At 47.5% G+C, this 124,797-nt stretch overlaps 1 protein-coding gene across 4 annotated transcripts; it reads left to right on the forward strand.

Moving 5' to 3' along the window:
- Window positions 1-54,130: 54,130 nt before the first annotated feature.
- LOC143975794 (PC-esterase domain-containing protein 1A-like) lies at window positions 54,131-120,399 on the forward strand (the record flags this gene model as incomplete). Of its 4 annotated transcripts, none has more annotated exon segments than XM_077478328.1 (13): window positions 54,131-54,312; window positions 68,009-68,104; window positions 71,950-72,029; window positions 79,508-79,740; window positions 83,496-83,637; window positions 86,971-87,211; window positions 89,927-90,028; window positions 91,466-91,567; window positions 98,369-98,467; window positions 100,108-100,167; window positions 100,262-100,315; window positions 103,718-103,819; window positions 120,271-120,399. In XM_077478328.1, coding segments are annotated over 12 exon segments (1,417 nt in total), but the record flags the coding sequence as incomplete, so codon positions are not given.
- Between the last annotated feature and the right edge of the window lie 4,398 nt (window positions 120,400-124,797).

Below are 124,797 nucleotides of genomic sequence, written 5' to 3' on the forward strand. Positions count from 1 at the left end.
GCGATACCTCACATGTGTGGTTTGACCACCGTTTTCATATGCGGGCGCTACTCACGTATGCGCTCGCTTCTGTGCGCAAGCTCGTCGTGACGGGGTGTTTTTAAAAAACTTTTTTTTTCTTATTTATTTTATTTGATTTTATTTATTTTTACACTGTTTTTAAAAAAAAAAAAATTGGATCACTTTTATTCCTATTACAAGGAATGTAAACATGTATGTATGAATGTAATAGAAAAAAGCATGACAGGTCCTCTTAAATATGAGATCTGGGGGGTCAAAAAGTCCTCAGATCTCATATTTGGACTAAAATGCAAAAAAAAAAAGAAAAAAAAGAAAAGATGACATTTAAAAAAAATATACCTTTAAGAGGTATGAGCGGAAGTGACGTTTTAAGGTCGCTTCCGCCCTCCTATGGTATAGAGACGAGTGGGGGCCATCTTAGCCTCACGCGTCTCCATACCCAGCTAGGAAAAGAACCCGATCGCCTCCGCCGCTACCGACGGCTCCGGTAAGCGGCAGAAGGTGCGGGAGGGTGGCGGTAGGAGCGGTGATCTCGCGGCGAATCCGCTGCAGAGACCACTGTTATCGTACAGACGACTGGCGCCTGAAGAGATGGATATCTCGGTTGTGGCAGAAGCTGCTGCCGTTACCGAGATATCCCTCTTCAAAAATAGGACGTACATCGGCTTTAAGTTAATTGCCATATTCAACCCACACCCAACACAGTATAAAAACAAGGCCTTCTTTAAGGGGGAACACATACAGGGGGCTGCACATACAGGGGTTCTTCCAAAGAAGTGGGGTTCTTTAAATAAGTGGCACTTCTGCTCTTGCACTTCAGCGATTTGCACAAAGCAAACTGCAGGTGACCTCATTTCCAAATGATCTCACCTTCCTCTCTGAAATATGCACTCTTTACCTCTCCTCATTAAAAACAACCTTCTTGATCCCCTTCAATCTGGATTTCGCCCTCAGCACTCAACAGAAACTGCTCTTTTAAAAATCACAAATGACCTACTAACTGCAAAAACCAACGGACACCATTCTGTACTCCCAGAGGCGGCTCTAGGCTTTTTGAGGCCTTAGGCAAAACCTAGACATGAGGCCCCACTCCTGCCCATAATGGGAAAAATAATTCAAGCGATAAAAAAAAACGAACTGTACAAATTCCATATATTAAGAGCTTTAAAGTGCTGGTGTCAGTGCTCTTGGTGCTGGTGTCAGTACTCTCGGTGCTGGTGTCAGTGCTCTCTATCTCGGTGCTGGTGTCAGTGCTCTCTATCTCGGTGCTGGTGTCTGTGCTCTCTATCTCACAGGCAATGTTAAACCATTGCCGGTCTGAGCTTAATGCCGCAGCGGCATTGTTGTCAGCAGAGGCGGCTCTTCAATTAGCCTGTCGGGAGGCCCCTGTGAGTGCGAGGCCTTAGGCGACCGCCTTATTTGCCTAATTAGAGAGCCGCCTCTGTGTACTCCTACTTCTGGACCTTTCAGCTGCCTTTGACATGGTTGACCACCCTCTCATTCTCAAAATCTCCGAAGATGAACGGCGCCTGCGCCGTGAGTGGAGGTGGTAGCCCCACCATCCAAGTAGACATAGGGCTGCCGATATTAGAGGGCCCCTCGCGGGCTCGCTTTGCTCGCCACGCTTCGGGCTCGGCCTCGCTGCGCTCGGCTCTTTTATATTCTAACTCTATGTCCACTTGGATGGTGGGGCTAGAACCTGAACTCACGGCGCAGGCGCTGTTCATTGGCTATTTTCGGAATCTGTGTGTGCTGTTAACTGCACATGCGCAGTACACAGCGGACTCTATCCGATGGGGGACACAGTATGATAGGACACAGCTGTAGACAAAAAGCATCAATGTCAATATATAGAAAAACGCGCAGCGCTACAATTGCAAAAACCAATACAAAAATGTGATATTCAACATAAACACATCAAGGTGATAAAGATTCAAACAAAAATGAAATGTGAATCCACCAAAAACAAATGACAAAGTATTAGTGTACTTATGTGGTGACTGCACCACAAACACAATTCAGAATATAAGGTGGCAATTAAAGTCCAAATATAGATTGCAGATAAAGTCCAAATATATATCCGATCCCCCAAACATATATAACAGTCCAACCACCGATGTGACCTTTAAAGGTGTCGGGTGGACCTCGCTGCATACATCGCTTTGTACATCTGTACATGTTTTATCATCTCCTTCCAAATGTGAGTGTTCGTTTTTATCTTTATATTAAAGCGGAAGTCCGCCGTTTTTTTTTTTTTTTTTTTAAAGCCAACAGCTACAAATACTGCAGCTGCTGACTTTTAAAATAATGACACTTACCCGCCCAGCGCGCCCGCGATGTCGGCACCCGAAGCCGATCTCTAGATCGTCTCTCGGGTGCTGCCGCCGCCATCTTGGGTATGGGAATCAGGAAGTGGAGCCTTGCGGCTTCATTTCCCGGTTCCCTACTGCGCATGCGCGAGTCGCGCTGCGCAATAAGGATGGTCCCCCGCTGTCTCTGGGATCCGTGTGTTTCCCAGCAGGCAGCGGGGGACCTTCGGGAAAGGGGCGTACCTTCTGCAGAATCTACGCCGGAAGTGGGTGCAGATACCTGTACTGTACAGGTACCTGCACCCCCCTCCCCCCTGAAAGGTGCCAATTGTGGCGCCGGAGAGGGGGAGGGTTCCAATAAGCGGAAGCTCCACTTTAGGGTGGACCTCCGCTTTAAATACTACTTTTTAAACAGTATTACGCTATGCTAGCCTTTTTTATCTGCATGACATAACTTACGTGGCACCAAGCTCCTATCCTCCAATGACGTTTTTGGCCTACATGCCACTTCCTATCGATGGTCTGATGCCGATCTATTGACGTGGACTCGGGACCTGCCAATTCCCATTGGGCCATCTAACCTAACCAGCTCTTTAGACTTGGGTGCTATAAGCATCGCCAAGTCACCGCGATCTGGTAAGCCTCTTCCTATCTATGGTGGTGGTGTTTCTGACTATTTTCCCACTTTAAAGCGGAGGCCCACCCTAAAGTGGACCTTCCGCTCATTGGAACCCTCCCCCCCTCCAGCACCACAATTGGCACCTTTCAGGGGGGAGGGGGGTAGATTCTGCAGAAACCACGCCCCTTTCTGCAGAATCGACGTCCCTTTCCCGAAGGTCCCCCGCTGCCTGCTGGGAAACACACGGATCCCAGAGACAGCGGGGACCATCCTTATTGCGCAGCATGACTCGCGCATGCACAGTAGGGAACCGGGAAATGAAGCCGAAAGGCTCCACTTCCTGATTCCCATACCCAAGATGGCGGCGGCAGCACCCGAGAGACGATCGAGAGATCGGCTTCGGGTGCCGACATCGCGGGCGCGCTGGGCAGGTAAGTGTCATTGTTTTAAAAGTCAGCAGCTGCAGTATTTGTAGCTGCTGGCTTTTAAAAAAAAAAAAAAAAACGGCGGACTCCCGCTTTAAGCCCTTGTACACACGGTCGGAGATTCCGTCGGAATGTTTCCGATCGGAGCGTTTTGTCGGATATTCCGACTGTGTGTGGTCTGCATCAGACTGTTTCCGTCGGAATATCCGTCGGACCAACTTTTCCAACTTGCCGGAAATATTTTCCTGACAAAATGCTCCGATCGGACATACTCCCATCATGTGTAGCCTACTCCGACGGACAAAGTGCCACACATACTCAGATCAAATTCCTAGACCAAAGCTATTGGCTACTAGCCTGAATGTAGTCCCACCGTAACGAAATAACGTCATCACGTTCTGAACGATCGGATTTTCCGACAACTTAGTCCGACCGTGCGTATGCAACATCACTTCCGGACCTCGTCCGGAATTAATCCGTCGGAATAACTCCAACGGATTTGGTCGTCGGAATCTCCGACCGTGTGCACAAGGGCTAAAGGTCACATCGGTGGTTGGACTGTTATATATGTTTGGTGGATCGGATATATATATTTTGACTTTATCTGCAATGTGAATTTGGACTTTAATTGCCACCTTATATTCTGAATTGTGTTTGTGGTGCAGTCACCACATTAGTACACTAATATTTTATCACCTTGATGTGTTTATGTTGAATATCACATTTTTTTGTATTGGTTTTTGCAATTTTAGTGCTGCGCGTTTTTCTGTATATTTATCCTTCTCACTGGCCTGTTATCTCTACTATGGTCAGTGCCTATCTGTTTGGAACATGAACTCTCTAGGATCCATCTGCCTCCAGCTGATCTGACCATGGGCGTCCGCAGAACTTTTTTCAGGGAGGGGCATCATTTTAAGGTTACCCATTCTCTCACCCTTTTTCGACAATGACATTATCACAGTCATAGACTGCAGACGTAGTACAGGTGATGGTCAGAGACTGTGGACATGGCCCAAGAGACTGTCAGAGACTGCAGACATGGCCCAAGAGACTGTCAGAGACTGCAGACATGGCCCAAGAGACTGTCAGAGACTGAAGACATGGCCCAAGAGACTGTCAGAGACTGCAGACATGGCCCAAGAGACTGCCAGAGACGGCAGACATGGCCCAAGAGACTGCCAGAGACTGAAGACATGGCCCAAGAGACTGTCAGAGACTGCAGACATGGCCCAAGAGACTGTCAGAGACTGCAGACATGGCCCAAGAGACTGCCAGAGACTGCAGACATGGCCCAAGAGACTGCCAGAGACTGCAGACATGGCCCAAGAGACTGTCAGAGACTGCAGACATGGCCCAAGAGACTGTCAGAGACTGCAGACATGGCCCAAGAGACTGTCAGAGACTGCAGACATGGCCCAAGAGACTGTCAGAGACTGCAGACATGGCACAAAAGACTGTCAGAGATGGCATACATGGCTTAAGAGACTGCATACATGTGGGGGGTGACAGAGAGAGACGGGGTGGCAGAGAGAGGGTGGGTGTCAGAGAGAGGGGGGATGACAGAAAGAGACAGAGGAGGGTGACAGAGAGAGGGTGGGTGAAAAAGACAGAGGGGTGAGAGAGAGAGAGAGAGAGAGGGGGGTGACAGAGAGGGGTGAGGAGGGTCATCGCTCCTGATCTGATCCCTGATTCAAGGGGGGGCACTTGCCCCCCCCCCCCTTGCCCCTACCTGCGGACATCCATGGATCTGACCATCAGTCTGCCGATTCTTCTGCTGTTTGTTCTGGTCATCTCTGTGAGGACTCACATTGGCTTCTGCCTCTCATGTTGTGGTTCCACCACACTCTTTGGCCTAAGTAAAAAAAAGAACACGAATTTTACCTCCTGACCCTTGACCTTCCTGCTAAGCCAAGAAAGAATGAATGAGAAAAAAAAAGCTATCTCATCGTAAACCATTTTTTTTTTTAAATCACTCCTCCTAGCAGAACTAGGCATGGAAGACACATCGGGGGTCACCTCTGTAATATGGACCTCTTAACGACCTCCAGGCACAAGATTTATGCAGAGTTTTCACAGCGTGTATCGGATTGTGTTAGTATAAACTGAGTTATATACAGGAATCTTCAGCTCTATCCCATAACTTATCCAGGGACAGGGGGGGAAATTCCAGACTATCCAAGATAATATTGTCTGCGACCAAGGACGTGCATCCCATCAATTACGACTTATCATAAATCCTTGGAAGCTCCCGAAATGTGAAAGCTGAAAACAAATCATTTCTCGGAAAGTTGAGCTCTGAGCACATTTTGCTGCTCACCCAATCTCCAGATTAGAAGGCGCTCCATTCTGCTCTCTTCTTCCCAAAAGTTGTTTTTTTTCAAACTTTTTTTTTTAATTTGCACTAAACAGTTAATTCTCCGGGACATGTTTTTGTGGTCTACAACCACCTTTCTTAACCTGTTGAACACAGAGGAACCCTTGTAATACATTTCTGGTCTCTGGGAACCCCTGATATTATATCTACAACCAGAGGCTAGGTCTACAAAAGATCTGGGGCTAGACCCATAGAAGCGTAGTAAAGAAAGTCATATGCTTGGGGTGGGCATACACATGTATATACAGTAATATATATGTGTGTATATCCCCAGAGAGCCCCCCTTACATCAGGGTCCCCAGAGAGTCTTTCCCTTGCATCAGGGTCCCCAGAGAGCCCCCCACTTACATTAGGGTCACCAGAGAGCCTCCCCCTTGCATCAGGGTCCCCAGAGAGCCTCCCCCTTGCATCAGGGTCCCCAGAGAGCCCCCCACTTACATTAGGGTCACCAGAGAGCCTCCCCCTTGCATCAGGGTCCCCAGAGAGTCTTTCCCTTGCATCAGGGTCCCCAGAGAGCCCCCCACTTACATTAGGGTCCCCAGAGAGCCTCCGCCTTGCATCAGGGTCCCCAGAGAGTCTTTCCCTTGCATCAGGGTCCCCAGAGAGCCCCCCACTTACATTAGGGTCACCAGAGAGCCTCCCCCTTGCATCAGGGTCCCCAGAGAGCCTCCCCCTTGCATCAGGGTCCCCAGAGAACCCCCCACTTACATCAAGGTCCCCAGAGAGCCTCCCCTCCCCTTGGGGGGCCCCTACAAGAACTCAGGGCTATGGGCTCCAGTTTCGGGGCTATAGCCGCAAAAGCCACCCCCTTGCGACGCCACTGTCTACAACCCATGATACATTAGTGTGAAGGTCAGTGGGAATGATGCTCCTTACACTTGTGGACATTGGGAGAATTAACTGTAATACATTTCTGGTCTCTGGGAACCCCTGACATTATATCTACAACCAGGGGCGTTGCTAGGTCTACGAAAGATCTGGGGCTAGACCCATAGAAGCGTAGAAAAGAAAGTCATATGCTTGCGGCGGGTATATATAGTATCATACATGTGTGTGTATGTGTGTGTGTGTATATCACCAGAGAGCCCCCCACTTACATCAGGGTCCCCAGAGAGTCTTCCCCTTGCATCAGGGTCCCCAGAGAGCCCCCCACTTACATTAGGGTCACCAGAGAGCCTCCCCCTTGCATCAGGGTCCCTGGAGAGCCTCCCCCTTGCATCAGGGTCCCAGAGAACCCCCCACTTACATCAAGGTCCCCAGAGAGCCTCCCCTTCCCTTGGGGGGCCCCTACAAGAACTCAGGGCTATGGGCTCCAGTTTCGGGGCTATAGTCGCAAAAGCCACCCCCTTGCGACGCCACTGTCTACAACCCATGATACATTAGTGTGAAGGTCAGTTGGAATGATGCTCCTTACACTTGTGGACATTGGGAGAATTAACTGTAATACAATTCTGGTCTCTGGGAACCCCTGGTATTATATCCACAACCAGGGGCGTTGCTAGGTCTACGAAAGATCTGGGGCTAGACCCATAGAAGCGTAGAAAAGAAAGTCATATGCTTGGGGCGGGTATATATAGTATCATACATGTGTGTGTATGTGTGTGTGTGTATATCACCAGAGAGCCCCCCACTTACATCAGGGTCCCCAGAGAGTCTTCCCCTTGCATCAGGGTCCCCAGAGAGCCCCCCACTTACATTAGGGTCACCAGAGAGCCTCCCCCTTGCATCAGGGTCCCTGGAGAGCCTCCCCCTTGCATCAGGGTCCCAGAGAACCCCCCACTTACATCAAGGTCCCCAGAGAGCCTCCCCTCCCCTTGGGGGGCCCCTACAAGAACTCAGGGCTATGGGCTCCAGTTTCGGGGCTATAGCCGCAAAAGCCACCCCCTTGCGACGCCACTGTCTACAACCCATGATACATTAGTGTGAAAGTCAGTGGGAATGATGCTCCTTACACTTGTGAACATTGTGAGAACTAACTGTAATACATTTCTGGTCTCTGGGAACCCCTGATATTATATCTACAACCAGAGGCTAGGTCTACAAAAGATCTGGGGCTAAACCCATAGAAGCGTAGTAAAGAAAGTCATATGCTTGGGATGGGCATACACATGTATATACAGTAATATATATGTGTGTATATCCCCAGAGAGCCCCCCTTACATCAGGGTCCCCAGAGAGTCTTTCCCTTGCATCAGGGTCCCCAGAGAGCCCTCCACTTACATTAGGGTCACCAGAGAGCCTCCCCCTTGCATCAGGGTCCCTGGAGAGCCTCCCCCTTGCATCAGGGTCCCAGAGAACCCCTCACTTACATCAAGGTCCCCAGAGAGCCTCCCCTCCCCTTGGGGGGCCCCTACAAGAACTCAGGGCTATGGGCCCCAGTTTCGGGGCTATAGCCGCAAAAGCCACCCCCTTGCGACGCCACTGTCTACAACCCATGATACATTAGTGTGAAGGTCAGTGGGAATGATGCTCCTTACACTTGTGGACATTGGGAGAATTAACTGTAATACATTTCTGGTCTCTGGGAACCCCTGGTATTATATCTACAACCAGGGGCGTTGCTAGGTCTACGAAAGATCTGGGGCTAGACCCATAGAAGCATAGTAAAGAAAGTCATATGCTTGGGGCTGGTATATACAGTATTATACATGTGTGTGTATGTGTGTGTGTGTGTGTATATCACCAGAGAGCCCCCCACTTACATCAGGGTCCCCAGAGAGTCTTCCCCTTGCATCAGGGTCCCCAGAGAGCCCCCCACTTACATTAGGTTCCCCAAAGAGCCTCCCCCTTGCATCAGGGTCCCCAGAGAACCCCCCACTTACATCAGGGTCCCCATAGAGCCTCCCCTCCCCTTGGGGACCCCTGCAGAGACTCAGGGCTATGGGCCCCAGTTTCGGGGCTATAGCCGCAAAAGCCACCCCCTTGTGACGCCACTGTCTACAACCCATGATACATTAGTGTGAAGGTCAGTGGGAATGATGCTCCTTACACTTGTGGACATTGGGAGAATTAACTGTAATACAATTCTGGTCTCTGGGAACCCCTGATATTATATCCACAACCAGGGGCGTTGCTAGGTCTACGAAAGATCTGGGGCTAGACCCATAGAAGCGTAGTAAAGAAAGTCATATGCTTGGGGCGGGTATATACAGTATTATACATGTGTGTGTATGTGTGTGTGTGTATATCCACAGAGAGCCCCCCACTTACATCAGGGTCCCCAGAGACTCTTCCCCTTGCATCAGGGTCCCCAGAGAGCCCCCCACTTACATTAGGGTCCCCAGAGAGCCTCCACCTTGCATCGGGGTCCCCAGAGAGCCTCCCCCTTGCATCAGGGTCCCCAGAGAAACCCCCACTTACATCAGGGTCCCCAGAGAGCCTCCCCTCCCCTTGGGAACCCCTACAGAGACTGAGGGCTATGGGCCCCAGATTCGGGGCTATAGCCACAAAAGCCACCCCCTAGCGAAGCCACTGTCTACAACTCATGATACATTAGTGTGAAGGTCAGTGGGAATGATGCTCCTTACACTTGTGGACATTGGGAGAATTAACTGTAATACATTTCTGGTCTCTGGGAACCCCTGATATTATATCTACAACCAGGGGCGTTGCTAGGTCTACGAAAGATCTGGGGCTAGACCCATAGAAGCGTAGTAAAGAAAGTCATATGCTTGGGGCGGGTATATACAGTATTATACGTGTGTGTGTGTACATCCACAGAGAGCCCCCCATTTACATCAGGGTCCCCAGAGACCCTTCCCCTTGCATCAGGGTCCCCAGAGAGCCCCCCACTTACATTAGGGTCCCCAGAGAGCCTCCGCCTTGCATCGGGGTCCCCAGAGAGCCTCCCCCTTGCATCAGGGTCCCCAGAGAAACCCCCACTTACATCAGGGTCCCCAGAGAGCCTCCCCTCCCCTTGGGAACCCCTACAGAGACTGAGGGCTATGGGCCCCATATTCGGGGCTATAGCCACAAAAGCCACCCCCTAGCGAAGCCACTGTCTACAACCCATGATACATTAGTGTGAAGGTCAGTGGGAATGATGCTCCTTACACTTGTGGACATTGGGAGAATTAACTGTAATACATTTCTGGTCTCTGGGAACCCCTGATATTATATCTACAACCAGGGGCGTTGCTAGGTCTACGAAAGATCTGGGGCTAGACCCATAGAAGCGTAGTAAAGAAAGTCATATGCTTGGGGCGGGTATATACAGTATTTTACATGTGTGTGTATGTGTGTATATCCCCAGAGAGCCCCCCACTTACATCAGGTTCCCCAGAGAGTCTTCCCCTTGCATCAGGGTCCACAGAGAGCCCCCCACTTACATTAGGGTCCCCAGAGAGCCTCCACCTTGCATCAGGGTCCCCAGAGAGCCTCCCCCTTGCATCAGGGTCCCCAGAGAAACCCCCACTTACATCAGGGTCCCCATATAGCCTCCCCTCCCCTTGGGGACCCCTGCAGAGACTCAGGGCTATGGGCCCCAGTTTCGGGGCTATAGCCGCAAAAGCCACCCCCTTGTGACGCCACTGTCTACAACCCATGATACATTAGTGTGAAGGTCAGTGGGAATGATGCTCCTTACACTTGTGGACATTGGGAGAATTAACTGTAATACATTTCTGGTCTCTGGGAACCCCTGATATTATATCCACAACCAGGGGCGTTGCTAAGTCTACGAAAGATCTGGGGCTAGACCCATAGAAGCGTAGTAAAGAAAGTCATATGCTTGGGGCGGGTATATACAGTATTATACGTGTGTGTGTGTACATCCACAGAGAGCCCCCCATTTACATCAGGGTCCCCAGAGACCCTTCCCCTTGCATCAGGGTCCCCAGAGAGCCCCCCACTTACATTAGGGTCCCCAGAGAGCCTCCGCCTTGCATCGGGGTCCCCAGAGAGCCTCCCCCTTGCATCAGGGTCCCCAGAGAAACCCCCACTTACATCAGGGTCCCCAGAGAGCCTCCCCTCCCCTTGGGAACCCCTACAGAGACTGAGGGCTATGGGCCCCATATTCGGGGCTATAGCCACAAAAGCCACCCCCTAGCGAAGCCACTGTCTACAACCCATGATACATTAGTGTGAAGGTCAGTGGGAATGATGCTCCTTACACTTGTGGACATTGGGAGAATTAACTGTAATACATTTCTGGTCTCTGGGAACCCCTGATATTATATCTACAACCAGGGGCGTTGCTAGGTCTACGAAAGATCTGGGGCTAGACCCATAGAAGCGTAGTAAAGAAAGTCATATGCTTGGGGCGGGTATATACAGTATTTTACATGTGTGTGTATGTGTGTATATCCCCAGAGAGCCCCCCACTTACATCAGGTTCCCCAGAGAGTCTTCCCCTTGCATCAGGGTCCACAGAGAGCCCCCCACTTACATTAGGGTCCCCAGAGAGCCTCCACCTTGCATCAGGGTCCCCAGAGAGCCTCCCCCTTGCATCAGGGTCCCCAGAGAAACCCCCACTTACATCAGGGTCCCCATATAGCCTCCCCTCCCCTTGGGGACCCCTGCAGAGACTCAGGGCTATGGGCCCCAGTTTCGGGGCTATAGCCGCAAAAGCCACCCCCTTGTGACGCCACTGTCTACAACCCATGATACATTAGTGTGAAGGTCAGTGGGAATGATGCTCCTTACACTTGTGGACATTGGGAGAATTAACTGTAATACATTTCTGGTCTCTGGGAACCCCTGATATTATATCCACAACCAGGGGCGTTGCTAAGTCTACGAAAGATCTGGGGCTAGACCCATAGAAGCGTAGTAAAGAAAGTCATATGCTTGGGGCGGGTATATACAGTATTATACGTGTGTGTGTGTACATCCACAGAGAGCCCCCCATTTACATCAGGGTCCCCAGAGACCCTTCCCCTTGCATCAGGGTCCCCAGAGAGCCCCCCACTTACATTAGGGTCCCCAGAGAGCCTCCGCCTTGCATCGGGGTCCCCAGAGAGCCTCCCCCTTGCATCAGGGTCCCCAGAGAAACCCCCACTTACATCAGGGTCCCCAGAGAGCCTCCCCTCCCCTTGGGAACCCCTACAGAGACTGAGGGCTATGGGCCCCATATTCGGGGCTATAGCCACAAAAGCCACCCCCTAGCGAAGCCACTGTCTACAACCCATGATACATTAGTGTGAAGGTCAGTGGGAATGATGCTCCTTACACTTGTGGACATTGGGAGAATTAACTGTAATACATTTCTGGTCTCTGGGAACCCCTGATATTATATCTACAACCAGGGGCGTTGCTAGGTCTACGAAAGATCTGGGGCTAGACCCATAGAAGCGTAGTAAAGAAAGTCATATGCTTGGGGCGGGTATATACAGTATTTTACATGTGTGTGTATGTGTGTATATCCCCAGAGAGCCCCCCACTTACATCAGGTTCCCCAGAGAGTCTTCCCCTTGCATCAGGGTCCACAGAGAGCCCCCCACTTACATTAGGGTCCCCAGAGAGCCTCCACCTTGCATCAGGGTCCCCAGAGAGCCTCCCCCTTGCATCAGGGTCCCCAGAGAAACCCCCACTTACATCAGGGTCCCCATATAGCCTCCCCTCCCCTTGGGGACCCCTGCAGAGACTCAGGGCTATGGGCCCCAGTTTCGGGGCTATAGCCGCAAAAGCCACCCCCTTGTGACGCCACTGTCTACAACCCATGATACATTAGTGTGAAGGTCAGTGGGAATGATGCTCCTTACACTTGTGGACATTGGGAGAATTAACTGTAATACATTTCTGGTCTCTGGGAACCCCTGATATTATATCCACAACCAGGGGCGTTGCTAAGTCTACGAAAGATCTGGGGCTAGACCCATAGAAGCGTAGTAAAGAAAGTCATATGCTTGGGGCGGGTATATACAGTATTATACATGTGTGTGTATGTGTGTATATCCCCAGAGAGCCCCCCACTTACATCAGGTTCCCCAGAGAGTCTTCCCCTTGCATCAGGGTCCACAGAGAGCCCCCCACTTACATTAGGGTCCCCAGAGAGCCTCCACCTTGCATCAGGGTCCCCAGAGAGCCTCCCCCTTGCATCAGGGTCCCCAGAGAAACCCCCACTTACATCAGGGTCCCCAGAGAGCCTCCACTCCCCTTGGGGGGCCCCTACAGAGACTTAGGGCTATGGGCCCCAGATTCGGGGCTACAGCCCCAAAAGCCACCCCCTAGCGACGCCACTGTCTACAATCTATGATACATTAGTGTGAAGGTCAGTGGGAATGATGCTCCTTGTGGACATTGGGGAGAATTAACTCCTTTCTCATAGCTAAAAAGATCAACGGTGTCATTGGTATGGGTGGGTGAGTGTCGTGGTCAGGATTTGAACCAGTGACCCTATTGCTGCTAGGTGAAAGTGCTAACCACTACACCACTGTGCTGGAGGACTTGCATGAGAGGCAGAAATTGCTCAAGGAACCCCTAGTAACCTCTGGAGGAAACCTGGCTGAGAAATCCTGGTCTACACACTTCTTTTTGCTCCAAGTCAAAGCATTATTGATATAGGAATGTAGCACCCTAATGTTTAGGCAGGGATGCTGTTACATTTAGTTGCCAGGGGGTAGTCGCCTTTGCCAATTAGGAGGTCAAATGATTTCACCCTAATTCTGGAATTGCAGCACTTCTCTCTTCTGTCGTTAGGTGGCCAGGTACCTAGTGACATTAGATAAGACAAGGGCATTGCAAGGACAGATTACCCTCAGCTCCTTTAGCAAGGCAGTGGTGGTGTTGGAGGTGTGTTTGGGGTGGTTATCATGTTGGAATACTGCCCTGCGGTCCAGTCTCTGAAGGGAGGGGATCATGCTCTGCTTCAGTATGTCACAGTACATGTTGGCATTCATGGTCCCCTCAATGATCTGTAGCCCCCCAGTGCCGGCAGCACTCATGAAGCCCCAGACCATGACACCCCCACCACCATGCCTGACTGTAGACAAGACACACTTGTCTTTGTCCTCCTCACCTGGTTGCCCCCACACACGCTTGTCACCATCTGACACCAAATACCTTTATCTTGGTCTCATCAGACCACAGGACATGGTTCCAGTAATCCATGTCCTTAGTCTGCTTGTCTTCAGCAAACTGTTTGCGGTCTTTCTTGTGCATCATCTTTAGAAGAGGCTTCCTTCTGGGATGACAGCCATGCAGACCAATTAGATGCAGTGTGCGGTGTATGGTCTGAGCACTGACAGGCTGACCGCCCCACCCCTACAACCTCTGCAGCAATGCTGGCAGCACTCATACGTCTATTTCCCAAAGACAACCTCTAGATATGACGCTGAGCACGTGACCTCAACTCCTTTGGTGGACCATGGTGAGGCCTGTTCTGAGGGGAACCTGTCCTGTTATACCGCTGTATGGTCTTGGCCACCGTGCTGCAGCTCAGTTTCAGGGTCTTGGCAATCTTCTTATAGCCTAGGCCATCTTTATGTAGAGCAACAATTCTTTTTTTTTTTCAGATCCTCAGAGAGTTCTTTGCCATGAGGTGCCACGTTGAACGTCTAGTGACCAGTATGAGAGAGCGAGAGCGATAACACCAAATTTACCACACCTGCTCCCCATTCACACCTGAGACCTTGTAACACCAACGAGTCACATGACACCGGGGGGGGGGGGGGGATGGCTAATTGGGTACCAAATTTGGACATTTTCACTTAGGGGGTGTACTCACTTTTGTTGCCAGCGGTTTAGACATTAATGACTGTGTGTTGAGTTATTTTGAGGGGACAGGAAATTTACACTGTTATACAAGCTGTACACTCACTACTTTACATTGTAGACAAGTGTCATTTCTTCAGTGTTTACAGTATATTTCACTTTTTGTTTTTATATATATATATATATAATTTTTATAGATGCACATTGGATATAAATTTGTATATGCACATTTGATTTTTGGTATGGCGCTGCACTTATTTTGTATCAGGGGATCCAATGGCGGCGGATCAGCAAGTCTAGTGAAAGAGACTGGGAGCTCAGCGGAGTGAAGATCTACAAGAGGAGATTGCAGAGGAAGTAAAGGAGTTTGTTACAACTTGTGTTAGAAACTGTTACAAGACTGTTGTCATAGGAGACAGCGATCCTACTCGGAGTCTGCCACTTAACATTGCAACTAATAAAGGGTGTCTTGGCCCTAACCCTCTCTCTCCCACAGTTCTGTTTAAGAGACAATAAATCTCTTTGCATTCAAGAAGCGTCTGACGCCCATTAATCTGCCTTCCATTACACCCACCATGCCTTGTAGCCTGCTCTACATTGAAGGATCTCAGCTGTCTCTGGAGACGGAGGCTGTCCGGCGGAGGCCTCTTTACAACGCGATCGGCCATGTCCAATCGCGGCTGATCACGATGTCTGCAGGAAAAGCCGCTGATCGGCTTTTTCTCGCTTGCGTTATTTATCAGAGCAGCCCCCCCCCTCGGATGCCCACACTAGACCACCAGGGAAGCCTCCAGGACCACCAGGGAAGGGGGCAAGATGTGGATGTACCCCATGGCCATCCACATGTGCAAATTATGCCCAATCTATGCCAACCACAAATGGGCACTGACTGGCACCATTATATAACATGTAACATCAGTGATGCCCAGCAATGCCACCCATCAGTGTCATCAGTGCCACTAATCAGTGTCATCAGTGCCACCTATCAGTGCCCACTTATCAGTGCCCACCTGTGCCCCTATTAGTGCCACCCATAAGTACCCATCAGTGCCCCCCATAAGTACCCATCAGTGCCGCCTACGAGCGCCCATCAGTGCCGCATACCAGTGCCACCTATCAGTGCCCATCAGTACCACCTATCAGTGCCCATCAGTGCCTCCTATCAGTGCCTATCAGTGCCCACTTGTCAGTGCCCATCCATGCCCCCCATCAGTGCCACCCAGAAGTACCCATCAGTGCCTCCTATCAGTGCCCATCAGTGCCCACTTGTCAGTGCCCATCCATGCCCCCTATCAGTGCCACCCATAAGTACCCATCAGTGCCGCCTACGAGTGCCCATCAGTGCCAACTAATGGTGCCTATCAGTTCCACTTATGAGTGCCCATCAGTGCCGCATACCAGTGTCACCTATCAGTGCCCATCAGTGCCACCTATCAGTGCTCATCTGTGCCACCTCATTGGTGCCCATCAGTGCCGCCTTATCAGTGCCCATCATTGAAGGAGAAAACGTACTTATTTACAAAAAATGTTAACAGAAACACAAAAAAAACTTGCTTTTTTTTCAAAATTTTCGGTCTTTTTTAATTTGTTGCCCAAAATAAACAAAACGCAGAGGTGATCAAATACCACCAAAAGAAAGCTCTATTTGTGGAAACAAAAATGATAAAAAAATTAATTTGAGTACATTGCAGCACGACCGCGCAATTGTCATTCAACGTGCGACAGCGCTGAAAGCTGAAAATTGGCCTGGGCAGGAAGGTGTCTAAGTGCCCCCCCGGTATTGAAGTGGTTAAAGGGCTATTTTTTCAAAGTCTTTTTCTTTTATTTTAATTTTTTTTTTATTGCATTTAAATCCAAATATGAGATGTGAGGACTTTTTGACCCCCCAGATCTCATATTTAAGAGGACCTGTCATGCTTTTTTCTATTACAAGGAATGTTTACATTCCTTGTAATAGGAATAAAAGTGATCCATGTATTTTATTTTATTTTTTTAAACAGTGAAATAATCAATAAAATCAAGCAAAATAAATAAAAACATTTTTTTTTTTAAGCTCCCGGTCCCGACAAGCTCGCGCGCAGAAGCGAACGCATACGTAAGTCACGCCCGCATATGAAAACGGTGTTCAAACCGCACATGTGAGGTATCACCACAACCGTTAGAGCGAGAGCAATAATTCTAGCCCTAGACCTCCTCTGTAACATAAAACATGCAACCTGTAGAATTTTTTTAAACGTCGCCTATGGAGATTTTTAAGGGTAAAAGTTTGACGCCATTCCACGAGCGGGGCGCAATTTGGAAGCGTGACATGTCGGGTATCAATTTACTCGGCGTAACATTATCTTTCACAATATGAAAGAAATTTGGGCTAACATTACTGATGTCTTATTTTTTTTATTCAAAAAAGTGAATTTTTTCCAAAAAAAAAAGTGCGCTTGTAAGACCGCTGCGCGAATACGGTGTGAAAAAAAGTATTGCAACGTCCGCCATTTTATTCTCTAAGGTGTTAGAAAAAAAAAAAAAACAATATATAATGTTTGGGTTTTCTAGTAATTTTCTAGTAATTTTCTAGCAAAAAAAAAAAAAAAACAGTTTTAAACTTGTAAACACCAAAATCTCAAAACGCGGCTCGGTCCTTAAGTGGTTGAGAAGGCCTTAACCACTTGCCGACCAGCGCACGACGATGTACGTCGACAGAATGGCACGGGCAGGCAAATGGGCGTACATGTACGTCCCTTTAAATTTGCCGCCCTGCCATCGGGAGCGCGCTGGCGGCGGCGCGCTCCCGCGCTGGTCGGGACCCCCGTGAGTCCGGTCGCGGGACCCGCGGACTCGATCGCCGCGGGCATCCCCACGATCGTCTCACGGAGCGGCCAAATGGAGAAGTGCCGTTGTAAACAACATTTCTCCATTCTGCCTAGCAACTAGTGACGCTGATCTCTGCTCCATGTGATTGGAGCAGAGATCAGTGTTCACTAAATGAAAGCCCAACCCCCCCCACAGTTAGTAACACGCCCCTAGGAACACTTAACCCCCTACACTGCCACCCACTGGTTAACCCCTTCACTGCCAGTGTCATTTACACAGGAATCACTGCATTTATATAGCAGTGATTACTGTATAAATGACAATGGTCCCAAAAATGTGTCAAAAATGTCCGATGGGTCCCCCACAATGTCACAGTCACAATAAAAATCGCTGATCGCCGCCATTACTAGTAAAAAAAAAAAAAAAAAATTATTAATAAAAATGCCATAAAACTATCCCCTATTTTGTAAACGCTATAACTTTTGCACAAACCAATCAATAATCGCTTATTGCGATTTTTTTTGACCAAAAATATGTAGAAGAATACGTATCGGCCTAAACTGAGGGAAAAAATGTTTTTTTATATATTTTTGGGGGATATTTATTATAACAAAAAGTAAAAAATAATGCGTTTTTTTTTTTCAAAATTGTCGCTCTATTTTTGTTTATAGCGCAAAAAAATAAAAACCGCAGGGGTGATCGAATACCACCAAAAAAAAAGCTCTATTTGTGGGAAAAAAAGGACGTCAATTTTGTTTGGGAGCCACGTCGCCACGACCGCGCAATTGTCAGTTAAAGCGACGCAGTGCCGAATCGTAAAAAAGTGGTCTGGTCTTTGACCAGCAAAATGGTCCGGGGCTGAAAGTGGTTAATGTTGATGTTCTCTAATTCTACTAGGGCTGAAAAAATTAATTAATAACTAATCGATTATGAAATTAATGGATTACTATTTTAATAATAGATTAATCGGCCAGTAACATAATAAGGTTAAACAAAAAAAATAAAAATAAAATGAGCCCTTTATAGTACAAAAAGAGTAAATAATCGCAACTGTAAATATTACTTTCACAGTTCTACAGTAAAAAAATTAACCCTTTACAGTAGCGATTATTTTCTTTCTTTTTTTTTTTTTTTTTTTACTATAAGGGGGTAATTTTAGTTTTTTTTTAACCCCATTATGTTATTAAACGTCTTAAGCCTCGTTCACACCTGTGTGTTTTTTTATGCTTTTTGCAGAAACGCACTACAGTTCATTTAACATGGTTTCCTATGGGACATGTTCACATCTATGCTTTTCTTTATTTTTTCAGCCGCTGCGTATTTGGAAAGGACCAAGGATTTTTTTTTTTTTTTTACGCAAAACGGTGCTTTTTTTTGACCCAATATACTTCAAATTGAGAAGCTGGAGAAAAGCTTGTAATGCGTTTTTGCAGCAATTTGTGTTTTTTTCATCTGCCCAACAACGAATTGGGCAAAAAAAAACAAAAAAATAAGCAAATCGCCCGCCAAAATCACGTTTGCAAAAATCAAAACGCACAGCAAAAAAGCAACGCAGAAACGGATATCAAAAGCAAACTGCGTAGGTGTGCACCGAGCCTTATGCCGGCCACACCGATCAATTTTCAGATGGGAATATTCAGACAAAAAAAACCTTTGTACATTCGCTGAATGAACGAATGTTGTTTGAAATTTTTCACTTGTTTTTAACCACTTGCCGACCAGGCCAATAGCCGAAAGACGGCTACCCCGCGGTCGGGTATTTCTGGGAGGGTGTCCATGGACTATCCTTTCAGTTGCGTCGCCTTGGGCCAGCCAGCCCCAAGACACAGGATGCATAGTTCCGCACCCAGGGGGGGCTGGGTCAGGAGGACCACCAGAACCAAAAGGCAGAAACTAAAAAAACCCCGCCAACATGGCGTCGGTACCTTAAATACCACCCCCCAGAATGCACAGCAGGAAAACATTCCCACTGGGCTGGTTTCCCGAGAGACAAATGGCATTCAATGCATCCAGCTAGACTGCGTTTCTACTCTTGCCGGCGGCGACAGCGACACCCGGTCAAGCAGAACCCAGTGCCACCCAGCTGGGCTGGTACTGAAACTAGAAATTTAGAGAAATAATCCCGAAGCCCAACTGTGGCTTCAGGCAACTTAACTTTAAAAAAACAATAGTGCCTGCTCGTCAGGAGCCAGCGCTACAACAGTATATCCCCTCTAATAGTATATACAGTATATCTCCTCTAATAGCATACACAGTATATCCCCTCTAATAGTATATACAGTATATCTCCTCGAATAGTATACACAGTATATCTCCTGTAATAGTATATACAGTATATATCTACTCTAATAGTATATATAGTATATCTCCTCTAATAGTATATACAGTATATCTCCTCTAATAGTATACACAGTATATCCCCTCTAATAGTATATACAGTATATCTCCTCGAATAGTATATACAGTATATATCTACTCTAATAGTATATATAGTATATCTCCTCTAATAGTATATACAGTATATCTCCTCTAATAGTATACACAGTATATCCCCTCTAATAGTATATACAGTATATCTCCTCTAATAGCATACACAGTATATCCCCACTAATAGTATATACAGTATATCTCCTGTAATAGTATATACAGTATATATCTACTCTAATAGTATATATAGTATATCTCCTCTAATAGTATACACAGTATATCTCCTCTAATAGTATACACAGTATATCCCTTCTAATAGTATATACAGTATATCTCCTCTAATAGTATATACAGTATATCTCCTCTAATAGTATACACAGTATATCTCCTCTAATAGTATATATAGTATATCTCCTCTAATAGTATATACAGTATATCTCCTCTAATAGTATATACAGTATATCTCCTCTAATAGTATACACAGTATATCTCCTCTAATAGTATACACAGTATATCCCCTCTAATAGTATATACAGTATATCTCCTCTAATAGTATACATAGTATATCTCCTCTAATAGTATATACAGTATATCTCCTCTAATAGTATATACAGTATATCTCCTCTAATAGTATACACAGTATATCTCCTCTAATAGTATACACAGTATATCCCCTCTAATAGTATATACAGTATATCTCCTCTAATAGTATATATAGTATATCTCCCCTAATAGTATATACAGTATATCTCTTCTAATAGTATATACAGTATATATCTTCTCTAATAGTATATACAGTATATCCCCCTCTAATAGTTTATACAGCATATCTCTTCTAATAGTATATCCCCTCTAATAGTATATACAGTATATCTCTCCTCTAATAGTATATACAGTATATCTCTTCTAATAGTATATCCAGTATATCTCCTCTAATAGTATATACAGTATATCTCTTCTAATAGTATATACAATATATCCCCTCTAATAGTATATACAGTATATCTCTTCTAACAGTTTATATCCACTAATAGTATATACAGTATATCTCCTCTAATAGTATATACAGTATATCTCCTCTGATAGCATATCTCCTCTAATAGTATATCCAGTATATCTCCTCTAATAGTATATGCAGTATATCTCTTCTAATAGTATATAAAATATATCCCATTTAATAGTATATACAGTATATCTCTTCTAACAGTATATCTCCACTAATAGTATATACATTATTTCTCTTCTAATACTATATGCAGTATATCTCCTCTAATAGTATATACAGTACGTCTCCCCTCTAATAGTATATACAGTGTATCTCCTCTAATACTATACACAGTATATCTCTTCTGTCTGTTATTCTCAGAGTGGATTAGATATTCTGCTCCCTAACCATATAGTTGGTAATTTATATTTACCACTGCATAGAGATATTTAAGAATAAATTGCCTTTTTTTTAAAACTTTACATATTAACTAAATTATACAGCACACTTTTTTTTAAGGTTATTAATCGATTAATAAAAACAACAATCAGCCAACCAATGGATTATGAAAATAATCGTTAGTTGCAGCCCTAAATTCTACTATATCTGCTGTACAAATCTGAATACAATCCGAGTATCTGGAGCATCATAGAACCCTCTGCTGTGATGTTTGGCTCCCGTGTCCTGGAAGGGTCTGACAACACGGAGATTATCCTAAAACCTTCATAATGGGACAAACTAAACAGTCCACACTAGAACTCTAAGCCCTGACAACAATTGTCATTAAAATAATAATAATTACATTAAAAATCAAAAATGATTAAAAACATGATTTAACCATAGCTCTTAAAATGCCATTTTTTTTACATTTTTTTTTTTAAATGACAATTTTTTTTTTTTTATTATTACATTTTAGTGATCTCTGATCTCATATTTAAGAGGTCCTGTCATGCTTTTTCTCTATTACAAGGGATGTTTACATTCCTTGTAATAGGAATAAAAGTGATCCAATTTTTTATTTATTTTAAAAAAAGTGTAAAAAAAAAAAAAAAAAGTGTATTTTTTCCAAAAAAAGTGTGCTTGTAAGACCGCTGTACAAATACGGTGCGACAGAAAGTATTGCAACGACTGGCGTTTTATTCTCTACGGTGTTAGGAAAAAAAAAATGTATAATGTTTGGGGGTTCTAAGAAATTTTCTAGCAAAAAAAAAATAAAAATAAAAAAATGTTTTTAAATTGTAAACAACAAATCTCAGAAAGAGGCTCGGTCCTCAAGTGGTTAAAAATAATAGGTATAAATTACATTTTACTAATTAAAATTAGTTAAAAATTATAGTTAATAATACATGTAAAAGACAAACATTAAAAATTATACTTAAAATAGTAATATATTTAATAATTTAATTTAATTAAATACCCAATTTAAAACAATTAGTATAAATACATTTAAAATCCAGTTTTATAAAGGAAAAAAAAAAAACCTTAATTCAAATGTAAAAATAAAAATTATATATTAAATTATAATTAAAATAACAATTAATAGTAAATTGAAAATGTAAATGTAAAAAAATAAATAAAAAATTAACAATTGTAATTAAAATATTAATTAAGTTTAACAATCATTAAAAACAATATTTAAAATAATAGGACAAATTACATTTTACAAATTAAAAATAACAATTAATATTACATTTAAAATATTTAAAAAATAAAATTATAATTAAAATAATAATACATTTCAAAATGAAAAATAATTACATTTAAAACAATTAGTATAATTAAATGTAAAATCCAGTAAAAAAAAAAAAAAAAAAAAAAAAAAACTATAATCCGAATAATAATACATGAGTACATAAACGAGCCCAAATGCATGCATGTTAGGACAGATCACGCTGCAAAGCTCTGCGCATGCTCACTGATCACACGTGCTGCGCACATCAAGGCTGAAAACATGGGGCGGGGCTATATGTTTGCTTTAGCACGTGTAGGGGCGGGGCTCTCATACTCGCTGTATGGGTCGGGAGGCGGGGCTTCCCTTAACTACTTTATGCACGATGTGCGGCTCATTCGCCTGTTATACGGGACTAGGAGGCGGAAAGGTGTGTTTGTGTGTGGGCGGGGCTTCATCGCTGGACGAGGGTAGAAAGCGGGAACTTTGCTGTGTGTGGGCGTGGCTCACATAGACACACCGGACCAAGGCAGGAGGCGGAATTTTGTTGTGTGGGCGGGGTTGTCACCTTTCGTTACCATGGCAGGAGGTGGGAGATTGCTGTGAGTGGGCGGGGCTCGGTTCCGTTCCTGTACCAGTGGGCGGAGCTCGCAACCTTGCTGAGATGGAGGGGTAGGAGGCGGGACTTTGTGTGTGGGCGGGGCTCGCACCATTGCATTCCCAGGGCAGGAGGCGGGGCCGCGCAGAGTACGAGGGCGGAGTTTAGCGGTCGGTCGGTGAGCGGTTCAAAAAGTGCAAAACTTCTTCAACTCCGCACAGCGGTGAGAGCGGGAGACCGGAGAGAAGCGAGCACCGGAGAGGTGAGCCCGGAGACCCCGGAGAGAGTGTGTGACGTCTTCTCATTGTCAGCATAACTTTCCCCCTATATATTCTATATATCGCCTGTACCCCCCCACCGTATATATTCTATAGATCGCCTGTACCCCCCCACCGTATATATTCTATAGATCGCCTGTACCCCCCCACCGTATATATTCTATATATCGCCTGTACCCCCCCACCGTATATATTCTATATATCGCCTGTACCCCCCCACCGTATATATTCTATATATCGCCTGTACCCCCCACCGTATATATTCTATAGATCGCCTGTACCCCCCCACCGTATATATTCTATATATCGCCTGTACCCCCCCACCGTATATATTCTATAGATCGCCTGTACCCCCCCACCGTATATATTCTATAGATCGCCTGTACCCCCCACCGTATATATTCTATAGATCGCCTGTACCCCCCACCGTATATATTCTATAGATCGCCTGTACCCCCCACCGTATATATTCTATAGATCGCCTGTACCTCTCGTATATATTCTATATATATCGCCTGTACCCCCCCGTGTATATATTCTATATATATCGCCTGTACCCCCCGTGTATATATTCTATATATATATCGCCTGTACCCCCCGTGTATATATTCTATATATATATCGCCTGTACCCCCCGTGTATATATTCTATATATATATCGCCTGTACCCCCCGTGTATATATTCTATATATATATCGCCTGTACCCCCCGTGTATATATTCTATATATATATCGCCTGTACCCCCCGTGTATATATTCTATATATATATCGCCTGTACCCCCCGTGTATATATTCTATATATATCGCCTGTACCCCCGTGTATATATTCTATATATCGCCTGTACCCCCTCCGTATATATAGTCTATATATCGCCTGTACTCCCCCCCGTATATATATTCTATATATCGCCTGTACTCCCCCCCGTATATATATTCTATATATCGCCTGTACTCCCCCCCGTATATATATTCTATATATCGCCTGTACTCCCCCCCCCCCCCCCCGTATATATATTCTATATTTTGCCTGTACTCCCCCCGTATATACATTCTGTATATCGCCTGTACTCTCCCCCCCCCCCCGTATATATATATATTCTATATTTTGCCTGTACTCCCCCCGTATATACATTCTGTATATCGCCTGTACTCTCCCCCCCCCCGTATATATATATATTCTATATTTTGCCTGTACTCCCCCCGTATATACATTCTGTATATCGCCTGTACTCTCCCCCCCCCCCCGTATATATATTCTGTATATCGCCTGTGCTCCCCCCGTATATATATATATTCTGTATATCGCCTGTGCTCCCCCCGTATATATATATATATTCTATATATCGCCTGTACTCCCCCCGTATATATATATTCTATATATCGCCTGTACCCCCCATATATATATATATATATATATATATATATATATATATATATATATATATATATATATGGGTACAGGATAGAAAAAAAAATAATATTATATATATATATATATATATATCTCCTGTAACCCCCGTTTATATATTAAAAAAAATATATCCTGTACCCCTCTGTATATATTATAAATATCTTATATATATTGCCTGTCCCCCCGATATGATACCCACCATATATATAGAGATATCTATATCCTGCCTGTGGCCGGCAGCCTGACCAGTGCCCGTCGTATGCAGCCGGCCTGTACCCAGCAGTTTTACCAGTGCCCGTCATATGCAGCCTGCCTGTGGCCAGCAGCCTTACCAGTGCCCGTCATATGCAGCCTGCCTGTGGCCAGCAGCCTTACAAGTGCCCGTCATATGTAGCCTGCCTGTGGCCAGCAGCCTGACCAGTGGCCGTCATATGCAGCCTGCCTGTGGCCAGCAGCCTGACCAGTGCCCGTCATATGCAACCTCACCAGTGCCCGTCATATGCAGCCTGCCTGTGCCCAGCAGCCTTACCAGTGCCCGTCATATACAGCCTGCCTGTGGCCAGCAGCCTTACAAGTGCCCGTCATATGCAGCCTGCCTGTGCCCAGCAGCTTTACCAGTGCCCGTCATATGCAGCCTGCCTGTGCCCAGAAGCCTGACCAGTGGCCGTCATATGGAGCCTGCCTGTGCCCAGCAGCCTGACCAGTGGCCATCATATGCAGCCTGCCTATGGCCAGCAGCCTCACCAGTGCCCATCATATACAGCCTGCCTGTGGCCAGCAGCCTCACCAGTGCCCGTCATATGCAGCCTGCCTGTGGCCAGCAGCCTCACCAGTGCCCTTCATATGTAACCTCACCAGTGCCCGTCATATGCAGCCTGCCTGTGGCCAGCAGCCTCACCAGTGCCCTTCATATGTAACCTCACCAGTGCCCGTCATATGCAGCCTGCCTGTGCCCTGCAGCCTCACCAGTAACTGTCATATACAGCCTGCCTGTGGCCAGCAGCCTTACCAGTGCCCGTCATATGCAGCCTGCCTGTGGCCAGCAGCCTTACCAGTGCCTGTCATGTGCAGCCTGCCTGTGGCCAGCAGCCTTACCAGTGCCCGTCATATGCAGCCTGCCTGTGGCCAGCAGCCTCACCAGTGCCTGTTATATGCAGCCTGCCTGTGCCCAGGAGCCTGACCAGTGCCCGTCATATGCAGCCTGCCTGTATCAGAGTGGCGATCTCCGTGTGTCACGGAGCAGGGTTTGAATTGCCCGGGCCGCAGTAACAATGTCCCGCCATTGAATCCATGTGCCGTCTATCGCAGGAGGCGGGACATTGTTTACTACGGTCCGGGCAATTCAACTCGGTGACATGAGGGGAGGAGGAGGGCCAGGGTGACACTCCCGCAATGGGCGGCACCCGGAGTGGACCCCGCCCCCTTTTGGTATCGGCTGTTTTTTTGTTATCGGCAGAATGAAAGAACAGTTTTCGGCGGCCGAAACCACAGTGCACGTCCTATATATAATTCTGTTTACCCCGTGTATAGATTATTATTATTATTATTATTATTATTATTATTCAGACGATCTATATATATTATTCTATATAATTTCTCATTCGTTCATTGACAGACACAGCTCTTCCTTAATCAGAACCATAGGGTTATATCGCCCCCTACAGGAGTAGGACACTACGCAGAAAAAAGACTTGGCTATGCCCATGGACAGTCCTAGGGGATATACCCCCCCCCCCTCTCTGCTATAGGCCTTCCGTTTTATTCTGCCTAGTCAGGAGTAAGGACCTGGTTCCCTGCTGGCATCTCTGGGCATTTTTTGCATTTTTGTTTGTTGTTTTTTTTTTTTTTTTTTCTGGATTTTTCCAGTGAGATCTGCAATCACCTGCTGATCGACAGGCTGGACATTCCATCCAGTGGTCACCCCAGTCTGGCCAGCGAGCGCGTGCAGACCGCATCTACGCGCGGGGTCAGCCACGACATGGCCCCACTGGAGAGGGGGCTGGCCCTGCGAGATTAACGCCTCACGAGGTCGCATATGACTGGGGCTCGCGTCGCAGCGTCCCTTGTGACCGACAGCCCCTTCCCCCACTTCGGTGGCGAAGAGGTTCTGTCTGGAGTGGTGCCCGCTTAGTCCTGGTATGGTGAATAACTGTCCCCCCTCTCCCTCTTTTTTTTATTTTTTTTTTGTAGCGGATGCAGGCCCCTCCCCAGGGTCGGTCGGACCTGCTAGTTCCCCTCTATTCCTGCACCCTTTTTTCCTGGCCCTAGAGGTCCCTTGGTATCCCTTCCATTCCCCCCCCCCCTCCATATGGGGTAGTGTGCCTTGGTCGATCCTGGGGGGTGGGGTTGAGTACTGGTGGGCTGGGGGTGCGTGCTGCCAGGTGCTGTGCTTACCGGGGGGGGCGGGGCACTAGGTCTGGTACTCAGATTCTCTCCCTCTGGCATCTGGTAGCCTGTTAGTGCGGCCATTTTGCCGTAGCCGGCATCCTTTTTTCCCCTAGGCCTATCTTCTTCCTATGGCCGGCGGCCATGTTTGTGAAGCTCAGCAGCCATGATATTGGCTCAGGCAACAGCGGCCGTTACTGTGTATCCCAGGACGGCGTTTTTGGCAGGCGGCAGCTCCTCCTGGCGCTGACTCCTGTCTCTTCTTCTTCCTCGGACGCCATGTGCATGCGGGTCTACACCCGAGGCAGCAAGAGCTACACTGGTGGGTTGGTGAGTCTGGTGGGTCCCTTCCTCTCTCTGCTGTGGGGTGTCCTGGTGATTCAATACCGGTGTGGGGGGTGTCCCAATGCATTGGTCACTCTTGGTGTGGGGATCTCTCCCTTTTTGTTTTTTTTTGTGTTTTGTTTTTTTTGTTTCCTCTCCTATGGAGTCTCAGGAGCTTGTTTCCCCCACCTGACCCCCCCCCCCCTATCAGAGTTTGCAGGTGCCTCTGGGTCCCAGCCATCCATTGACGCACTGACGGTGGCCCTGGAGTCCATTTGGTCCCAGGTGGAAGTGGCTTTTGGGCGGTGGACTAGCAAGAAGCACCCCCCCCCCCACCTTCCCCTGCTTCACCTGTCTCGTCAGATTCTGAACCTGATTTGGCTGTCGTGGACGGGTCTGCGGCCGCGCTCCTAGATATTTTGGATAGTGAGGGCGATTCGTCTCCCCCGGGGGCTGCGCACGAGAAAGCGCTGGTGGACGCATCCAACCTGTATCTGTCTCCGGACCGCGGATCAAGGCCTATTCCTCCAAGGGGTGATGGTTCCGGTGTTTCCAGGGCTTTTATTCAAACCCGTTTTACGATCCCCCGCAAAAAAAAGAGGGTAAGATATGTCCGATTCTGAACCGCTATGTGTGGAAGTTCTGAATGGAGTCCATTCGCTCCATGGTGGCATCGCCATCGGGGAGAACTTTCTTGCCTCCGTCCATATCAAGGATGCCTACCTGCACATTTCCCATTTGTGCTCATCACCAGCGGTTCCTCCACTTTGCTGTGGGAGAGGAGCATTATCAGTGTGGGAGAGGAGCATTATCAGTGTGGGAGAGGAGCATTATCAGTGTGGGAGAGGAGCATTATCAGTTTGCGGCCTTACCTTTTTGGTCTCGCCTCCGGTCCTCGGGTCTTCACCAAAGTGTTGGCCCCCCCCCCCCCCCCGGTTCTGATGATGCTGCACCTGTGGGGAATTGCTGATCTGGCCTACCTTCTGCTGCAAGCAGAGTCCCCAGCGAACCCCCCCCCCCCCCCTCGGGGACGACGTGGAGATCACTGGTCCGTCTCTGGCAGATTTTAGGTGGCTGATAAGTTTGCCAAAAGTCTGAGTTGATTCCAGATCGGAAATTGGTTTATCTGGGTCTGACTCTGGAATCTTCTGTCTGATGGAAGTCAGCAGGTTTAACAAGGAGGAATGCAGAGGTGTCGTAAAACGGGGTCAACGCAGGTTCCTCGACCCCCCCCCCCCCAATATGTCGTAAATGGGTCATGTCATAAACGGTCTGGTGTGTATTTTAGGCATCAATGGGATTCTTCCCTTTTTTTTTTTTTTATTTTTTTTTTTTTGCTTTACTTCCTCATCCCCCTTTTTTTTTTTTTTTTCTATTTATCTATCTTTTTTTCTCTTCTGACGCTTTTTTTCTTTTACATTTTTACATGTAAAAATTTGCATTTTTGTTTGTTAGAACCCACTCAAACATATATTATATAATATTTTCTTTATTAATGAATATTATAATATTCATTGACAGACACAGCTCTTCCTAATTCAGGGATCTATTATATACATTTTTTTTTTTTAATTTATATATGTTCATTTTTTAAGCAAAGGCCATAGAGAATTGGTTGTTGCAATTTTTTATTTATTTTTTTTTTCCCTTTTTTTTTAAATGTCACACAGTATTTACAGACTTTTTTTGTGAATTTTTAATCAAATAAAAACCCCCACAATATATAACCAAATTGTTTTGGTAAAATATAAAAGATAACGAATGGCATCAAAACTAGGATAATTGGGGGGAATAAATAGAAAAAATCTCCATAGGGCGACGCTTTTAAAAAATTTTTTTTACGGAGTACCAATTTAGAATTAGAGGAGGTCTTGCACTAGAATTATTGCTCTCGCTCTGACCTTTTGTGGCGATATCTCGCATGTGAGTTGTGAACACTATTTACATATGCGTGACCTATGTACGAGAAGGAAGGGGGCACTTACTTTTTTATTTTTGATCACTTTTATAACCTATCGCAAGAAATGTAAACATCCCTTGTGATAGAAATAAGACGGGTCCTCTTTATGGAGACATCCGAAGGTCTAGAACAGTGATGGTGAAACTTGGGACCCCAGATGTTTTGGAACTACATTTCCCATGATGCTCAGTTACACTGCAGTGTAGTTCAGCATCATGGGAAATGTAGTTCCAAAACATCTGGGGTGCCAGGGTTCTCCATCACTGCTCTAGAAGATCCCACTTCTCTCCTCTAACCTGGAAAACCTGAGATCCCCAAAAAAAATGTAAAAATGTATCTCATACTTTCCAGGGAAAAAAAAAATAGCAGTGGTTTATATCTAGTAAAAAAAAAAAAACAGTGTGATGCTAATCATGAATACATGGATGATGGTAAAAAAAATAGTGATATGAGGTGAGTCATGTAAACAGTATATAGCATAAATACAAATCTGTACAGGGGAAAAAAAAATAAAAATTAGTAACACTAAAAAAAAAAAAAAAGAAAAAAGTCCAACGAACTGTAATGTCATAGATCAGGGATATGCAATTGGTGAACTACACTCTATATATATATATATATATATATATATATATATATATATAAAAAAAATTTTTATTTTGTGTTTTGTTTTGTTATATATTTATATGAGTCACGTCAAATTGCGCTATTTTTGCACACCCATGTATTCATAATTAGCGCTGCACTGATTTTTTTTTTTTTTTTTTTTTTTTTTTTTTTTTACCCATTACTTTTGTACAAGTAATTTCCATTGTGGTGCTGGCTGCTGTTTTTTTACAATTTTTGTTTCACCGTTTTTGAACATTAGCGCCGTATAAAACATTTTACAGTGTTTGTCTGCCCTAACCAGAATTGACATAATGCCATCTCTTCCGGTCTCCTAGCTGGGGCCCTGGGGCCAGGTGTGACCCCTTGCTTGCTTTTTATCTGTCCCTTAGGGCACTATTTTATTCAACCACACCAATGAAGGCCATAATTGCTCCCAATTACATAAATGATGGGGGCGTGCTTCGTCCGCCGCCGAGGGAAAAGGTGGGGGGGTGCGGTTCGTCCGCAGACGAGGGCAAAGGTGGGGGGGGCGCGGTTCGTCCGCCGACGAGGGCAAAGGTGGGGGGGCGCGGTTCGTCCGCCGACGAGGGCAAAGGTGGGGGGGGTGCGGTTCGTCCGTCGACGAGGGCAAAGGTGGGGGGGGCGCGGTTCGTCCGCCGACGAGGGCAAAGGTGGGGGGGTGCGGTTCGTCCGCCGACGAGGGCAAAGGTGGGGGGGCGCGGTTCGTCCGCCGACGAGGGCAAAGGTGGGGGGGGGCGCGGTTCGTCCGCCGACGAGGGCAAAGTTGGGGGGGGCGCGGTTCGTCTGCCGCCGAGGGCAAAGTTGGGGGGGTGCGGTTCGTCCGCCGACGAGGGCAAAGTTGGGGGGGGGGGGCGCGGTTCGTCCGCCGACGAGGGCAAAGTTGGGGGGGGGGCGCGGTTCGTCCGCCGCCGAGGGCAAAGGTGGGGGGGGCGCGGTTCGTCCGCCGACGAGGGCAAAGGTGGGGGGGAGCGGTTCGTCCGCCGACGAGGGCAAAGTTGGGGGGGCGCGGTTCGTCCGCCGACGAGGGCAAAGGTGGGGGGGGGCGTGGTTCGTCTGCCGACGAGGGCAAAGATGGGGTCGCGGTTCGTCCGCCGATTTAGGGCAAAGATGGTGCAGGGACATTTTGTACTTCCGATGGTCCGGGTCCCTCTAAAGTCTGAAGGACAGTAAAATGGCCCTTTGTTTAAAAAGTTTGGAGACCCCTGTCATAGACCATAGAGATGGCCGGGGACCTTTCGGCTCTATAATAACACAGTGGCACCGCCCTCACGTAGCGGGTCGCCAGCTCATTGGCGCCCTGGCTCAGCGGGTCACCTGCTCAGTAGTTACCCCCAGCTCTGCTGATCCTCCTATAACTGGTCCCTGCTCACTTCCTGCTATATCTCTCCCACACTGTGCACCACGTGTGACCTCCGCTAGTTTCTCCCGCTCCACCGATCCTCTGCCGCCCAGTCCTCGTCTCTTCTGTCCCAACTTCACCTTCCATTATATCGTTCCCACGCTGAGCACCAGACACTCCCAGAATATATACAGTGAGGGGGAAAAAGTATTTGATCCCCCTGATTTTGTACATTTGCCCCCCCTGATAAATGATCAGTTTATAATTTTTAATGGTAGTTTTTATTTTTATTTCATCAGTGAGAGACAAAATAACAACAAGATTATACAGAAAAACACATTTCAAAAAAGTTATTGATTCGAATTTCAATGCGTGAAATAAGTATTTGACCCCTTCGCAAAACATGACTTAGTACTTGGTGTCAAAACCCTTGTTGGCAATCACAGAGCTCAGACGTTTCTTGTGGTTGGCCCCCAGGTTTGCACATCTCACGGGAGGGATTTTGTCCCACCACTCCTCTTTGCAGTTCCAAAAAGACCCCAGATCTCATATTTACACAAAAATGCAATAAAAAAAAGTCCCTTTTTTGTAAGAGCTATGGGCAGAAGTGACGTTTTGACGTTGCTTTCGCCATGCAATGGTATGGAGATTAGAGGTCGACCGATATGGGTTTTTCTCTGGCCGATGCCGATATTTAGAAATTATGGCGGCCGATAGCCGATATATGATGCCGATTTTTTTTTTTTTTTTTTTTTTTTTTTTTTTTTTTTGGGCCGATATGTTAGGCCGATTTTATTTTTTTCCTTTTTTATTTATTTATTTTTAATCCCCCTTGATCTAACACACCTTTCCCACTGGGGGCGTTTTTCAGGCGCTTTTGGGCTAAAAATATCGCCTGTAAAGTGCCTGCAAAATGGCTCCCCTGCAGTCTGTGAAAGACAGAGTGCTTTCACACTGAGGCGATGCGCTGGCAGGATCTTTAAAAAAAAAAAAAAAAGTCCTGCAAGCGGCACGTTTGGAGTGGTGTATATACCGCTCCTCCACCACTCCTGCCCATTGATATGAATGGGAACCACTGCCGAAGCGCATGCAATGCGATTTGGCAGCAGTGCTTCATGGGCACATTTAACCTCTTCCCGCTAGCTGGCTTATATGTGCCCCACTAGCAGCCAAATAGCACCGCTAAAACTTGCGTTTTACCATCAACGCCTGCCCGCTCCAGTGTGAAAGCAGCCTTCATAAGTGATACAGAAAATTTCTTGCATTTAAACATTTATTAAACAAAACAAACCTCCAATCAGTTTACTTGTATGTATGATTTTAGATAAAAAAAAAAAACAAAAAAAAAAACCTATATATTAAATAAAAACAGGTAGTCCAAAACTTTTGGACGAAAAAAAAAAATGCATTTGAAAGACCTCTGCGCAAATGCCGTGTGACATAAAATATTGCAACAACCGCTATTTTATTCCCTAGCCACTTGCCGACCGCCTAACGCCGATGTACGTCGGCAGAATGGCACGGGCAGGCATAAGCACGTACATGTACGTGATTTGCCTCCCGCGGGTCGGGGGCCCGATCGGGCCCCCGCCCGGTGCCTGCGGCGGTCGGTTTTCGTTCGGGAGCGATCCCGGACGAGGGGACGGCCATTCATTCATGGCCACCCCCTCGCGATCGCTCCCGACGAATAGAAATCCCCGGTGACATCACTTCCTCTCCTGTAATGTAAACACAGGAGAGGAAGTGATGTATTCTCTCCTCCGTGTCGGTATTTTTCGTTCCGACACGGAGGAGAGCGGATCAGTGAGTTGCACCAACACATCCCACACACAGTAGAACATGCCAGGCACACTCACACCCCCCCTTTACCCCCCGATCACCCCCCCAATTACCCCTGCCCCCCAGTCACAGTGACACCAATGTCATTTTTTTTTTTTTGCATTGGTGTCATTTGTGACTGTAATAACTGTTAGGGCAGTTAGAGTTAGCCCCCTTTAGTTCTAATGTACCCCCCTAACCCCCCCAATAAAGGTTTAACCCCGTGATCACCCCCCGTCGCCAGTGTCACTAAGGCTGGGTTCACATTGCAGCGGTTTATGAGAACGAATGTGATTCGCACCGCACTGCAGTGCAAATCACATCCGATCTCTGTGCGATTCGAGTTCAGCCATTCGCCGCACCCGCCGCACCCGCCACACCCGCCGCACCCGCCGCAAATTCGCACGGGACCCTTTTTTTGGCCCGCAGCAGAATCGGATCGCATGGGTGTTCACACCATGCGATCCGAGTTTGCAGATCGCACTGCGATATGCGAACTGATCTGGGGGTGTCAGTAACATTTCACTGACACTCCCAGCAGTTCGCATAGGGCAGTGTGAACTGCCGCCGGGAGGCATGCGATGCGGGAACCCGCCGCGGATTCGCGGCGTTTCCGCATCGCTCCAGTGTGAACCCAGCCTAATAAGCGATCATTTTTCTGATCGCCGTATTAGTGTCCCAGGTGACGCTAGTTAGGCAGGTAGGTATTTAGGTTCGCCGCAGCTTTTTATAGCGCCAGGGACCCCCATATACTACCGCATAAAGCCCCCTGATTGCCCCCTAGTTAACCCTTTCACCAGTGATCACCATATAACTGTTACAGGTGACGCTGGTTGGTTAGTTATTTTTTTATAGTTTCAGGGCACCCGCCATTTATTACCTAATAAAGGTTTAACCCCCTGATCACCCGGCGGGTGTCATTTGTGACTAATAACTGTTAGGGCAGTTAGGGTTAGCCCCCTTTAGTTCTAAGGTACCCCCCTAACCCCCCCAATAAAGGTTTAACCCCGTGATCACCCCCCGTCGCCAGTGTCACTAAGGCTGGGTTCAGATTGCAGCGGTTTGAGAACGGATGTGATTCGCACTGCAGTGCAAATCACATCCGATCTCTGTGCGATTCGAGTTCAGCCATTCGCCGCACCCGCCACACCCGCCGCACCCGCCGCAAATTCGCACGGGACCCTTTTTTTGGCCCGCAGCAGAATCGGATCGCATGGGTGTTCACACCATGCGATCCGAGTTTGCAGATCGCACTGCGATATGCGAACTGATCTGGGGGTGTCAGTAACATTTCACTGACACTCCCAGCAGTTCGCATAGGGCAGTGTGAACTGCCGCCGGGAGGCATGCGATGCGGGAACCCGCCGCGCATTCGTGGCGTTCCCGCATCGCTCCAGTGTGAACCCAGCCTAATAAGCGATCGTTTTTCTGATCGCTGTATTAGTGTCACAGGTGACGCTAGTTAGGCAAGTAGGTATTTAGGTTCGCCGCAGCTTTTTATAGCGCCAGGGACCCCCATATACTACCGCATAAAGCCCCCTGATTGCCCCCTAGTTAACCCTTTCACCAGTGATCACCATATAACTGTTACAGGTGACGCTGGTTGGTTAGTTATTTTTTTATAGTTTCAGGGCACCCGCCATTTATTACCTAGTCTCACTAGTGTACCCCTAAATTTAGGGGTGTCTACTTTCCAAAATGGGGTCATTTGGGGGGGGGGGTTTGTGCCATCTTGGCATTTTATGGCCTTCAAAACTGTAACGCCCTTAGAAAGCCTGAAGGCGGTGCTTGGTTTTCGGGGCCCCGTACGCGGCTAGGCTCCCAAAAAGTCCCACATATGTGGTATCCCCGTACTCAGGAGAAGCAGCAGAATTTATTTTGGGGTGTCATTTCACATATGCCCATGGCATGCGTGAGCAATATATCATTTAGTGACAACTTTGTGAAAAAAAAAAAAAAAGTTTGTAATTTTCCCGCAACTTGTGGCAAAATATAAAATATTCCATGGACTCAACATGCCTCTCAGCAAATAGCTTGGGGTGTCTACTTTCTAAAATGGGGTCATTTGTGGGGGTTTTGTGCCATCTTGGCATTTTATGGCCTTCAAAACTGTAATAGGTAGTGAGGAGTGAAGTCAAATATTTACGCCCTTAGAAAGCCTGAAGGCGGTGCTTGGTTTTCGGGGCCCCGTACGCGGCTAGGCTCCCAAAAAGTCCCACATATGTGGTATCCCCGTACTCAGGAGAAGCAGCAGAATTTATTTTGGGGTGTCATTTCACATATGCCCATGGCATGTGTGAGCAATATATCATTTAGTGACAACTTTGTGAAAAAAAAAAAAAAAAAAAAAAAGTTTGTAATTTTCCCGCAACTTGTGGCAAAATATAAAATATTCCATGAACTCAACATGCCTCTCAGCAAATAGCTTGGGGTGTCTACTTTCTAAAATGGGGTCATTTGTGGGGGTTTTGTGCCATCTTGGCATTTTATGGCCTTCAAAACTGTAATAGGTAGTGAGAAGTGAACTCAAAAATTTACGCCCTTAGAAAGCCTGAAGGCGGTGCTTGGTTTTCGGGGCCCCGTACGCGGCTAGGCTCCCAAAAAGTCCCACATATGTGGTATCCCCGTACTCAGGAGAAGCAGCAGAATTTATTTTGGGGTGTCATTTCACATACGCCCATAGCATGTGTGAGCAATATATCATTTAGTGACAACTTTGTGTAAAAAAAAAAAAAAAATTTTTTTTTTGTCATTATTCAATCGCTTGAGGCAAAAAAATAAAATATTCAATGGGCTCAACATGCCTCTTATCAATTTCCTTAGGGGGTCTACTTTCCAAAATGGGGTCATTTGGGGGGGTTTTGTACTGCCCTGCCATTTTAGCACCTCAAGAAATGAGATAGGCAGTCGTAAACTAAAAGCTGCGTAAATTCCAGAAAACGTACCTTAGTTTGTAGATGTGACAACTTTTGCGCAAACCAATAAATATACAATTATTGACTTTTTTTTTACCAAAGACATGTGGCTGAATACATTTTGGCCTAAATGTATGACTAAAATTGAGTTTATTGGATTTTTCTAATAACAAAAAGTAGAAAATATCATTTTTTTTCAAAATTTGCGGTCTTTTTACGTTTATATCGCAAAAAATAAAAATCGCAGAGGCAATCAAATACCATCAAAAGAAAGCTCTATTTGTGGGAAGAAAAGGACGCAAATTTTGTTTGGGTACAACATTGCATGACCGCGCAATTACCAGTTAAAGCAGCGCAGTGCCAAAGTGTAAAAAGACCTCTGGTCATTTACCAGCAAAATGGTCCGGTCTGAAAGTGGCTAGGATCTCTGCTAAAAAAAAAAATATATATATATATATATATATATATATATATATATATATATATATATATATATATATATATATATATATATATATATATATATATATATATATATATAATTTTTGGGGGGTCTAAGTGATTTTCTGGCAGAAAATACAGGATTTTTACTTGTAAGCAACAAGTTTTAGAAAAGATTTAGTCTTTAAATGGTTAAACTGAGAACTTCTACACACAGAGAGATGATTTCATTCATTCAGAAGTGTAAACATTTGTATCTTTCTGTTCTTTTCTTGGCAGAGCCCAGAGAGGAGGAAAGTCCTTTCTATGACAACTCGGGCAACTTACACTGACTTCTATTACAGAAGTCATTTCAAAGTCCCGCTGTAGTTCTAAATCAGCTTTTTATCAGCACAATCGGCCGATGCCGATTATTTAAAAAAAAAAAAAAACGGCAAATATCGGCCGATATATCGGTCGACCTCTAATAGTGTGTTACCGATTGTTTTCTTGGTGACTATGGTCCCAGCTGCCTTGAGATCGACGATATTCTCCCATATAGTTCTGGGCTGATTCCTCACCATTCTCAAGACCGTTGAAAGTCCACAAGGTGAGACCTTGCATAAGCTCCAGACCGAGAGAGATTGACAGTCGTATTGTGTTTCTTACATTTGCGAATAATTGCATCAACTGTTGTCACCCTCTCACCAAGCTGCTTGGCGATGGCCTTGGTAGCCCATTCCGGCTTTGTATAGGTCTACAATCTTGTCCATGACCTCCTTGGACAGCTCTTTGGTCTTGGCCACGGTGGGGAGATTGGAATCTGATTGCTTCTCTGGACAGATGTCTTTTTATATAGGTAACAAGCTGAGATTAGGAGCACTCCCCTTTTTAAGAGTGCTCCTAATCTCAGCTCTTTCACCTGTATAGAAGATACCTGGGAGCCAGAAATCGTGCTGATAGGGGATCAAAGACTTATTTCACTCATTAAAATGCAAATCAATTTATAACTTTTTTGAAATGCGTTTTTCTGGATATTTTTCTTATTCTGTCTCTCACTGTTATAATAAACTGACCATTAAAGTGATAGACTGATCATTTCTTTGCCAGTGGGCAAACATATAAAATCAGCCTGGGATCAAATACTTTTTTTTTTTTTTTTTTTCTTGCTGTATACATGAACAGGAAGTGACTGCTGATGTCTTTCTGGTTCACTTGTTGGTTTCCCAGTGCATCCTGGGATATCTCATACCTGCAATGCCCAAAACAAAAGCTAACTGAATAAGTCTCTCGGAAGCTGTGTGCGCTGTAAACGAGCGTTGTCAGACTTCTATGGAGGCTTTGAAGCCTTCTATGGAGGCTTTGAAGTGCTTTGCTTCAAAAATGATCCCCAATGTCAAACACGGCCTGTGACCAGGACTTTGTAAGTCCTGTGGCCTGTGTAAGGTGCCCATTTTTATTTGGTGACAGGAGCTTTGATTGCCATTGAGAGCGCTTTTAAAAAAGAAAAAGCTTGCTTCAAAATGCCATATTTACAAGTGAGAATAAACAAAACCCCTTCTCTTATGTAGCCCTAATGTGTATCTTCACAGATGCAGGACACAGGGTGCTCACCGCTGCCATTACAAGGGCGCGCATCAAATACCATGAATACGTTCTCTCCAGTTTCTATGGTGCCCAATTCAATGCCATGACAAGATGGTAAATGGCGCACTGCACGTCTGAATGCAGGAGGGATGCGGCTGCTGGTATATTTTGAGGGGGGCTGGCTGTGCGTGCATTGTCTGCTGCCTCCCTTCCCAAAAATGGCACCACTGGCAACATCACTCCTGCATTCAGACATGCAGTGCGCCATCTACCCCGTTTGTCATGGCGTTGAGCTGGGCACCACCATAGAAATGGGAGAGAACCTATTCATGGTCACCCCCCCCCCTCGTGGGTCAGTTGGTCACACAGCTGTCAGGTCAGGCTCTGTACAATACTCACAAATCAGGGACTGTCGCTCCTGTCTGCCCATACTCTGCATGGCAGCAGCTCCTCCTCCGTACATCTCTGCTCTCTCTCGGTGGCTGTGAAGTGCTCCAGAGCCTGCCGCCATATCGCCCCCACCTTCTTCCTCCTAAGCCACTGAGCTTGCTTTTCTTTTCGGCCAATTGGGACACGGGTCTCAGGACCAGCTTCCTGACTGGCCGGGAGGAGAATCGGTGTGACAATAGCGTATATTCATTCGCTATTGTCACAAAACTGGGTGGGCTCTGGGTGCAGTGCACTGCGCCCCAAGCCCACCCCTTTTTATTTATTTTTAAGCCTATTGGAGAATCTGGCTCTATTCGCGTGCTTAAAAAAAAAAAAAAAAAAATCTTGATTGGAATCCAAGTGTTTGGCGCCCTGCATGTAGATTAGAGGAGTGGCACCTGTGCACCCCTAATGGACGGGCCGCCACTGGATATTGCTGAGGCTCTCCAGCCGCTGATGCCCACTCTTGGATTCCAATGCCACCCATGATCACCTTGAATGACAGAAGCAGCAATGGTCACTTCCATGTTTCCATACAGCAGTCTTCCTGTAGTGGCAGTTGAGTGAAGTTGGTGGCATGTGAACAGGCCAGCTGTTTGCAGTGTGTGCCAGGGCCGGACATGGCGGCAGGCCAGGGATTACCTCCTCGCACCCCTCCTGGCTGCTGGCTCAGCTCCCCAGCATCTCCTCTAAACTGCTGCTGGCTCAGCGCCTCCTCTCCCTGGCTCATCCTCTCTTCCACCAACACTCTGGTGCCAGGAAACCACCGACTCCGGAGCCCCCACATCCCTGAGCCGGGCCTGCGCCAGAAAAATCCCATGGGAAGGCAGCAGGGTTAATGGGCCACTGGGTATCCCCAGCTGGACTGCACTCTGCTGGCCCCCCCGCTCCTGCTCCACCCCCTGCTTGTCCTCATCCTCCGCTGCCGCCGCTAATCGCGTTTTCCCCCCTAATGATGGCAGTGCTCTGTTGTGTCTGAAGGGCCTACGAGGGCCGAGCCACCTCCACCTTCCCGGCCAAGACCCGGTAACTTGGTGGTGTGATTAGTTGCACCAAATAACCAATTGCGGCTTTGAATTTTTTCTTGTTCAGTTCTAGATTCACCCCATCCATGGTAAACCTTGTATTGCCAAGTTTCACTGCACTTGGGCACTAACCAAGTAGTGCTTGAATCTAAATGGTTGCAAGCGTGGTTTGACCAAGAATTTTCGAGTAGAATTGCCAACAGTGCCGCCCAACGTTCAGCCAGAATCATGTGTATGGCTAGATTTACAGAGGTGTAGGCAACAGGGATTGGACAGGGAGAGGAAGTGGGGGCTGAGAGGAGAGTTCAGAGCCCAGGATTACGCCTAGAATCCTGGTACGAAGGAGGGACTGATGGTTCTACTGGTTTTGATGGAAGAGTTGGGGGAGGAAATAATGAGCTCCTTTTTGGAAAGATTTAGGAAGTGATTTGGCATCTATACTGATATGTTGGTTAGTAATTAATGATGCCCAAATAGATGGAAAGGAGTGAGCGGAGGAGCAGGATTTCGGTTTCGTCACCCTAGAGATGGTATTGGAAGCCATGGGAGGTCATCAGCTGACCAAGGGAAGTGGTGCAGGAGGAGTGACGGTAATTTTGAGGAGGAACGGGTGGACAACTGTATCAAGTGCAGCTGAGAGGTCTAAGCCCTTGTACAAACGGTCGGAGAATCCGTCGGAATGTGTCCTATCGGACCGCGTTGTCGGATAATTCGACTGTGTGTGGTCTGCATCGGACTGTTTCCGTCAGACCCAATTTTCCAACTTGTTGGAAATATTTTCCGACCAACTGGTCCGATAGGACATACTCCGATCATGTGTAGAGAATTTTGATCGGACCAAGTGCCACGCATGCTCAGATCAAATTCCTACATCAAAGCTATTGGCTACTAGCATGAACGTAGTCCCATCGTAACGAAATTACGTCATCACGTTCTGAATGATCGGATTTTTCGACAACTTAGTCCGACCGTGTGTATGCAACAGGACAAGATCCGATGGATTTGGTTGTCGAAATCTCCGACCGTGTGTACAGGGGCTTATAGTATTGTAGACTGAAGGACGATTGTCGGAGGTGGTAGCTCAGACACTTGTAGACCTAGATGGTCTAGAACAGCCTTTCTCAACCTCAACCTGCTAAAAATGACTATTTCTACAACTCGTGATCCATTAGTGTGATGGTCATGGGGAAGAATTCCCCTTTTAGCCCTTGTACACACGATCGGAGATTCCGGCAACCAAATCCGTCGTAGTAATTCCGACGGATTAAATCCGGAAGAGGTCCGGAAGTGATGTTGCATACACACGGTTGGACAAAGTTTTTGGAAAATCCAATTGTACATAACATGATGACGTTATTTCGTTACGACGAGTCTACGTTCAGGCTAGTAGCCAATAGCTTTTGGTCTAGGAATTTGATCTGAGCATGCGTGGCACTTTGTCCGTCGGAGTAGGCTACACATGATTGGAGTATGTCCGATCGGAGCATTTTGTCGGAAAATTTTACCTGCAAGTTGGAAAAGTTGGTCCGTCGGATATTCCGATGGAAACAGTCGGAATATCCGACAAAACGGTCCGATAGGAAATATTCCGTCGAAATCTCCGACCGTGTGTACAAGGGCTAACAGATGACCAAAAAGATCAACGGTGTCAGCGGAAACTTATCTGAGAGGCAGCAATTGCTCATTGCTCAAGGAACACCCTAGCAATCTCTGGAGGAACTCTTAAAGAGGAAGTAAACTCTGATGAGTTTACTTCCTCTTTCATTCCCTGCAAAGGCAAAGCATAATGGATTACTATGCATCGCATCGCATCGCATCGCATCACATAGTCCATTATGTGTCACTTACCTGACACAGGAGCCAGCGAAGTCGCCGCTGTCCCCTGTAGTCTGCCGCATACATCTTGTTGGTGGGGTCTCGCAGCTCCGCCGCTGTCATTCGGCGAAGCCACAATGACGTCGCTCCCGCGCATGCGCATGGGAGCCGACACGCGCGGCAGCTCCGTCGCTGAGAATGCCGCGCTCAGTGCGCCTGCGCGCTGCTGTCTACGGTGCATGCGCCGTAGACAGCGGTGTCTGTTTTCGGGCAAATATCTCCTAAACCATATAGGTTTAGGAGATATTTCTTGGACCTACAGGTAAGCCTTAATCTAGGCTTACCTATAAGTCAAAGTGGTTTGTAAGGGTTTACAACCACTTTAAGGATCCATGGAACCCTGGCTGAGAAACCGCGGTCTAGAAATTTGGCAGGGAATGGGGAAAGGAGATGAGTCTTGCTCAGACTGGTGGAGTCCATTGAGGGCTTTTTAAAGCGATTGTAGTCTCGTGTCATGGGAATTTCAGAGCAGCATGCAGCAGGTGAAGTCCGATCTGATTGGCTTCCTCTTTCAGGAATGATGACCTAAAATACGGAGGCAGGGGTGAAGGGGTGGATGTTGGGTCTGGCAGTGAAGGGGTGAATGTGCGTGAGGCTTTTTATATAAAGAAATCTTCCTCTTCACTTTCTCTTTTCCTTTCCTCTGAGCCGTCCTGTGACCTCCTACGGATGTCTCGGCACACTGTGTTCCGCGGCTGTGCCGGGACTCGTAGACCCTCCATGGCAGGACGCCCAGACCCAATACTTACTTTAGACGTGTGATTGTAGTAGTGGAGGTGGGGAGTTGCCGTGCTGCAGCTGGGAGATGAGAGATTGCAGAAGTTCCTTATCACCCTTTTGAACGGTTTTTGGTTAATGTTGAGTTCTACAGCTAGCTGCGGAATGTAATGCATAGCACAGTGTGCAAGGTTTAGTAGTCTGGGGGTGGGGTAATATGTCTGTGCATAGGTCAGTGTAGAGTTCAGCAGTCTTGGGAATGTAATGTAGAGTTCAGATGTTGGGGGGGGGTGTAGTCTACAGAGTTTAGCAATTGGGGGGGGGGGGAGAATGTAATGTATAGAGTAGAGTAAAGAGTTCAGCAATGAGGGGGGGGGGGGGGGGGGAATGTAATGTATAGCGTAGTGTACAGAGATTAGCAATTGGAGGGAATGTAATGCATAGCATAGTGTACAGAGGCCTGGGGGAGGGGGGTTAATAGGAGAATCCTGCCAATGAGGGTAGATGGAGTCCCCAATATTACACAGAAGATAAGAGAGCAGGACTTTTCATCTCTGTGATCTGTACACTACGCTCCTCTCCTTTTGGTGCTCGCCCCCGTCCTCCCCGCTCCTCTCCTTTTGGTGTTCACCCCCACGTCCTCCCCGCTCCCCTCCTTGGTGTTCACCCCGCTCCTCTCCTTTTGGTGCTCCCCCCCCCCCCCGTCCTCCCCCGCTCCTCTCCTTGGTGTTCACCCCCCGTCCTCCCCCGCCCCTCTCCTTGGTGTTCACCCCCCGTCCTCCCCCGCCCCTCTCCTTGGTGTTCACCCCCCGTCCTCCCCCGCTCCCCTCCTTGGTGCTCGCCCGTCCTCCCTGCTCCTCTCCTTGGTGTTCGCCGCTCCCCTCCTTGGTGCTCGCCCCCCCATCCTCCCTGCTCCCCTCCTTGGTGTTGGCCCCTGCTCCCCTCCTTGGTGTTGGCCCCTGCTCCCCTCCTTGGTGTTGGCCCCTGCTCCCCTCCTTGGTGTTGGCCCCTGCTCCCCTCCTTGGTGTTGGCCCCTGCTCCCCTCCTTGGTGTTGGCCCCTGCTCCCCTCCTTGGTGTTGGCCCCTGCTCCCCTCCTTGGTGTTGGCCCCTGCTCCCCTCCTTGGTGTTGGCCCCTGCTCCCCTCCTTGGTGTTGGCCCCTGCTCCCCTCCTTGGTGTTGGCCCCTGCTCCCCTCCTTGGTGTTCGCCCTCCATCCTCCCTGCTCCTCTCCTTGGTGTTCACACCCCCCCGTCCTCCCCGCTCTCCTCTTTGGTGCGCCCCCTCCCCTCCTCCCCGCTCCCCTCTTTGGTGCGCCTCCTCCCCGCTCCCCTCTTTGGTGCGCCCCCTCCCGTCCTCCCCGCTCCCCTCTTTGGTGCGCCCCCTCCCCTCCTCCCCGCTCCCCTCTTTGGTGCGCCCCCTCCCCTCCTCCCCGCTCCCCTCTTTGGTGCGCCCCCTCCCCTCCTCCCCGCTCCCCTCTTTGGTGCGCGTCCCCCTCCCGTCCTCCTCCCTGCTCCCCTCTTTGGTGCGCCCCCTCCCCTCCTCCCCGCTCCCCTCTTTGGTGCGACCCCTGCCGTCCTCCCTGCTCCACTCCCGGTGCGCTCTCTCCTCCCCTCCCCGGATAGTATAATAATATATTATAGGAGATAAGGGGAACATGGGAAAGCACAGATGTGTCCTTGGGCTGTATGAGAGAAATGTGGAGGTGATCAGCGCTGTGCGTTCCCCTCGCCCGTCTTCTCTCACTATTCCATTACATGTCACTCTGACCCGGAGGACGGCATCTTCTGGAGCCCCCCTCGAGTAGCACAACGGTCAGTTTTATAAAGTGTATATATATATATATATTATAATATAATTTTTTAATCCCTTCTTTATTGCATCTCGGTGCTGACCTTGTGCAGCCGTTTCCTGCCTACAGTCACCCTAATGTTGGCCCACGTATCGGTTTTTTTTTGGGGGGTAAAGCGTTTTTTCCCAAGGGGGACAGCAGTGGCTCATGCCTGGATCATGGGTGTAGAAATGACCATGTGTAGTCTCCATCCATAATCCTTGTAACAAGGTGGTGACCACACAGGAGAGTGGTTGGTGAGGGGGTGGGAAGTGTTGTCACTGTATGGCAGGAAGTGCCTGAGCAGGGACTTTCATGGCGGGATCACCCAGGATTATTTTGGTGAAAAATTTTTTTTTTAAAAATGACAACCACTTGAAGACCAGTGACCTACAACGTTACGTTGCTGGACTTTCATCATTTTGGGATGATATTCTTTAAGCTGAGCTTTTAAATGAACCACAACAGCGCTTCAATGCAATCAATATAAAGTTTACTGACGCCGGATACAATCGCTACAGCAGATCGACACCGAAGTGTGCCGAAAGCTCTTCAATTTAATACAAAACTTTCAGTATTCTTCCCTATCTGCCATGGGATGGAGGAAACCCGAACTTATTACAAGTTGACGGGTTCTCAAGATGAAAGTTGGATCCTTGGACCTGGAAGAACGAGGAACTTTCCGAAAAACATTCTCTCTTCCCAGACTTTATTTTAGAACATACAATAATCATCAATGATTTCTAGATGATTTATGATGATTTATATATATTTTGCTGTATATATATATATATATATATAGATAGATAGATAGATAGATAGATCTATTATATATATATATATATATATATATATTTAGATATTAGATAATGGATATTAGAGAGAGAGATAGTGCTGTGTAAATTTCTGGATCAATATAAATCCTGAATAATAAAAAAAAAAAAATATTTTATATATAATATAAAAATGTATTTTAATTTTATTATTCAGGATTTATATAGCTCCAGCAATTTACGCAGATACGTACGTGTGTGTGTGTGTGTGTGTGTGTGTGTATATATATGTATATATGTGTATATATATATATATATATATATATATATATATATATATATATATATATATATATATATATATATATATATATATATATATATATATATATATATGTGTGTATCTGCGTAAATTGCTGGAGCTGTATAAATCCTGAATAATAAAAAAAATTAAATATATGTAAAATTTCTATCCCTTTCCCACCATGCAGCTTAAGAACATAAAACAACTAATTTTAAAGGGTAACTCCACTTTTGTTTGGGGGGGGAAATAGCAAATAAAGAAGAAAATGGCATAGCACATAACTGTGACACTAATCATATTGTAATTTAATGTTCTTTAAAAATTACCTTTCTTATTTTCAGTCTGCGGCCGCTGTCATTTTCTATAAGACCCCTTTCACACTGGGGCGTTTTTTCTGGCGTTTTTCAGGTGCTTTAGCATTAAAAAAAAGCGCCTGTAAAGCGCTTGAAAGAAGCTGCAACTGCAATCCCAATGTAAAAGCCAGAGTGCTTTCACACTGAGATCCCTTTCACACTGGAGCGTTTTTCAGACGCTTTAGCGTTAAAAAAAAGCGCCCGAAAGAAGCTGCAACTGCAATCCCAATGTAAAAGCCCCGAGTGCTTTCACACTGAGGCGCTGCGCTGGCAGGGCGTCAAAAAAAGTCCCGCAAGCAGCTTCTTTGGAACGGTAAATACACCGCTCCTAAAGTGCCCCTTCCCATTGAACTCAATGGGAAGCGCCTGTAAAGCGCCTGAAAAAACGCTATTGGCAGAAGCCTTTTGTGGGCGCTTTTAACCCTTTATTTGGCCGATAGCAGGGGTTAAAAGCGCCACAATAACGCTCGAAAAATGCTGGTAAAGCGCTGCTAGTTTTAAGCTGCGCTTTACGAGCGTTTTTCAGGCGCTGACATTGTGAAAGGGCTCTTACAGCACTTGGGATTTCACGTTGGGACTGCAGATGAGGCTTCTTTCAAGCGCTTTACAGGCGCTTTTTTTTAACGCTAAAGCGCCTGAAAAAACGCCCCAGTGTGAAAGGGGTCTAAATGCAAAGCAATATGGCTTTATCAAAAGGAAGAATCCGCGCTAACCAGAAAAATGAAGGTGCATTAAAGTGCATCTACCCCTTAATTGATATATGAAATATGTTGTGCAAGTGAATATTGTGAAACTATTTAAGAAACGATGACAAGATGCTGGAACAAAAAAGAAAAAATTTGAATATTCGCTTGTATAAGTGTAAAAGGACTTCAATTGCACAACCTTAGTGTATGAGATAAAAGGGTGAGCAATCGAGAAACGCGTAACCCCTAGGTGAGTGACTGAATACCCAAAGTAATTAGTGAGTAATCAGGTGTGCCACTCATCGAATTGCCTACAAGATGAATCAAAAAAAATCACTGTGTATATATAAATTAAAGCGGGATTCCACCCTAAAGTGGAACCTCCGCTGATCGGAACCCTCCCCCCCCTCCGGTGTCACAATTGACACCTTTCAGGGGGGAGGGGGTGGAGATACCTGTCAAAAACAGGTATTTACACCCTCTTCCGGGCATAGACTCCCACGGGAGTCTACGCCATTTCCTGCCCTGCCGCGCTGTCTGCTGGGACACACACGGGTCCCAGTGACAGCGCGGAGATTTCCTATTGCGCCGCGCGAGTCGCGCATGCGCAGTAGGGAACCGGGAAGTGAAGCCGATTCGCTTCACTTCCTGATTCCCTCACCTAGAATGGTGGCGGCAGCAGCCGAGGGCCGAGCGATCGATCGGCCTCGGCATCGCTGGACCCCGGGACAGGTGAGTGTCCATTTATTAAAAGTCAGCAGCTGCAGTATTTATAGCTGCTGGCTTTTAATATTTTTTTTTTTTTTTTTTTTTGGTGGAATCCCTCTTTAAATATAGTTACATATTTAGATAAATAAATTTGCTATTAAATACAAATCAATGTTAATGACATCCAGAAACCTCGCTGTAGGAAAGAGAATAAACCACTGTAACAAAAAGTCGGTATTTTGACACAAAGTCAGCAAAATCTTTTGCGATGTAGCAAAGGTAGCCGGCAGTGTAACATTGTAGCAAATATCCTCCTTCCTATAGAACCAGCACACATTGAATTAGCAGAAATCAGCCAAAAAAAAATGAATTGCGGCCGAGTGACCGCTTACCAGATCCGTATGATAGAAATCACATAAGCGTGTATGGGGGGTGGACCCTCTGCAATGGGGGAGGGTGGACCCTCTGCAATGGGGGGGGGGGTGGACCCTCTGCAATGGGGGGGGGGGTGGACCCTCTGCAATGGGGGGGGGGGTGGACCCTCTGCAATGGGGGGGGGGGGTGGACCCTCTGCAATGGGGGGGGGGGTGGACCCTCTGCAATGGGGGGGGGGTGGACCCTCTGCAATGGGGGGGGGGTGGACCCTCTGCAATGGGGGGGGGTGGACCCTCTGCAATGGGGGGGGGTGGACCCTCTGCAATGGGGGGGGGGTGGACCCTCTGCAATGGGGGGGGGGGTGGACCCTCTGCAATGGGGGGGGGGTGGACCCTCTGCAATGGGGGGGGGGTGGACCCTCTGCAATGGGGGGGGGTGGACCCTCTGCAATGGGGGGGGGTGGACCCTCTGCAATGGGGGGGGGGTGGACCCTCTGCAATGGGGGGGGGGTGGACCCTCTGCAATGGGGGGGGTGGACCCTCTGCAATGGGCGATTGTCTACTTCCAATCCCTCAGCAAGGTTCATCCACTCCTCGGACACGCAGCGGTCTCGCTCAGCACTCGTCTGCACCCCGCACTCCCGCCGCTTCAGAGACCGCGGACACACCGGGGGTCTCTCTCTCTCAGGTTCACCGTATGGGGCAGAAAAAGGAATTGTATAGTGCAATAGTGTTTTTAACTAGGAGGCTTCTTTATTGCAATATAGAAAAAAAGAGTCCATAAAAATTGACAGCCAAGTGGTGTAGAAAACAGGCGACCAAATATGTAAAAAAAAAGCGATATATCGATATAAAAACTGCAGCTAGCTTGGCTTGAGCCTCTAGGGCAGTGATGGCGAACCTTGGCACCCCAGATGTTTTGGAACTACATTTCCCATGATGCTCCACTACACTGCAGAGTGCATGAGCATCATGGGAAATGTAGTTCCAAAACATCTGGGGTGCCAAGGTTCACCATCACTGCTCTAGGGGTTGCTTTCTCTGGTGGGGGAGACAGAGATCCGTGTTCTTGCTTAGTAGAAACACAAGATCTCCCTCTACTCCTGTCACAGAATGGTGATCTGCCTTGTTTACATGTCTACATCTCCTCCCGCGAATGATTGACGGGTCTCTGATTGGCTCCTGCTGTGTCCAATGACAGCGGGGGGGGGGGGGGCACGCCCCCCGACCCAGTGCACAAAATCATGTACAGGTATGTGATTACGCACAGGAGAGGCCAGTATATCTGCATGGGGTGGTCCATAAGAGGTTAATATTTAAAGCGGTTCTTCACCCTAAAGGGGAAGTTCCGCTAATCTGATTTCCCCCCCCCCCCCCCTCCGGTGCCACAATCGGCACCTTTCAGGGGGGAGGGGGGTGCAGTTACCTGGTATCTGCACCCACTTCCAGCCAGACGCGCCCCCCCCCCCCCCCCGTTGTGTTCTGGGAAATACACAGTTCCCAGAGACACAGCGGGGGACCATAAGAGACGCGCAGCGCGACTCGCGCTTGCGCAGTAGGGAACCGGGCAGTGAAGCCCTCATGCTTCACTTCCCGATTCCCTGACAGAGGATGGCGGCGGTTGCAGCAGAGAGACGAGCGATCGCTCGTCATCTGCCGCCGACATCGCTGGAACCTGGGACAGGTAAGTGTGATTTTTATTAAAAGTCAGCAGCTGCAATATTAGTAGGTGCTGGCTTTTAATATTTTTATTTTAGGTGCAGAACCGCTTTAAGTGGTGGTTCCACCCAAAAAAAAAAAAAAAAAGCTTAAAATTCAGAAAAAATAAATAAATAAATAATTGGAAAAAATATTTTTTTACTCACCTCTAAATGCCTGTTGCTTGGGGATCCCTCGTAGTCTGCCTCCTTCAGTACCCAGGCACTGCCACCACTCCGTCTGGTGGTCCCACCTTCATCGGGCACTGCCACCACTCCTTCTAATGGTCCCACCTTCATCGGGCACTGCCACCACTCCTTCTAATGGTCCCACCTTCATCGGGCACTGCCACCACTCCTAATGGTCCCACCTTCATCGGGCACTGCCACCACTCCTTCTAATGGTCCCACCTTCACCAGGCACTGCCACCACTCCGTCTAATGGCCCCACCTTCATCGGGCACTGCCACCACTCCTTCTAATGGTCCCACCTTCATCGGGCACTGCCACCACTCCTTCTAATGGTCCCACCTTCATCGGGCACTGCCACCACTCCTTCTAATGGTCCCACCTTCATCGGGCACTGCCACCACTCCTTCTAATGGTCCCACTTTCATCGGGCACTGCTACCACTCCTTCTAATGGTCCCACTTTCATCGGGCACTGCCACCACTCCTTCTAATGGTCCCACCTTCATCGGGCACTGCCACCACTCCTTCTAATGGTCCCACCTTCATCGGGCACTGCCACCACTCCTTCTAATGGTCCCACCTTCATCGGGCACTGCCACCACTCCTTCTAATGGCCCCACCTTCATCGGGCACTGCCACCACTCCATCTAATGGCCCCACCTTCATCGGGCACTGCCACCACTCCTTCTAATGGTCCCACCTTCATCGGGCACTGCCACCACTCCATCTAATGGCCCCACCTTCATCGGGCACTGCCACCACTCCATCTAATGGCCCCACCTTCATCAGGCACTGCCACCACTCCATCTAATGGCCCCACCTTCATCGGGCACTGCCACCACTCCTTCTAATGGTCCCACCTTCATCGGGCACTGCCACCACTCCATCTAATGGCCCCACCTTCATCAGGCACTGCCACCACTCTGTCTAATGATCCCCACCATCTGTACAGCCCCTCCCACCAGCCATGATCTGCCTGTATTGCATAGAGAACCACAGAGACCCATCGTTGTCATTGGGTGTTAAAAAAAAAAAAAAAAAAAAAAAAGTGTAATAATAAAACCACAAATGTTTTATTGATTCAAGGACTTTTACAGCAATGATCGGGTTCAGCGAGCGTTCTCTACATTCCTTATCAGTGTCGTCTCCCCCCCCCCCCCCCCCCCAACGGATCTCCTCTGACACGGCCAAGGTCTCCGCATTGCACAACATCTGATGTCCTGGCTGTGGGGGATGGGCGTCTGCGGCTTTTATAGAGAGTCCCAGTGCACATTACCACTTATTCTCTTTTCCTGTATGTCGGGTGTAATTCTCGGTATCTGTTCTTATTCTGTATATATGGACTCTGCACAGTACTACTTCTCTTGTCCTGTATGTCGGGTGTAATTCTCGGTATTTGTTCTTATTCTGTATGTATGGACTCTGCACAGTACTACTTCTCTTGTCCTGTATGTCGGGTGTAATTCTCGGTATTTGTTCTTATTCTGTATGTATGGACTCTGCACAGTACTACTTCTCTTGTCCTGTATGTCGGGTGTAATTCTCGGTATCTGTTCTTATTCTGTATGTATGGACTCTGCACAGTACTACTTCTCTTGTCCTGTATGTCGGGTGTAATTCTCGGTATTTGTTCTTATTCTGTATGTATGGACTCTGCACAGTACCACTTCTCTTGTCCTGTATGCCGGGTGTAATTCTCGGTATTTGTTCTTATTCTGTATGTATGGACTCTGCACAGTACTACTTCTTCTCTTGTCCTGTATGTCGGGTGTAATTCTCGGTATCTGTTCTTATTCTGTATGTATGGACTCTGCACAGTACTACTTCTCTTGTCCTGTATGTCGGGTGTAATTCTCGGTATTTGTTCTTATTCTGTATGTATGGACTCTGCACAGTACTACTTCTTCTCTGTCCTGTATGTCGGGTGTAATTCTCGGTATCTGTTCTTATTCTGTATGTATGGACTCTGCACAGTACTACTTCTCTTGTCCTGTATGTCGGGTGTAATTCTCGGTATCTCTTCTTATTCTGTATGTATGGACTCTGCACAGTACCACTTCTCTTGTCCTGTATGTATGGACTCTGCACAGTACCACTTCTCTTGTCCTGTATGTCGGGTGTAATTCTCGGTATCTGTTCTTATTCTGTATGTATGGACTCTGCACAGTACCACTTCTCTTGTCCTGTATGTCGGGTGTAATTCTCGGTATCTGTTCTTATTCTGTATGTATGGACTCTGCACAGTACTACTTCTCCTGTACTCGTTGTCGTCTTACTGATATAAAAATCTGATAGAGAACGATTTCCTGCCCCTCCACCCTCCGATTATCTGATGGTTGAAGGAAGTGGGTTGAATGGCGGAGGGAACGATCGTTACCAGGAAGGAAGTTCTGAGAGTTTTAAAAGTTCATTTAAAGTTGATCTAAAAATTCTAACTTCTATGTTGAAGTTCTGCTAAAAATAGAGCAGTAATAATAATAGTCTGATGGGCGGCGACTTGCCTTCTACACCAACCAGAGAATCTTCATCGGCCGTCACCTCTGGGAACATGAGGTGACCACCTTTAGCTGGCACTTGGTTGGGGCGGTGGCCCTATAGCCAGAGTGTCCATATCGCAACAAAGGGAGGCGTTTCCTGAGCCAATGGGGCACTGGTGCCACATGCACCATAACAACCAATGATGCTGTGTGGGTCAGTCTCCTGCACCATAGTAACTGAAGACGCTATGCAGACTGCACCATAACAACCATTGAAGCGTGGTGATCCAGCTGCTTGCACCATAACCAGTGATGCTGTGTGGCTTGGCAACCTGTGTCCTAGCGACCAGTGATGCCTATCCGCCTGCACCATAGTAACAACCAGTGACGCTGGCGTAAACCACCCCCCCCATCATTGGTAGGAATTGTGCCCTGTTGTTGGCATCGTTGGTAGGAATTGTGCCCCATGGTTGGCGTCGTTGGTAGGAATTGTGCCCCATTGTTGGCGTCGTTGGTAGGAATTGTGCCTCATTGTTGGCGTCGTTGGTAGGAATTGTGCCTCATTGTTGATGTCGTTGGTAGGAATTGTGCCCCATTGTTGGTGTCGTTGGTAGGAATTGTGCCCCATCGGTGGGCGTCGTTAGTAGGAATTGTGCCCCATCGGTGGGCGTCGTTAGTAGGAATTGTGCCCCATCGGTGGGCGTCGTTAGTAGGAATTGTGCCCCATCGGTGGGCGTCGTTGGTAGGAATTGTGCCCCATTGTTGGCGTCGTTGGTAGGAATTGTGCCCCATTGTTGGCGTCGTTGGTAGGAATTGTACCTCATTGTTGACGTCGTTGGTAGGAATTGTGCCCCATTGGTGGCGTCGTTGGTAGGAATTGTGCCCCATTGGTGGTGTCGTTGGTAGGTATTGTGCCCCATTGTTAGCGTCGTTGGCAGGAATTGTGCCCCATTGTTGGCGTCGTTGGTAGGAATTGTGCCCCATCGGTGGGCCTCGTTGGTAGGAATTGTGCCCCATTGTTGGCGTCGTTGGTAGGAATTGTGCCTCATTGTTGGCGTCGTTGGTAGGAATTGTGCCTCATTGTTGGCGTTGTTGGTAGGAATTGTGCCTCATTGTTGGCGTCGTTGGTAGGAATTGTACCTCCATTGTTGGCATCGTTGGTAGGAATTGTACCTCATTGGTGGTGTCGTTGGTAGGAATTGTGCCCCATTGTTGGCGTCGTTGGTAGGAATTGTGCCCCATTGTTGGCGTCGTTGGTAGGAATTGTGCCCCATTGGTGGCGTCGTTGGTAGGAATTGTGCCCCATTGGTGGCGTCGTTGCTAGGAATTGTGCCCCATTGGTGGCGTCGTTGCTAGGAATTGTGCCCCATTGGTGGCGTCGTTGCTAGGAATTGTGCCCCATTGGTGGCGTCGTTGCTAGGAATTGTGCCCCATTGGTGGCGTCGTTGCTAGGAATTGTGCCCCATTGGTGGCGTCGTTGCTAGGAATTGTGCCCCATTGGTGGCGTCGTTGCTAGGAATTGTGCCCCATTGGTGGCGTCGTTGCTAGGAATTGTGCCCCATGGTGGCGTCGTTGCTAGGAATTGTGCCCCATTGGTGGCGTCGTTGCTAGGAATTGTGCCCCATTGGTGGCGTCGTTGGTAGGAATTGTGCCCCATTGGTGGCGTCGTTGGTAGGAATTGTGCCCCATTGGTGGCGTCGTTGGTAGGAATTGTGCCTCATTGGTGGCGTCGTTGGTAGGAATTGTGCCTCATCGGTGGCGTCGTTGGTAGGAATTGTGCCCCATCGGTGGGCGTCGTTGGTAGGAATTGTGCCCCATCGGTGGGCGTCGTTGGTAGGAATCGTGCCCCATCGGTGGGCGTCGTTGGTAGGAATTGTGCCCCATCGGTGGGCGTCGTTGGTAGGAATTGTGCCCCATCGGTGGGCGTCGTTGGTAGGAATTGTGCCATCGGTGGGCGTCGTTGGTAGGAATTGTGCCCCATCGGTGGGCGTTGTTGGTAGGAATTGTGCCCCTTCGGTGGGCGTCGTTGGTAGGAATTGTGCCCCATTGGTGGGCAGGAATTGTGCCCCATGGTTGGGCGTCGTTGGGTAGGAATTGTGCCCCAGGGTTGGGCGTCGTTGGGTAGGAATTGTGCCCCATGGGTTGGGCGTCGTTGGGTAGGAATTGTGCCCCATGGGTTGGGCGTCGTTGGGTAGGAATTGTGCCCCCATCGTTGGAGAATACAATAGCACCTCAAGGGCCACAGTTTGGAGAGCACTGTTTTGAGCAGAATGTTGTATGGTGTGTGTGGCTTCATGTTGAGAGATGAGATCCATTGATGGAACCCTGAGTGACCTTCATAGATGTGTGTGTGTGTGTGTGTGTGTGTGTGTGTGTGTGTGTTTTTGAACTTGTATCTACTCATTGACTGCACCTTGTGTAACCCTAGAGCCCTGACCTCGGAACATTGTCCAATCACAGAATAGATACAAGTTGCGGCGTGTGCTGCACGAGGTCCTCACCGAGTCTCGTTTGCGGCCGGATGACACACTTGGCTGAATGTAAACAGGAAAGTGAAACTCTTCTCTCCAGTTACATTTTCTTTTCTTTTTTCTTTCACAAGAAAACCTCGTCTGGTCTGCCAGACGCAACAAAATCTGCGGGTTCCACCATTTACCTGCCAGGCTGGGTTTGTCCCTCTTTTTTGTCACATTTTCTGTCCCTTTTTTTTTTTTTTTTTTTGTTATTTAGAATTTTTCTTTTTGGTGAGACGCTCCTAGTGTAAGGGTGGTTTCTCCTCCCCCAGAACAATGCTGAAGACACGGCTTATCTCATTGCAGCACTGAGATCGCTCGGGTGAGTCGGTGATGAAGGCAGATCCCCAATTCAAAGTCGGTGGGGGGAAGAAATCTGAAACGAGAGCACAATTTCTACAAAAAAGGTAAGAATCTGCAACAATGTTGCTGACATCGCTGCAAGTATATTTTTATTTGGTGGGGGGAGATGTTGATGGGGGTGTGGGGGGGGGGAGATGTTGATGTGGGGGGGGGGGGGGAAGATGTTGGTGGGGTGATGGTGGTGGGAATGGGGGCTATCCTATTTAATAAAGTATGTGTTTGGGTGGGGGAGGGTCTTACCTCCCCCTTTTTTATTTTATTTTTTATTTTAATTTTTTTATATTATTTATTATTATTATTATTATTATTATAGTTTTATTTTTTATTTTGATTTTTTTTATATTATTATTATATTTTTTATTTTTTAGTTTAATTTTTTTATATTATAATAATAATAATAATAATAATAAATAATATAAAAAAATAAAAAATAAATAAAATAATAATAATAATATTTTATTTTTTATTATTATTTTTTTTTTTTTTGCTAAACCTACTCAATCCATCCAGATGTCTCCATCTCAAGAACATGCACTAATTGACTTGTAGTCCTAGTCCAGTGATGGAGAACCTTGGCACCCAAGATGTTTTGGAACTACATTTCCCATGGTTCTCCACTACTCTGCAGAGTGACTGAACTTCATGGGAAATGTAGTTCCAGAACATCTGGGGTGCCAAGGTTCACCATCACTGCCCTAGGATAAGAACCGGGAGGGCCAATTGGAGTCTTTGGCTTCATTCACACCCGAGTGTCACATTTTTGAGCATTTTCTGGGGTGTTTTGTATACATGTTTATGAGCTTTGGTGGTTTTTAATTAGCCAATAGGAGAAAAATATCTATTTTGTTACTGTTTTGTGATGTTTTTTGAACCCCCCCCCCCCCCCCCTTCTTTTTTTTTTTTTTTTTTTTGATTTATTATTTTCACTTTATTTTTGTTGGGGGTTAATTTTTAATTATTTTTTATCTACTTTATTTCTTTTGTTAGATTGGGGTTAATATTATACTTAAGGGCTGGGGTTAGAGCTTGTGTGTGTGTTTTTTTTTTTTTTTTTTTTTTTTTTTTTTTTTATTATTATTGCATTTGAGCAGGAAAACCTGCAACAAAACGCTTGGAAAAATGCCCCAATCTGCCCGATTTTGATTTTTTCCTGCAGAGCTGATCCATTCAGAGCACATTACAGGGGGCAGATCAGGGGACATGGCGGGGGCAGATCATGGGGCAGATCAGGGGACATGACATGGGGCAGAGCACATGACAGGGGACGTGACATGGGGATGGGGGCACACGACGGGGCACATTTCTGTCCATGAATGGTATATGTTGGGTGGAGCACTACTTTTTACAAGTGGATTTCTTGCAATAGACCTGCAGTCCTCCTGTGTCTCTCTGTATCCTAAAACTGTCAATTTTACAGCAACTGGAAGATAAACAGAAGCAAAATATTAAAGCGGGAGTCCGCCGGGAGCCCGCGCGTTTTTTTTTTTTTTTTTTTTTTTTAAAGTCAGCAGCTACAAATACTGCAGCTGCTGACTTTTAAAATAAGGACACTTACCCACCCAGCGCGCCCGCGATGTCGGCACCCGAAGCCGATCGCTAGGTCGTCTGTCGGGTGCTGCCGCCGCCATCTTGGGTATGGGAATCAGGAAGTGGAGCCTTTCGGCTTCATTTCCCGGTTCCCTACTGCGCATGCGCGAATCGCGCTGCGCAATAAGGACGGTCCCCGCTGCCTCTGGGATCTGTGTGTTTCCCAGCAGGCAGCGGGGCACTTGCGGGAAGGGGCGGGCACTTGCGGAAAGGGGCGTAAGTTACGCCCCTTTCCGCAGAGAGCTATCCCGGAAGTGGGTGCAGTTACCTGGATTATCCAGGTAACTGCACACCCCTCCCCCCTGAAAGGTGCCGATTGTGGCACCGGAGGGGGGGGGGGGATTCCGATGAGCGGAAGGTCCACTTTAGGGTGGACCTCCGCTTTAAGTCATCAGCTGTCAGTTTCCCTTTAATGCGAAACTCTCATCTATTTTGTTTAGACTCGGCTCGTATTGTTCCTAATATACAATGCAAATCTCTTATACGTGTCGCTGGTTTTCCGATTTTTTTTTTTTTTTTTTATTTTTTTTTTTTTTTTTGGCATATGGCTCTGATCAGCCATGCTGGAAGCACCGTGTATTTATTTTGTTCTTGACCTGCATGCTGCCAGATAACGATCCGCTCCTGAGGAAGTCTGTGAGAGGGCGGAGTCAGTGATGTCATGGAGCTTTCCAGAGAGACCAGGGATGTCAGAGGAAATAGACGCACGGGTCTCTGCACCCTCATAGAGAATAAGTGGGTGTGGTGTGGTGGTTTTTATTTATTTAATTTTTTTTTTACTTTCTTTTTGTGTGGTGGTTTTTATTTTATTTTTTATTTTATTTTTTTATTTATATATTTTTGTGTGCGGTGGGTATTTATTTTTTTTTTTTTTTTTTTACATTTTCATTTATTTTTGTGTGTGGTGTGGTAGGGGTTTTTTTTTTTTTTTATTTTTTTTATTTTTTTTTCTCCAGTGTTTTGGACCTTCGAGCTACAAAAAACGCTGAGGTGTGATTGGGCCCTGAGAGAGAAGGCAGCGTTTCTGACGTTCTCGGTGTCTGTAGGAAGCAGAATTCTGTGTTTTTCTGGTGGATTTATTGATGTGGATTCCTATCGTGCCAAACTAAATAAATACCACAAATGTTTGTTGTATTTTCCGTGTGCGGCACACAAACCTGTCTGACAGCCCCGTCCTCTATCCTCCGTATCCGTCTGTTACCGCGGTATTAACCCCACAAAAAAAACACTATTGTACTGCGATCATTACATGGGACGGCTGCGTTTTTTCTTTTATTATATAATTTTTTTTTTTTTTTTTTTTTAGGCTTTCTCTCCTCCTATTTTCACCTGGTGATCCAGCCAGAAAGTCTGTTTTCTCAACAGAACAATCATTCCTGAAAATAAATCGGTAACGCCCCCTTTTCTCCCACTGCTCTGTTCAAACCAGGCATTTTTCACGCGTTTTTCTAGTCCAATGTCTGGTTTCCTGACTCCCAGCATGCACCAGTGAAACGTGGACACCTCACTCCTAAAATGCAATTATTATTATTTATTTATTTTAAATGCTTTTCTGCTGCATTTTCTGCTTGCCTGACTCGCAGCAATGGACATGTGACTCAAAAACCGCAGGCACAGTGCGTTTTTAATGCCTTTTAGTGATGCATAATTATTATTTTTTTTTTTAACGCATCAAAAATGCACTGTGGTTGCGGTTTTTGAGTCGCATGTCCATTTCTGAGAGTCAGGCAAGCAGAAAATGCATTTTTTTTTTGTTAATTGCATTTTTGGAGCATTTCTTGAGTCACACGTCCATTGCTGCGAGTCGGGCAACCAAAAAACACACTAGTAATACGTACATTTTTTATTAATGATAATAAATATATATTATTATATATATATATATTTTTTTTTTTTTCCTGGTTGCCTGACTCCCAGCATGCAGCTGTGAGACTTGGTCATGTGACTCGATAATAAAAAAAAAACGCAACCCGCAGTGCATTTTTGAAGCGTTTTTCATGTTTGCGGTGGGTTTTCTGGTTTCCTGACTCCCACCAATGGACATTTTTTATTTTTATTTATTTATTTTTTTTAATGCATTTTCTATTCATTGCAATGAGGAGATTTTGGCTTTGGTGCGATTTTTGAAAAGCGCACCAAAGATGCATCAATCGGGACTTTTCAAAAACGCACCGAACCCGCAGCACAGTGTTGTGAGGAGTCCTATAGGATTCCAAAGGGAACCCTTTTTTAAATTTTTTTAAAACGCAGTTGAAATGCATCGGTGTGAAAAGGGTCCTTAAGAGTGTTGAGACAAACAATTTAGCACTGACCAGGGGTGCTTACAATGATTAGCTTTTATTTATTGATCTAAAATCTTTATCCCAAATAGAAACTGTTTGTTGTAACTGATTTATAAAGTGTGTTGGAGTTTGGCTTCAATGTAATGTATCTAAATCTGCTAATACATCTAACACTGACTGACAATTCTGCTCTCCAAAGGTGCCCCCTGTGCTCCTTGATCCAGAGTGGGGCGCTCTAATTCAGGAGGTGTTACTGGCCAGATCACTGGGGGGGAAAGAAGGCTAATGCGGCCAACACATCTAATGACTGTTGAGCTGCAGTATATGAAGTTCTTGGTGCTTGGCTTTAATATCCTTTTAAATACATGCCTATTGGCCACTTTACCCCCTTCCTGCCTGCCCAGGCCAATATATATATATATATATATATATATATATATATATATATATATATATATATATATATTTATTCTCTGCTTTTAACAGCTGCTTAGTTTCCTTTTTTTTAGTATATATTTTTTTATTTTTTCTATTTTTAAATAAAGTACTATTATTTACACTCGCACTGTATTTCTGTGTGAATTCTGCTACCAGAGCTGTTGGATTGCTCTGGCGCTGAGTATTGTATACACTCCTTCCTCTTATATATATATAATTTTTTTTTTCACAAATGGAGCTTTCTCTTGGTGGTATTTAATCATCTCTGGAGTTTTAAATTTTTTGCTAAATAAATGAAAATAACCTTTTTTTTTTTTAAAGAGAATATATATATATATATTTATATTATAAAAAAAAAAATTTTAAATAACATTTTTCAAATAAGTAATTTTTCACTGTGGGGGGGGGGGGGGGGCGGGGGGTTGGGCACTGTTGGGGCAACATTGGTGAGTACTGTTGGGGGGGCACTGTTGACACAGCACTCATGGGCACTGTTGGGGTGGCAATGAGGCAGCACTGGTGGGCACTGTTGGGGCAGCCCTGTTGGGGGGCAGCACTGGTGGGAACTGTTGGGGGGCAGCACTGGTGGGAACTGTTGGGGGGCAGCACTGGTGGGAACTGTTGGTGGGCACTGTTGGGGGCAGCACTGTTGGGGGGAGGGGGCACTGTTGGGGGGTGACGTGACCGTGCCGCATGCGCACATCACAGGAAGCATTTTTGTATGGGAGAGAGAATGTGACGGACCCTATTAAAAGCTATTCAGACAGCGTTTTTTTTTTTTTATTAATTTAGCAAAAAAAAAAACAGCGGTAATTGAATACCACAAAAAAATCTTTATTTGTGTGAAAATGATAAAATGTCATATGAGTACAGTGTAGCATGACCGCCCAATTGTCATTCAAAGTGCGACGGAGCTGTAAATTGGCCTGGGCAGAAGGGGGGGGTTAAAGTGCCCTGTACTGAAGGGGGTTAAAGTCAAAACTGTATGGCCACAATATAGAGATGGGATCGCTGCAGTGCATTGGTATCGGGTTCACATAAACTTTTGGTTTGCTTTAGGAAGCAGCATGGTGGTTAGGAGAGGGGCTTGGTCAGGGTTACCTTTTTTTTTTTTTTTTTGTTTGTTTTTTTTTTTTGTGTTTTTGTTTTTCTCTTGTTTTTAATTTAATTTTAATTATTTTTGTTGTTGTTTTTACGTCTACACTACAAGAAGTACTTGAGATCTAAAAAAGGAAAAAAAAAAAACACCTGGAGGGTACAGGGATAATTGCTGCCTGTAACGCTCTTACTATTTTTTTTGTTTCTGGAATAAGCAATAAAAAATGTAATAAACAAACAAAACGCTCTTCCTGTGGGGACCACGCTGGGCGCACTGGACCACGCTGGGCGCACTGTAGCCATGGAGGAGCGGCGTTGTCACCTTAAGTCAGCAGCGTTGTCCAAATTCCCCCCCCCCCCACTCCGTTTTTACTTTCCTGAGCCCCTTCATCTCTTCGCCAGAGACGTGCTCTCTCCCTCTCTCCACAGGCTCCTGGCTTTTGATTGGATAGATTGATAGCAGTGCAGCCATTGGCTCCCGCTGCTGTCAATCAAATCTGATAATGGGGGGCAGGGCCAAGTCCAGCATTCGTGTCTATGGACGCCTAATGCTGGAATCAGGAGCGTGCCCGCAAGGTAACCCCCCGCCCGGGAGGGCGCTTCACCTAGGGGGTTATCTGATGCGGGGAGGAGCCACCGAGGGACCCCAGAAGACGATCATTTACAATCACTTTGATAGGACCATCTATCAGAAGTCCAATCGATACCCTGGTCAGATGCCGCTGTTGGTCTGAGGATTGTCCAGCATGGGGCTCCCAGCGTCAACATTGATTGGGGGGAAGGTTTTGTCACCTTCATCTGGGGGGTCTGATGACATTTATTGTGTGTGTGTGTGTGTGTGTGTGGCCGGTTTGGCTCCATCCAACACTGACAATATGAAGGCCGCAGGCTTTTCCTTTTTGGGCTAAAGATTCTATATAAAATAATAAAAGCTGACCTGTGTAAGCACCCCTCTCACTGCTAAATGGTTTGTCCCAACCTTCTATAACTGCCATTATTTTATTTTTTATTCTGGACAGTTTGGTCTGTTAGAGGCAAATATCAGACTTGCTGGCTGGACCAGCAGGTAATATGGGGGGGGGGGGTTGGTATTTGTTTGTGTGGGTGCTGTGTGTTTGTGTGTGTGTGTGGTCCTGTGTGTGTGTTTGTTTTGTGTGTGGTCCTGTGTGTGGGTGCTGTGTTTTGTGTGGGTGCTGTGTTTTGTGTGGGTGCTGTGTTTTGTGTGGGTGCTGTGTTTTGTGTGGGTGCTGTGTTTGTGTGGGTGCTGTGTGTGTGTGTGGGTGCTGTGTTTTGTGTGGGTGCTGTGTGTGTGTGTGGGTGCTGTGTGGTGTGTGGGTGCTGTGTGTGTGTGTGGGTGCTGTGTGTGTGTGTGGGTGCTGTGTGTGTGTGTGTGGGTGCTGTGTGTGTGTGTGTGTGTGTGTGTGTGGGTGCTGTGTGTGTGTGTGTTGGGTGCTGTTGTGTGTGGGTGCTGTCTGTGTGTGGGTGCTGTCTGTGTGTGGGTGCTGTCTGTGTGTGGGTGCCTGTCTGTGTGTGGGTGCTGTCTGTTTGTGTGTGTGCTGTCTGTTTGTGTGTGTGCTGTCTGTTTGTGTGTGTGCTGTCTGTTTGTGTGTGTGCTGTCTGTTTGTGTGTGTGCTGTCTGTTTGTGTGTGTGCTGTCTGTTTGTGTGTGTGGCTGTCTGTTTGTGTGTGTGCTGTCTGTTTGTGTGTGTGCTGTCTGTTTGTGTGTGTGCTGTCTGTTTGTGTGTGTGCTGTCTGTTTGTGTGTGTGCTGTCTGTTTGTTTGTGTGTGTGTGTGGGTGCTGTCTGTTTGTGTGTGTGCTGTCTGTGTGTGTGTGCTGTCTGTGTGTGTGTGCTGTCTGTGTGTGGGTGCTGTCTGTGTGTGGGTGCTGTCTGTGTGTGGGTGCTGTCTGTGTGTGGGTGCTGTCTGTGTGTGGGTGCTGTCTGTGTGTGGGTGCTGTGTCTGTGTGTGGGTGCTGTCTGTGTGTGGGTGCTGTCTGTGTGTGGGTGCTGTCTGTGTGTGGGTGCTGTCTGTGTGTGGGTGCTGTCTGTGTGTGTGGGTGCTGTCTGTGTGTGTGTGTGCTGTCTGTTTGTGTGTGTGCTGTCTGTTTGTGTGTGTGCTGTCTGTTTGTGTGTGTGCTGTCTGTTTGTTTGTGTGTGTGTGTGTGTGTGGGTGCTGTCTGTTTGTGTGTGTGTGTGCTGTCTGTTTGTGTGTGTGCTGTCTGTTTGTTTGTGTGTGTGTGTGGGTGCTGTCTGTTTGTTTGTGTGTGTGTGTGGGTGCTGTCTGTTTGTTTGTGTGTGTGTGTGGGTGCTGTCTGTTTGTTTGTGTGTGTGTGTGGGTGCTGTCTGTTTGTGTGTGTGTGTGTGTGTGGGTGCTGTCTGTTTGTGTGTGTGCTGTCTGTGTGTGCTGTCTGTTTGTTTGTGTGTGTGTGTGCTGTCTGTTTGTGTGTGTGCTGTCTGTTTGTGTGTGTGCTGTCTGTTTGTGTGTGTGCTGTCTGTTTGTGTGGGTGCTGTCTGTTTGTGTGTGTGGGTGCTGTCTGTGTGTGTGTGTGTGGGTGCTGTCTGTTTGTGTGTGTGTGTGTGTTGTGTGTGGGTGCTGTCTGTTTGTGTGTGTGGGTGCTGTCTGTTTGTGTGTGTGGGTGCTGTGTGTGTGTGTGTGTGTGGGTGCTGTCTGTTTGTGTGTGTGTGTGTGTGTGTGGGTGCTGTGTGTGTGTGGGTGCTGTGTGTGTGTGGGTGCTGTGTGTGTGTGGGTGCGTGTGTGTGTGTGTGTGTGTGGGTGCTGTCTGTGTGTGTGTGTGTGGGTGCTGTCTGTGTGTGTGTGTGTGTGGGTGCTGTCTGTGTGTGTGTGTGTGTGGGTGCTGTCTGTGTGTGTGTGTGTGGGTGCTGTCTGTGTGTGTGTGTGTGGGTGCTGTCTGTGTGTGTGTGTGTGGGTGCTGTCTGTGTGTGTGTGTGTGGGTGCTGTCTGTGTGTGTGTGTGTGTGGGTGCTGTCTGTTTGTGTGTGTGTGTGGGTGCTGTCTGTTTGTGTGTGTGTGTGGGTGCTGTTTGTGTGTGTGGGTGCTGTCTGTTTGTGTGTGTGTGTGGGTGCTGTCTGTTTGTGTGTGTGTGTGGGTGCTGTTTGTGTGTGTGGGTGCTGTCTGTTTGTGTGTGTGTGTGTGTGGGTGCTGTGTGTGTGTGTGGGTGCTGTCTGTTTGTGTGTGTGTGTGTGTGGGTGCTGTCTGTTTGTGTGTGTGTGTGTGTGGGTGCTGTCTGTTTGTGTGTGTGTGTGTGTGGGTGCTGTTTGTGTGTGCTGTCTGTTTGTGTGTGTGTGTTTTTTGTTTTTTGACAGATTGCATTATATGCCATTTTTTGCTCTGAAGAACAATCGGCGGCGGGTCGCTTTTTGGAGGGCATGTGACAGGCGGGGAGGAGGTGCTCTTTTGCCTCCTGCCTGTTTTAACCCCCTCAGTCCCGGTTCACACCAGTGTGCTATTGCATGTGATTCACATTGCAAAGCAAATCGCATGCGCTGTCTGTGCGTTCAGACCAAAGTTGCACAGGACCCCCTTTTTATATTTTTTATTTTGGTGTGCACCAGAATCCGCTCACATGGGGGATCACACCCAATGCGATCCGATTCGTGTCCGAACTGACAGTTTGCGCTGTGCAAACCGATCTCGCAGGCTTCTCGCAACGCAGTGTGATCCGAGCCTAAGAGACTGAACCACTTGAACGGGTCGTATGCAGCAGGAAGCTCTGCTCAATGAAGGCTTTTTAAAAATTTTTTTTTTTTTTTGGTCTCTTCCCTCCCACCCCCCCCCCCCCCCCCCCCCCCCCCCGAGCACAGCAGCCCATGAACACAGCCCACAGGCCCCTCCACAACACACTGACACCCCCCACACAGCACACTGATGACCACAGCACATGGAACCCCCGCCCGCACAGCACGCGCACACAGCACACGGTTCCCCCCCCCCCACACAGCGCACGGGTGACCCCTTCCCTCCGCCACAGCACACAGACCCCGCACAGTACACACACACACTGGAAACTGACTGTATGGTGTTAACTAGAGCCATTGGAATACAATGGAGGGGGGGGGGGGGAAGTCGTCCAATGCTTGCACCTTAACAAGAAGTCTCATGTTGGGAGATTTTTTTTTTTTTTTTTTTAATTGGTTGTGAAGGCTGAAAAAGAAAGCTAATGCAGGCGTCTGGAGTCCTCCAAGGACTGGTAGGCTGCAATATATTACATTTTAGGTTTAGGTGTGCCTTAGTACAGGCTCCTCGCCCTCTCCACTGACCGGTGTCCTATCATATATGGTCCCCCATCGGATAGTGTCTGCTGTGTACTGCACATGCTCAGTACACAGCACACACAGATTCCGAAAATAGCCGAGGATGGACGGCGCCTGCGCTGCGAGTCCAGGTTCTATCCCCACCATCCAAGTGGACATAGAGTTAGAATATGAAAGAGCCGAGCACAGCCCGAAATGTGGCAAGCGAAGCTCGCCCGCGAGGGGCCCTCTAATTTTCACAACCCTATGTCCGCTTGGATGGTGGGGCTACCACTTCCACTCACGGCGCAGGTGCCGTTCAGCTTCGGAGATTCTCCAAAGCTTCTTCTGCCCCGTACTGCGCATGCGCAGTACGGGGCGGACACTATATGATGGCAGGACACTATCTGCCAGAACACCGGCAGACCTGTGGTGGACAATGTTTAGGTTCACGTGAAGGTGACCCGGTCACACGGTGACCAAGGCCACAGGGAGGAGATGAGAACGGAACAAAGTTATTCTTGAGTTTTCTCTTCCTGTTTTAGTAAATAAGTAATTTTTCTTGAGCTGATTAGGCAGCACTGATGGACGCTGATGAGACGTCGGGGCTGCGCGCTGATGAGACGTCGGGGCTGCGCGCTGATGAGACGTCGGGGCTGCGCGCTGATGAGACGTCGGGGCTGCGCGCTGATGAGACGTCGGGGCTGCGCGCTGATGAGACGTCGGGGCTGCGCGCTGATGAGAACGTCGGGGCTGCGCGCTGATGAGACGTCGGGGCTGCGCGCTGATGAGACGTCGGGGCTGCGCGCTGATGAGACGTCGGGGCTGCGCGCTGATGAGACGTCGGGGCTGCGCGCTGATGAGACGTCTGGGCTGCGCGCTGATGAGTCCTTGAAGCTGATGTGTCTTGGCAATGCAGCCCTGGCGAGTCTTGGCGCTGGTGAAATCTTGCTACTGCGGCGCTGATGATCCTGGCAAGTCTTGGCCCTGGCGAGTCTTGGTGATGCGGCGCTGACGAGTCTTGGAGCTGACGATTCTGGCGAGTCTTGGCCCTGGCGAGTCTTGCCACTGGCGATTCTGGCGAGTCTTGGCGCTGGTGAATCTTGCCACTGCGGCGCTGACGATCCTGAGGAGTCTTGGCCCTGACGGAGTCTTGGTGATGCGGTGCTGACGATCCTGACGAGTCTTGGCCCTGACGAGTCTTGGCCCTGACGAGTCTTGGCCCTGACGAGTCTTGGCCCTGACGAGTCTTGGCCCTGACGAGTCTTGGCCCTGACGAGTCTTGGCGATGCGGTGCTGACGATCCTGACGAGTCTTGGCGATGCGGTGCTGACGATCCTGACGAGTCTTGGCGATGCGGTGCTGACGATCCTGACGAGTCTTGGCGATGCGGTGCTGACGATCCTGACGAGTCTTGGCGATGCGGTGCTGACGATCCTGACGAGTCTTGGCGATGCGGTGCTGACGATCCTGACGAGTCTTGGCGATGCGGTGCTGACGATCCTGACGAGTCTTGGCGATGCGGTGCTGACGATCCTGACGAGTCTTGGCGATGCGGTGCTGACGATCCTGACGAGTCTTGGCCCTGACGAGTCTTGGCCCTGACGAGTCTTGGCCCTGACGAGTCTTGGCCCTGACGAGTCTTGGCCCTGACGAGTCTTGGTGATGCGGTGCTGACGATCCTGACGAGTCTTGGCCCTGACGAGTCTTGGCCCTGACGAGTCTTGGCGATGCGGTGCTGACGATCCTGACGAGTCTTGGCGATGCGGTGCTGACGATCCTGACGAGTCTTGGCGATGCGGTGCTGACGATCCTGACGAGTCTTGGCGATGCGGTGCTGACGATCCTGACGAGTCTTGGCGATGCGGTGCTGACGATCCTGACGAGTCTTGGCGATGCGGTGCTGACGATCCTGACGAGTCTTGGCGATGCGGTGCTGACGATCCTGACGAGTCTTGGCGATGCGGTGCTGACGATCCTGACGAGTCTTGGCCCTGACGAGTCTTGGCCCTGACGAGTCTTGGCCCTGACGAGTCTTGGCCCTGACGAGTCTTGGCCCTGACGAGTCTTGGCCCTGACGAGTCTTGGTGATGCGGTGCTGACGATCCTGACGAGTCTTGGCCCTGACGAGTCTTGGTGATGCGGTGCTGACGATCCTGACGAGTCTTGGCCCTGACGAGTCTTGGCCCTGACGAGTCTTGGCCCTGACGAGTCTTGGCCCTGACGAGTCTTGGCCCTGACGAGTCTTGGCCCTGACGAGTCTTGGCCCTGACGAGTCTTGGTGATGCGGTGCTGACGATCCTGACGAGTCTTGGCCCTGACGAGTCTTGGTGATGCGGTGCTGACGATCCTGACGAGTCTTGGCCCTGACGAGTCTTGGTGATGCGGTGCTGACGATCCTGACGAGTCTTGGCCCTGACGAGTCTTGGTGATGCGGTGCTGACGATCCTGACGAGTCTTGGCCCTGACGAGTCTTGGTGATGCGGTGCTGACGATCCTGACGAGTCTTGGCCCTGACGAGTCTTGGTGATGCGGTGCTGACGATCCTGACGAGTCTTGGCCCTGACGAGTCTTGGCCCTGACGAGTCTTGGCCCTGACGAGTCTTGGTGATGCGGTGCTGACGATCCTGACGAGTCTTGGCCCTGACGAGTCTTGGTGATGCGGTGCTGACGAGTCTTGGCCCTGACGAGTCTTGGTGATGCGGTGCTGACGATACTGACGAGTCTTGGCCCTGACGAGTCTTGGTGATGCGGTGCTGACGATACTGACGAGTCTTGGCCCTGACGAGTCTTGGTGATGCGGTGCTGACGATACTGACGAGTCTTGGCCCTGACGAGTCTTGGTGATGCGGTGCTGACGATACTGACGAGTCTTGGCCCTGACGAGTCTTGGTGATGCGGTGCTGACGATCCTGACGAGTCTTGGCCCTGACGAGTCTTGGTGATGCGGTGCTGACGATCCTGACGAGTCTTGGCCCTGACGAGTCTTGGTGATGCGGTGCTGACGATCCTGACGGAGTCTTGGCGATGCGGCGCTGACGAGTCTTGGCGCTGGCGAGGCTTGGCCCCGGCGAGGCTTCCCTGATCAGTAGCCTGGTGACCAGTGTAGATGTCCCCCGTGGGGATTGCTGCTTATCGGATCTCCTCTCTTCACACGCCATTAGCGTGAGGCGAGGATTTCCGATAACCGGCAAATCCTGTTTACGCTGTGATTGGCTGTGATCCGAAGGACACATCGATCACCGATTACTCCTCATGCACACGTGCGGGATCATGGGAGGAAGTTCGTAGACTCCCTCCCAGCAATGTGCTGTAGCCCTTATTTGGCTTTAGTGCGGTTGTTGAGAGGTTAAAGCCGCCCATTGGCAACTTTAAAATGCTGGTCTCTCCTTGTAATCTCTCTGGCTCAGTATATTCAAAGTCACTGGACTGCGCCAAAAAGAGTCCACCTGGAAGAATTTTTTTATTTTTCCTTTTTAAGGCCAACTCTACCTCCGTTTAGCACGTATATGGATTTCCAGTTTGGCAGAATTGGGCAATTTTGTAAGGCAATGGAGTTTTCATGCTCGTCCTGGAGGGGTCCGGGGTGAAGGGCTGGGACGGTTTCAAAGGATGTTGGTTGTGGTGTCTTCAAAGGGTGATGCCTCGAAAAAGGTGACACCAGAAACGGCCTCTATTTCGTGTTGTCACCCCACAGTATGAAGAGGAATGTGATCTGGTATTGGGGTTGGGCTAAGCCTACAAGACTGCAGGGAATCGGTACTATTTTAGAAGGTACGATATGACTGGGGTCGGACGCTACGCTTTCCAAAACTTGGCCTGAGTTTGTTTTGCTTTCACATAAAGTTGACAGTAACAGCTGGAGTTACATCAGAGTTTGTGCGGTTTCACCCTCCGCTGTAGAGAGAGGAAGTGACAGTTGGGTTTCTGTATCGGGAAGTAGGCAGTACTGAGGTCTAGACACCGATCACAACTGTTTGTATCCTCTGTACCCCGATGAGTCCCCCGATACCGTCCACCGTCTACGCATTTCACCTTGCCTATCCTGCGCTCACACGCTAAGCTTTGCCTCTCTCTCTCTCTGCAGTGACCGCATGACCACACGGAGCCATGGGGTACTTCAGCTCTGACGACGTCAAGCGACTTCTTCACAACAAGTATGTGGCCGTCCTGGGAGACTCCAGTGAGTATGATGATGATGATGATGATGATGATGATGATCACCCGGCACGGGTCAGACCTTGATGGGTGTCCAGAATAGCAACTGTCTGAGGTTCCTTTACTGAAGGAAGAGAAACCGTTTGCGTGGCAAAGTGGGGTGAAGCCGTAATCACTTTACCCCCCGTGACCTGTCCATATGTTGTAGAAAAAAATACATTTTAGTTTATTTTTGGTTTTATTTATTTTTTTGCTTTTGCTTTTTTAATTTTTTTTTTGTTTGTGTATTTTGGTGTATTTTTTATTTTTTCATTTAAAAAAAAAAATTATTTTATTTTTTTTCTTTGCTGTGCTTTTTGTTTTTCTTTTTTGTGTGTTCTTTGAGTTGGTGGTTTTTTTTTTTTTTTTTTTTTTTTTTTTTTTTTTTTTTTTGGGTGTGTTGTGGGGGGGGGGGGGGCGGGGTGCTTTTTCCCTTTTTTTTGCTTGCTCCTGCAGTCTGTCGCTCCCCCCCCCCGCTTGCTCCTCCTTTCTGCCCCCCTACGTGCTCCTGCAGTCTGTCGCCCCCCCCCCCGCCCGCTTGCTCCTGCAGTCTACACCCCCACCACCCCCCCCACTTTCTCCTGCAGTCTGCCCCCCCGCTTGCTCCTTCAGTCTCCCCCCCACCCCCCTGCTTGCTCTTGCAGTCTGCCCCACCCCCCAATTGCTCCTGCAGCCTGTCGCCCCCCCTCTTGCTCCTGTCACCCCACCCCCTGCTTGCTCCTGCAGCCTGTCGCCCCACCCCCTGCTTGCTCCTGCAGCCTGTCGCCCCACCCCCTGCTTGCTCCTGCAGCCTGTCGCCCCACCCCCTGCTTGCTCCTGCAGCCTGTCGCCCCACCCCCTGCTTGCTCCTGCAGCCTGTCGCCCCACCCCCTGCTTGCTCCTGCAGCCTGTCGCCCCCCCCTCCCCCACGCTTGCTCCTGCAGCCTGTCGCCCCCCCCCTCCCCCACGCTTGCTCCTGCAGCCTGTCGCCCCCCCCCTCCCCCACGCTTGCTCCTGCAGCCTGTCGCCCCCCCCCTCCCCCACGCTTGCTCCTGCAGCCTGTCGCCCCCCCCTCCCCCACGCTTGCTCCTGCAGCCTGTCGCCCCCCCCTCCCCCACACTTGCTCCTGCAGCCTGTCGCCCCCCCCTCCCCCACGCTTGCTCCTGCAGCCTGTCGCCCCCCCCCCCCCCCCCCCCGCTCCTGCTCTCCTTCCTTCCCCCGCCCTCCCCCTTTGCTCCTGCAATTCATTACAGAGAGCATCACCGTTGATCTGTATACACAGGCATTGCATATTTAAAGGGGACGCTGCTGTGCAGTGATCTTCATACCGATGGTAAAGGCAGCAATCACAATAAATACTGATATGTTATCACTTCAGCACAGCTGTGATCGGAGGTGGGGAATATCTTGTAACTGGTGGCAGACAGCAGAGCTGATGAGGGAGGAGACCCCCCAGCCTTGGCCCCGCTCACACCTGGGGGGCTTTGTAGCTCGAAGCTCAACAGGCGAAATCCCATTCGTTTCAATGGCCCCTAAAAACGTGGTGCGATTCTGCCTGCGATTGTCACGTGACAAATCGCTCTGCAATCCACAACCTTGTTCTGCACAAAGGAGCTTCTTTTGGGAGACGGGCTTCGCGTCATGCGAATTGCAGTGCGATTTTTGTCACGTGACAATCGCGGTAAGAACCGTTTTTTTTAGATGCCATTGAAATTTACCTCTGAAGTTACAATTGTGCGATTTTAGTCATTTGACAAAGCGTTTGGAATTCGCCTGCAATACAAACACCCAGGTGTGAACAGAGCCTTACAAGAAAAATACTTGGGGTAGTGGCGCGGCCTAGTGGATGTTTTAAATATAACGCCAGTCCATGAAAAGTCCTTTTTGAGCTTACAGGCCATTTTTCAGAGAATATGAATAACACAAAACGTTTTCTTTCACTCATGGTCAGTGTTTGGCTGAAGCCATTTATTATCAATCAACTGTGATTTACTCTTTTTTTTTTAAAATCCTAATCACAACAGAAACTACCTAAATGATCCTGATCAAAAGTTTACACACCCCCAGTTCTTAATACCGTGTATTGCCCCCTTTACTATCAATAACAGCTTGAAGTCTTTTGCGGTATTTGTGGATGAGGCTCTTTATCTTCTCAGATGGTAAAGCTGCCCATTCCTTTTGGCAAAAAGCTTCCAGTTCCTGGAAATTCTTGGGCTGTCTTGCATGAACGGCGCGTTTTTGAGATCGGGTCAATGATATTGAGATATCCAGAAACCTTCACTTTATTCTGCTGTAGCCAATGACAGGTCGACTTTGCCTCGTGATTTTTTTTCGATCATCGCCATGTTGGAATGTCCCATGCGCATCTTCCTGGCTGATGAATGCAAATGTTCTTCCAGTATTTTTGGATAACATTCTGCATTCATCTTGCCAACAATTTTTTTTGACCAAATTTCCTGTGGCCTTTGTAGCTCACACATCCCCAAAACATCAGCGATCCACCTCCGTGTTTCACAGTAGGGATGGTGGACCTTTCATCATAGTCCTTGTTGACTCCTCTCCAAATGTAGCGTTTTTGGTTGTGGCCAAAAAGCTCAATTTTGGTCTCGTCTCTCCAAATGACTTTGTGCCAGAAGGTTTGAGGCTTGTTTCTGTGCTGTTTGGTGTATTGTAAGCCGGATACTTTGTGGCATTTGCGTAGTGATGGCTTTCTTCTGGCGACTCGGCCATGCAGCCCATCTTTCTTCAAGTGCCTCCTATTGAAACAGCCACACCACATGTTTTCAGAGAGTCCTGTATTTCACCTGAAGTTATTTGTGTTTTTTTTTTTTTTTTTTTGCATCCCGAACAATTTTCCTGGCAGTTGTGGCTGAAATTTTAGTTGGTCTACCTGACCGTGGTAGTTTGGTTTCAACAGAACCCCCTCATTTTCCACTTCTTGATTAGAGTTTGAACACTGCTGATTGGCATTCTCAATTCCTTACAAAAAAGCAAATATATCAAGCACGGCGCTGTCCCATCCTATCCAGTTCCTCCAGAATGCTTCTAAACAATATATATGTTTGTTACATCCACTCCGGGCGTTGCTGCTCTTACTCAATTCAATTCCTTGGATATCTTTTTATATCCCTTTTCCTGTTTTTATACACTTCAGCTACCTTTTTGCGCAGATCCTTTTGACAATTCTTTTGCGTTCCCCATGACTCAGAATCCAGAAACGTCAGTGCGGCACTGGATGAAAGATGCAAGGGTCTGTCAGGAGTCCAGAAACTCATTGACCTTTTATACACACAGACTAATTACAAGCAAACAGATCACAGGTGAGGAGGGTTACCTTTTTAATAGCCATTCAATCCCCTTTGTATCAACTTGTGTGCATGTTATCAGGCCAAAATCACCAGGGTATGTAAACTTTTGATCAGGGTCTTTTTGGTTTCTGTTGTGATTTTTGATTTTAAAAATAAAACACTGTTGATTGATAACGTTGGGGGGGGTTGCTCCAGTGCGTTCACATGATCTCCCCAGAAGCCAGGCTTCTTTGTAGAGCAGAGATGGACAGCAACGGCTGCAGAGCCTGGGTGGTGACGTCACCTACAGACTTAAATTTTAGCAAAACAACTTTGCGTTTTTTTTATATTGCATTTGTGCGCACTAAAATTTTGCGTTTTTGATAATCGGCTGCGCAAATGTGACATAAATTGCAAAAGCCACCGTTTTATTCTCCAGGGCTTCAGCTTTCAGAAAGCCTACTTTTTTGGGGGGGGTGTGTTTTTTCTAAATTTTATTATTTATTTTATTTTGTTGTCAAAAAATTGTCCCGGACAGTAAGTGACTAAAAATATTTGTTTTCAGTTCAAAGATCCGTCTACAAAGATCTTGTGAGACTGCTGCAGAATAACTCTTATCTAACGGAATTCGAGCTCCGAAACAAGGTGAGATCACACCGGTATTTTCTTCCTTTTTTAAGGCCTCCTTCACATGGGGCGTACATAACTTGGAGGGCCGTGTCTATCTGTGTGGAAATGCACAGGTGTTCCTTAAATCTCCCATGATGGCAGCTCCATTGTTGTCAGTTGGGAAGCAGCGGCTGCACGGACCCAGCCGCTGCTCCCCCAATGTGACGTTGGGTGGGTGGTTGGCCCCGAACACATCTTGGATGCTGTGCACCTTCAGTGTCTCATCGGGGAACAGTGGCTGTGTCCTAATCAATGGCAATGGGACTGCATGCTTGGAGATTAAAGGAGCACCATTCTGGTAAACACGACCCACCATATAGTTTCATAGTTAGCTAGGTTGAATAAAGACACCAGTCCATCCAGTTCAACCTCAGTGAGCGTCTACAATTGTCCCTATCCCTGTACATTACACACTCGCATCACTCCCTACCCTCAAGGAGCCCACAATCCAAGGTCCCCATTCATATACTAGGGCCAATTTTTGGACAGAAGCCAATTAACCTACCTGCATGTCTTTGGAGTGTGGGAGGAAACCGGAGTACCTGGAGGAAACCCACACAGGCACAGGGAGAACATGCAAACTCCAGGCAGGTAGTGTCGTGGTTGGGATTTGAACCAGCGGTGAGAGTGCTAACCACTACACCACTGTGCTGCCCATATGAACTAGTCCTTACAGGTACAGTGCCTTGCGAAAGTATTCGGCCCCCTTGAACTTTTCAACCTTTTGCCACATTTCAGGTTTCAAACATAAAGATATAAAATTATAATTATAGATTATATTATAGATTATAGAATTAATTATAGAATCACCAACAAGTGGGACACAATTGTGAAGTGGAACGAAATCTATTGGATATTTTAAACTTTTTTAGCAAATAAAAAACTGAAAAGTGGTACGTGCAAAATTATTCGGCCCCTTTACTTTCAGTGCAGCAAACTCCCTCCAGAAGTTCAGCGAGGATCTCTGAATGATCCAATGTTGTCCTAAATGACTGATGGTGATAAATAGAATCCACCTGTGTGTAATCAAGTCTCTGTATAAATACACCTGCTCTGTGATAGTCTCAGGGTTCTGTTGAAAGCACAGAGAGCATCATGAAGACCAAGGAACACACCAGGCAGGTCCGTAATACTGTTGTGGAGCAGTTTAAAGCCGGATTTGGATACAAAAATATTTCCCAAGCTTTAAACATCCCAAGGAGCACTGTGCAAGCGATCATTTTGAAATGGAAGGAGTATCAGACCACTGCAAATCTACCAAGACCTGGCCGTCCCTCTAAACTTTCAGCTCAGACAAGGAGAAGACTGATCAGAGATGTAGCCAAGAGGCCCATGATCACTCTGGATGAACTGCAGAGAACTACAGCTGAGGTGGGAGAGTCTGTCCATAGGACAACAATCAGTCGTACACTGCACAAATCTGCCCTTTATGGAAGAGTGGCAAGAAGAAAGCCATTTCTCAAAGATATCCATAAAAAGTCTCGTCTAAAGTTTGCCACAAGCCACCTGGGAGACACACCAAACATGTGGAAGAAGGTGCTCTGGTCAGATGAAACCAAAATCAAACTTTTTGCCCACAATGCAAAACGATATGTTTGGCGTAAAAGCAACACAGCTCATCACCCTCAACACACCATCCCCACTGTCACACATGGTGGTGGCAGCATCATGGTTTGGGCCTGCTTTTCTTCAGCAGGGACAGGGAAGATGGTTAAAATTGAGGGGAAGATGGATGCAGCCAAATACAGGACCATTCTGGATGAAAACCTGTTGGAGTCTGCAAAAGACCTGAAACTCGGACGGAGATTTATCTTCCAACAAGACAATGATCCCAAACATACAGCAAACTCTACAAAGGAATGCTTCACAAATAAACGTATCCAGGTGTTAGAATGGCCAAGTCAAAGTCCAGACCTGAATCCAATCGAGAATCTGTGGAAAGAGCTGAAAACTGCTGTTCACAAACGCTCTCCATCCAACCTCACTGAGCTCCAGCTGTTTTGCAAGGAAGAATGGGCAAGAATTTCAGTCTCTCGATGTGCAAAACTGATAGAGACACCCCAAGCGACTTGCAGCTGTAATCGCAGCAAAAAGGTGGCTCTACAAAGTATTAACGCAAGGGGGGACCAATCATTTTGCACGCCCCACTTTTCATTTTTTTTATTAGTTTAAAAAAGTTTCAAAAATCCAATAGATTTCGTTCCACTTCACAATCGTGTCCCACTTGTTGGTGATTCTTCACAAAAAAATAAAAATTTTATATCTTTATGTTTGAAGCCTGAAATGTGGCAAAAGGTTGAAAAGTTCAAGGGGGCCGAATACTTTCGCAAGGCGCTGTACTCCTTTATGGGATTTTATTTATTTTTTTTAGATTTTTTTTTTTATTTTTATTTTTTTATTTAGTATCTTCCAGTGTTCAGTCATTCCTACATTGTAGGTGCTTCTTTCCCCCTAATAACTTCAACATATAATGCCGTTTGATGGTTCTCCACGCCTAACTCACTTTTATGGTCTCGGATCCTCCAGCCACAAGTAACCACCTTGCTGTCCAGCTTGCACAGATGTTGTCTGAAGACTTACAAGCTGTCCTTGCCTCGTATTGGTTTTCTCCAGTATGGTCTCCCCTTCCTCTCTCCATACCTTCTCCTTCCAGTCAGTGCCGTTGGCTGGCTGCATGGACTCAAGGGGGCTTCCACCACTTTTTCTCCACTGAGCTGAAGAAAACCACGTTCTCCTTGTGCAGCAAACCAAAACTCTTTCTTTTTTTTTATAGTACTTTAGCATTATCCTTGATCGCCAGCACAGGCCCTGCCAGATAGTTTCATCGTTAGGTTGAATAAAGACACCAGTCCATCCAGTTCAACCTGAGTGAGCGTCTACAATTGTCCCCATCCCTGTACATTGCACACTCATGTTGGTCCCTACCCTCAAGGAGCCCACAATCCAAGGTCCCCATTCACAACCTAGGGCCAATTTTGAACAGAAGCCAATTTACCTTCCTGCATGTCTTTGGAGTGTGGGAGGAAACCGGAGTACCTGGAGGAAACCCACACAGGCACAGGGAGAACATGCAAACTCCAGGCAGGTAGTGTCGTGGTTGGGATTTGAACCAGCGGTGAGAGTGCTAACCACTACACCACTGTGCTGCCCATATGAACTAGTCCTTACAGGTACAGTGCCTTGCGAAAGTATTCGGGCCCCCTTGAACTTTTCAACCTTTTGCCACATTTCAGGTTTCAAACATAAAGATATAAAATTATAATTATAGATTATATTATAGATTATAGAATTAATTATAGAATCACCAACAAGTGGGACACAATTGTGAAGTGGAACGAAATCTATTGGATTTTTGAAACTTTTTTAGAAAATAAAAAAACTGAAAAGTGGGGCGTGCAAAATTATTCGGCCCCTTTGCTTTCAGTGCAGCAAACTCCCTCCAGAGTACCCGGAGGAAACCCACACAGGCACAGGGAGAACATGCAAGCTCAAGGCAGGTAGTGTCGTGGTTGGGATTTGAACCAGCGACCCTTCTTACTGCTAGGTGAGAGTGCCAACCACTACACCACTGTGCCGCCCTTAAATGTCAAAGATCAAAGTGGGTTTTTATGGTGGGGCATGGTAGAGGTGAAACAAGGTTGGACTCGGAAGGTAGAGCAGATACAGCCTCTTGCTAACCTGAGGTAACCTCTAAAGACTGGACGGAGACCTTATTGGATCTGTGGGCTGCAGCACACCGCTTGCCAGCATAGGAATTTTTATGGACCTTAATACGTAATGATGAGCGTGTGCACCCTCCGTCACATAACTGCCCCCGGGGCAGCTGCCCCTTCTGCCTACCCCATGCCTACCCCATGCCTCAGCACTGTGTACAGGTTTTTCATTAAAATAATCTTTTTATAATTTCTCCTGGTGAGTGGCATTTCTCCTCGAGGGTCAAGGCTTGTGGTCCTGGATAATGGCAATGGCCCACTTTCTTTATAAAATAGAATATAATAGAATAAATAAAGCAATCAAATGTACTTCACATGCAGTCATATCATTTACAAAGCATAACCCTTAGGAAAAATGGCCCCATGTTGGTTTCTTGTAAGGAGCCAGCTCCACTTGGGGGTCAGTTGAGGGTAAACCTCTCGATCGTCCCATGATCCCGCTACCAGGTTTGTTCAACCCAACACTTTTTTCAAAGGATAACCTTCAAATAAGAGAAGCCTTCATTATGGGGATCATTAACCACTTCAATACCAGGCACGTTTGCCCCTTCCTGCCCAGGACAGCTTTCAGCTCTGTCACAATTTGAATGACAATTGCGCGGTCATGCTACACTGTACCCAAACTAATTTTTTAAGATTTACTTCCCACAAATAGAGCTTTCTTTTGGTGGTATTTAATCGCCTCTGGGGTTTTTATTTTTTGCTAAACAAACTAAAAAAATCTTTTTTTTTTTTCCTTAGTTTGTCATAAGTTTATTTTTTTTCCCCTTCACTGATGGGCACTGATAATGTGGCACTGAGATGCAGAACTGATGGGCACCAATAGGCGGCACTGAGATGCAGAACTGATGGGCACCAATAGGCGGCACTGATGGGCACCAATAGGCAGCACGGATATGTTGCACTGAGGGGCACTGATGAGTTGGTACTGATATGTAGAATTGATGGGTGGCACTGTGGTGGGCACCGGCAGACTTTATTATTGGGGCACGGATTGGCAATCTAATCGGGCTGTTCTGATAATCAATATGCTGATTATCAGCACAGACCCCCCCCCCCTCCCCGACAGGGGGAGATGCTGATCGGCACTTCCTGTCAGCGTGAAGCGAGGAAAGACGTTTACCGGCACTTCCTGGTTCACGCGATGATCAGCTGTGATTGGTCACAGCTGCTCACGTGCTAAGAAGCCTGACAGATTCTCCTTATCACGATTGGAGATGCAGCTTGTCAGACTGACACGGTGCGCTGAGTGCCACAGTGGGCACACGCCGGCATGTTATCCTGCTGGACATCATACGACGCCCAGTCAGGATAGCAGAACCACTTCCCGGCCGTCAGTCTGCTATAGGCCGGGCGGGAAGTGGTTAAGGGTAAACCTCTTGGTCGTCCCATGATCCTGTAAAGCCGCGTACACACGGTCGGAGTATCCGTCGGAATGCGTCTTATCGGACCGTGTCGTCAGATAATCCGACTGTGTGTGGTCTGCATCAGACTGATTCCATCCGAATCTCCGTCTGACCCAATTTTCCAACATGTTGGAAATATTTCCCGACCAACTGGGCTGGTCGGACGTAATCCGATCATGTGTAGAGAATTTTGATCGGACAAAGTGCCACGCATGCTCAGATCAAATTCCTACATCAAAGCTATTGGCTACTAGCCTGAATGTAGTCCCATCGTAACAAAATTACGTCATCACGTTCTGAAAGATCCGATTTTTCAACAACTTAGTCCGACCGTGTGTATGCAACAGTTTCGGACACAATCTGTCAGACTAAATCTGACGGACAAAATCCGACGGATTTGGTTGGCAGAATCTCCGACCGTGTGTACAGGGGCTTAGAAGGTTCCTTCAGTCCAACGCTTTCAAAGAAGAACCTTCAAAAAAGGAGAAACCTACATTATGGGCTGATCCTGCTAACAGGTTCCTTCAACCCAACGCTTTCAAAGGATAACCTTCAAAAGGAGAATCCATCATGGGGATCACTAAAGATTAACCTTTTGGTCGTCCTGTGGTCCCGATACCAGTTTCCTTCAATCCAACACTTTCAGAGGATAACTTTCGAAAGGAGAAACTTTCATTATGGAGATCACTAAGGGTAAACCACTTGGTCATACCGTGATCCTGCTACCAGGTTCCTGCAACCCAACGCTTTCAAAGGATAACCTTTGAAAGAAGAAACCTTTTTCGGGGATCATCGGATGTCAGAGACGCTATTCCTTAGTGACTGGATTGTAGTGTGATTACTTGTGGTTTGAGGACCTGGGACTACAGGAGTTGAAGATCTGAGGTTCCTGCATCTGAGGTTGGATCTAGTCAAAGCCCTGCAACAAGGGGCTTAATCTAGCATGTGGTTCCATGGAACCCCAGGGTTCCTCCAGAGTTTGCTAGGGGTTTCTTGAACAGTGAGTAATTTCTGCCTCTCAGATAAGTTCCCACTGACACCATTGATCTTTTTAGCTATCTGTAAGGGGGTAATTCTTCCCAATGACCACAAGTGTAAGGACCATTCTTCCCAATGACCACAAGTGTAAGGACCATTCTTCCCAATGACCACAAGTGTGAGGACCATTCTTCCCAATGACCACAAGTGTAAGGACCATTCTTCCCAATGACCACAAGTGTAAGGACCCTTCTTCCCAATGACCACAAGTGTAAGGACCATTCTTCCCACTGACCACAAGTGTAAGGACCATTCTTCCCACTGACCACAAGTGTAAGGACCATTCTTCCCAATGACCACAAGTGTGAGGACCATTCTTCCCAATGACCACAAGTGTGAGGACCATTCTTCCCAATGACCACAAGTGTAAGGACCATTCTTCCCAATGACCACAAGTGTAAGGACCATTCTTCCCAATGACCACAAGTGTAAGGACCCTTCTTCCCAATGACCACAAGTGTAAGGACCATTCTTCCCACTGACCACAAGTGTGAGGACCATTCTTCCCAATGACCACAAGTGTAAGGACCATTCTTCCCACTGACCACAAGTGTGAGGACCATTCTTCCCACTGACCACAAGTGTGAGGACCATTCTTCCCACTGACCACAAGTGTGAGGACCATTCTTCCCACTGACCACAAGTGTGAGGACCATTCTTCCCACTGACCACAAGTGTAAGGACCATTCTTCCCACTGACCACAAGTGTGAGGACCATTCTTCCCACTGACCACAAGTGTAAGGACCATTCTTCCCACTGACCACAAGTGTAAGGACCATTCTTCCCAATGGCCACAAGTGTAAGGACCATTCTTCCCAATGACCACAAGTGTGAGGACCATTCTTCCCAATGACCACAAGTGTAAGGACCATTCTTCCCACTGACCACAAGTGTAAGGACCATTCTTCCCACTGACCACAAGTGTAAGGACCATTCTTCCCACTGACCATCACACTAGTTGTAGATTCTTGGCAGGGGTTTCCTGAGACTGAAAAGATATTTCAAGGGATCCTCTCTGGAAAAAAAAGTTGAGGAGCTGATCTAGCAGTCAGGAGTAAGTTGAGAGAGTCCATAAAAGATCTGGATTTTTATGTGCTAGTGGCCCCTAGGCTTTTTATTTTTTTTCTTCTTTTTTTTTTTTCTTTATTATGCTTGGCCCCCTTAAGTTCCTCGTGTGTAATGTCTCTCCAATCCCTTTTATTGAACGGTTGTGTAGGGTCGGGGTTGCGTGCTGTGATTTGGTCAGGACACAATCTGTTTACAATTTTCTGAAAGTCCATTTATTTTTCTTTTCAGGGGGAGATTACCTTTGCCAATGACACTCTGGTTGAAGGAGGGAAGCTCTCCGACATGCACAATGGAGTAACCTACCGCGAAGTCCGTCAGTACCGTACCGGCCACCACCTCATAAGGTTCTACTTCTTGACTCGGGCATATTCGGAATACGTAGAGAGTGTGTTGGCTGACTTCAAAGAAGGACCCAAGCCCGATGTCGTCGTCATAAGCTCTTGTATCTGGGACCTTATCAGGTACGCTCCCTTTCCATCCCAGGGAAGACTGCATGTCGCTCTCTAACTTTTCTTTTTTTTTTTTCATTCACCCCCCCAGTCACAGCAGTGCTTGAGCTTCAGGAAAGTGTCCAGGTCTGGGAGGTGCAATCGGTAGAAATTGGGCAGTGTGCATTCCCTCAGTCTCCTCTTCCACAGTAATCACCGTAAATGCAACTTTGTAGTAGGTGAGAGGTAGAATGGGGGGGTTGCCAACCTGTCTACATTAATTTCTGCTTAACCACCTACCGCCCACTAACAGTAGATCTGTTGCTAGCAGGTGGAAGCAGCAGGCTCGGCAACGTACTGGTATGTCGCTGAGGCATGAACCTGTGACTGCTGTGTCCACCAGATCATGGTTATTGGTACCCACCCGGTGTATCATGTGATGGCTATGATTGGTCATAGCCATCACATGGTTACAATGTAAACAAAACAGTCATGAATGGCTTCCATTCTTGACTGATTTGCTTACTATTGAGATGCTGTGATTGACCCACAGCTATCACACGGTACCTGGGCCAATGCCTGCAGCTTGTGCCATGTGATTTTAGCTGTAGCCTATTGCTTATAACAGTGTTATAAGCAATAATGATGTAAGAAAAAAACCCTGATTTCTTTTTTTTTTTTTTTTTTTTTTTTTTTACTACACATACTGTAGCCAGTCAGTATCCCTGATCACCACCACTCATATGATGACACTGTACTGCACTGGAGACAGTAAAAGTAAAAAAATAAAATAAAAACAGAAAAAAAAAAAGCAAACTAAAACTTCAAGGTATTTAAGAGGCATGGCGAGGGTTTTTTTATTTTATTTTTATTTTTGTACTTTCCAAAAGCGGGTCGTTTTGGGGAGTATTTTTACTGTCCTGACATTTCGGGGGCCTCAAGAAATGGAGAGATGGGCCGTCAGTATTATTATAATACAGTATTTATGTAGCACCAACTGTACAGTTACAATACAATTCAATTCAGAGTGGGCCCTGATCATTAGTGCTTACAATCTAGAATGTCAGTGCATCATGATTGATCGATTTTTTTTTTTTTATATATATATATATATATCTCTCTATCTATATCTATATATCTCTCTATCTATATATCTCTCTATCTATATCTATCTATATCTATCTATCTCTCTATCTATATCTATATATCTCTCTATCTATATCTATATATATCTCTCTATCTCTCTATCTATATCTATATATATCTCTCTATCTCTCTATCTATATCTATATATCTCTCTATCTATATATCTCTCTATCTATATCTATCTATATCTATCTATCTCTCTATCTATATCTATATATCTCTCTATCTATATCTATATATATCTATATATCTCTCTATCTATATCTATATATATCTCTCTATCTCTCTATCTATATCTATAGATCTCTCTATCTATATCTATATATCTCTACCATATTTTGTGTACTTAAAGACTAGATAATACACTGATTTTTGGGTTCTTTTTACCAAAGAAATGTAGCAGAATACATTTTGGCCTAAATTTTATGAAGAAAGATTATTTGTTATTCAAAACTGAAAAAAAAAAAAGTTTTTTTTCACAGTTTTTTCGGTATATTTGTTTATATAGCAAAAAAAATAAAATAAAACCCAGTGGTGATCAAATGGCACCAAAAAGAGAGAAAAAAAATAGGAAAAAAATATATATTATAAAAATGTAATTTGGGTACAGTGTTGCATGACTGCACAATTGCCAATTTTAAAGTAGCGCAGTGCCAAAAATGGCAAAAAAAAAAAGTCCTAGTCATGAAGGGGATAAAACCTTCTGGAGGTCAACATTCGTGTTTTTATTGCTCATCTCGAGAAGGAACAAAAAATACCTTTTCCCTAAAATACTTTTTACTTCTTCACCCTTCCTGTTTTTAATAAGGGAAAAAAAAAATAGAATAAAGAGATTTATATATAGATATATATATATTATATATATATATATTATATATATATATATATATATATATATAGTTATATATATATAGTTATATATATATAGTTATATATATATAGTTATATAGGCTTTAAATCCTATATGTCGATATCATATATATGTTTTTTTTTTTTTTAATGTATGTACCTAAATGCTTCGCTTTTGCGTAAAACTCTGGTCAGCTGACGCACGAGATCCCAGGTCTTTATTCTGCCCTGTAGTATAGAAGGGTCCAGACTGCAATGCCCATGTCAATTTCTTGTGACATGAATGCTGCCACTCGCGCCCATCACCCCGTGGGTCCTTAAGTGGTCATGGGTTGGGTTGGTGCAGAGTACAGAGATAGCAGTTTCCAAACACCAGTGAACTACCAGAACAGGCACCACAGAGATATATACTTTCCAACGAGGGGTGTATTTGTACTGTCCTGTCCTGGCATTTTAGGGCCACAACATGGCAGATTCAGGTAGGTTTCGATAGGTTTTTGAAGCAAGTGTGACAGGTGGGAAAACTTTGCCTGTTGTTGGGCCTCTACTCAAGACCCTGGGGGACTTCCCATCCCTTTCATATCTGTTAAGCCCCCGGCAAGACCTCAGGCCCACTCCCCCCTACCCAGCCATTTGCCATGCTAAGTGGTACTTTCATCTATTTTCCAGGGTCACTGGGTGCGATCAAAACTGAAAATGCTGTAGAAGGAAATGGGAGACCAAATTTGGCCCTTAAGGTAGCATTGCCAAAACTTTTTGGTTTCATTCTAGATTTCTTTTCTCAATAATGGCTTTAAGCCTAGACATCTGCTTCGTCTTATTGGTGTTGGTCTTGTTGTTGTTGGTCTTGTTGTTGTTGGTCTTGTTGTTGTTGGTGTTGGTCTTGTTGGTGTTGGTCTTGTTGGTGTTGGTCTTGTTGGTGTTGGTCTTGTTGGTGTTGGTCTTGTTGGTGTTGGTCTTGTTGGTGTTGGTCTTGTTGGTGTTGGTCTTGTTGGTCTTGTTGGTGTTTTCGTCTTGTTGGTGGTCTTGTTGATGTTTTCGTCTTGTTGGTGGTCTTGTTGGTGTTTTTCGTCTTGTTGGTGTTTTTCGTCTTGTTGTTGGTGTTGGTGTTTTTCGTCTTGTTGTTGGTGTTGGTGTTTTTCGTCTTGGTGTTGGTGTTGGTGTTTTTCGTCTTGGTGTTGGTGTTGGTGTTTTTCGTCTTGTTGTTGGTGTTGGTGTTTTTCGTCTTGTTGTTGGTGTTGGTGTTTTTCGTCTTGTTGTTGGTGTTGGTGTTTTTCGTCTTGTTGTTGATGTTGGTGTTTTCGTCTTGTTGTTGATGTTGGTGTTTTCGTCTTGTTGTTGTTGTTGGTGTTGGTGTTTTCGTCTTGTTGTTGGTGTTGGTGTTTTCGTCTTGTTGTTGGTGTTGGTGTTTTCGTCTTGTTGTTGTTGTTGGTGTTGGTGTTTTCGTCTTGTTGTTGGTGTTGGTGTTTTCGTCTTGTTGTTGGTGTTGGTGTTTTCGTCTTGTTGTTGGTGTTGGTGTTTTCGTCTTGTCGGTGTTTTTCGTCTTGTCGGTGTTTTTCGTCTTGTTGTTGTTGGTGTTCGTCGTGTTGGTGTTTTTCGTTGTGTTGGTGTTCACTTTCGGGACCTGGAACCGTCCTTGAGATAAGATTTGCTGATTCCTTGAGTCATGAAAGCAGACATGAAAAGCGACCTACTTTCTATTAGCACCGGGAAAGCGATATAACTGGATAACTATGTATTAGCGGTGAATAAGTTCTCATTGAATGCATTGTTCAGACAGCTCTCATCTGCAGGTATACCTACCAGCCGCTGGAAGTCTACAAAAAAAACCTGGACTGCCTCTTCAGTCGGCTCACCGAGGTGCTGAGCCCCGAATGTCTGGTGATATGGAACATGACCATGCCCGTAGGATTCAAAGCTTCTGAAATGCCACCGGTAACTGCACACAATGCGACATACTGCAGTATTGTGAACCAAATGTAGGATTGTGTGCCGCTCAGACTGTAAGGGGTTCTAGTCCTGTGCCCACCGCTGTGAGTGCTGGCTGGGGAAGGCAATTGTCTTGTGGTCCAAATGTCAATGTGAAACAAAGGATGTATCTCATGGGCCCGCTTATCAACGCAAAGCCCGCTTTAGTAATGTGTGGCAGTCACAGTATGGGCTCCCGCCAGGCCATGCACCAGCGCGTTTTCGATCCACCCCTCAGAGCTTAATTGGGGGGAACCTCATGATTGAGCTCCAAGGGACTGAGAAAAATGCGTTGGGGGTGTGGCCTGGCGGGAGCCCGGTCGGAGACTGCCACACATTACTATATCGGGTTTGCTTTAAACAGGGATGGGATACATCCTTTGTTTCATATTGAAGTACTGCCAACACTCAATACCTGTGTGCCTTCAGTCTTTGTCATTATTATTATTATTATTATTATTATTATTATTATTATTTTTGTATGTTTTTAAATATTGAAAAATACTTTTCCTTAAAGCAAAACTATGGGTACTGTGGTGCCGACTACCTTAGTAAAGAAAAAAAATTGGGCTAACTTTTACTATTATTTATTTTATTTTTTTAAAGCATGAAACTTTTTTTTTTCTGAAAAAAAAAGTCTTCAAAAAATTGCTGCGCAAATACCGTGCGAGATAAAAAGTTGCAACGACCGCCATTGTATTCTCTAGTGTCTTTGCTAAAAAAAAAAAAACATATATAATGTTTGGGGGTTCTATGTAATTTTCTAGCAAAAAAATGATGAATTTTACATGTAGGAGAGAAATGTCAGAATTGGCCTGGGCGTGAAGTGGTTAATTAATTTACATATAACACAGCAAGCCCTGCAGGCGGTACCTATATGCTCCCTGAACACATCACATAGGGTGACTCAACTGCATTTATTGTTAAAGAGTGTATTATACCCCCCACAGGCTGTTTGTCATGGGCCTGCGACCTAACCTCACTGTGTACTAGATGTAAGAGAGACCATGGAGACTTGATCCACCTTCTGTGGAGGTGCCTGAAACTTCACCCCCTACTGGATTGGGGTGGTGGACACCATAAACAGGGTTTTTCAAATCTCACTTACCTGCTGACCCAAAACACTGCTTACTTAATGTATTGGGGGAACTGGAATGGGAAGAATGTACAAGGGGTGGCTGTCATTTTTAGATCTTTTTTTCTGGCACGCAAGCTAGTAATGACCCACTGGATCATGGAGGATCCCCCAGCTCTTAAAGAGTAGATTAAAACGGTGGAGATGATCCGTAAGGGAAAAAAATCTTCCAACATAGGGGTTGCCCCTGGATGCTCGAAAAGTTGCAGGGTCTGTGGTTTTGGACATACTGGGGCTCGCCCTGGTGGATCTGGTCCTGGGCAGGCTACTATCTTGATCACGAGGTGGGGGGAGGCCATGTCCTTCAGGACTCAGGCAGATTGCAAGTTTGAAAATAAGACTATGTAGACAAGGATTGTTCGTCTTGATATGCTGACTGTGTAGAACGACTGGTTTTCATGGTTGTAAAAGTGGTTGTGTAACCTCGGTGTATGTTTACCCTGCATTTTCTCAAGAAACCCTTTTTATGGATAAAAAAAAAAATTAAATCTACAACGCAGAAAAAGTTGGACGGTACCGTGAGGTCCATCATAAATCATCCTTAGGAGTTCAAGTCCTCTGTACGTAGAAAAAGGCAAAACTTCTTAAGATTTGGATGAAGTAGGAAGGTCTCTCACCCAAAGAACAGTGGGTGACCAAAGCTTCTGGTCATATGAAGGTTCTTTTTTCTGCCATCCAACCAGACAGTATTAATCTTGGCATGTATGAGGACCAGGAGGCATTCAAGTGCAAAAATGATCAGCACATCTATAGTCATAAAAGCTGATTATATTACCTGCAGTGTAAGAAACACTAATTTTAACCAGGATTGGGGATTTGTACACTTCATACAGGAGTATTTTTTCATCAAATTGCATATAATTTCAAATTGTTGTGGTAGAATTGGTCTGAGCCCCACATGAGAAGACGGCTGTACATGGTCTGCATTTCTTAATGGTAATTATGATTTACATAAGATGGCAATCAGATGATACCACAAAACTGCAATTCGACAAATGACCTAAGAGTGTCCATTTATGTCTATGTTGTTTTCACCCCTGGATTAATAATTATTTCGCAATTGGTAAAACAGTTACAACCTTCTTTCAAATTCTTCTATAGCTGACACTTATGCAGGCCGTACACGGTCGAATTTCGAACAAATTTTCTCTTCAAAATCAGAAAGTTTGTTTTATTTTTAAATTTTTTTGTGATCTGATTGATTTTCGAAATTCGGCCGACCAAGCCTTCAATGTTGCTACAGAAAAGCTGTGAATCTTCTTTTTCTCTCCGTAAAATTTTTATTTATTTTTTTCTTATTGCATTTCTCGCACGATTCTCCCATCATTGATTAGAAAATCGTTGGTTTTTCAAAAAATTTCCAACATGTCCGATTCCTCAAATTTGATTTCCGCACGAAAATCGGCTGTTGCTGCAGCCCACTAATGGTGCGAAATTTCGTACGAAAATTCTTAGATACGATTTTCGAAAGGACAATTCTTTCGAAATTCGAACCGTGTATGGGCTGGTGTCCTATCATATTGTGTCCCCCCATCGGATAGTGTCCGCTGTGTACTGCGTATGGTGCAGTACACTGTACACACAGATTCCGAAAATAGCCGAAGATGAACGGCGCCTGCGCCGTGAGTCCAGGTTCTAGCCCTGCTGTCCAAGTGGACATAGAGTTAGAATAAAAAAGATCTGAGCGCAGCGAGGTCGAGCCCGAAGCGTGGCGAGCGCAGCGAGGCCGAGCCCGAAGCGTGGCGAGGCCGAGCCCGAAGCGTGGCGAGCGAGGCCGTGCCCGAAGCGTGGCGAGCGCGGCGAGGCCGTGCCCAAAGCGTGGCGAGCCCACGAGGGGCCCTCTAATATCGGCAACCCTATGTCCACTTGGATGGTGGGGCTAGCACCTCCACTCACGGCGCAGGCGCCGTTCATCTTCGAGGATTTTCCGAAGATCCTTCTGCTCTGTACTGCGCAAGCGCTGCGCCTGCGCAGTACGGGGTGGACAGTATCCGATGGTCGGACTGAATATGCCAAAACACCGGCATTAGAATGATTTTTATTGCTTGGGGGCTTGTCCGGGATCTTATTGCTGAAATAGGCGAGAGTGGTAAACGTTTTTATTTTTTTGGTCCCCGACCCCATATTTTGCACCTAAGTTTTTTGACTTTTCTTTCTCTTAACAGTACACAAAGCACAACCTGCGCCGGGATATCATAGAGGGAAACTTCTACAGTGCGACTTTGGCAAACTTTCACAAAATGGACGTGCTCGACATGCACTACCACTTCCGCTTTGACCTGTGCTGCAGGTGTAAAGATGCCGTCCACTGGAACCAGCTGGCCCATCGGAAGTATAGCCAGATCCTGTTGGCACATATCGCTCAAGCCTGGGGCGTGGAGCCCCCGAAGGGAACCAAAATGAAAAGTAAGTCGATTTTCTTCTTTGTTCTCTCGCCCACCCTTCTCTGGATTTAGAGTTGCAGACAGCGAGTTCCATGATGCTACAGAAAGTGTGCCAATTCTGGCTGTGCTGTATATTACATTCTCTGAAACCATCCCACATATTTTAAAGAGTGCATTACTTCATATATTGTGTTTTAAAGTGACATTTGCCTGACTTTTGTGGGACAGTGATGCAACTTACCCCCCTTACTACCCGTTTGGGGTAAGAGTGCGCTATATTAAGATTCCACTCAACTCCAAAATGCCATATGGTGTACTCTGACATTCATCGCAATATTTTCATCCTAGAAGCTACTCGTACTTCTAGGATTTCTGAATTCTAGCCAATGAATGGGCACACTTTTTGTTAATGAACGTTAAACGGGAAACTTGGCTAACAATTATAGATGCATGAATTTTACTTAACTCTACAGGAGTCTCCTTTTTTTTGAGCTTGTGACCCTTTTTAATCCTGCAGTGTAGTCACTGCCGCAGGTTTGGTGACACCATGGAAAGATGTTTTGATGGAACCTTTTTTGTGGTGCAAGCTCCATGGGCCCTTGAGTATTCTCTAGATGCTGTTGGAGCCATGCATGGATTGCTGGGTTTTTGTAATTCTAAAGGTCAGACAGATCTGAAATTTTTAAGCTCTAGGATCGGGGGTTTCCAAACTTTTCAGTACGAGGGCCTTATATATTTTACAATATTTGTGGCCCAAAAAAAAAAATTGAGTGAGTTTTCCTTACGTTAGGGTACTCAGAGCTCCCCTCTTTTGTCACAGCCCCCCCTTACCTCTGGATTCCCATTGCAGCCCCCCTCCCCTTACCTCTGGAGCCCCCCTTACATCAGAGGGTATCCCTTGCTTGGGCAAGGACATCAGCTTTTAGGACCCAGATGGGAGAGGAGACCATAGGCAGCCTCTGCTGACCTGAATCCTTAATTGCTGCACATAGAGGATACACCACTGAGGGCCAGACAAAATCTGATAGGGGGGCCAGATGTGGCCTGCTGGCCATAGTATGGAGACCCCTGCTTTAGGAGAATAAAAGACTAGTAGCCTTCTATATTTCATTTCTGTTAATTGGGATGACCTATATGGGTGAAGATATTTCTTGTACGTGTTTGTATATCCTAAGAATTTCTCCATGTAGATTGCAGCATTTCTCAACAGAAAAAGAAAAAAAAAAGCTTGCATTTCATGTTCCAATGGTTGTGCAGAGACCAATTCTTTCTCATCTGTTGAAGGACACAAACATTCTTAAATCTTCGGTTATACTGGCACCTACTGGATTAGATACTGCCAAACAAAAACTGATCAGCACTTTTGTCTACTGCGTGGCCGCCTTGAGCCTAGCCTTTGGACAGTACTTCATCTGGAACCGCTTAGACATTGTGGGGTGGGCCTGAACGTGACCAATGACACCGGGTTTGGCATAGGTGCTTTTCAGACTGGTGTCTGGGCAAAGGGATGGTCTTGGGAATCTTGTCGGTGCCAGGGGGGGACTTTGTTGTTGGAGGAATCTCCTCTCCTGATCAACATTTTGGCACTTTGAGTGTTTTGGCTGTCCCTTCATTGTTGGACAAACTTCTGCTGAAGGACAGTGGTGCTGGGGTGGCTACACCGTTCAAGGAACAATCAAATCTCTGTGGCAAGAGAGGTTGAGCGGATGCTGTCCTGGGTGGAACTCCTGGTGTAGGTGATTTGGCAGGCATATTTCCATGGAGAGTGGTGTCTGCACCCAGAGCTGTTCCAGAGGGAAAATTCTGGATATAGACCTCCAGGTTCAGCAACCCTCTTTTCTGCAGTTGGGTCTGACAAAACCTTTGGCCCTTAGTGCCCTCAAGGGCCAGGTAACTGCTATTTTTTTTAAATTTATTTTTTAAAGACTGAGTCTCCCATGTGGTCTGCCCCGTCCAAACCATGTTTTCTGTTTGCACGTTCTACCAGGTGGACAATGATTCTGCCTCATCGATGCCTGCTTCGGCATATGGTCCTTCAGGTGGCTCTTTGATCTGCAAGCTTGTCCCCAGTTATTGTTGAGCCTGTTGACCCCAGTTGAACTATTTATACGTCATGAAGGTTTAAGGCTTCCTGTGTCCCTCAATGTACTAGAAAGAAGATGGGATTTTTGTATTTACCGTACAATTCTTTTCTCCTTTTGAGGGACACATCCCGCCCTTCTGTGTTTTGATAATGCTCCTAGTATTGCTTTTCTACACAACTGAGGCATGTTAGTAGGGTAGTAGGGAGGGGTTATACCTTGATATAGTCTACAGTTGTGTGTGGTGTTTATTTTTATTTTTTATTTTTTTGTGGGTGTCCAATCCACCCATAGATGCGATTTATCTTAATCCGAAGGTTTTAAAACGTCTTGTGTCCATCAATGGGCTGCAAGAAAAGGATCTTTACAGTGATTACCCGTGCACCCTGGTTCCACAACTTTTTATATAGCAACCCTCCATGTTTGTGTCACCTCTAGTTTCAGGACACAGTGTCCTGTCTTGTTTATAACCTTCCTCAAGGAGACCTGAATAGATTACTAACATCGGTGTCTGAGTAGAATCACTAACGACAATGACAACATTTCAGCCTGCAAAAGAACACACTGTTCAATCAAAAATAAAATGACTTCCAGTGGGAAAATACATTTTCATGTATTGGCATAATCTGCCATTTTGTTACAAATTCTCATCTTAGGTGATCCCATACAAAGCGATCTGCCTCTGGTTGTCCCCTTGATGAATGTCCCCTATCCTTTCCCACAATTCAATGACCAGGAAAATGACCAGCATGACTTTGGTAAGGACCTTGTATGTGTTTTGTGATTGATGCCTCTCTGGTCTGTACTGTACAATACTAAATGCCTAGTGTTTGCATACTGTGCTGTAACTACACTCTACACCAGGCTTTCTCAACCTTTTAACCCTAGAGGAACCCCAAAAATAATTTTCATGTCTCGAGTAACCCTTACTAAAACCAAATCATCATGGGTCAATAGGAACAATGCTCCTTGTATTGGTGGTCAGTAGGTAGAATGTCCCTCTTAAAGTGGTGTTCAGAATGCCACCCTTAAAGACAGCTAAAAAGATATTTGGTGCCATGCTGTTGGCTTTGCTAAGTGGTGCTGAAGCTTGAACTCTGTAGGCACCATCAAATAGGTGGTTCATTAGCCACAGCTCAAGGAACCCCTAGCAACCTATGGAGGAACCCCAGAGTTGGACGGAGCCCTGGTTGAAAATGGCTGCTCTACACTCTGCTGGGTTGTGTGTACATTTTAAGATTTCTCAGAAGTATCTTTATTTTCCAATGGTCCCACTAAAAATTTGTGGAAACCATTTGTAAATTATGTCTGTAAACAATGTGGTGGGTGTTTTTATTTATTTTAATGGTTTCAGCATAACTCTCTTTGTCTTTTGTTGACTACTTTAGTGTCAGGACACATTGCCTGTTATATTTTTCTACATAACCTTCCTCAAGAAGATCTGACTAGACCTTTATATGTTGAGAATCTTGGAGACCTGAATAGACCTCATGCTTTCAGAATCTAGGAGCTCTGGATAGATCTCCTGTCTTGAGAATCTTGGAGATCTGAATAGACCTCGTGTCTTTTAGAATCTTCAGAGATCTGAATAGACCTTGTGTCTTTTAGAATCTTCGGAGATCTGAATAGACCTCGTGCCTTTTAGAATCTTGGAGATCTGAATAGACCTCGTGTCTTTAGAATCTTGGAGATCTGAATAGACTTCATGTCTTTAGAATCTTGGAGATCTGAATAGACCTCGTGTCTTTAGAATCTTGGAGATCTGAATAGACCTCGTGCCTTTTAGAATCTTGGAGATCTGAATAGACCTCGTGCCTTTTAGAATCTTGGAGATCTGAATAGACCTCGTGCCTTTTAGAATCTTGGAGATCTGAATAGACCTCGTGTCTTTAGAATCTTGGAGATCTGAATAGACCTCGTGTCTTTAGAATCTTGGAGATCTGAATAGACCTCGTGTCTTTAGAATCTTGGAGATCTGAATAGACCTAGTGTCTTTTAGAATCTTGCAGTTTCAAATGGACCTCCATGTCTTTTTAGAATTTTGGAGATCTGAATAGACTTCATGTCTTCAGAATCTAGTCTAGTTGAAAGATGACATCAACTGTTTGTAACAAAGAACAAAAATGTCTTCCAGTGGGAACCGAACTCTTACTAACTTGTCCTAACTAGCCACTTGTTTCAAATTCTCATCTCAGGTTATGCCATTCCAAACGGTCATCTTCCTATAACTCCCTTCGGGAATGTCCCCCATCCACACCCAAAATATAACGATCAGGAAAATGGTCAACATTACTTTGGTAAGGATCCCCTTTATTACCCGTGTGTAGAGATTTTGATGATACTTGGGTGGATGTCTTTTTATTTAATTTTTTGTGTGATTTGTGTCCGAGTGTTGGATGTCTGGTATTTGTTTGTTTTGTCAAAAGTGATTTTCCTTTAGTTGTATGAAAGTAGAATCCCAGGAAATGAGTGTGATGGGTAGGTACATCCTCTGTTCAGTGGTGCACACTGTGAGCTTATCTTGCTCCATATGGCTAATCCTAACCATTCATATAGAAGCTAGTAGAGCTACTGGGGTTTACAGCTCATCCTTTATGGAGGTAAGTACGGGCGGGGAAGGGGGGCTGTGGGGGTGGTTTTGAAGTACTGAGAGCCTTTTGTTGTTTCAGCTGGTACTGGAGATGAGCTTATCGAGAAATGGTTTACTTTTCATAAATTTTCAAATATTTTGGCTTGGGGGACTCAACTGGAGATAAAGAGAACTAGAAAGGTTACCGATGGCCCGGCTTTGTTTTCAATAATCTCCAAACAATTACAGTAAGGAGAACATTACTGTTTTTTTCTAGCAATGCCATCTGATGTGTGCAAACCTGTTTATTCTGAATGGAGCCATATACTTCATGAATCGGGATTGTGTCAATTTCTCAATGTTTTTTTTTTTTCATGTTTTGACGGTCACAATGTTGGCACAAAAAACATTCTAAATTATGATGGTGGCCAACCTTGTGTTTCCAAACATTATTTTTCATAACTTTAACCGTCATTTGAAAAAATAACATGTCTTCAGTATCAAATCTAGCTGGGAAGAAATATTTTTATTTTTTTTTTTTAAATCAAAAAGGTGTTTATTAAAGTTACAGGTATACAGCAATTTCCAGCGCACATGTACATCCATTTGATACATAGTTGTCAATGTATATACAGGCAATACATCAATCCAGTACCTCCTCCCTCCACCCCGTGTTCGCACAGAGTTCCCCAGTAGGTTAGACATTTCCAAGCTAGGGCTCACATATCTGCCCTGCACCACACATCCTACAATATTAGCTCGTTTGGACTTAGCCCAGGGGTATCCAGCCAACATGACCATAAGCGCTCAAACCTTCCCGGGCATCCCCTATGTTGATAGATGTATTTCTCCATGATAAGGGTCCTGCCCATATGGGTTATCCAGGCCGCTACTACCGGGGGTTCTACAGATTTCCAACCCAGCAAAATAAGTTTCCTAGCCTGGAATAGCGCCCTGGAGACTGCCACCCTGATGGGCTCTAATGACACCACCCCCTCCAGTATCCCTAGAACGCAGCATATGGGATCCATAGGTATCTGCGTGTGAAACACCGCATTGACAGTGTCCACTACCTCCTTCCAGTATCTGTGGAGTTTCGGGCAACGCCACAGGAGGTGAATAAGATCCCCCTCGTGCTGCCCGCACCTGCCACATAGGGGGTCAGCCGTTCCACCCATCCTACTCAATCTAACCGGTGTATAGTGCGCTCTCAGTATAATATAGAGTTGGGAGACCTTTTGTGCCACATTCAATGAACAGTAGGTGATGGCCTGCAGGGCCTCCTCCCACTGCTCACCCGTGAGGGTGCCAACATCTCGTTCCCAAAGCGGCAGTGCTTTGCACGGGCGGCCACGCAGGTGCCGTGCAAGCAGCATCTGATAGCATTGCGAGATTATACCCTTTGTGCCGTCCGCAGACTGCAACTCTTGAAATAACGGGGTGGGCGACAACACCCATTCACCCGAGTCCCCCTGCGCGGCCACCGCGTGCCTCAGTTGCAAGTAAGGGAAGATCATGGCCTCCGTAAGGTTACATTTTTGCCGCATGGCTGTAAAAGATAGAAGCTTTCCACCCTGAAATATATGGGACAGCAGTTGTACGTTATGGGCACGCCATCTAGGGTCAGGCTGCAGTTTAGCGATCTCAACATATGTTTGATTACCCCATATCGGACTATATTCCGTGAAGCCCTGCAGCTACCTACTCTTATTCCATATTTTTTGTATCATGGACAGCGTAGGTGTTAATTTGTTGGAGCCCTTAAACATTTGGGCCTCCAGTCCCATAGGGATGGTCTCAGCCCCCGTCGCATGAAGCAGCAGCCTCGCAGAGGACCCCGCCGGTCCATGCGACATGGAGCCCACCAGGTGCTGTAATTGGGCCGCAATATAGTACAGCCAAGGGTTGGGTACCGCCAACCCTCCGCTGTCCTTAGAACGTTGCAAATGTTCCAACTTAATCCTAGGGGGTTTCGTGTGCCACAACAACTTCCGAAAAAGCGTATTAATTACTCTGAAAAGTTTTAAATGGATGACGACCGGGGAGTTGTGGAGGAAATAGAGCAATTGGGGCATTAAAATAATTTTTATAAGATTGGCCTTCCCGGCCAGAGACATCCTAAGGGTGTTCCATGTGTTTATTCTATCCCGGAATCTGGACAGCAGAGGACATATGTTCACTGAACAGTAGTCCCCTACCTTGGATGTTATTTGTACCCCCAAATATTTAAAACTAGTTACCACTGGTACTGGGCATGAATCCGGAATCGCCACCTCTCCTTCATCTAATTTCAATAGGGCCGATTTAGACCAGTTAATGGTCAGTCCTGAGAACTGGCCAAATCTCTCTATAATGGACATCACCTGCGGCAGGGACCGGCTGGGGTCATCCAGGAAAAGCAGCATGTCATCCTTGTAGAGCATGATCTTTTCGTGAACAGCCCCATACTGAAATCCCCGTACATCTACACTGTCTCTTATAAGGGCCGCAAGAGGTTCTATCGCAAATGCGAAGAGCAAGGGGGAGAGCGGACACCCTTGCCGCGTCCCCCTGGCCAAAGCAAAATCGGCAGACATCTTGTCCACCATCCTAAATATTGGCTTTCGGGGAAGCGTACAGCAGTTTGACCCAGGCAATAAAGCGCTGTCCGAAGCCAAACTTATCCAACACTGCCCACAAGTACCTCCAGCTTACACTATCAAATGCCTTGTTGGCGTCAAGGGACAGAAGGGCCCTATTTTCCCCATTGTCTGCCCGCAGCTGCATGTTCAAAAATAATCTCCTAAGATTGGTTACTGTGGACTTATGTGGCATAAAGCCAGCCTGATCTTGGTGAATAAGGGCGGCTACTAACCCGTTTACCCGGAGCGCCAGGACCTTGGCCAGGATCTTCACATCGCTTTGCAGCAACGAAATGGGTCTATATGACCCCGGATCCACCGGATCCTTCCCAGGTTTAAGCAATAAAACAATAGTAGCCCTTGACATAGAGTCGGGGAGAGTACCTCCCTCCAAGCATGCATTAAACACCTTCAACAATTTAGGCAGAATATCCTCCCCGTATTGTACATATACCTCCATGGGAATACCATCTGTCCCAGGTGCCTTACAGGAGGGGAAAGAGCCGGCAGCCGCCATTAATTCCTCTAAGGTGATCGGGGCGTCGAGAAGACGCACGGCCTTTTCCGAGAGCCTGGGTAAATTGATTGTGGTCAAATATGACTGTAGATCGTCATCCGAGTAGGTGTCCCTCGACCCGTAAAGATCCCGGTAGAAGTCAGCCAGCTCGGATATAATGATCTCCTGCGAGTTAACCACTTTGCCGTTTTTGGCTCTAATGGCCCCTATAGCCGGGGACATCTGTTGTGCTTTCGCAATTCTGGCGAGTAGGCGACCCGTCTGTTCCCCCTCCTCATAAAACGCCAATTTTGTGAAAAAACGTTTGCGCTCCGCAGTGGAGGATCTCAAGCGGTCCAGAGAATCCTGTGCCGCCATCCATGCCTCCCTTGCTGAGTCAGTATGCCCCGTGACATATTCTATCTCCAACCTTTTTACTAAGTCTCCTGCTTGCTCCAGTATAGCCGCAGAGTTCTGCTTCACCAGGTGTATCTCATGGACAAACACCCCCCCCGCAAAAAAGCCTTAAAAGTTTCCCACTTCAGAAGGTCATTAGGGTGGTGACGGTGTGTCAGAAAGAAACCCCTGATTTGAGATGCAATCCTATCCGGAAAGGGGAACAGCTTGAGCCAAAAGGCATTCAGCCTCCATGGGGCTCTGGGCAGCATGCTAGGGGGTTGGGTGGTCAGCCATAGAACCAGGGGGGAGTGGTCCGACACTCCCCGGGGAAAGTAGTCCGCCCTCGAGGTAAACCCCACCATGTTGGGGGTACCCACACAGAGATCTATACGGGACAGGGATCCATGGGTCTTAGAAAAACAGGAGAACTGTCTACAGTCTGGATTTCGGATCCGCCAAATGTCGACCCACCCTACCTCCGTCAGTAATCTGCTAAGGGCCGTGCCCCGGTTACCCCCAGGAGGTGTCGTCGGGGGGTGTCTGTCCATTTTGGGATCCAGGTAGCAGTTAAAGTCCCCCAAGATTAAAACCGGTACCTCCTGTTTATTGGCCAAATAGGAGATTAGTAGCTGAAGCCCCTCCCGCGAAAACGGGGGGGGGGGGGGGGGGGTATGTATACAAAAGCAAGAATCAATGTAAAAGCATAGATTTTGCAATACAAAAAAACAAATCTGCCAGATACATCAACAAGTGAGTCCAGTTCCTGATATGCCAGTGCCCGGTGTATCAGAACACTCACCCCCCTAGAATACGAGGTGTGAGTGGAGTGATAGGCCTTCCCAACCCAGGCATATTGGAGAAATTTCACCGTGTCCCCTTGTAAATGTGTCTCTTGAAGGCCTACAATGGCCGGGTGGAATTTTCTTAGCCCTGCCGAAATCATGGTCCTTTTCAGAGGATCATTTACCCCCCGAACATTCCAAGTCACTATAGGTGTAGCGGTCATAGACCAGTTGTGTAGAATCTACTGTACCTACTGTGGGTTCCAGGTCCTCCAGACATCTCTCCCGTTGGAGTCAGATTTGTGCCCTGCAAACATACAGGAGGGAGTGGTACATAGAACTGCAAGCTTGTGATGGCAAAAAAGATGATGCAGCCCAAAACTGTAAAAAGCGTGTAACCCGTGCGCTGGATAGATAGTGCTGAACGGTAAAAAACCTCAAAATTCCGCTGCCGAGCCATATCGACTAAGCAGCAATCGTAAACATATTGGTCAACTTGTATTCCTATTCCTGCTAACCGTGCAGGATGAGCGTGCTCCCTAGCAACAAAGGGGTGACCCACGCGTTCCCCTAGCTTGGCAGCTGGGCACGCGTGGGTCCCATCGCGGTGTAACTGCCACTGAGGTCGCAGGGAGCAGAGAAAGACCTCATTCCAACTGAGCATAGCAACTCGTCACCGTCGAAGGCAAACTGTGGACGGAGATAAAGTCGCTGATAACAATCATCAAGTAATGTCCCCTCGGTAACTGTAAAACCTCTCAGGTAGATACATGCCGACTCCTCCCGAGCCCTCCATAGAAAGACAGCATGGGATCAATCCTCCGCTCTGTGACGGATGACGTTCTCATTGTGATCAAGCCATCGGGCAGCATCCTGCGCATTTTCAAAGAAATGGTTCTGGTCCATGGCGGTGATGCGAAGTTTCGCTGGAAACAGCATAGCGTATTTCAATTGCAGCCTCTGCAGTCGCTTTTTAACATCAGCAAACTTAGCGCGTCTGCGTTGCACTTCAGCAGAAAAGTCAGGATAGAAGGAGATTCTATTGCCTTGAAATAGCACCGAACCCCTCTCTCTGGCCATCCGTAACGCAACTTCCCGGTCCCTGTAGTTCAGGAGTCTGACCAGCATCGCTCTCGGGGGGCCTCCCGGGGGAAGGGGCCGCGGCGGGACTCTGTGTGCCCGCTCCACAGCATATAAAGGAGAGAAAGCATCCTTGCCAAAGACTTCCTGCAGCCAGTTTTCCATAAATTCAGTGGGGTCCCTACCTTCCACCTTCTCCGGTAACCCCACTATCCGGACATTGTTGCGTCTCAAGCGATTCTCAATGTCGTCAGTTCTGTCAAACGCTAGGTGTGCTTGCTGCGTTGCGATTCTCACATCGCGGTTCAGGTGAGGAAGTTGATCTTCCATATCGCTCACCCTCCCTTCCACTGCCGTGGTTCTCTCCCTAATTTTCTGTATATCTTGGCGCAATAATGACACAGTCTCTCTCAGCCCCCCAAACTTCTCTTTAAGGTCATCCACCGATGCTGTGCATCTCTGTACGGCGTGCAGAATCTCACTTAGTGTGGGCTGGGGGGTATCCTCTTGCTGCTCTTCAAATAAGCCAGGCATAGGGTCAGGAACAGAATCCATAGGGGCAGCATTATCATCCCCATCAGACAGAAGTGGCGAGGCCTGTCCTGCAATGGACTCAGAACATAGCGGTGCTTCTGGGGACATGTCCTGTGGTCCTGCAAGCTTTTGGGCATAATATAACATGTCCCGAGGCTGATCCTTAGCCTGAGGGGGTTTAGGTAACTTACCCCCCAGCGAAGCTTTCTTGTCCAGGCCACGCGGCGTGCTGTGCGGCTGTGACTGCCAGGCGCCATCTTGACTGCGTGCGGAGGCCGCACCCGCGGCTTCTCCTCGGTTTTTGCGGGTCATCCCGACCGGTCTACGAGCGGCATTGTGGTCCCTGAGGGTGTCGGAGGTAGTGTGCGGCGAATCCGCCCGGAATACGGCGGTAATAACGGCGGGGAAAGGATCAGTTAAGGATCACCAGCGGGAGCTCCGTAAAACACCGCTGCTCACATGCCCCGTCAGGCCACGCCCCCAGGAAGCAATATTTTAGTCTGTAAAGGAACCCACCTTGTTAATTTTAAGGAAGGAGAAAAAAAAATGGCTTCCAGTGGGTACAGAAGTCTTTACTTATCGTCATAACCAGCTGCTGTTGCAAATTCTTATCTCAGGTCCTCCTATACAAAACGATCCTCCTCATGGTGTTCTCTTGAGGAATGTGCCCCATCCTCACCCGCCCTGTTCCCAGGGAAATCTTCAGCCTTGCTTTGGTAAGGATTTTGTTTTTTATGTTATCTGTGTGTGAAGGTTTTGATGACTGTTGTGTGGCAAATGACGTGATGTGGTCTTGTCCGAGTGACAAGAGAGAATATTCTCCCTGCAGAGTGAGGTAGTGCTACCTATACAGGGAGGGAGCAGAGCTGGGCCAGGTAGAGAGTAGTAATGCAAGGAAGCTTTGTACACAGCACACCCCCTCTGCACTGTGCAGGTAGAGCACCCCTGAAATCTGCAATCTGTATGTAGTACAACCTTGAACTCTGCACTCTGTGCATAGGGCATCCTTTGAAGTGCATTGTGTACGTAATGCAACCCCGCACTATGTAGCGTGCACTCCTGAGCTCTGCGCCCTGTACGTAGGGCGCTCTCCTGAGCTCTGTGCCCTGTACGTAGGGCGCGCTCCTGAGCTCGGCGCTCTCCTGAGCTCTCTGCGCCCTGTACGTAGGGCGCGCTCCTGAGCTCTGTGCCCTGTACGTAGGGCGCGCTCCTGAGCTCGGCGCTCTCCTGAGCTCTGCGCCCTGTACGTAGGGCGCGCTCCTGAGCTCTCTGCGCCCTGTACGTAAGACGCGCTCCTGAGTTCTCTGCGCCCTGTACGTAGGGCGCGCTCCTGAGTTCTCTGCGCCCTGTACGTAGGGCGCGCTCCTGAGTTCTCTGCGCCCTGTACGTAGGGCGCGCTCCTGAGCTCTCTGCGCCCTGTACGTAGGGCGTGCTCCTGAGCTCTCTGCGCCCTGTACGTGGGGCGCGCTCCTGAGCTCTCTGCGCCCTGTACGTAGGGCGCGCTCCTGAGCTCTCTGCGCCCTGTACGTAGCAAGCTCCTGAGCTCTGCGCCCTGTACGTAGCAAGCTCCTGATTCAACTGGCCCTTTGAGGGCAACCATACTTCTATTGCGTCTCTTGATAAAATTGAGCTTGACACCCCTGAGCTATAGTATTTTTATTAAAAATAAATTTCCTGGTGTGTTGGAAGTGGAACACTGGACTCCTGCTGTGGTCTGGTGCCATCCACCGACCCGTACATTGATGCTCTGTCCAAAAATGACAGAGGCTGGAGGATTAAACTACGGCACACAAGACAGAATTAGGCGTCCAGTAGACCAGAAGTGTGTCAAATGCAGAGGATTCTTCAGAGCGAAGGTCTGAAGCATAAGCAGCAGGACTTGTACTTTTTTTTTTTTTATGTATTGGTCACCCAATTTGGGTTCTCCAACACAAGCTCTGAGCACCCTAGGCTGGGAGAGCCCAGCATGCTGTACAGCACAGTGTCATGGAAGCACCATGTATTCTACATTTTATTTTTAACATCCCGTAAGATTTCAAACAGGAAGATTTCATTTTTGTACCAATTTTTATTATTCTACAGGTGTGTGTGTGTGTGTATGTGTGTGTATGTGATTTGTAGCTTGCACTGTGTGTGAGATCCCAGGAAATGTATGGGTGGTGGTGGTGTCCTCGTGGTGGGGGGTGCCCACGGTGGTGGTGTCCTCGGTGGTGGGGGGTGTCCATGGTGGTGGTGTCCTCGGTGGTGGGGGGTGTCCATGGTGGTGGTGTCCTCGGTGGTGGGGGTGTCCGTGGTGGTGGTGTCCTCGGTTTACTCCTGGGTTTCACTGATTTATGGAAACTTTCTTACTTTGCAGAACCCATGTACATTCCTGGATACACTGCCTTTGATGGTACCGATGATAGCCATATGATTGGTCAGCATTTAAAAGCTTTTCTTTTTTTTTTTTCTTGCATGTACATCTCTACAATTATCTTTCTAAATGATCGTCTTTTACATTCTCCTTTTAGGAGCGTTCATTCCTGAACCCATCAGATTTAATCCAAATCAAACAAATTCAAATGGTAAGATACAAAATGTCTGTGTTACCCTTCCTCTTCCTGTAACCTGCACAGGTCCCGTGTCCTCTCCTCCGATCCCTACACCTGACGCGGTGTGTCATATGATCGTATCATCCCCGCAGCTGACGCGGTGTGTCTTCTGATCGGATCCCCCGTATCTGATGCGGTGTCATTTGATCGTATCATTCCCGCACCTGACGTGGTCTGATCGGATCCCCCGCGCCTGACGCGGTGTGTTGTCTGATCGGCTCCCCCGCGCCTGGCGCGGTGTGTTGTCTGATCAGATGCCCCGCACCTGACGCGGTGTGTCGTCTGATCGGATCCCCCGCACCTGACGCGGTGTGTCGTCTGATCGGATCCCCCCGCACCTGGCGCGGTGTGTCGTCTGATCGGATCCCCCCGCACCTGACGCGGTGTGTCGTCTGATCGGATCCCCCCGCACCTGACGCGGTGTGTCGTCTGATCGGATCCCCCCGCACCTGACGCGGAGTGTCGTCTGATCGGATCCCCCCGCACCTGACGCGGAGTGTCGTCTGATCGGATCCCCCCGCACCTGACGCGGAGTGTCGTCTGATCGGATCCCCCCGCACCTGACGCGGAGTGTCGTCTGATCGGATCCCCCCGCACCTGACGCGGAGTGTCGTCTGATCGGATCCCCCCGCACCTGACGCGGAGTGTCGTCTGATCGGATCCCCCCGCACCTGACGCGGAGTGTCGTCTGATCGGATCCCCCCGCACCTGACGCGGAGTGTCGTCTGATCGGATCCCCCCGCACCTGACGCGGAGTGTCGTCTGATCGGATCCCCCCGCACCTGACGCGGAGTGTCGTCTGATCGGATCCCCCCGCACCTGACGCGGAGTGTCGTCTGATCGGATCCCCCCGCACCTGACGCGGAGTGTCGTCTGATCGGATCCCCCCGCACCTGACGCGGAGTGTCGTCTGATCGGATCCCCCCGCACCTGACGCGGAGTGTCGTCTGATCGGATCCCCCCGCACCTGACGCGGAGTGTCGTCTGATCGGATCCCCCCGCACCTGACGCGGAGTGTCGTCTGATCGGATCCCCCCGCACCTGACGCGGAGTGTCGTCTGATCGGATCCCCCCGCACCTGACGCGGAGTGTCGTCTGATCGGATCCCCCCGCACCTGACGCGGAGTGTCGTCTGATCGGATCCCCCCGCACCTGACGCGGAGTGTCGTCTGATCGGATCCCCCCGCACCTGACGCGGAGTGTCGTCTGATCGGATCCCCCCGCACCTGACGCGGAGTGTCGTCTGATCGGATCCCCCCGCACCTGACGCGGAGTGTCGTCTGATCGGATCCCCCCGCACCTGACGCGGAGTGTCGTCTGATCGGATCCCCCCGCACCTGACGCGGAGTGTCGTCTGATCGGATCCCCCCGCACCTGACGCGGAGTGTCGTCTATTTAGGATGCCCCGCACCTGACGCGGTGTGTCGTCTGATCGGATCCCCCCGCACCTGACGCGGAGTGTCGTCTGATCGGATCCCCCCGCACCTGACGCGGAGTGTCGTCTGATCGGATCCCCCCGCACCTGACGCGGAGTGTCGTCTGATCGGATCCCCCCGCACCTGACGCGGAGTGTCGTCTGATCGGATCCCCCCGCACCTGACGCGGAGTGTCGTCTGATCGGATCCCCCCGCACCTGACGCGGAGTGTCGTCTGATCGGATCCCCCCGCACCTGACGCGGAGTGTCGTCTGATCGGATCCCCCCGCACCTGACGCGGAGTGTCGTCTGATCGGATCCCCCCGCACCTGACGCGGAGTGTCGTCTGATCGGATCCCCCCGCACCTGACGCGGAGTGTCGTCTGATCGGATCCCCCCGCACCTGACGCGGAGTGTCGTCTGATCGGATCCCCCCGCACCTGACGCGGAGTGTCGTCTATTTAGGATGCCCCGCACCTGACGCGGTGTGTCGTCTGATCGGATGCCCCGCACCTGACGCGGTGTGTCGTCTGATCGGATCCCCCCGCACCTGACGCGGAGTGTCGTCTGATCGGATCCCCCCGCACCTGGCGCGGAGTGTCGTCTGATCGCATTATCACCCGCAGCAGACGCGGTGCGTCTTCTGATCGGATCCCCCGCAGCTGATGCGGTGTCATTTGATGGTATCATCCCCGACACCTGGTCTGATCGCGGTGTCCTCTTCTGATCGGGTCCCCCACACCTGAACGCAGTGTGTCCTGTGATCGGATTGCCCGCATCTGAACGCGGTGTGTCGCCTGATCGGATCCCCCGCACTGGCGCGGTGCGTCGTATCGGATCCCCCGCACCTGACTTGGTCTGATCGGATCCCCCGCAGCTGATGCTGTGACATTTGATCGTATCATCTCCCGCACCTGACGTGGTCTGATCGGATCCCCCACATCTGAACGCGGTGTCCTCTTCTGATCGGGTCCCCCACACCTGACACGGTGTGTCTCCTGATCGGATCGCGCGCATCTGAATGCGGTGTGTCGTCTGATCACACCCCCTGCAGCTGACGCGGTGTATCCTGTGATCGGATCCTCGCAACTGATGCGGTGTGTCTTCTGTTGTCTTCCTTGTTCCCTGCACCTTGCATGGTCCTTATTTTATTTCTGATCTCTGCACTTTGCATGGTCCTTATTTTATTTCTGATCTCTGCACTTTGCATGGTCCTTATTTTATTTCTGATCTCTGCACTTTGCATGGTCCTTTTTTATATTTCTGATCTCTGCACTTTGCATGGTCCTTTTTTATATTTCTGATCTCTGCACTTTGCATGGTCCTTTTTTATATTTCTGATCTCTGCACTTTGCATGGTCCTTTTTTATATTTCTGATCTCTGCACTTTGCATGGTCCTTTTTTATATTTCTGATCTCTGCACTTTGCATGGTCCTTTTTTATATTTCTGATCTCTGCACTTTGCATGGTCCTTTTTTATATTTCTGATCTCTGCACTTTGCATGGTCCTTATTTTATTTCTGATCTCTGCACTTTGCATGGTCCTTATTTTATATTTCTGATCTCTGCACTTTGCATGGTCCTTTTTTATATTTCTGATCTCTGCACTTTGCATGGTCCTTTTTTATATTTCTGATCTCTGCACTTTGCAAGGTCCTTTTTTTTATATTTCTGATCTCTGCACTTTGCATGGTCCTTTTTTTATATTTCTGATCTCTACACCTTGCATCATTCCCTTTTTTTCTTTTCTGATGTTTTCGGATCCCTACACCCTCTGTGTGGTCACTTTTTCATGTCTGATCCCCACACCTGTGTTCTATGCTGTGATCCCTGCATGTCATCCATTGCCCTTTGTGATGCCAGCAACCTACTTTGTATTGTGTGCTGCCTGATGTTTTGCTTTATCCATAGCTGACCATTGATGCTTAACTTTTTTTTTCTATTCTTTTATTAATGCAGCTGTCTCTCCCTTTGTTGATGACAGTCCATTTTTAGTCAATTTCCCTCCAGGAAATGTCGGTTTTGATGGCTTTGGTAGGATTACGAATGTCAACTTTACTGGTGAGTTGAATGCAATGTAAATGGCTTTTATATGAAGCATTGGTCTGCAGTCTGCAGGCCACCAGAAGGCTTTGTGTGCTCTGAATGTGGAGAACATCTCTTGGGGTTCCATTAAAATATGCAACTCCTACACATGACCTTCCATTGTGGTTGAACTTACCACAGGTGTACTTATGTATTCATAGCCCGTGCTAGTTTTACATTGGGCAAGTGACCGTTTTGTGGGGTTTTTATTTTTTTGCTTCTTCAATTTGACAAAATCTTTAGTATTCCCTCTTTTTGTAGGTTTGGTTTCTTTATGTTTTGTGTACGCTATAGGGAGGGATTGGTTAGCCTTCATTTAAATTTATCCCAAAGGCTCAATTTTAAAAATTTTAAATGAACGTGTGTGTATATATACCTGCTTTGTGTAATGGTTTTTCACAGCATAGCCCCGATTCTCCTCTTCTGGGGCCCCCTACTGGCGCTCTTGGCAATCCCCTTCTGAGTGCCCCCATCGCAAGCCTCTTGCATTCAGGGGCACTCATTCTTGCTCCCTTTGCACCAACTTTTCCAACGATTTCACTATGGAGATTGGAAGCATCCTAATGCAAGTTTAGAGGGGGGAGTAAACCGCTTATTACTCTTGTATCCGTTTATTGAGGAGTCTGTGCAGAAGTGGTCTTTTCCACCAATGTGGTCTTTCCCTCAATGTGGATCCTGGCAGTGTCTCACCTTAGCAAGGTTCTCCCCTTTCCAATAGAGGATGTGTCTGGTCTTGAGAACCCAACCCAAAAGCCAGACAAAAGCCCTTTCTAGAGCTTTCACTGGCAGGCCCTTCCCTTTACTGGGTTCTAGCTGTGACCTGGCAGTATATAACCGTGTCTGATTTCTCAAAATTCATTATGAGACCTAAACGCTGCTGAGATCCCTCTCAGTAGTTTTACACTTCAGTTGTGATGGTTTGCTAGAAACCTCTCATCTCATTTCTGGCATGTTGGTTCTTATACAGTACATAAGGCAATTTGGCTAAAGTACTGGACTACAGAACCAAAAACTTAATCCGCATGGCCTTCCAGATGCAGTATTTCTTCAGACTAGCTGTTGACAATATCAAAGATGCTACTGGTGGCAAAAGCATCCATCTTCTGTAGTGGAAAGCCTGAGGAACCGACAACCAAGTCATCTCCGCCCTTGTCTGTGAAGAAATTACCCTTTATGTTTCTCCACCCCATTGATCCCCACATTGAGACCAACCCCCCTGGTGAGGGAACTGTTGGTGCAAGTTGTGAGGTCACTGACCTTTCAGAAGCTACAGCAGTTGGGATGGATCCTGAACCTTCAGAAATCAGGGTAGAAACGCTAATTCTGTGTCTAGTCCTGAACACACTGGCCAGGAGAAATGTTATACTTTCCAAGGGTTCTTTCAAACTGGAGGTAATGATACGATATAGTTATAGGTATAGATGGATATAGATATATATATATATATATATATATATATATATATATATATATATATATATATATATATATATATATATATGACGTGCGTTTGTTTTCATCCGAATTTCGGGTATTTTTGTTATCATTTTAACAAACGATAACGAGCGTGCAGAATCCGAAAACTGAAAGATCCGACATAAACAAGCAGAGAGAGGGAGGGGAAAGATTTGACGCAGAGAGAGAGGGGAAAGATTTGACGTAGAGAGAGAGAGGGGAAAGATTTGACGTAGAGAGAGAGAGGGGAAAGATTTGACGTAGAGAGAGAGAGGGGAAAGATTTGACGTAGAGAGAGAGAGGGGAAAGATTTGACGTAGAGAGAGAGAGGGGAAAGATTTGACGTAGAGAGAGAGAGGGGAAAGATTTGACGTAGAGAGAGAGAGGGGAAAGATTTGACGTAGAGAGAGAGAGAGGGGAAAGATTTGACGTAGAGAGAGAGAGAGGGGAAAGATTTGACGTAGAGAGAGAGAGGGGGGAAAGATTTGACGTAGAGAGAGAGAGAGGGGAAAGATTTGACGTAGAGAGAGAGAGAGGGGAAAGATTTGACGTAGAGAGAGAGAGAGGGGAAAGATTTGACGTAGAGAGAGAGGGGAAAGATTTGACGTAGAGAGAGAGAGAGAGGGGAAAGATTTGACGTAGAGAGAGGGGAAAGATTTGACGTAGAGAGAGGGGAAAGATTTGACGTAGAGAGAGGGGAAAGATTTGATGTAGAGAGAGAGAGAGGGGAAAGATTTGACGTAGAGAGAGAGAGAGAGGGGAAAGATTTGACGTAGAGAGAGAGAGAGAGGGGAAAGATTTGACGTAGAGAGAGGGGAAAGATTTGACGTAGAGAGAGGGGAAAGATTTGACGTAGAGAGAGGGGAAAGATTTGATGTAGAGAGAGAGAGAGGGGAAAGATTTGACGTAGAGAGAGAGAGAGGGGAAAGATTTGACGTAGAGAGAGAGAGAGGGGAAAGATTTGATGTAGAGAGAGAGAGAGGGGAAAGATTTGACGTAGAGAGAGAGAGAGGGGAAAGATTTGACGTAGAGAGAGAGAGAGGGGAAAGATTTGACGTAGAGAGAGAGAGAGGGGAAAGATTTGACGTAGAGAGAGAGGGGAAAGATTTGACGTAGAGAGAGAGAGGGGAAAGATTTGACGTAGAGAGAGAGAGAGGGGAAAGATTTGACGTAGAGAGAGAGAGAGGGGAAAGATTTGACGTAGAGAGAGAGAGGGGAAAGATTTGACGTAGAGAGAGAGAGGGGAAAGATTTGACGTAGAGAGAGAGAGGGGAAAGATTTGACGTAGAGAGAGAGAGAGGGGAAAGATTTGACGTAGAGAGAGAGAGAGGGGAAAGATTTGACGTAGAGAGAGAGAGAGGGGAAAGATTTGACGTAGAGAGAGAGAGAGGGGAAAGATTTGACGTAGAGAGAGAGAGGGGAAAGATTTGACGTAGAGAGAGAGAGGGGAAAGATTTGACGTAGAGAGAGAGAGGGGAAAGATTTGACGTAGAGAGAGCGAGGGGAAAGGTTTGACGTAGAGAGAGCGAGGGGAAAGGTTTGACGTAGAGAGAGCGAGGGGAAAGGTTTGACGTAGAGAGAGCGAGGGGAAAGATTTGACGTAGAGAGAGCGAGGGGAAAGATTTGACGTAGAGAGAGCGAGGGGAAAGATTTGACGTAGAGAGAGCGAGGGGAAAGATTTGACGTAGAGAGAGCGAGGGGAAAGATTTGACGTAGAGAGAGCGAGGGGAAAGATTTGACGTAGAGAGAGCGAGGGGAAAGATTTGACGTAGAGAGAGCGAGGGGAAAGATTTGACGTAGAGAGAGCGAGGGGAAAGATTTGACGTAGAGAGAGCGAGGGGAAAGATTTGACGTAGAGAGAGAGAGGGGAAAGATTTGACGTAGAGAGAGAGAGGGGAAAGATTTGACGTAGAGAGAGAGAGGGGAAAGATTTGACGTAGAGAGAGAGAGGGGAAAGATTTGACGTAGAGAGAGAGAGGGGAAAGATTTGACGTAGAGAGAGAGAGAGGGGAAAGATTTGACGTAGAGAGAGAGAGGGGAAAGATTTGACGTAGAGAGTGAGAGGGGAAAGATTTGACGTAGAGAGTGAGAGGGGAAAGATTTGACGTAGAGAGTGAGAGGGGAAAGATTTGACGTAGAGAGTGAGAGGGGAAAGATTTGACGTAGAGAGAGAGAGGGGAAAGATTTGACGTAGAGAGAGAGAGGGGAAAGATTTGACGTAGAGAGAGAGAGGGGAAAGATTTGACGTAGAGAGAGAGAGGGGAAAGATTTGACGTAGAGAGAGAGAGGGGAAAGATTTGACGTAGAGAGAGAGAGGGGAAAGATTTGACGTAGAGAGAGAGAGGGGAAAGATTTGACGTAGAGAGAGAGAGGGGAAAGATTTGACGTAGAGAGAGGGGAAAGATTTGACGTAGAGAGAGGGAGGGGAAAGATTTGACGTAGAGAGAGAGAGGGGAAAGATTTGACGTAGAGAGTGAGAGGGGAAAGATTTGACGTAGAGAGTGAGAGGGGAAAGATTTGACGTAGAGAGTGAGAGGGGAAAGATTTGACGTAGAGAGAGAGGGGGGAAAGATTTGACGTAGAGAGAGAGGGGGGAAAGATTTGACGTAGAGAGAGAGGGGGGAAAGATTTGACGTAGAGAGAGAGGGGGGAAAGATTTGACGTAGAGAGAGAGGGGGGAAAGATTTGACGTAGAGAGAGAGGGGGGAAAGATTTGACGTAGAGAGAGAGAGGGGGAAAGATTTGACGTAGAGAGAGAGGGGGGGAAAGATTTGACGTAGAGAGAGAGGGGAAAGATTTGACGTAGAGAGAGGGGAAAGATTTGACGTAGAGAGAGGGGAAAGATTTGATGTAGAGAGAGAGAGGGGAAAGATTTGATGTAGAGAGAGAGAGAGAGGGGAAAGATTTGACGTAGAGAGAGGGGAAAGATTTGATGTAGAGCGTGAGAGAGGGGAAAGATTTGACGTAGAGAGAGAGTGAGAGAGAGGGGAAAGATTTGACGTAGAGAGTGAGAGGGGAAAGATTTGACATAGAGAGAGAGTGAGAGGGGGGAAAGATTTGACGTAGAGAGAGAGGGGGGAAAGATTTGACGTAGAGAGAGAGAGAGAGAGGGGGGAAAGATTTGACGTAGAGGGGGGAAAGATTTGATGCAGAGAGACAATGGCAAAAAAGTTGAATGTGCCTAACCTAACTATTAGTCCAAGATTATTCGACGTAGAGAGAAAAGATTCAACAGAAGATTCAACGAAGCATTCGCCGCAAACGGACATTTTATGGTCAAATTCTCCGCCCATAGGCTATAGAAGAATTCTAATGTTGGCTGACTAGTAATAATAATCAATAAATATAATTATTTCTAGTGTCATACAACGTTAGAATTCTACTATAGCTTGTAGGCGGAACATTCGACCGGAAATGTACGATTGCGGCTTCGTACAGTTTAGCTGCTCCGTCAAATCATCTTCGAACATTCGACAGACACCATAAGCCTTCAATGACAGATTCCACCTTAAAGCGGTTGTATACTCATTTTTTTAAACTTTTACCTACAGGAAAGCCTATAATAAGGCTTACCTGTAGGTAAAAAAAATATCTCCTAAACCTGTACGGTTTAGGAGATATTCCCCTCGGTATGCGCCGCTGACTGCAGCGGCGCATGCGCACGAGGGGATTCTCGGCCTGAAAATCCGGCAGTGGCCGACCGGCCGGAATGAGATCTCCCGCGCGCATGCGTGGGAGTGACGATATCGCGGCTCCGGCCACTCACAGCGCCTGAGCCGCGATACCCCGGAAGAAACACCGAGGGGAGCATGTCAGCTCCCTCGGCGTGGATCGGGCCAGATGTCGGGGCCTCGTTCTAAGGTATTTCATAATGAGCTAGTATGCGGTGCATATGTATGTATATGTACAGTGGTGTGAAAAAGTGTTTGCCCCCTTCCTCATTTCCTGTTCCTTTGCATGTTTGTCACACTTAAGTGTTTCGGAACATCAAACCAATTTAAACAATAGTCAAGGACAACACAAGTAAACACAAAATGCAATTTGTAAATGAAGGTGTTTATTATTAAAGGTGAAAAAAAATCCAAACCATCATGGCCCTGTGTGAAAAAGTGATTGCCCCCTAAACCTAATAACTGGTTGGGCCACCCTTAGCAGCAACAACTGCAACCAAGCGTTTGCGATAACGTGCAATGAGGCTTTTACAGCGTCCTGGAGGAATTTTGGCCCACTCATCTTTGCAGAATTGTCCTAATTCAGTTACATTAGAGGGTTTTCCAGCATGAACGGCCTTTTTAAGGTCATACCACAACATCTCAATAGGATTCAGGTCAGGACTTTGGCTAGGCCACTCCAAAGTCTTCATTTTGTTTTTCTTCAGCCATTCGGTGGTGGACTTGCTGGTGTGTTTAGGATCATTGTCCTGCTGCAGAACCCAAGTTCGTTTCAGCTTGAGTACACGAACAGATGGTCGGACATTCTCCTTCAGGATCTCTTCGTAGACAGCAGAATTCATAGTTCCTTTTATCACGGCAAGTCTTCCAGGTCCTGAAGCAGCAAAACAGCCCCAGACCATCACACTACCACCACCATATTTTACTGTTGGTATAATGTTCTTTTTATGAAATACAGTGTTCCTTCTACGCCAGATATACTTGGACACACACCTTCCAAAGAGTTCCACTTTTGTCTCATCGGTCCACAGAATGTTGTCCCAAAAGTCTTGGGGATCATCAAGATGTGTTGTGGAGAAATTGAGACGAGCTTTGATGTTCTTTTTGCTCAGCAGTGGTTTTCTCCTTGGAACTCTGCCATGCAGGCCATTTTTGCCCAGTCTTTTCCTGATGGTGGAGGCATGAACGCTGACCTTAACTGAGGCAAGTGAGGCCTGCAGTTCCTTGGACGTTGTTGTGGGGTCTTTTGTGACCTCTTGGATGAGTCGTCGCTGCGCTCTTGGGGTAATTTTGGGCGGCCGGCCACTCCTGGGAAGGTTCACCACTGTTCCATGTCTTCGCCATTTGTGGATAATGGCTCTCACTGTGGTTCGCTGGATTCCCAAAGCTTTGGAAATGGCTTTATAACCCTTTCCAGACTGATAGATCTCAATTACTTTCTTTCTCAATTGTTCCTGAATTTCTTTGGGTCTCGGCATGATGTGTAGCTTTTAAGGATCTTCTGGTGGACCTTACTGTGTCAAGCAGCTCCTATTTAAGTGATGCCTTGATTGTGAACAGGTGTGGCAATAATCAGGCCTGGGTGTGGCTAGAGAAATTGAACTCAGGTGTGGACAACCACAGTTATAGTATGTTTTAACAAGGGGGGCAATCACTTTTTCACACAGGGCCATGATGGTTTGGATTTTTTTTCACCTTTAATAATAAACACCTTCATTTACAAATTGCATTTTGTGTTTACTTGTGTTGTCCTTGACTATTGTTTAAATTGGTTTGATGTTCCGAAACACTTAAGTGTGACAAACATGCAAAGGAACAGGAAATGAGGAAGGGGGCAAACACTTTTTCACACCACTGTATGTATGTATGTATGTATGTATGTGTATGTATGTATGTATGTATGTATATATGTATGTATATATGTGTATATATATATATTGTGTGTGTGTGTGTGTGTATATGTATATATATATATATATACAGGTCCTTCTCAAAAAATTAGCATATTGTGATAAAGTTCATTATTTTCTGTAATGTACTGATAAACATTAGACTTTCATATATTTTAGATTCATTACACACAACTGAAGTAGTTCAAGCCTTTTCTTGTTTTAATATTGATGATTTTGGCATACAGCTCATGAAAACCCAAAATTCCTATCTCAAAAAATTAGCATATCATGAAAAGGTTCTCTAAACAAGCTATTAACCTAATCATCTGAATCAACTAATTAACTCTAAACACCTGCAAAAGATTCCTGAGGCTTTTAAAAACTCCCAGCCTGGTTCATTACTCAAAACCGCAATCATGGGTAAGACTGCCGACCTGACTGCTGTCCAGAAGGCCATCATTGACACCCTCAAGCAAGAGGGTAAGACACAGAAAGAAATTTCTGAACGAATAGGCTGTTCCCAGAGTGCTGTATCAAGGCACCTCAGTGGGAAGTCTGTGGGAAGGAAAAAGTGTGGCAGAAAACGCTGCACAACGAGAAGAGGTGACCGGACCCTGAAGAAGATTGTGGAGAAGGACCGATTCCAGACCTTGGAGGACCTGCGGAAGCAGTGGACTGAGTCTGGAGTAGAAACATCCAGAGCCACCGTGAACAGGCGTGTGCAGGAAATGGGCTACAGGTGCCGCATTCCACAGGTCAAGCCACTTTTGAACCAGAAACAGCGGCAGAAGCGCCTGACCTGGGCTACAGAGAAGCAGCACTGGACTGTTGCTCAGTGGTCCAAAGTACTTTTTTCGGATGAAAGCAAATTTTGCATGTCATTCGGAAATCAAGGTGCCAGAGTCTGGAGGAAGACTGGGGAGAGGGAAATGCCAAAATGCCTGAGGTCCAGTGTCAAGTACCCACAGTCAGTGATGGACTGGGGTGCCATGTCAGCTGCTGGTGTTGGTGCTCTGTGTTTTATCAAGGGCAGGGTCAATGCAGCTAGCTATCAGGAGATTTTGGAGCACTTCATGCTTCCATCTGCTGAAAAGCTTTATGGAGATGAAGATTTCATTTTTCAGCACGACCTGGCACCTGCTCACAGTGCCAAAACCACTGGTAAATGGTTTACTGACCATGGTATTACTGTGCTCAATTGGCCTGCCAACTCTCCTGACCTGAACCCCATAGAGAATCTGTGGGATATTGGGAAGAGAAAGTTGAGAGACGCAAGACCCAACACTCTGGATGAGCTTAAGGCCGCTATCGAAGCATCCTGGGCCTCCATAACACCTCAGCAGTGCCACAGGCTGGTTGCCTCCATGCCACGCCGCATTGAAGCAGTCATTTCTGCAAAAGGATTCCCGACCAAGTATTGAGTGCATAACTGAACATAATTATTTGAAGGTTGACTTTTTTTGTATTAAAAACACTTTTCTTTTATTGGTCGGATGAAATATGCTAATTTTTTGAGATAGGATTTTTGGGTTTTCAGGAGCTGTATGCCAAAATCATCAATATTAAAACAAGAAAAGGCTTGAACTACTTCAGTTGTGTGTAATGAATCTAAAATATATGAAAGTCTAATGTTTATCAGTACATTACAGAAAATAATGAACTTTATCACAATATGCTAATTTTTTGAGAAGGACCTGTATATATATATATATATATATATATATATATATATATATATAAAAATAAATATAGTGTGTGTGTGTGTATATATATATATATATATATATATATATATATATATATATATGAGAGAGAGTACTTTTGCTGAGGCCCTAGAGAATGAAATGGCTGGTGTTGCAATTTGTCGCACAGTATTTGCACAACAATTTTTCAAATGCAATTTTTTTGGGTGAAAAAATGCATTTTAATCGAGGTTGATGCAAAGAAACACTAAATGTAAAATATAAAAGATATTATGACGAGTAAATGGAGATGCATATCGCACTTTAAAATTTGAAATGGCGACAAAGTGATACCGAATAAATCTCCATAGGCAAAGCTTTAAAAAATGTTTACAGATTACCAGAGTTCTAGAGGAGGTGTAGAGCTAGAAGTATTGTTCTCTCTATAATGTTTTCAGCAATACCTCAATACCAACACCATTTACATAATTGTGTGCAAGCTGCGTAAGGCTGCTTTCACACTGGGGCGGGAGCGGCGTCGGCGGTAAAGCGCCGCTATTTTTAGCGGCGATTTACCGTCGTTTTAGCGGCGGTCTGCGGGCGCTAGCGGGGTGGTTTTAACCCCCCGCTAGCGGCCGAAAAAGGTGTTAAACCCGCCGCTGCAGCGGCGCTTTGCCGGCGGTATTGCCGCGGTGTCCCATTGATTTCAATGGGTAGGAGCGGTGAATACACCGCTCCAAAGATGCGGCTAGCAGGACTTTTCTCACCGTCCTGCCAGCGCATCGCTCCAGTGTGAAAGCCCTCCGGCTTTCACACTGGAGGGAAAGGGGCCGGTTTTTTTCAGGCGCTACACAGGCGCTATTTTTAGCGCTGTAACGCCTGAATACCGCCCCAGTGTGAAAGCAGCCTAAGGCCGCGTACACACGGGCGGACTGTTCGCCCAACCTTGTCCGCTGAACAGTGTTTGGGCGGACAGTCCGCTCGTGTGTGGGCTTTCAGCGGACAGTTTCAGCGGACAGTTGGACGGACAAAGTCTTTCGGAAATTCCGAAAAACTGTCCGCTGAAACTGTGTTTGAGCGAACAGTCCGCCCGTGTGTGGGCTTGTCCGCTGTACTTTCGAAATGAGCGGACTGTTCCCGCTCGGAAAGTCCGCCCATTTCGAGCGCGTGTACAGGTAGGCGGGGCCCGCGAAGGAGACGTCGCGGGCTCCGCCGCCTGGAATGGGCTTAAAGGGGAACCCCAACGCCGAAAAAAATCGGCGTGGGGGTTCCCCCCAAGTCCACACCAGACCCTTGTCCGAGCACGCTACCCGGCCGGCCAGGAAAGGGGGGCGAGCGAGCGCGCCCCCCCTCCTGAGCCGTACCAGGCCGCGTGCCCTCAACATGGGGGGTGCCTTGGGGAAGGGGGGGCCGCGCGGCCCCCCCACCCCAAAGCACCTTGTCCCCATGTTGATGAGGACAAGGGCCTCTTCCCGACAACCCTGGCCGTTGGTTGTCGGGGTCTGCGGGCGGGGGGCTTATCGGAATCCGGGAGCCCCCTTTAAGAAGGGGGCCCCCGGATACCGGCCCCCCACCCTATGTGAATGAGTATGGGGTACAATGTACCCCTACCCATTCACCTGTGAACTAAAGTACAATAAAAAACACAACACAGAGAAAAAATATTTTATTGCACAGCTCCGGGGGTCTTCCGTCTTCGGGGGTCTTCTCGCCGGACTCCTCCGCTATGTGTGTGTAGCTCTTTTGCTAGCGGAGGAGTCCGGCTTTCTTCCTCCCCGCCGCCGGCCTCTTCTCCCGACTTCGGGGGTCTTGTCCCCCTCTTCGGTTCTTCTGCCGGGCCACCGCGCCTGGTCCGGTGGCCCGGTCTTCTGTCGCCGTCTTCCGTTCTTCTGTCGCCGCCTTCGGTTCTTCTGCCGGGCCACCGCGCCTTCTTGTAGCTCTTTTACAGGCGGTGGCCCGGTCTTCTGTCGCCGCCGCCGCCTTCCGTTCTTGTTCTTCTTCTTGTTCTTCTTCTTCTCCTGGAGATGTTGACTCGACGAGCTCTCCGGCCGGAATGCCAGGGACGCGCTCCGCTGCCACTTATATAGTGACAATGGGGCGGTGTCACATGGTATATGTCACATGGGTTGGTCACATGGGTTGATGTCACATGGGGACTATGACATCGTAAGGGGGCGGGGACACCATGTGACCAACCCATGTGACATATACCATGTGACACCGCCCCATTGTCACTATATAAGTGACCGCACAGCGCGGCTCTGGCATTCCGGCCGGAGAGCTCGTCGAGTCAACATCTCCAGGAGAAGAAGAAGAACAAGAACGGAAGGCGGCGGCGGCGACAGAAGACCGGGCCACCGCCTGTAAAAGAGCTACAAGAAGGCGCGGTGGCCCGGCAGAAGAACCGAAGGCGGCGACAGAAGAACGGAAGACGGCGACAGAAGACCGGGCCACCGGACCAGGCGCGGTGGCCCGGCAGAAGAACCGAAGAGGGGGACAAGACCCCCGAAGTCGGGAGAAGAGGCCGGCGGCGGGGAGGAAGAAAGCCGGACTCCTCCGCTAGCAAAAGAGCTACACACACATAGCGGAGGAGTCCGGCGAGAAGACCCCCGAAGACGGAAGACCCCCGGAGCTGTGCAATAAAATATTTTTTCTCTGTGTTGTGTTTTTTATTGTACTTTAGTTCACAGGTGAATGGGTAGGGGTACATTGTACCCCATACTCATTCACATAGGGTGGGGGGCCGGTATCCGGGGGCCCCCTTCTTAAAGGGGGCTCCCGGATTCCGATAAGCCCCCCGCCCGCAGACCCCGACAACCAACGGCCAGGGTTGTCGGGAAGAGGCCCTTGTCCTCATCAACATGGGGACAAGGTGCTTTGGGGTGGGGGGGCCGCGCGGCCCCCCCTTCCCCAAGGCACCCCCCATGTTGAGGGCACGCGGCCTGGTACGGCTCAGGAGGGGGGGCGCGCTCGCTCGCCCCCCTTTCCTGGCCGGCCGGGTAGCGTGCTCGGACAAGGGTCTGGTGTGGACTTGGGGGGAACCCCCACGCCGATTTTTTTCGGCGTTGGGGTTCCCCTTTAAGCCCATTCCAGGCGGCGGAGCCCGCGACGTCTCCTTCGCGGGCCCCGCCTACCTGTACACGCGCTCGAAATGGGCGGATTTGCCTCCGCCTTACGTGGGCGAGTCCGTTCATTTCAAAAGTTGAGCGAACTGTTTGCCCAACCTTGTTCGTCAAACAGTCCGCTCGTGTGTGGGCAAGTCCGCTCATGCAAATTTTGAGCGGACTGTTTGATGAAACTGTTTGCCGAACAAGGTTGGGCGAACAGTCCGCCCGTGTGTACGCGGCCTAAGTGTTCATGGAGACACTTTTGAATTTTTTTTTTTTTTTTTTATTTGTCCATTTTAATTTTGTTCTCACTTATCCCTATCACAAAAAATGTAAACCTCCCTCGCTAGAAATATGGCATGACAGGTCCACCTTTTTTATAGAGACATCTGGGGGTCTGTAAAACCCCAGATCTCTCCTCTACCCTGCAAAGCATATGATAAAGCTGTCTGCTTTCCAGAAGGCAGTGTTTACATCTGATAGAACAGGAAGTGACATCATGCCGCCACCTTCTGGCCAACCTGGACCATAGAGATGGTCGTGGACCGTCTGGTCCACAGCCAGCTCTATGATGATCCAGTGGACCTGCCCAATCAGACAATCAGCTCCCCAATTTACACTGGACAGCCCAGAGAAGTTCTGATGGGTGGCGCCCCCCTCCCACTGCCTGTTATAAAAGCAATCCAGCCTCTAATTAGCCGCTAGGGTGGCTTTTACAATAGAGGGAATCAGCTGAAGAAAAAAAATACTGTCAATGATGTCTATAGCTGCAGGGATCATCCTGGTACAAACGACAAACTCGAGGATGATGTCCACCCGGCGGGAAGTGGGGGTTTAAGTGGTCAAATCGGGACCCTGGTGATTTCAATGGGCGGTGCCACCCATCAGGCTCTGCAGCCAGAGTTTGAAAATACTGCAAAACATCACGGCATGTGTACAGCCCCATCGGCCCAGGGGTAGTAAAATCTCTGCCACCAGCATGAAATTACCCCAAGACTCTTGCGCCTGAATGTAGCCACCTTTTTTAAGGTGGCGCTGATTCCAAGGTTTTCTTCTTTTCCAAAGGCAGTTTCTGCTTTTCGCCTCAAAAAGGGCATTGTTCCTCCAGTCCAAAAAAAGGCAAATTTTGCTCTCATTCTTTTGAAAGAAAACATCAGACATCTTGGTCTCTGACCATTGAGTGTGACGCCACCTTTTAGAACAACCACAGCCTAGAGGTGGCATCTGATGGTTGCCACACCCTCCCAGACGACTCTGTAACTATGAACGGGTAACCTGTAAAGTTTTTTTTTTTTTAAAGCTTTGCCCATGGAGATTTTTAAGTACTGTAGTTTGTCGTCATTCCACAAGCTTGCGCAATTTTAAAGCGTGACAGGTTAGGTATTTGGCGTAACATTTTTCACATTAAACAAAAATAATTGATAATTGGGATTACTTTAGTGTGGGTTTTTTTTTGTTTGTTTTTTAAAACCATCAAATGCAAAAAGTTCCAGAAGAAAAGGTCTGGGCAGCAAGTGGATAAATAGCTCGATCTCAGTTTTTGCTGACAACACAAAAATAAGCAGGGCAATACCCGCGCACAGTGGCGTCTCTAGGGGGTGGCTTTTGGGGCTGTAGCCCCGAATCTGGGGCCCATGGCCCCAAGTCTCTGCAGGGGTCCCCAAGGGGAGGAGAGGCTCTCTGGGGACCCTGATTTAAGGAGGGAGGCTCTCTCGGGACCCTGATTTAAGGAGGGGGGCCTCTCTGGGGGGCCCTGAGGTAAGTGGGGGGCCCTGATGTAAGTGGGGGCCTCTCTGGTTGGCCCTGATGTAAGTGGGGGCTCTCTCTGGTTGGCCCTGTTGTAAGTGGGGGCTCTCTCTGGGGGCCCTGATGTAAGTGGGGGGCCTCTCTGGGAGCCCTGTTGTAAGTGGGGGGGCTCTCTGGGGGGCCCTGATGTAAGTGGGGGTCTCTCTGGGGGGCCCTGATGTAAGTGGGGGTCTCTCTGGGGGGCCCTGATGTAAGTGGGGGGCCTCTCTGGGGGGCCCTGATGTAAGTGGGGGGCCTCTCTGGGGGGCCCTGAGGTAAGTGGGGGGCCTCTCTGGGGGGCCCTGATGTAAGTGGGGGGCCCTGATGTAAGTGGGGGGCCTCTCTGGGGGGCCCTGTTGTAAGTGGGGGCTCTCTCTGGGGGCCCTGATGTAAGTGGGGGGCCTCTCTGGGGGCCCTGATGTAAGTGGGGGGCCTCTCTGGGGGGCCCTGTTGTAAGTGGGGGGGGCTCTCTGGGGGGCCCTGATGTAAGTGGGGGGGCTCTCTGGGGGGCCCTGATGTAAGTGGGGGGGCTCTCTGGGGGGCCCTGATGTAAGTGGGGGGGCTCTCTGGGGGGCCCTGATGTAAGTGGGGGGCTCTCTGGGGGGCCCTGATGTAAGTGGGGGGCTCTCTGGGGGGCCCTGATGTAAGTGGGGGGCTCTCTGGGGGGCCCTGATGTAAGTGGGGCTCTCTGGGGGGCCCTGTTGTAAGTGGGGGGCTCTCTGGGGGCCCTGTTGTAAGTGGGGGGGGCTCGGGTTGCCCTGATGTAAGTGGGGTGCTCTCTGGGGGGCCCTGATGTAAGTGGGGCTCTCTGGGGGCCCTGATGTAAGTGGGGGGCCTCTCTGGGGGCCCTGTTGTAAGTGGGGGGCTCTCTGGGGGGCCCTGATGTAAGTGGGGGGGCCCTGATGTAAGTGGTGGGGCTCTCTGGGGGCCCTGATGTAAGTGGGGGGGGTTCTCTGGGGATATATATACACACACACGCACGTATGTTATATAAATGTGTATGCCCGCCCAAGCGTATGACTTTCTTTACTACTTTGCTATGGGTTCTACCCCCAGATCCTTTGTACATCTAGCAACGCCCCTGCCTGCACAGAAGGGTGGAGAAACATTACAAGATAACTGTAGTAATATGACTGAACAGAAGTGACTAGGTCCATATAAATTCATATATCTTAGCGTGTATATTCAGACTCGAGTTAAGATCACTAGTTCTGTTTTTCAGCATTTGTAGCAGGCTTTTGTATAAAGCACATATAACAAAAAATAGAGTACAGCAGCATCTTTCCATATAAAGCTTTTGTGGTAAGACTGGGACATTTTCCTGTGTAAAGGGGAGCACCAGAGGCATGACTGAGTCATGGAAACAGATGGCATGGTTACTATGGTTGCTATGGTTAGCCATGTTTAAGGGGTTGGGCATTTGAGTATTGACGATGTGAAATGTTTGGTTGATAACGTATATAATTTGTATACCCGCCCAGAATTAAATCAGATGGCTTTGAACGTTTAGACTTTGCAGGCATCTCTTTTGTGTGCATCAAGAAGCTATCTCCTCAGTACTGAGAGGGTCCTGTGAGTGTGGTAATTGCCGTGATTTTACCTAGCTGGTCTTGTCGGTTATATAGAAATACCGTTTGATTCCACTTCAGTGACCTCAATAAATTAAGGGGATGGGCAACTACATGGCAAATGAGGTGTAATATTGAGAAAAGGAAAGTAATGCACTAGACAGAGAGCCTCCTGGGGGGGGGGATTCCAGGATGGAGAGCCTCCTGGGCGGGGGGGGGGGGGGGATTCCAGGATGGAGAGCCTCCTGGGCGGAGGGATGATTCCCGGATGGAGAACCTCCTGGGGGGGGGGGGGGGATTCCCGGATGGAGAACCTCCTGGGGGGGGGGGATTCCCGGATGGAGAACCTCCTGGGGGGGGGGGGATTCCCGGATGGAGAACCTCCTGGGGGGGGGGATTCCCGGATGGAGAACCTCCTGGGGGGGGGGGGATTCCCGGATGGAGAACCTCCTGGGGGGGGGGGGGATTCCCGGATGGAGAACCTCCTGGGGGGGGGATTCCCGGATGGAGAACCTCCTGGGGGGGGGGGGGATTCCCGGATGGAGAGCCTCCGGGGGGGATTTCAGGATGGAGAGCCTCCTGGGGGGGGGGGGGGGGGGGGGGATTCCCGGATGGAGAACCTCCTGGGGGGGATTTCAGGATGGAGAGCCTCCTGGGGGGGGGGATTTCAGGATGGAGAGCCTCCTGGGGGGGGGATTTCAGGATGGAGAGCCTCCTGGGGGGGGGATTTCAGGATGGAGAGCCTCCTGGGGGGGGATTTCAGGATGGAGAGCCTCCTGGGGGGGGGGGGGGATTCCAGGATGGAGAGCCTCCTGGGGGGGGGGGGGATTCCAGGATGGAGAGCCTCCTGGGGGGGAGGATTCCAGGATGGAGAGCCTCCTTGGGGGGGAGGATTCCAGGATGGGATGGAGAGCCTCCTGGGGGGGAGGATTCCAGGATGGAGAACCTCCTGGGGGGATTCCGGAAAGGAGAGCCACCCGGGGGGGGGGGGGGGGATTCCAGGATCGAGCGATAGAGTTGCTTAATTCTGCATAAAACATTTAAGTGTCATTTCATGAGATAATTTATGAGGGTGTGTTTAGGGGGCGGAAAAGGGACGGGCAGGGTAGGGGTTGGGTGGGGTAACTGGTGGCTAGTAACCCTTGAGGCCTGGCTAGTAGCTCGGGGACTTGACATTTTGTGCCCTGCTATGTATGCTATTGTTAAATTGAGTGGCAGTCGCATTTAATGTTCACATCTGACCTGTAACATTCTCCTCTTTCTTCAGTTCCTATGTTTCAGAACCACCCCTTCCGCAATATCCACAACTCCAACCACCTATCAATGCCTGGCGAATTCGGCACATACCACAACAACTCCCCAATACCTCGAGGGGCATGGAGGGGCCACCACAGAATGAACAGAAGGAGGGAGGGAAGCTAGTGCGCCCGTATCACCGACCTCCACCATATTCATCCCGGATCTAGCAGCTAGAGAAACCAATGATGTCCATCAGTGGGCAATGTACACCTCTGTTTGCCTTACCCCCCCCCCCCCCCTTTCTACCTCCTGTTATCTCCCCATAAAGGCACGGCACTACGTGTCCTGGGAAAATGGACTAAAACCATTGGTCGTAGAAGGTTTTTTTTTTGCACTTTTTCTCGTTTTTTGAAAGTTGTTCTTCATTTCAAGAACTCAAAATAATTCCTTCTAAGTATTGACGCTGATCTCTTGGCACCAAAACATTGGTTTGGCCTGGAAAGTTTAACTCCAGGATCCATTCAAGCAGAATTGGGCCATTTTTTTCCTCCCGGAGAGCCCCACGATTTCATTCCAGGAGGACTTTCACATGCCTTGGACTTTTAAAATGTATTTGTTGTGAAGAGAAAAGTCTTTTTTTTTCAGGGTTTGCTGCTAAGTGATGTTGAACATCTCTCGTTCTTTGAAGAAAGTTGGTTACACTGAAGTGTTCAAAGATTTTCTTATGTTTAAAGCACTTTTTGTTTTGTATGTTTTATTCTGAAAATGTGTTGTTGTTGCATAGTTATATATTAAGAGGTCTAACGACAGTATTTTATATTTCCCTGTTTTTGTGAAGTGACTGTTGCTAAAAAAAATCTTTTTCAGTACCCCCCTTGCAAGGAAAAGATACTTAATATTGTGATATTCTATAAGAAACCCTTTAAATAAAAGCCACCTGTAGCCCATAGATGGTTCAAATGTTGGCCGGTTCAGCATGGACCATCTATGGCCAACTTGGTGAAGTGTTAGCCTCTAGATCCAGCCGAATTCCATACCATCACTCAATTGCAAGGTACAATATTTGCTTCATATACTGAATGGGAGAGAAGGTTGCTTGAGATTCAAGAGCTATTGAAGGTGTGTGCTTCGGGCAGATCCTACGCAATGGGGAAAATCCATTGCCGTCAACGGGCAAAATTTTGGAAAATTCAGCTGTCCGTATTTTATTTTTCAGGGCATTGGTCAACTGGCTTTTTTGAGGCTCTTCCATCTTTGCAGTACGTTACGGGTGCTCTTGAACATAAGTGGACTTGCAGATTGTTATGTTTGCTGTGAAATTGTTTTAAAAGCTGTGAAAGACCATGACCTCGTTTATTTTAACGTGAACCTGTAAAGAAAGGAGATATAAGCCATACCCACCCTCCACCTGCCCAGAGGTTCCTCCTGTGTTTTTTTTAGGGGAGCCCTCTAGTTATGAGCACACTTCCTCCACCCCATCCCATGACCTTCAGTTCCAAGCTTTGCCACCTCCCCGTCCCCCATCCAGTCTGGGCCCAGAAAGTGTCCAAAGAGGGGCCTTTACTTTGGTCTGACAGGAAGTGTTAATCCTGGGTATGAGGCAACCCCAGCTAGCACAGAGCCAGTTTGATGCCAGCTGCCAAAACTTCAGCATGCTGCTGGAAGTGACAAAACCATGCTGAGTGATGCTGCAAACCCACCTATACAATTCAGACTTTTACTTCATCCAATGTCATTTTTCATTGCTGGAGGTTGGGAGGCAACATATTTAGTTTTGGTTATTAAATGTTCCTGGTTATGTTTTGATAGCTGGGGTAGTGATGGTTGCTGGCTGTGCACCAATAGCTGGGGAGTGATGGTTGCTGGCTGTGCACCAATAGCTGGGGAGTGATGGTTGCTGGCTGTGCACCAATAGCTGGGGAGTGATGGTTGCTGGCTGTGCACCAATAGCTGGGGAGTGATGGTTGCTGGCTGTGCACCAATAGCTGGGGAGTGATGGTTACTGGCTGTGCACCAATAGCTGGGAGTGATGGTTACTGGCTGTGCACCAATAGCTGGGAGTGATGGTTGCTGGCTGTGCACCAATAGCTGGGGTAGTGATGGTTACTGGCTGTGCACCAATAGCTGGGTAGTGATGGTTGCTGGCTGTGCACCAATAGCTGGGGTAGTGATGGTTGCTGGCTATGTGCCAATAGCTGGGGTAGTGATGGTTACTGGCTGTGCGCAAATAGCTGGGGTAGTGATGGTTACTGGCTGTGCACCAATAGCTGGGGAGTGATGGTTACTGGCTGTGCACCAATAGCTGGGGAGTGATGGTTACTGGCTGTGCACCAATAGCTGGGGGAGTGATGGTTACTGGCTGTGCACCAATAGCTGGGGAGTGATGGTTACTGGCTGTGCACCAATAGCTGGGGAGTGATGGTTACTGGCTGTGCACCAATAGCTGGGGGAGTGATGGTTACTGGCTGTGCACCAATAGCTGGGGAGTGATGGTTACTGGCTGTGCACCAATAGCTGGGGAGTGATGGTTACTGGCTGTGCACCAATAGCTGGGGAGTGATGGTTACTGGCTGTGCACCAATAGCTGGGGAGTGATGGTTACTGGCTGTGCACCAATAGCTGGGGTAGTGATGGTTACTGGCTGTGCACCAATAGCTGGGGTAGTGATGGTTACTGGCTGTGCACCAATAGCTGGGGTAGTGATGGTTACTGCTGTGCACCAATAGCTGGGTAGTGATGGTTGCTGGCTGTGTGCCAATAGCTGGGGTAGTGATGGTTGCTGGCTGTGTGCCAATAGCTGGGGTAGTGATGGTTACTGGCTGTGCGCAAATAGCTGGGGTAGTGATGGTTACTGGCTGTGCACCAATAGCTGGGGTAGTGATGGTTGCTGGCTGTGGACCAATAGCTGGGCTGGTCCTGGTGCTGGCTGCGCACCAATAGCTGGGCTGGTGCTGGCTGCGCACCAATAGCTGGGCTGGTGCTGGCTGCGCACCAATAGCTGGGCTGGTGCTGGCTGTGCACCAATAGCTGTTCTGGTTGCTGGCTGTGCATCAATAGCTGTGCTGGTTGCTGGCTGTGCATCAATAGCTGTGCTGGTTGCTGGCTGTGCACCACTAACTGGGGGGGGGGGGGGGGGTTGCTGGCTGTGCACCACTAACTGGGGGGGGGGGGGGTTGCTGGCTGTGCCCCAATAGCTGGGGTGGTGCTGGTTGCTGGTGATTACTATACCCACTATTGAGCAGAATCTGTCCACTTAAGAGTCAGACTCCAAGGCCTTGTTACGGATGGAGTGGGGGAGGGGTTGGGGTCCCTATTGGAGACTTTCTTCCTCAATTTTCATCACCAAGTTGGGAAATAAGAATCCAAGTTTGCTAAAGTGCTGCTTTAAGACCCTTTTCATGGTTATCTGCTGGGTCACTCACCCCACTTCTCAGGGCTATGGTGGTGATATCACCCAACCTAGTGTGGCCTTAAGGTGAGGATTCACAGTTTTCTCATTTTGTACTTCATTTCTTTAAATGCAGCAGGAGGAATGAGACTCGGCTTGTTACAGTACAGAATTAGATAATACACTTTTCATTATCGGTTCGAAGCTGGAGTTTGATACGTTGTTGCTGGGTTTTCAGCAGAGGTCCGAGCGATCCATTGCCTCTGTCCATTAGTTTTGGGTGGATGGTCGCTTTAAGTGTCTGTACATTTCCCTGTAGTTCCTCTAGGGGGGGGGGGGGAGTATGTGCAAGGTTCCCGCCCCCGAGGGGAAGTAGCAACAAGTGATGTAGAAAGACCTTTCTTTTGTTTTTCTGTCTATTTAACCCCATCATGGCTGCGTTGGTATGCAGTATAGGTGGGGGGACCTGAGCCACCTTGTACATAGTTTGTCGGTATGTTTGTTTTTGTATTCTGCTGACATTTCAATGTTTGTTTGTTTTTGTTTTTTTTGTTAATGTTCAGATACATTTATTTTTCTGCATTTTGCAATAAAGTGTTTCTATAAAAATCTGCAATTGTGCTTTTTTTTTTTTTTTTTTTTTTTTTTTTACTATTATTATATTCATTTTATTATATTCATTTTAGTTATTATATTTATGCATTTTATTTAATTTATTATTATTTATTTATTTTATTTAGTTATGTTTTTACCACTTCCCGCTTGGCCTACAGCAGAATGACCGCCGGGCGGTGGGTTTCGTTATCCTGACTGGTCATCATATGACATCTTTCAGGATAACAAGCCAGCGTGGCGATCGGTGTGCTGTGTGCGTCACTCTTGACTCGCCACATCTCTGATTGTGGTAAAGAGCCTCTAACGGAGGCTTTTTAGCACGTGATCAGCTGTGACCGATCGCAGCGTGAACCAGGAAGTGCCCGTAATCAGCTTTTCCTCTGTTCACGCTGACAGGGAGAGCTGATCAGCGCAGAATAGGAAGAGGCAGATTAGGAAGACTGCCTAGCAACAGGGGTTTCTGGTAAGTTAAAAAAAAAAAAATTCAATTTTTATTTTTATTTTTTTTAAGAATATTAATCCTGTTATCAGGGTGGCCCTCCACTTTAAATC

This window comes from Lithobates pipiens, unplaced genomic scaffold (genome assembly GCF_037356315.1).
Source record: "Lithobates pipiens isolate NorthernLeopardFrog02 unplaced genomic scaffold, aLitPip1_a1.2 Scaffold_13, whole genome shotgun sequence".
Lineage (NCBI taxonomy): Eukaryota > Metazoa > Chordata > Amphibia > Anura > Ranidae > Lithobates > Lithobates pipiens.